The 144,179-nt window shown below is 37.1% G+C and overlaps 2 protein-coding genes and 1 pseudogene across 22 annotated transcripts; 2 read left to right on the top strand and 1 right to left on the bottom strand.

The window, feature by feature from the left end:
• Nucleotides 1–50,516: 50,516 nt before the first annotated feature.
• On the top strand, nt 50,517–51,282 carry LOC123000298 (beta-1,3-galactosyltransferase 6-like; annotated as a pseudogene).
• Nucleotides 51,283–83,821: 32,539 nt separating this feature from the next.
• On the bottom strand, nt 83,822–106,015 carry DRAM2 (DNA damage regulated autophagy modulator 2). 5 transcript variants are annotated; one of them, XM_026484572.4, is made up of 11 exons: nt 105,848–106,015; nt 104,661–104,785; nt 103,507–103,576; nt 100,983–101,077; nt 99,803–99,947; nt 96,018–96,085; nt 94,591–94,730; nt 88,239–88,416; nt 87,647–87,729; nt 86,333–86,425; nt 83,822–85,796 (listed from the first exon to the last, which is right to left on the bottom strand). In XM_026484572.4, the coding sequence occupies exons 5-11, from the start codon at nt 99,931–99,933 to the stop codon at nt 85,689–85,691; spliced, it is 801 nt and encodes a 266-aa protein (XP_026340357.1). In that variant the 5' UTR covers nt 99,934–99,947; nt 100,983–101,077; nt 103,507–103,576; nt 104,661–104,785; nt 105,848–106,015; the 3' UTR covers nt 83,822–85,688. The 5 variants fall into 5 exon arrangements, with proteins under 5 accessions (XP_026340357.1, XP_026340358.1, XP_044234906.1 ...); XM_026484573.4 differs by having other exon boundaries at nt 104,661–104,782; nt 105,848–106,012; XM_044378971.3 differs by lacking the exon at nt 105,848–106,015 and adding an exon at nt 105,204–105,375.
• Nucleotides 105,440–142,564, top strand: CEPT1 (choline/ethanolamine phosphotransferase 1). Of its 17 annotated transcripts, none has more exons than XM_048220272.2 (10): nt 105,440–105,601; nt 109,442–109,495; nt 112,389–112,798; nt 118,199–118,346; nt 120,111–120,252; nt 132,554–132,638; nt 139,572–139,703; nt 140,400–140,558; nt 141,059–141,184; nt 141,787–142,564. In XM_048220272.2, exons 3-10 carry the CDS (start codon nt 112,460–112,462, stop codon nt 141,907–141,909), a joined length of 1,254 nt encoding a protein of 417 aa, XP_048076229.2. In that variant the 5' UTR covers nt 105,440–105,601; nt 109,442–109,495; nt 112,389–112,459; the 3' UTR covers nt 141,910–142,564. The 17 variants fall into 17 exon arrangements, with proteins under 17 accessions (XP_048076229.2, XP_044234901.3, XP_048076231.2 ...); XM_044378969.3 differs by lacking the exon at nt 132,554–132,638 and adding an exon at nt 125,771–125,855 and having other exon boundaries at nt 105,558–105,601; XM_044378968.3 differs by lacking the exon at nt 132,554–132,638 and adding an exon at nt 125,771–125,855 and having other exon boundaries at nt 105,571–105,712.
• The last annotated feature ends 1,615 nt before the right edge of the window (nt 142,565–144,179 follow it).

Raw genomic sequence — 144,179 nt, 5'->3', positions numbered from 1 at the left:
ACCCCATCCCCCCCTCGCAGGGGACACGGAGACTCTACCCAAACAGGATTGCCTGAGTATCGGCGTGGCAGGCCCCTCCCCCAGAAGGCAGGCTGAAAAATCAAGAAGCCCACATCCCGGGGCGCCTGGGTGGTTCAGTCATTAGTCGCCTGTCTTTGGCTCAGGGCGTGATCCCAGCGTTCTGGAAAGGAGTCCCTCATCGGGCTCCTCCGCTGGGAGCCTGCTTCTTCCTCTCCCACTCCCCCTGCTTCTGTTCCCTCTCTCGCTGGCTGTCTCTCTGCCACATAAATAAATAAAATCTTTAAAGAAGAAGCCCACATCCCCAAGATCCCTATAAAACAAGGGGCACGGCCTGGGACCCAGTCAATAATTTGGGCTCTGGACAACCCTGCAACCTCTCCTCATCAGAATGACGAGAAGGAGAAGTCCCCCCCCAGCAAAGAAAAGACAATGAGTCTGTGACTTCTGCCACAGAACTAATAGATATGGATATAACCAAATTATCAGAAATGGAATTCAGAGTAACAATGGTCAAGATGATGTGTAGACTTGAAAAAAGTATTAACGAAAATGTTAATGAGAATATAGAATCTCTAAGGGTGGAAATGAGAGCGAATCTGGCAGAAATTAAAAGTTCTATGAGCCAAATGCAGTCAAAACTAGAGGCTCTGATGGCCAGGGTCACTGAGGCAGAAGAACATATTAGCGAATTGGAGGATGGGTTAGTAGAAGAAAAAGCGAAAATAGAAGCTGGACTTAAAAAAATCCACGGCCACGAATGTAGGTTACGGGAGATCACTGACTCGATGAAACGATCCAATGTCAGAAACATCAGCATCCCCTAGGGGGTGGAGAAAAACAGAGGTCTAGAAGAGATACTTGAACAAATTGTAGCTGAAAACTTCCCTAATCTAGCAAGGGAAACAAGCATTCGTGTCCAAGAGGCAGAGAGGACCCCTCCCAAGCTCAACCATGACAAAACTACACGTCATGTCCTAGTGCAATTCGCAAATATTAGATCCAACGATACAGTATTGAAAGCGGCCAGGGCAAAGAAATTTCTCACGTACCAAGGCAAAGGTATCAGAATTACATCAGACCTGTCTACACAGACCTGGAATAAGAGAAAGGGTTGGGGGGGCATTTTTAAAGCTCTTTCAGAGAAAAACATGAAGCCAAGGATCCTTTATCCAGCAAGGCTGTCATTCAGAATTGATAGAGAAATAAAGACCTTCCAGAATCTCAGTCATTGGCCAATTCGTAACCATGAAACCAGCCCTATAGGAGATATTAAGGGAGTTCTATAAAAGTAAAAAGGCCCCAAGAGTGATACAGAATAGAAAGTCACAATCTATAGAAACAAAGATTTTATTGGCAACATGGCATCATTAAAATCATATCTCTCAATAATCAGTCTCAACGTAAAGGGCCTAAATGCTCCAATAAAACACCACAGGGTTGCAGATTGGATAAAAAGACATGACCCATCCATTTGCTGTCTACAAGAGACTCATTTTGAACCTAAAGATACATTCAGACTGAAAGTAAAGGGATGGAATACCATGGTTCACGCCAATGGACCTCAAAAGAAAGCTGGGGTAGCAATTCTCATCAGACAGATTGGATTTTAAACTAAAGACTATAGTTAGAGAAACAGAAGGGCACTATATTACTCTTAAAGGATGTATCCAACAAGTGGATATGACAATTATAAATATATATGCCCCCACCAGGGGAGCAGCAAGATACACAAGCCAACTCTTAACCAGAATAAAGAGACATATAGATAAAAATACGTTAATAGTAGGGGACCTCAACACTCCACTATCAGAAATAGACAGAGCACTGGAGCAGAAAACCAATATAGAAACAAGAGCTTTGAATGCCATACTCGACGAGTTGGACCTCATAGATATATATAAAACACTACACCCCAGAACCAAAGAATACTCATTCTATTCTAATGCCCATGGAACATTCTCAAGAATAGACCATGTTCTAGGACACAAAACAGGTCTCAACCGATACCAAAAGACTGAAATTATTCCATGCATATTCTCAGACCACAATGCTTTGAAACTGGAACTCAACCACAAGGAAAAATTTGGAAGAAACTCAAACGCTTGGAGACTAAGAACCATCCTGCTCAGGAATGACTCGATAAACCAGGAAATCAAAAATCAATTTAAACAATTTATGGAGACCAACGAGAATGAAAATACAACAGTCCAAAACCTATGGGATACTGCAAAGGCAGTCCTAAGGGGGAAATACATAGCTATCCAAGCCTCACTCAAAAGAATAGAAAAATCTAAAATGCAGTTTTTATATTCTCACCTCAAGAAGCTGGAACAGCAACAGAGGGATAGGCCTAATCCACTCATGAGGAAGCAGCTGACCAAGATTAGAGCAGAAATCAATGAATTAGAATCCAGGAGGACAGTAGAGCAGATCAACAGGACTAGAAGCTGGTTCGTTGAGAGAATCAATAAAATTGACAAACCGGTGGCAAGACTTATCCAAAAGAATAGAGAAAGGACCCAAATTAATAAAATTATGAATGAAAAAGGAGAGGTCACGGCCAACACCAATGAAATTGGAAGGATTATTAGAAACTTTTATCAACAGCTATATGCCAATAAATTAAGCAATCTGGAAGAGATGTAGGCCTTCCTGGAAACCTATAAATTACCAAGACTGAAACAGGAAGAAATTGATTTTTTAAACAGGCCAATTAATTATGAAGAGACTGAGTCAGTGATAAACAATCTTCCATATAACAAAACTCCAGGCCCAGATGGTTTTCCTGGGGTATTCTACCAAACATTCAAAGAAGAAATAATACCTATTCTCCTAAAGCTATTTCAAAAAATAGAAACAGAAGGAAAGCTACCAAACTCATTCTATGAGGCCAATATTACCTTGATCCCCAAACCAGGCAAAGACCCCATCAAACAGGAGAATTACAGATCGATTTCCCTAATGAATATGGATGCCAAAATCCTAAACACGATCCTGGCTAATAGAATCCAACAGTACATTAAAAGGATTATCCATCATGACCAAGTGGAATTCATACCTGGGATGCAAGTGTGGTTCAACATTCGCAAATCCATCAGCATGATACATCATATCAAGAAGAAAAGTCTCAGGAACCATATGACCCTCTCAATTGATGCAGAAAAAGCATTTGACAAAATACATCATCGTTTCCTGATTAAAACACTTCAGAGTGTAGGGATAGAGGGTACATTTCTCAGTCTCATAAAAGCTATCTATGAAAAGCCTACAGCAGATATTATTCTCAATGGGGAAAAGCTGGAAGCCTTTCCCTTAAGATCAGGAATACAAAAAGGATGCCCACTCTCGCCACTATTATTCAGCATAGTACTAGAAGTCCTGGCAACAGCAACCAGACAACAAAAAGGGATCAAAGGTATTCAAATCGGCAAACAAGAAGTCAAACTGTCTCTCTTCGCAGATGACATGATACTCTATATGGAAAACCCAAAAGAAGCCACTCCCAAACTATTAGAAGTTATACAGCAATTCAGTAATGTGGCGGTATACAAAATCAATACTCAGAAATCAGCTGCATTTCTATACACGAATAATGAGACTGAAGAAAGAGAAATTAGGGAATCCATCCCATTTACAATAGCACCAAAAACCATCCGTTACCTTGGAATTTACTTAACCAGAGACGTAAAGGACCTATATTCTAGAAACTATAAATCACTCTTGAAAGACATTGAGGGAGACACAAAAAGATGGAAAAATATTCCATGCTCATGGATCGGAAAAAATAACATAGTTAAAATGTCCATGCTACCCAGAGCAATCTATACTTTCAATGCTATCCCAATCAAAATACCGATGACATTTTTCAAAGAACTGGAACTAATAGTCCTTAAATTTACATGGAGCCACAAAAGGCCCCGAATCTCCAAGGAACTGTTGAAAAGGAAAAACAAAGCTGGGGGCATCACAATGCCAGATTTCGAGCTGTACTACAAAGCTGTGATCACAAAGACAGCATGGTACTGGCACAAAAACAGAAACATAGGCCAATGGAACAGAATAGAGAACCCAGAAATGGACCCTCAGCTCTTTGGGCAACTAATCTTTGATAAAGCAGGAAAAAACATCCGGTGGAAAAAAGACAGTCTCTTCAATGAATGGTGCTGGAAAATTGGACAGCTACATGCAAAAGAATGAAACTTGACCACTCTCTCACACCATACACAAAGATAAACTCCAAATAGATGAAAGACCTTGATGTGAGACAGGAATCCATAAAAATCCTAGAGGAGAACATAGGGAGCAACCTATACAACATCGGCCAAAGTAACCTTTTTCATGACACACCTCCAAAGGCAAGAGAAACAAAAGATAAAATGAACTTGTGGGACTTCATCATGATAAAAAGCTTCTGCACAGCAAAGGGAACAGTCAACAAAACAGAGATGCAACCCACAGAATGGGAGAAGATATTTTGAAATGAAACTACAGACAAAAGGCTGGTATCCAAGATCTATAAAGAACTTCTCAAACTCAATACACGAGAAATAAAGAAACAAATCAAAAAATGGGCAGAAGATATGAACAGACACTTCTCCAATGAAGACATACAAATGGCTTACAGACACATGAAAAAATGTTGAAAATCATTAGCCACAGGAAAATTCAAATCAAAACCACATTGAGATACCACCTTACGCCAGTTAGAATGGCAACAATTCCCTAGGCAAGAAATGACAAATGTTGGGGAGAATGTGGAGAAAGGGGATCCCTCTTACACTGTTGGTGGGAATGCAAGTTGGTACAACCACTTTGGAAAACAGTGTGGAGGTTCTTCAAAAAGTTAAAAATAGAGCTACCCTATGACCCAGCATTTGTACCACTGGGTATTTACCCCAAAGATACAGATGTAGTGAAAAGAAGAGCCATATGCACCCCAATGTTCATAGCAGCATTGTCCACAATAGCTAAACTGTGGAAGGAGCCAAGATGCCCTTCAACAGATGAATGGATAAAGAAGATGTGGTTCATATATACAATGGAATATTACTCACCCATCAGAAAGGATGAATAGCCACCATTTGCATTGACATGGATGGAACTGGAGGGGATTATGCTAAGTGAAATAAGTCAAGCAGAGAAAGACAATTATCATATGGTTTCACTCATATGTGGAATAAGGAATAGCAGAGAGGAACACAGGGTAAGGGAGGGAAAACTGAATGGGAAGAAATCAGAGAGGGAGACAAACTGTGAGAGATTCTGGGCTCTTGGAAACAAACTGAAGGTTACAGAAAGGAGCGGGGTGAGGGGATGGGGTAAACGGTATTAAGGAGGGCATGTATTTTGATGAGCACTGGATGTTATACACAACTAATGAATCATTGAACATTACATCAAACAGTAATGATGTACTTTATTTTGGCTAACTGAACATAATAAAAACATATTTAACATTCAAAAAAATGAGAGAGAAAAAAAGAAACTGTCCAGTCAGAGGAGCAAAAAACTAAAAAAGTTAAAAGTGAAGAAAGTCTATATGACTTATGGACATCTTTAAGGGAAACTGAACATTATTGAATTTCCAGAAGGGGAAAAGAAAAAGAAAGGAACAAAAAGATTAGTTAAAGAAGCAATAGCTGAGAATTCCCCTAAACTGAGGAGAGATTTGGACACCCAATTTCATGAAGCTTATAGGTCCCCAAATTCAATCAGAGAGATCTTCTCCAACACACATTATAATACAACTGCCAAAAACCAAAGACAAAGAGAATTTGAAGGCAGGAAGAGAAAAGAAGGTTGTCACTTACAAGTGAAGTTCCATAAAGCTACTAGTGGAGTACTCAGCACAAACCATGCAGGCCAGAAATGAATGGAGTAATATATTCAAAGTGCAAAACAAACAAACAAACTCTGCCAACCAAGAATATTTTATTGAGCAAAGATGTCATTCAGAAGTAAAGAGAAATAAAGACTACCCAGAAAAACAAAAGTTAAGGGAGTTCATCACCACTACATCTGCAATACCGGAAATGCTGGAAGAAGTTCTTTAAGCTGAAATGAAAGGATGCTACCGGTAACATAAAAACATAAAAATATAAAACACACTGATAAGGGTATGTATATAGTCAAGTTTGGAATACTCCACTGCTATAATATGGTGATACGTTAATCACTTTAGTGTAACGACTAAAGTACAAAAGTATTAAAATAGTTAGAGCTACAATAATTTTTAATGGATACACAATATAAGAAGATGCAAACTGACATCAAAAGCAAAAATATTGTGGAAAGGCGAAAAGGGTAGAGTTTTTTATGTTATTGCAGTTAACTTGTTATCAACTTAATCTGTTATAACCGTAAATGTTTTATGTAAGTCTCAGGGTAACCAGAAAGGAAAAATATATTATAGATACATACAAGATAAAGAGAAGGCAATAAAACAATACCACTATGGAAAATAATCAATTTACATAGAAAGAAAACAGTACAGGTCAAAAGGAATAAAAGAACTGAAAATAGCCAGAAAACAATAAGTTGTCATTAGGAAGATTTTCACTACCAATAATTACTTTAAGTGTAAATGGGTTAAATTCTCCAATCAAAGTCAAAGAGTGGCTCAATGGATTTAAAAAGCAAGACCCAACATTATGCTGAAAAAAAGAGTCATGTCACTTTAAGGACATGATAGGTTCAAAATGAAGGAACGGAAAAAAATATTCCATGCAAATGCAAACCAAAACAGTCAGCAGTTCTACTTTTATCAAACAAAATAGATTTTAAACCATAATTCTTAACAAGAGTCAAGGTAGCTCATTATATAATGATAAAGAAGTCAATTCACCAAGGGAATATATCAATTGTATTATATCAATTGTAAATATATATGGACAAAACATCAGAGAATCTAAATATATTAAATATATAAATCTAAATATATTAAATATATAAATCTACATATATTAAATCTAAACATATTAAGCAACAGCTAATACATCTGAAGATAGAAATAAATAATAAAACAGGAATAGTAGGGGACTTCAATACCCCACTTTCAATAATGGATAGCTCATCCAGACAGAATATCAATAAGGAAATGTTAGATTTGAGCTATATTTTTTTCTTTCAAGATTTTATTTAAATTTAAGTTACTTAACATATAGTGTAATATTAGTTTCAGGGGTAGAATTTAGTGAATTGTCACTAGTATATAACCACTAGTGCTCATTACAACAGTGCAATACTTAATGCCCATCACCCATTTATTCCATTCCCCTCACCCACTTCCCCTCTAGCAACCCTCAGTTTGCTTCCTATAGTTAAGAGTTTCTTATGGTTTGCTTCCCTCTCTGCTTTTATCTTATTTTATTTTTCCTTCCCTTCCCCTATGTACATCAATTATGTTTCTTAAATTCCACATGAGTGAAATCATAATGATATTTGTCTTTCTCCAGCTGACTTATATTGCTTAGCGTAATGCACTGTAGTTCCACCCAAATCATTGCAAATGGCAAGATTTCATTCTTTTTGATGGCTGAGTAATAATCCATTGTATATATGAACTGGATCTAACAGATATAAACAGAGCATCCCATCCAACGGCAGCAGAATACATATTCTTTTAAGTGCACAAAGAATATTCTCAAGAGTAGATCATATGTTAGGTCAAAAAACAAATTTCAGAAAATTTAAAAAGATGATCTTTTCCGACTACAACCTAAAAAATTCACAAATATGTGGAAATTAAACACCACACTTCTAAACAAGAGATCAAAGAAGAAATCAAAAGTGAAACCAAACAATATCTTGAGGCAAAGGAAAAAGAAAACACAACATACCAAAACATAAGGCATGCAGCAAAAGCACTTATAAGGGGAATTTATAATGATAAATGCCTACATTTAAAACCGATCTCAAATAAACAATCTAACTTTATATTGCAAGGAACTAGAAAAAGAACAAACTAAGCCCCAAATTAGAAGAAGGAAGAAAATAACAAAGCTCTGAGCAGAAATAAATGAAATAGGGGCACCTGGGTGGCTCAGTCATTGAGTGTCTGCCTTCAGCTCAGGTCATGATCCCAGCATCCTGGGATCGAGCCCCACATCCTCAGGTCGTGATCCCAGCATCCTGGGATGAGACCTGCATTGGGCTCCCTGTTTGGTGGGGAGCGTGTTTCTCTCTCTCCAGCTCCCCATGCTTGTGTTCCCTCTCTCGTTCTCTCTCTGTCAAATAAATAAATAAAAATAGAATCTTTAAAAACGTTTTTAAAAAAATGAAATAGAGAAAAGAAAATATAAATGATCAATAAAATAAAGGGTTGTTTCTTTCAAAAGATAAACAAAACTAACAAGCCTTTCACTAGACTTAACAAGAAAAAAAAGACAACTCAAATAAACAAAATTACAAATGAAAGAGGAGACGTTATAATAAATACCACAGAAATACAAAGGATAACAACAGACTATTATGAATGAATAAATGTTAAGAAATTGGACAACCTAGAAGAAATGGATAAATTTCTAGAAACATACAACCTACCAAGACTAAATCATGAGGAAACAGAAAATCTGAACTGACCAATAGGAGTTAGAAGATTGAATCAGTAATCAAAAACATCCCAACAAAGAAAAACCCAAGACCAGATGGTTTCCCTGGTGAAGTCCACCAAATATTCAAAGAATTAACAACAATCCTTCTCAAACTTTCCCGAAACTTGAAAAGGAGAGGGCACTCCTAAACTTACTTTACAAGGCCAGTATTACTCTGATACGAAAGGAGATAAGGACACTACAATACATACATACACACATACATAAATACATCTCAGCTCCGATCTTGATCCCATAGTTCAAGCCCCACATTCAGTTCCATGCTGGGTGTGGAGTCTACTTAAAAAAGTTAGCAAGCTGATTTCAACAGCACATCAAAAGGTTTATACACCATGATCAAGTGGGATTAATTCCTGGGATGCAAGCATGGCTCAACATCGGCAAATCAATTAATGTGAGATATGACATAAATAGAAAAAAGATAAAAACCATATGATTACCTCAGTAGATGCAGAAAAAGCATTTGATAAAATGCAACACCAATTCCTTTTTATTATTATGTTATGTTAGTCACCATACAGTACTTCATTAGTTTTTGATGTAATGTTCCATGATTCAATATTTGTGTATAACACCCAGTGCTTCATGCAATACATGCCCTCCTTAATACCCATCACTGGGTTAGCCCATCCCCCCAACCCATCACCTCTAAAACCCTCAGTTTGTTTCCCAGAGTCCGTGGTCTCTCATGGTTTGTCTCCCCTTCTGTTCCCCCACCCCCGCTTCATTTTTCTCTTCCTTCTCCTAATGTCCTCCCTGATATTCCTTATGTTCCACAAATAAGTGAAGCCATATGATAATTGTCTTTCTCTGCTTGACTTATTTCACTTAGCATAATCCCCTTCAGTTCCATCCATGTCAATGCAAATGTTGGGTAATCATCATTTCTGATGGCTGAGTAATATTCCATTGTATGTATGGACCACATCTTCTTTATCCAGTCATCTGTTGAAGGGCATCTTGGCTCCTTTCACAATTTGGCTATTGTGGACATTGGTGCTATCAATATTGGGGTGCATATGGCCCTTCTTTTCACTACATCTGTATCTTTGGGGTAAATACCCAGTGGTGTAATTGCTGGATCATAGGGTAGCTCTATTTTTAACTTTTTGAAGAACCTCCACACTGTTTTCCAAAGTGGTTGTACCAACTTGCATTCCCACCAACAGCGTAAGAGGGTTAGCCTTTCTCCACATCCTCCCCAACATTTGTCGTTTCCTGTTTTGTTAATTTTTGCCATTCTAACTGGTATAAGGTGGTAACTCAATGTGGTTTTGATTTGAATTTCCCTGATGGCTAATGATTTTGAACATTTTTTCATGTGTCTGTTAGCCATTTGTATGTCTTCATAGGAAAAGTGTCTGTTCATATCTTCTGCCCATTTTTTTTAATTTGATTTTTTGCCCTTGGGGTGTTGAGTTTGAGCAGTTCTTTATAGATCTTGGATACCAGCCCTTTATCTATAGTGCTACTTGCAAATATCTTCTCCCATTCTATGGGTTGCCTCTTTATTTTGCTGACTGTTTCCTTTGCTGTTTAGAAGCTTTTTATCTTGATGAAATCCCAGAAGTTCACATTTGCTTTTGTTTCCCTTGCCTTTGGAAATGTGTCATGAAAGAAGTTGCTGTGGGCAATGTCGAAGAGGTTACAGCCTCTGTTCTCCTCTATGATTTTGATGGATTCCTGTCTTACATCCCAGCCTCACTCAAAAGAACACAAAAATCTATAATACAGACCCTTTACTCACACCTTAAACAACTGGAGATGGAAAAAAAAGAACAGGCTTAAGACAGGTATGAAAAGAGAACTAATTAAGACTAGAGAAGAGATCAATGAATTAGAAACCAGAAATACAGTAGAGCTGATCAACAAAACTATAAGCTAGTTCTTTGAAAGAATAAATAAGATCAATAAACCACTGGCCAGACTTATCCAAAAGAAAAGAGAAAGGACCCAATTAATAAAATTATGAATGAAAGGGGAGACCTCATGACTAACACCAAAGAAATAGAAACAATCATTAGAAACTGTTATCAACAACTATATGATAATAAATTAAGTAACCTAAAAGAAATGGATGCCTTCCTGGAAACCTATAAACTACCAAGACTGAAACAGGAAGAAATTGTTTATCTAAACAGGATGATTAATCGTGAAGAGATTGAATTAGTGATCAAAAACCTCCCAAAAAACAAGAGTCCAGGGCCTGATGGATTCCCTGGGGGAATTCTACCAAATATTCAAAGAAGAAGTAATACCTATTCTCCTGAATCTGTTTCAAAAAATAGAAACAGAAGGAAAACTACCAAATTCATTCTATGAGGCCAGTATTACCTGGATCCCAAAACAAGGCAAAGACCCCACCAAAAAGGAGAATTACGGACTGATATCCCTGATGAATATGGACACCAAAATTCTCAACAAGATGCTACATTACATTAAAAGGATTATCCATCATGACCAGGTGGGGATCATCCCTGGAATGCAAGGGTGGTCCAACATGCGCAAATCAATCAGTGTGATAAAACACATTAATAAGAGAAGAGACAAGAATCATATGGTCTTCTCAGTTGATGCAGAAAAAGCATCTGAAAAATACAGTATCCTTTCCTGATTAAAACCCTTCAGAGTGTAGGGATAGAGGGTGCATTCCTCAATATCATAAAAACCACTTACGAAAAGCCCACAGAGAATATCATTCTCAATGGGGAAAAGCTAAGAGCCTTTCCCTTAAGATCAGGAACATGACAGGATGCCCACTCTCACCATTATTATTCAACATAGTACTAGAAGACCTAGCAACAGCAAACAGACAACAAAAAAGAATAAAAGGCATTCAAATTGGCAAAGAAGAAGTCAAACTCTCACTCTTCGCAGATGACATGATACGTAATGCGGAAAATCCAAAAGACTCCACTCCCAAATTACTAGAACTCATACAGCAATTCAGTAATGTGGCAGGATACAAAATCAATGCACAGAAATCAGTTGCATTTCTTTTTTTAATAATAATTTTTATTATGTTAGTCTCCATACAGTATATCCTTAGTTTTTTATATAATGTCCCATGATTCATTATTTGCGTATAACACCCAGTGCTCCATGCAATATGTGCCCTCCTTAATATCCATCACTGGCCTATCCCAATCCCCCAACCCCCTCCCCTCTGAAGCCCTCAGTTTGTTTCCCAGAGTCCACAGTCTCTCATGGTTGATTCCCCCTTCTGTTTACCCCCCCTTCATTCTTCCCTTCGTTCTCCTACTGATCTTCCTGCTATTTCTTATATTCCATAAGTGAGTGAAACCATATGATAATTGTAATTCTCTACCCCCCTCATTCTTCCCTTCCTTCTCCTACTAATCTTCCTGCTATTTCTTATATTCCATAAATGAGTGAAACCATATGATAATTCACTTAGCATAATCTCCTCCAGTCCCATCCATATTGCTGCAAATGTTGGGTAATCGTTCTTTCTGATGGCTGAGTAATATTCCATTGTACATATGGACCACATCTTCTTAATCCAGTCATCTGTTGAATCTTGGCTCGTTCCACAATTTAGCTATTGTGCTATCTCAATATGGTTTTGATTTGAATTTCCCTGATGGCTAATGATTTTGAACATTTTTTCATGTGTCTGTTAGCCATTTGTATGTCTTCATTGGAAAAGTGTCTGTTCATATCTTTTTTTTCTTTGAATAGAAAGTATTCTTTGTTTTAATAATAATATTTTATTATGTTATTCACCATACAGTTCATATCTTCTACCCATTTTTTGATTGATTATTTGTTTCCCATGTATTGAGTTTGAGAAGTTCCTTGTAGATCTTGGATAGCAGTCTTTTATCTGTAGTGCCATTTGCAAATATCTTCTCCCATTCCGTGGGCTGCCTCTCAGTTTTTTTGACTGTTTCCTTGGCTGTGCAGAAGCTTTTTATCTTGATGAAGTCCCACAAGTTCATTTTTTCTTTTGTTTCTCTTGCCTTTGGAGATGTGTCATGAAAAAGTTGCTGTGGCCGATGTCAAAGAGGTTGCAGCCTATGTTCTCCTGTAGGATTTTGATGGATTCCTGTCTCACATCGAGGCCTTCCATCTGTTTGGAGTTTATCTTGGTGTATGGTGTGAGAGAGTGGTCAGGTTTCATTCTTTTGCATACAGCTGTCCAATTTTCCAGCACCATTCATTGAAGAGACTGTCCTTTTTCCACTGGATGTTTTTTCCTGCTTTGTCAAAGATTAGTTGCCCAAAGATTAGTTGCCCAATTAGTCTTAAGCAGGATGGTTCATTTCTGGGTTCTCTGTTCTGTCCCATTGGTCTATGTGTCTGTTTTTGAGCGAGTACCATGCTGTCTTTGTGATCACAGCTTCGTAGTATAGCTTGAAATATGGCAACATGATGCCCAGCTTTGTTTTTCCTTTTCAACAATTCCTTGGCGATTCAGGGCCTTTTCTGCTTCCACACAAATTTCAGGGCTGTTTGTTCCAATTCTTTGAAAAATGTCATTGGTATTTTGATCAGTATGGCATTGAAAGTGTAGATTGCTCTGGGTAGCATAGGCATTTTAACTATGTTAATTCTTCTGATCCATGAGCATGGAATATTTTTCCATCTTTTTGTGTCTTCTTCAACGTCTTTCAAGAGTGACTTGTAGTTTCTAGAATATAGATCCTTTACATCTCTGGTTAAGTTTAATCTGAGATTTCATATGATTTTTGGTGCTATTGTAAATGGGATGGATTCCCTAATTTCTCTTTCTTCAGTCTCATTGTTTTTGTATAGAATTGCAACTGATTTCTGAGCTTTGATTTTGTATCCCGCCACATTACTGAATTGCTCTATAACTTCTAGTAGTTTGGGGGTGGATTCTTTTGGGTTTTCCATATAGAGTATCATGTCATCTGCGAAGAGAGACAGTTTGACTTCTTCTTTGCCGATTTGGATACTTTTTATCCCTTTTTGTTGTCTGATTGCTGTTGCAAGGACTTCTAGTACTATGTTGAATAATAGTGCTGAGAGTGGGCATCCTTGTCGTGTTCCTGATCTTAAGAGAAAGGCTTCCAGCTTTTCCCCATTGAGAATGATATTGGCTGTAGGCTTTTCATAGATTGTTTTTATGAAATTGAGGAATGGACCCTCTATCCCTACACTCTGAAGTGTTTTAATCAGGAAAGGATGCTGTATTTTGTCAAATGCTTTTTCTGCATCAGTTGAGAGGATCATATGGTTCTTGACTCTTTTCTTGTTGATATGATCTGTCACACTGATCGATTTGCGAATGTTGAACCACCCGTGCACCCCAGGCGTGAATCCCACTTGGTCTTGATGGATAATCCTTTTATGTACTTCTGGATCCTATTAGCTAGCATCTTGTTGAGAATTTTGGTGTCCATAGTCATCAGGGATATTGGTCTGTAATTCTCCTTTTTGATGGGGTCTTTACCTGGTTTGGGGATCAAGGTAATACTGGCCTCATAGAATGAATTTGGTAGTTTCCCTTCTGTTTCTATTTTTTGAAACAGCTTCAGGAGAATAGGTATTATTTCTTCTTTGAATGTTTGGTAGAAGTCCCCGGGGAATCTGTCAGGCCCTGGACTCTTGTTTTGGGGGAGATTTTTGATCACTGCTTCAATCTCTTCATAATTAATCAGTCTGTTTAGATAATGAATTTCTTCCTGTTTTAGTCTTGGTAGTTTATAGGTTTCCAGGAAGGCATCCATTTCTTCCAGGTTGTTTAATTTATTGGCATGAAGCTGTTATAAAAGTTTCTAATGATCCTTCTTATTTCATTGGTGTTGGTTGTGATCTCTCCCCTTTCATTCATAATTTTATTAATTTGGGTTCTTTCTCTATTCTTTTGGATAAGTATTGCCAGTGGCTTATCTATCTTATTTATTCTTTCAAAGAACGAGCTTCTAGTCCTGTTGACCTGCTCTACTGTGCTCCTCGTTTCTAATTCATTGATCTCTGCTCTAATCTTGATCAACTGCCTTCTTGTGTATGGGTTAGGCCTGTTCTTCTGTTCCAGCTCCAGCTTCTTAAGGTGAGAATATAAAAACTGCATTTTAGATTTTTCTATTCTTTTGAGTGAGGCTTGGATGGCTATGTATTTTCCCCTTAGGACCGCCTTTGCAGTGTCCCATAGGTTTTGGACCAATGTATTTTCTTTCTCATTGTTTTTCATAAATTGCTTAAGTTCTTCTTTAATTTCCTGGTTTACCCAATCATTCTTAAGCAGGATGGTTCTTAGTTTCCAAGTGTTTGAGTTTCTTCCAAATTTTTCCTTGTGATTGAGTTCTAGTTTCAAAGCATTGTGGTCTGAGAATATGGAGGGAATAATCACTCTTTTGGTATAAGTTGAGAATTGTTTTGTGACCCAGTATATGGTCTATTCTGGAGAAAGTTCCATGTGCATTTGAAAAGAATGAGTATTCTGTTATTCTGGGGTGTAGTGTTCTGTATATATCTATGAGGTCCATCTGGTTCAGTATGTCATTCAAAGCTCTTGTTTCTTTGTTGATTTTCTGCTTAGGTGATCTGTTTATTGCTGAGAGTGGAGTGTTGAGGTCTCCTACTATTAACGTATTATCATCTATATGTCTCTTTATTCTGGTTAAGAGTTGGCTTGTGTATCTGGCTGCTCCCCTGTTGGGGCCATAGATATTTATAATTGTCATAGCCACTTGTTGGATATATCCTTTAAGAATAATATAGTGTCCTTCTGTATCTCTAACTACAGTCTTTAGTTTAAATCTAATCTGTCGGATATGAGAATTGCTACCCCAGCTTTCTTTTGAGGTCTACTGGCATGAAAAATGGTTTTCCATCCCTTCACTTTCAGTCTGGATGTATCTTTAGGTTCAAGATGAGTCTCTTGTAGACAGCAAATGGATGGGTCATGTCTTTTTATCCAATCTGCAACCCTGTGGTATTTATGGGAGCATTTAGGCCATTCACATTGAGAGTGATTATTGAGAGATATGATTTTAATGATGTCATGTTGTCTGTGAAGTCTTTGTTTCTATAGATTGTAAATTTCTGTTCTGTATCATTCCTGGGGTATTTTTACTTTTATAGAACCCCCCCTTAATATCTCATGTAGGGCTGTTTTGGTGGTTACGAATTCCTTCAATTTCTGCTGATCCTGGAAGGTCCTTATCTCTCCATCAATTCTGAATGACAGCCTTGCTGGATAAAGGATCCTTGGCTGCATGTTATTCTCAGATAGAGCTTTGAAAATACCCTGCCAACCCTTCCTAGCCTGCCAGGTCTCTGTAGACAGGTCTGACGTTATTCTGATATTTCCCCCCTCTGTATATAAGGATTTTCTTCCCCCTGGCCACTTTCAATACTGTATTCTTGGATCTAATATTTGTGAATTGCTCTATGACGTGACGTGGTGTAGGTCTGTTGTCATTGACCTTGGGAGGGGTCCTCTCTGCCTCTTGGACATGAATGCTTGTTTCCTTTGCTAGATTAGGGAAGTTCTCAGCTACAATTTGTTCAGATATCTCTTCTAGACCTCTTTCTTTCTCCACCCCCTCGGGGATGCTGATGATTCTGACATTGGAATGTTTCATTCAGTCAGTAACCTCCTGTAATCTACATTCTTGAGATTCAATTTTTTTGAGTCAAGTTTCTGTTTTAACTTTTTCTTCTACCATCTCCTCCTCCAATTCACTAATTTGATCTTCTGCCTCATTTACCCTGGCCATCAGAGCGTCTAGTTGCATTTCTATAAACAAACAATGAGACTGAAGAAAGTGAAATTAGAGAATCAATTCCATTTACAATAGCACCAAAACTCATAAGATATCTTGGAATAAACCTAACCAAAGAGGTAAAGGACCTATACTATAGAAACTATGGAACACTGATTAAAGACATTGAAGAAGACACAAAAAGATGGAAAAACATTCCATGCTCATGGATCAGAAGAATAAACATAGTTAAAATGTCTATGGTACCCAGACCAATCTATACTTTCAATGTCATCCCGATCAAAATACCAATGTCATTTTTCAAAGTGCTGGAACAATCTTTAAAAAAAATTTTTTTTTAAGTTTTTAAATTTTATTTCCAGTATAGTTAACATTCAGTCTTATATTAGTTTCAGGTGTACAAAATAGTGATTCAACAATTCTATACATTACCTGGTGCTCATCATGTTAGGGGGACTCTTTAATCCCCTTCACCTATTTCAGCATATGCCCACGTACCTCCCCTCTGGCAACCATCAGTTTGTTCTCAATAGTTAAGAATCTGTTTCTTAGTTTGTCTCTCTCTTGTTCTTTTCATTCTTTGTCCAATGCTTAGGTAGTCATTGTAGTTTTATTACTCTAGAACAGGTCTCTTTTCTTTTTGATATGTCTGGTTAGGGGGTTATCAATTTTATTATTTTTTTCAAAGAACCAGCTCCTGGATTCATTGGTCTGCTCTACTGGTTTTTTCTTCTTTTTTCTTTTTCTTTCTTTCTTTCTTTCTTTCTTTCTTTCTTTCTTTCTTTCTTCTTTCTTTCTTTTTTTTTTTTTAGCTTCTATACCACTTCTTTCTGCTCTAATGTTTATCGTTTTCCTTCTTCTGCTGGCTTTAGGTTTCATTTGTTGTTCTTTTTCCAAGTTTTTAGGTGTAAGGTTAGGTTGCTTATTTGATATTCTTGCTTTTTGAGGTAGGCCTACATTGGTATATACTTCCCTCTTATGACTGCTTATGCTGCATCCCAAAGGTTTTGGACTGTTGTGTTTTCATTTTTATTTCCCTCCATGTATTTTTAAATTTCTTCTTTGATTTCCTGGTTAACCCATTCATTCTTTAGTAGGATGTTCTTTAACCTCTAAGCATTTGTGATCTTTCCAAATTTTTTCCTGTGGTTGACTTCAAATTTCATAGTGTTGTGGTCAGAAAATATGTATGGTATGATTTTTGTATTTATTGAGGCTTGATTTGCAACATAATATCTGATATCTTCTGGAGAATGTTCCATATGTACTTGAAAAGAATGTGTCTTCTGCTGCTTTAGGATGAAATGTTCTGAGTATATTTGTTAAGTCCATCTGGGCCAGTGTGTCTTTCAGACCCATTGTTTCCTTGTTGATTTTCTGCTTAGATGATTTGTACATACTGTAAGTGGGGTGTTAAAGTCCCCTACTATTGTTGTAGTAGGGAATAATAATCATTGAGTTCCTTTATGTTTGTTATTATTGATTTATTTATTTGGGTGCTCCCAATTTGGAGATGTAAATATTTACAATGTTATACCTTCCAGTTCTATAGTCCACTTTATTACGACAGTGTGCCATTCTTCATTTCTTGTTACAGTCTTTGGCTTAAAATCTAGTTGGTCCAACATAAGTATTGCTACTCTGGCTTTTTTCTGATTTCCACTTGCATAACAAATGTTTCTCCACACCTTCACTTTCAATCTGCAGGTTTCTTAAATCTAAACTGAGTCTCTTAGAGGCAGCATATAGAAGGGTCTTGTTTTTATTCATTTTGACACGCTATGTCTTTTTTTTTTTAGTTGCTTTTTTGTTTTTATTTATTTATTTATTTATTTATTTATTTATTTATTTTTAGTTTATTTTTGTCTGTAGTCTTTACATTGCTTAGCAATAAAATCATGAGCGTTTTTGGGAAAAAATTCATGAATTGATCAAAATTCTTTGACTTGAGAATATTGAAATCAAGTTAAAGAAAAAGAGAATATGTGACATGGTTTTCAAGACTGATCTAAAAGAGTGTATGAGGAACTAGGCCAGAAGATTCTTGACTCCGCATTACTCACAGTCAAGAAAACACCAGGAAGACAGCATAGGATGAAAAGGTAATAAAAGAACAGAAAACAAGCTTAATAGATTTTAAAAAAGGAGAAAACTAGAAGTTGGAGATGGTAAAGACATTGCAACAATTACTGTATTTTTTCTTTTAGACGAGGGTGTTGTATCTAGTAGAGTGTCCTAGCCATGTTATTTTCTTATAACCTGAGGTGTAGACAGTACTTTTTAATTTTTTTTCCCTGACTTTTTAAAAATTTAAAAATTTTCTTTATATTATGTTAGTCACCATACAGTACATCCCTAGTTTTTGATGTAAAGTTCCATGATTCATTAGTTGCATATAACACCCAGGGCACCATGCAATATGCCCTCCTTAATACCCATCACCAACCTATCCCATTCCCCACCCCCCCTCCCCTCTGAAGCCCTCAGTTTGTTTCCCAGAGTCCATAGTCTCTCATGGTTCATTCCCCCTTCTGTTTACCCCCCCTTTCTTCTTCACTTTCTTCCCCTACCGATCTTCCTTCTTCTTATGTTCCATAAATGAATGAAACCATATGATAATTGTCTTTCTCTGCTTGACTTATTTTGCTTAGTATAATCCATTTTTATACACTGCTGAACTTGGCTTGCTAGTATTTTATTGAAGATTTGTGCCTTTCTCTCCATAGGGATATTGGTCTTCTTTTTCTTATAATGTCTTTCTCTGGTTTGGTATAGGGATAATATTGGCCTCTTATAATGAATGGGTTGATAGGGGTTTGTGAAGGGTTGGTATTCATTCTTTGAATGTTCGGTAGAATTCAGCAGTTAAGCCATATGAGACCAGACATTTCTTTGTAGGAAGTTTTTAAATTAGTTATTCAATGTCTTTACTTTTTATATATGTATTCATATTTTCCATTTTTTATGAGTTTTGGTAGTTAGTATTTTTCAAGCAATTTGTCAGTTTCCTTTAAGTTATTTAATTTGTTGGTATAGAGTTGTTCCTAGTATTCTGTAATGTAAGAAATAATGTTCCCCTTCCATTCAGATTGTCTATTTCTTCCTGCTTCAGTCTTGGTAGTTTGTAAGTTTCCAGGAAGGCACCCATTTCTTCCAGGTTGCTTAATTTATTGGCATATAGTTGCTGCTAATAATTCCTAATAATTGTTTCTATTTCCTTGGTGTTAGTCATGATCTCTCCCCTTTCATTCATGATTTTATTAATTTGGGTCCTTTCTCTTCTCTTTTGGATAAGTTTGGTCAGTGGTTTATTGATCTTATTAATTCTTTCAAAGAACCAGCACCTAGTTTTGTTGAGCCATTCTACTGTTTTTCTGGTTTCTATTTCATTGATCTCTGCTCTAATCTTTATTATTTCTCTTCTCCTACTTGGTTTAGGTTTTATTTGCTGTTCTTTCTCTAGCTCCTTTGGCTTTAAGGTTAGCATGTTTCACCCATGTGTGGGACATAAGCAATAGCATGAAGGACCACAGGGAAAGGGAGGGAAATCTGAAGGGGAAAAATCAGAGAGGGAGATGAACCATGAAAGACTGTGGACCCTGGGAAACAGACCGGGGGTTTCAGAGGGGAGGTGGATGGAGGAGGGGGGTAACAGGGTGATGGGTATTAAGGAGGGCACGTGTTGTGATGAGCACTGGGTGTTATACGTTAACTAATCAATCATTGAATGCTACATCAAAAACTAAAGATGTAGTATACAGTGGCTAACTGAACATAATAAAAAAAATAAAGGGAAATGGAATGAAAAAAAAAGAATGTTTCCCTTTTCAGTCCTGATTTTAGAAACTTGAAACGTCTTACTTTTTTCCTTGGTTAGTTTAGTTATATTTTCTCTGTTTTGTTAATTGAAGAGTCTAGCTCCAAGCCAAAATCGTACGTGTGATTTTTTAGAAGGAACTATAGGCAACTACAAGGCTTGATATAGCAGAAGTCATGAGAAGAAGCTGCCTTACTCACACCAGATTTGGTACACAGCTAGTGCATTGAAGTTTTCTGCAATGGGAGAGTCCCAGTCAAGGGCTCATCCCCTCAACTCACCTGGGCCATCTAGGTTCATACACATGTCTACATTCCTAGCCCAAGTACTTCCATTCAGCAATTTCCTTATCAGAAGCCTTGGCAGAAGCACTTTTCTTCATTTTGACTCACTACCTTTATACTTCTAACTTTTCTCCTGTCCTACCACCTGGCCAACAGGTTCATAAAGATGCCGGAGAAACCTTTTGTTCCGGACTCCTAGGCAGTGAAACGATTCCCCCAATCTGTGCAGCATGTTATCTAACCTTCATACAGTGCCATTTCATGGGGGGTGGGAGGTGGGTACTGAATGCTGAGAAGCCAGTACATCTCTTTCTTTCTTGTTTCCACTATTGCAGTAAGTCAATGCAAGCATAATTGTTACTTTCATTTTGGCGTTTGTTGTCATTTCCCCAGCTGCCAGTGCTGAGGCTAATTCCTGGGCAAGTTTGATCATGAGGTTGGGTCCCCTATCTTTTGCCCAGCCCCCACTCATTTTAGAGTCTCTATCTCAAGCATAGTATGCTGAAACTACTTGGGCCATGGATCCATATCAGAAGTAGCAAGCCACAGGACTTCAGGCTACTGCATGGGTGTCAATCAGAGAGAAACTTGTTATTGTCTTCACCATCAGATCCAGAGTCTAGGCTCAGAGATTTTGCCTTGGGGGAGAAGTAGGCTATAAAACAAATTGAACCTAATCTCTCCCTGAAGGATCTGTAACAGTGTATGGAGAAGATTATACTTAAGAGCCTTCTCAAAAACAGTTGAGGTTGTGATGAAAGGATTTGGGGGGGAATATTTTATGGATTTAATGAAGATATAGCCTAGCCTATAGGGTAGCTATTTCTCAAGGTACAACTGGAGAATAGTATAGGGGAAGGAGTCCTACTGGGTCTGAATAAATAGTGAACACTAACCTCATAAAGTAGTCCATCAGAGGAAGTATACTTTGATTGTATTAATTTGTACAGAAACTTATGTTCCTGCATTGTTGTAAGTAATGGAACAAATACAGCAATTAGTGGAACTTTAACAGCTGAGTGTGGACAGAAAAAGAGTGGAAAAGCCCTACCCATACCACTGTCATTCCAGGGTGACTGTGGGGAAATCCAAAGATGTGCTGCACTGAGAAGCAAATTCAGAGACGATATTGTGAGGGTAAGTAGAAAGTATGAAAAGTAAACTTCACTAAAATAATCCATCCAACCACTAAACAAATAATCAACAAAATACAATACCAAGCTCCAGAGATGAGGGACCAGTATCCAGAGTTGCTACAATATATTACTTAAAATGCAGAATCCAACAAATTACAAGCTGTGCAAAGAACCAGGAAATGTTGACTCATACATCAGGAAAAATGGAGGGAAAAAGGGAAAGACTTTTGAAAAATAGATATTGAACTTAAAAGTAGAAGATTTCAAAGTAGCTATCATAAATATGTGCAAAAAAACTAAAGGAATTTTGTTTAAAGACAATATAGGAATCAAATGGTAAATGTCAATAAAGTGATACAGATTTTAAAAAGAAGCAATGAAGTTTTTGGAGGTAAGACTTACAGTAAACAAAAACTTAAAAATTTACTAGAGGGTCCAAGAGTAGATTCAAACTGGTGGAAAAGTGAACTTGAAGAAAGATTAATAGAGATTAAGCAAGCTGAAGAATGGAGGTAAGAAGGAACGAATAAAAATGAAGAGTGCATCAAAGAAATGTAGGACACCATTTAATGCACCAACATATGTGCAATGGGAATACCAGCAGAAAAGGAGAGAAAGACAAGAAATTGAAGATACAACTGTAGAATTTTCCCTGAATTTACCAAAAACAATAGCCTACACACCCAGCAAGCAGGACAGTCTCTAGAATAGCTCACATACTAGGTCACAAATCAGGCCTCAACAAGTACAAAAAGACTGAGATCATACCATGCATATTTTCAGACCACAACGCTATGAAACTTGAAGTCAATCACAAGAAAAACTTTGGAAAGACCACAAATACATGGAGGTTAAGCAACATGCCACTAAACAATGAATGGCTCAACCAGGAAATCAAAGAAGAAATTTTTTAAAAGCATGGAAACATGCCATCCCTATTAAAATACAACTGGCATTTTTCAAAGAGCTGGAAAAAAAATCCTAAAATTTGTATGGTACCAGAAAAGACCCCGAATTGCCAGGGGATTGTTGAAAAAGAAAACCAAAGCTTGGGGCATCACAATGCCTGACTTTAAGCTATATTACAAAGCTGTGATCAACAAGACAGAATGGTACTGGCACAAAAACAGACACATAGATCAATGGAACAGAATAGAGAGTCCAGAAATGGACCCTCAATTCTGTAGTCAACTAATCTTTGACAAATCAGGAAAAAATATCCAATGGAAAAAAGTCAGTCTCTTCAATAAGTGGTGCTGAGAAAATTGGACAGCTACATATAGAATAAAGAAACTTGACCATTCCCTTACATCATACACAAAGATAAACTCAAAATGGATGAAAGACCTCAATGTGAGACAGAAATCCATAAAAATCCTAGAGGAAAACATAGGCAGTAACCTCTTCAACACATAGGCAGTAACTTCTTTCAGGACATGTCCCCGGAGGCAAGGGAAACAAAAGCAAAAATGAACTTCTGGGACTTCATCAAAATAAATAAGCTTCTGCACAGCAAAAGAAACAGTCAATAAAACTAAGAGGCAGCCCACGGAATAGGAGAATATATTTGCAAATGACATTACAGATAAAGGGCTGATATCCAAGATCTATAAAGAACTTCTCAAACTCAACACTCAAAAAACAAATAATCCAGTCAAAAAGTGGACAGAAGACATGAATGGACACTTCTCCAAAGAATACATACAAACGGCTAACAGACACATGAAAAAATACTCAACATCACTAGCCATCAGGGAAATACAAATCAAAACCACATTGTGATACCACCTTACACCAATTAGAAAGGCAAAAATTAACAAAATAGGAAACAACAAATGTTGGAGAGGATGTGGAAAAAGGGGAACCCTCTTACACTGTTGGTGGGAATGCAAGCTGGTAAACCACTTTGGAAAACAGTATGGAGGGTCCTCAAGACATTAAAAATTGAGCTACCCTATGACCCAGAAATTACACTACTAGGTATTTACCCCTGAGATATAGATTTGGTGAAAGAAGGGGCACATGCACCCCAATGTTCATAGCAGTAATGTCTACAATAGCCAAACTGTGAAAGGAGCCAAGATGCCCTTCAACAGATGAATGGATAAAGAAGATGTGGTCCATATATACAATGGAATATTACTCAGCCATCAGAAAGGATGATTACCCAACATTTGCATCTACATGGATGGAACTGGAGGAGATTACGCTAAGTGAAATAAGTCAAGGAGAGAAAGACAATTATCATATGCTTTCACTTATTTGTGGAACATAAGAAATAGCAGGAAGGACATTAGGAGAAGGAAGGGGAAAATGAAGGGGGGGAAAACAGAGGAGGAGATGAACCATGAAAGACTATGGACTCCAGGAAAAACCTGAGGGTTTTGGAGTGAAGGAGGGTGGGGGAATGAGCTAGCCCAGTGATGGGTATTAAGGAGGGCACATACTGCATGTAGCACTGGGTATTTAAATGCAAACAATGAACCATAGAACACTACATCAAAAATGATGTACCATATGGTGACTAACATAAAATTAATAATAATAATAATAATAATAATAGAAACTAAAAACAAAAAAATAACAAAAAACCCAGAACAGATCAATGTTCTTTGAAAAAATTAATAAAATTGATAAACCCATAGCCAGACTCAGAAAAAGGACTCAAACAAATAAAATCATAAATGAGAGAGGAGAAATAACAACCAACACCACCGAAATACAAACAATTATAAGAGAATATTATGAAAAATTATATACCAACAAATTGGACAACCTGGAAGAAATTGATGAATTCCTAGAAACATATAAATTGCTAAAACTGAAACAGGAAGAAATAGAAAACTTGAACAGACTGATAACCAGCAAAGAAATTGAACCAGTAATAAAAAATCTTCCAATAAACAAAAGGCAGGGCCAGATGGATTCAAAGGAGAATTCTACCAAACATAAAGGAAGAGTTAATACCTATTTTTCTCAAACTGTTCAAAAAAATAGAAACTGAGGGGAAACTTCCAAATTCATACTATGAGGCCTCTATTACTTTGATCCCAAAACCAGACAATGACTTCAATAAATTCCAAATAAAAACTGCAGAGACCCACAAATAGACACATTATGGTAAAAATGCTGAAAGTGAAAGACAATAAAAAATTTTGGAATCAGCAAGACAAAAACAACTTGTCACTGACAAGGGAAATAATTAGCAGCTGACTTCTCAGCAGATATAATGGAGGCCACAAAGCAGTAGATAACAGGTTCATATTGTTTAAAGAAAAAAAACCTGTTAAGCAAAATCCTATATCTATCAAATCTATTATTCAAAAATGAAGGCAAAATATAGACTTCCCCAGAATAACAAAATCAGTGAATTTGTTCCTACCTGACCCATTGGTAACAAATGATAAAGGAACTTTTGAGGCTAAAAGCAAATGACCCCAGCATGAATTTGAATACAGACACACTCAAAATATCAGCAAAAAATAATTATGTATAACATATAGAAATACCACAAAAACACAAAAGAGTTGAATGAGAGAAAAGCCCTAATGGCTAATAAAATGGTAACAAATGGCAAAGTGATAATAATAATCATACATTGTTGTGTCTGTAACATTAATAGATATAATATAATAATACCACAAAATATGGAAAAGAATAGGGTTATATAGGAATATACATTACTTTGCTAAGGCTACTATAACAAAGTATCAGAGAATGAGTGGCTTAAAGAACAGTTTATTTTCTCACAGTTAGGAAGGCTAGATGTTTGAGATCAAGATATTCATGAAGTTAATTTTTACAAGGCTTCTCTCTTTGGCTTGCTTATGGCTGCCTTCTAGCCATGTCTTCACATGGTCATCACTCTGTGTTGTCTGTGTCCTAATATCCTCTTGTTATAAGAACACCAGTAATATTGGATTAGGGAGTGCCATAGTGGTTCTACTTTAATTACCTCTTGAAAGTCCCTATCTCCAAATACAGTCACTTTCTAAGGTATCAGAACTTCAACATATGAATGGGGGTGGAGGGACATAATTCAACCCCCAATAAGGACTAGTATCTCTATATAGTACTATAATTAAGCCAGAATAAGTCTGAAATTGATTCTATTAAGTTGTTGTGTATATGATAAGGGCTAGAGCAAGAAAGAAAGAAAGAAAATAACTTTAAAAATACAGTGAAAAAATTATTAATGATGTTAAATTGCTATATTAGAAAATATTTACACAATGCAAAAATGTTTAAAAAATGCAAAAAAAAAGAGAGTAACATAAGAAATGAAATGTAGGCAGGAGGAGTTAAGATGACGGAGGAGTAGGGGTCCCCTTTTTCAGCTGGTCCCCTGAGTCAAGCTGGATATGTACCAGACCATCCTGAACACCCACAGAATTAGCCTGAGACGTAGGAAGATACATCTGGATCTCTACAAATGAACATCTCCAGCACTTAGTATTGAGGTACAAAGCGGGGAGCCGTGAATCCGAGCACAGATATCGGATGATAAACAGAAGGGGGAGGGAGCTGCTGCGCTCGGGCGCTGGGAAGCGGTAGCCACCTGCACTGGGGAGTGGGCGGACTCGGACCAACACCCGTGAGAGAGCAGACTGAGACTGTGAGCCTGGGAATGCGCGCGACCAGTCTGAAAACCAGAGCTCCAGAGTGCATGCGAACCACACTGAAATGGAGCTCCAGAGCGCGCAGGGGGGCAGCTGGAGGCTGGTGGCTGGTGGTGTTAGAAACACAAAGGACAGAGACGTGCCGGCCCTGGAAGTGAGGGCTGGGATGCCGGCTGTGGGGTGCACAACCTGGGATGCTGCAGGGGTTTTAGCAGCACCAACAGAAACAGAGTTAAAGAGTGGACTGCGATCTCTCTGTCCTGAGACAGAGGCTGGATTCGGCCACTGCTGCTCTGACTCTCAGAAGAGGCACAGCAAACCGCCAGGGAAAGCTGCCAGAGAACAAAAGCCCAGAAATACCAGCTCACATTGTGCCCATCCCCATCCCCCCTCGCAGGGGACTGGGAGAATCTACCCAAACAGGGTTGAGTGAGTATCAGTGCAGCAGGCCCCTCCCCCAGAAGGCAGGCTGAAAAATCAAGAAGCCCACATCCCTAAGGTCCCTATAAAACAAGAGCACACTTCCTGGATCCTGGTCAATAATTTGGGCTCTGGACAACCCCACACCCCCTCCTCATCAGAATGACGAGAAGGAGAAATCCCCCACAGCAAAGAATAGACAATGAGTCTGTGGCCTCTGCCACACAACTGACGGATATGGATATAACCAAATTATCAGAAATGGAGTTCAGAGTAACAATGGTCAAGATGATGTGTAGACATGAAAAAAATATTAACAAAAATATTAACGAGAATATATAGAATCTCTAAGGGCGGAAACGAGAGCGAATCTGGCAGATTAAAAATGCTATGAATCAAATGCAGCTAAAACTAGATGCTCTGAAAGCCAGGGTAAATGAGGCAGAAGAACGAATCAGGGAATTGGGAGGACGGGATGGTAGAAGAGGAAGGTAAAACAGAAACTTGGCTCAAAAAAATCCAATCTCAAGAATGTAGGTTACGGGAGACTACTGACTCAATGAAACGTTCCAATGTCAGAACCATCGGCATCCCCGAGGGGGTGGAGAAAAACAGAGGTCTAGAAGAGATATTTGAACAAATTGTAGCTGAAAACTTACCTAATCTAGCAAAGGAAACAAGCATTCATGTCCAAGAGGCAGAGAGGGGGCGCCTGGGTGGGTCAGTCGTTAAGCATCTGCCCTCGGCTCAGGGCGGGATCCCAGTGTTCTGGGATCGAGCCCCACATCAGGCTCCCCTGCTGGAAGCCTGCTTCTTCCTCTCCCACTCCCCCTGCTTATGTTCCCTCTTTCGCGGGCTGTCTCTATCTCTGTCAAATAAATAAATAAAATCTTCAAAACAAACAAAAAAAAGAGGCAGAGAGGACCCCTCCCAAACTTAACCATGACAAACCTATGCCAGGACATGTCACGTCATAGTGCAATTTGCAAATATTAGATCCAAGGATACAGTATTAAAAGCGGCCAGGGCAAAGAAATTTCTCACGTACCAAGGCAAAAGTATCGGGATTACGCCAGACCTGTCTACACAGACATGTGTACACTGAGAGAAAGGGTTGGGGGGGGGCATTTTTAAAGCTACTTCAGAGAAAAACATGAAGCCAAGGATCCTTTATCCAGCAAGGCTGTCATTCAGAATTGATGGAGAGATAAGGACCTTCCAGAATAGCCAGTCACTGGCCAATTTCAAAACCATGAAACCAGCCCTACAGGGGATATTAAGGGAGGTTCTATAAAAGTAAAAAGGCCCCAAGAGTGATACAGAACAGAAAGTCACAATCAATAGAAACAAAGTCTTTACTGGCAACATGGCATCATTAAAATCATATCTCTCAATAATTGCTCTCAATGTGAATGGCCTAAATGCTCCCATAAAATGACACAGGGTTGCAGATTGGATAAAAAGACATGACCCATCCATTTGCTGTCTATAGGAGTCTCATTTTGAACCTAAAGATACATCGAGACTGAAAGTAAAGGGATGGAATATCATCTTTCATGCCAATGGACCTCAAAAGAAAGCTGGCGTAGCAATTCTCATATCAGAAAGATTGGATTTTAAACTAAAGACTGTAGTTAGAGATACAGAAGGACACTATATTATTCTTAAAGGATGTATCCAACAAGTGGCTATGACAATTATAAATATCTATGCCCCCAACAGGGCAGCAGCAAGATACACAAGCCAACTATTAACCAGAATAAAGAGACATATAGATAAAAATATATTAATAGTAGGGGACCTCAACACTCCACTATCAGCAATAGATAGATCATCTAAGCAGAAATTCAACAAAGAAACAAGAGCTTTGAATGCCATACTAGACCAGATGGACCTCATAGACACATATAGAACATTACACCTCAGAAAAACAGAATACTCATTCTATTCGAATGTACATGGAATATTCTCCAGAATAGATGATGTGCTGGATCACAAAACAGGTCTTAACTGATACCAAAAGACTGAAATTATTCCCTGTATATTCTCAGACCAGAATGCTTTGAAACTGGAACTCAACCACAAGGAAAAATTTGGAAGAAACTCAAACACTTGGAAACTAAGAACCATCCTGCTCAAGAATGATTCAATAAACCAAGAAATCAAAAATCAATTTAAACAATTTATTAAAATTGTTTTATATTATAATTATATTAAATTAAATATAAAATTATATTATAATTTTATTAAATTATATATAATATATTAATTATATATATAATTATATTAAATTAAATATAAAATTATATTAAACAATGAGAATGAAAACACAACGGTCCAAAACCTATGGGACACTGCAAAGGCAGTCCTAAGGGGAAAATACATAGCCATCCAAGCCTCACTCAAAAGAATAGAAAAATCTAAAATGCAATTTTTATATTCTCACCTTAAGAAGCTGGAGCTGGAACAGAAGAACAGGCCTAACCCATACACAAGAAGGCAGTTGATCAAGATTAGAGCAGAGATCAATGAATTAGAAACCAGGAGCACAGTAGAGCAGATCAAAAGAACTAGAAGCTGGTTCTTTGAAAGAATAAATAAAATCGATAAGCCACTGGCAATACTTATCCAAAAGAATAGAGAAAGGACCCAAATTAATAAAATTATGAATGAAAAGGGAGAGGTCACAACCAACACCAATGAAATAAGAAGGATCATTAGAAACTTTTATCAACAGCTTTATGCCAATAAATTAAACAACCTGGAAAAGAGGGATATCTTCCTGGAAACCTATAAACTACCAAGACAAACAGGAAGAAATTGATTTTTTAAACAGACCAATTAATTATGAAAAGATTGAGGCAGTGATTAAAAGCTTTCTAAAAAACAAAACTCCAGGGCCTGACAGATTCCCCGGGGACTTCTACCAAACATTCAAAGAAGAAATAATACCTATTCTCCTGAAGCTTTTTCAAAAAATAGAAACAGAAGGAAAACTACCAAACTCATTCTATGAGGCCAACATTACCTTGATCCCCAAACCAAGCAAAGACCCCATCAAAAAGGAGAATTACAGACCAATATCCCTGATGAATATGGATGTCAAAATTCTCAACAAGATCCTAGCTAATAGGATCCAACAGTACATTAAAAGGATTATCCATCATGACCAAGTGGGATTCACCCATGGGATGCAAGGGCGGTTCAACATTCACAAATTGATCAATGTGATAGATCATATCAACAAGAAAAGAGTCAAGAACCATATGATCCTCTCAATAGATGCAGAAAAAGCATTTGACAAAATACAGCATCCTTTCCTGATTAAAACTTCTCAATACACGAGAAAAAAATAAACAAATCAAAAAATGGGCAGAAGATATGAACAGACACTTTTCCAATGAAGACATACAAATGGCTAACAGACACATGAAAAAAATGTTCAAAATCATTAGCCATCAGGGAAATTCAAATCAAAACCACACTGAGATACCACTTTATGCCAGTTAGAATGGCAAAAGTAGACAAAGAAAGAACACTTGTTGGAGAGGATGTGGAGAAAGGGGATCCCTCTTCCATTGTTGGTGGGAATGCAAGTTGGTACAGCCACTCTGGACAACAGTGTGGAGGTCCCTTAAAAAGTTAAAAATTGAGCTACCCTATGACCCAGCCATTGCACTACTGGGTGTTTACCCCAAAGATACAGTCGTAGTGAAGAAAGGGCCATATGCACCCCAATGTTCATAGCAGCATTGTCCACAATAGCTAAATAGTGGAAGGAGCCGAGATGCCCTTCAACAGATGACTGGATTAAGAAGTTGTGGTCCATATATACAATGGAATATTACTCAGCTATCAGAAAGAACGAATTCTCAACATTTGCTGCAACATGGACGGGACTGGAGGAGATAATGCTAAGTGAAAGAAGTCAAGCAGAGAAAGACAACTATCATATGATTTCTCTCATCTATGGAACATAAGAACTAGGATGATCGGTAGGGGAAGAAAGGGATAAAGAAAGGGGGGGTAATCAGAAGGGGGAATGAAACATGAGGCACTATGGACTATGAGAAACAAACTGAGGGCCTCAGAGGGAGAGGGGTGGGAAATGGGATAGACCGGTGATGGGTAGTAAGGAGGGCACGTTTTGCATGGTGCACTGGGTGTTTTACGCAACTAATGATTCATCGAACTTTACATTGGAAACCGGGGGCTGTACTGTATGGTGACTAACATAATAAAAAATCATTTAAAAAAACACTTCAGAGTGTAGGGATAGAGGGTACATTCCTCAATTTCATAAAAACAATCTATGAAAAGCCTACAGCCAATATCATTCTCAATGGGGAAAAGCTGGAAACCTTTCCCTTAAGATCAGGAACATGACAAGGATGCCCACTCTCACCACTATTATTCAACATAGTACTAGAAGTCCTTCCAACAGCAATCAGACAACAAAAAGGGATAAAAGGTATCCAAATCGGCAAAGAAGAAGTCAAACTGTCTCTCTTCTCAGATGACATGATATTCTATATGGAAAACCTAAAAGAATCCACCCCCAAACTACTAGAAGTTATAGAGCAATTCAGTAATGTGGCAGGATACAAAATCAATGCTCAGAAATCAGTTGCATTTCTATACACGAACAATGAGACTGAAGAAAGAGAAATTAGGGAATGCATTCCATTTATAATAGCACCAAAAAACATACGTTATCTCGGAATTAACCTGAGACGTAAAGGATCTATATTCAAGAAACTACAAATCACTCTTCAAAGATGTTGAAGAAGACACAAAAAGATGGAAAAATATTCCATGCTCATGGATCAGAAAAATTAACATAGTTAAAATGTCTATGCTACCCAGAGCAATCTACACTTTCAATGCTATCCCGATCAAAATACCAATGACATTTTTCAAAGAACTGAAGCAAACAGCCCTGAAATTTGTGTGGAACCAGAAAAGGCCCCGAATCGCCAAGGAATTGTTGAAAAGGAAAAATAAAGCTGGGGGCATCACGTTGCCGGATTTCAAGCTGTAGTAGAAAGCTGTGATCACAAAGACAGCATGATACTGGCACAAAACAGACACATAGACCAATGGAACAGAACAGAGAACCCAGAAATGGGCCCTCGGCTCTTTGGGCAACTAATCTTTGATAAAGCAGGAAAAAACATCCAGTGGAAAAAAGACAAGTCTCTTCAATAAATGGTGCTGGGAAAATTGGACAGCTACATGCAAAAGAATGAAACCTGACCACTCTCTCACACCATACACCAAGATAAACTCCAAATGGACGAAAGGCCTCGATGTGAGACAGGAATCCATCAAAATCCTAGAGGAGAATATAGGCAGCAACCTCTAAGACATCGGCCACAGCAACTTTTTCATGACACATCTCCAAAGGCAAGAGAAACAAAGAAAAAATGAACTTGTGGGACTTCATCAAAATAAAAAGCTTCTGCACAGCAAAGGAAACAGCCAAAAAAACTATGAGGCAGCATGGAATGGGAGAAGATATCTGCAAATGACACTATAGATAAAAGACTGGTATCCAAGATATACAAAGAACTTCTCAAACTCAATACACAAGAAACAAATAAACAAATCATAAAATGGGCAGAAGATATGAACAGACATTTTTCCAATGAAGACATACAAATGGCTAACAGACACATGAAAAAATGTTCAAAATCATTAGCCATCAGGGAAATTAAAATCAAAACCACACTTGAGATATCACCTTACGCCAGTTAGAATGGCAACAATTGACAAGGCAGGAAACAACAATTGTTGGAGATGATGTGGAGAAAGGGGATCCCTCCTACATTGTTGGTAGGAATGCAAGTTGGTACAGCCACTCTGAAAACAGTGTGGAGGTCCCTTAAAAAGTTAAAACTTGAGCTACCCTATGACCCAGCCATTGCACTACTGGGTATTTACCCCAAAGATACAGACGTAGTGAAGAGAAGGGCCATATGTGCCCCAATGTTCATAGCAGCACTGTCCACAATAGCTAAATCATGGAAGGAGCTGTGAAGCCCTTCAACAGATGACTGGATGAAGAAGATGTGGTTCATATATACAATGGAATATTACTCAGCCATCAAAAAGAATGATTTCTCAACATTTGCTGCAACATGGACGGGACTAGAGGAGATTATGTTAAGTGAAATAAGTCAAGCAGAGAAAGACAATTATCATATGGTTTCACTCATTTATGGAACATAAGAAGTAGGAAGATCGGTAGAGGAAGAAAGGGATAAAGAAAGGGGGGATAAAGAGAGGGGGGAATGAACCATGAGAGACTACGGACTCTGGGAAATAAATTGAGGGCTTCAGAGGGGAGGGAAGTGCAGGAATGGGATAGGCTGATGATGGGTAGTAAGGAGGGCACGTATTGCATGGTGCACTGGGTGTTATACGCAAACGGTGAATCATGGAACTTTACATCAAAAACTAGGGATGTATTGTATGGTGACTAACATAATATAATAAAAAATATTATTATTAAAAAAAAGACATGAGATGTATGGAAACAAAAAGATAGCTGACATAAATCCAACTATATCAATAATGTGAATAAAATAAATAATACAATCAAATGGCAGATTTTCAAAGTGGATGAATAAACACAGTCCAACTCTATGTTGTTTAAGGAGAAAGATTTTAGATACAAAGACACAAATAGAGTGAAAGTAAAAAGGATGGAAAAGATATGCAACCACAGGAAAGCTGGAATGCCTATTTTAAATATAAGATAAAACAGACCTGAAAACAAAGCAAAGTTATCAAAAGGGAAATTTTACAATTATAATGGGGTGAATCCATCAGGAAGATATTTTAAAAATATAAATATAAATATACCCAATTCACAGAACACCAAAATATATGAAGCAAAAAAAGAAAGGGAGAATACACACAAACAGTAATAGCTGGAGACTTGAATGACCCACTTTCAATAATGAACAGGACTAGGATGACAGGAAAGAAGGCAGAGTAGGATGACCCTAAGCTCACTTCATCCCACGGATACAAGTAAATAACACTCACATGAGTATAAATTAGCCAGAAAACCACCTGAATACTGGCAGAACAAGCTCTACAACTAAATGCAGAGATGAGGCAACACTGAAAAAGGTAGGAAAGGCAGAGACCCAGGGACTCTGCAGGAGGGAGGGACCCATGGGTGCAGAGAGGGAAGAGATACAGACTGTCACACTGGGGAACCCACATGGGAAAGATGAATCCCCATAACATTTCTCTCAGAAAACCAGAGGAATGGGAATTTTATGACTTCTTAAACCAGCAGGACTTAAAACTAGAAATTTTAAAAATCAGCAGTCTCAGTTCTGGGAGAGCCGGTAGGGCGAGAGGAAACTGAGTCCCTGCCCCTAAAGAGCACAACAAACAGCCCCCAGAGATACAGCATAGAAGCAGCAGTTTGAAAAATGCCTGTGGCATACAGGAGGGAAAGTACTTTACTAATCTCAGAACATGTCCTAGAGGGACAAAGATCATTGGGAGACTCCTCCAGAACAAAGGAGCTGGCAGTGCCATTTCCTCCTCCCCACCCCTGCCCTCCAATATAAACACACAACGATATAGAGAAACCAGTGTGGTGCTGACATTCGTTACCAAAACTGATAACACCAAGTGTCCTGCCACATACACCACCCATGCTTTGATGAATCTGCCTACTATAGTCACAGTGCTAAGGTCCCCTCTCACAGAAGACTGGCTCACAAACCTTGCTAACACTGCATGCCCAACCACTCTGCATGTTGCAATCCACCCCCTCCAATACACTCTTGGCTGGAGACCATCCAAAGTGGTACCACATCTGGCAGTGTGCAAATAGCCCCAGTAGGGGCCAGCACCACTCCAAACTGGCTCCTGCCCTGGGGAGAAGGAAAGATAACCACACACACCGGTCAAACTGCAGCCATAGCATTGGACAAGGGCCAGAGAGGCGGTCTGACTGCAGGCCATGCCAACCAATGAAAACTTCTCAGGGGACAACATAGAGAAAGCACACTGTAGTCTGGTTCTACTGCATTTTAAAGATTTATTTATTTTAGAGAGAAAGAAAACAAGTAGGGGGGAGCGGCAGAGGGAGAGGAAGAGAATCCAAGGAGATTCCCTGCTGAGCATGGAACCTGATGCAGGGCTTCATCTCACGACCCTGAGACCATGACCTGAGCCAAAATCAAGAGTTCACAGCTTAACTGACTGAGCCACCCAGGCACTCCTGGTGTTACTACATTTCTGACAAATACCTGTTCTGACTCACCTCAAGCCCAACACAGCCCCAGATTGGCTCACTAACACTATAGGAACCAAACATTGCCCAAAACAGGCAAAAAGAACTACTGCAGATGTCTGAACTGAAAGTAAAAGCAGCTAAGCCACACAGTAGTGTTCATAACACACATTGGAGATACCCCTGAAGTGCCAGGTTCCAGTAACAGAAAATGCTACAATGTAGAACACTGGAGGACCTCTTCTTCATAAAGTCACTACTTTGACGACAGTCGTTAAGCGTCTGCCTTTGGCTCAGGGCGTGATCCCGGCCTTCTGGGATCGAGCCCCACGTCAGGCTCCTCCGCTGGGAGCCTGCTTCTTCCTCTCCCACTCCCCCTGCTTGTGTTCCCTCTCTCACTGGCTGTCTCTCTCTCTGTCAAATAAATAAATAAAATCTTTAAAAAAAAAAAAAGAAGGGCCCTTGTGGTGATGAGCACTGGGTGTTACATGTAAAGGATGAATAACTATATTCTATACCTGAAACCAATTTTACCACATATGTTAATTAACTAGAATTTAAAAAAAAAACATGAAAGCAAAAACAACAACAATAACAACAACAACACAAAAACAACACTTGCAGGCCAGAAAAGAGTGAAATGATATATTTAAAGTTTTTTAAAAAGCTGCCCACTGAGAATATCATATCTGGCAAAATTCTCCATCAAAAATGAATAAGACTTAAAGACACACCAGGACAAAGAGAAGTTGAGACAAGAAACACTAAAGGGAGTCCTCAAAGTTGAAATGAAAGGATGCTGATCAGCACCATGATAGCATTATAAAGTATAAAACTCATTAGTTGAAAGTAAGTAGAAAGACAAATAAAGAATACTATTACTTAAAGATGGTGGGGAAATCACTTTAATTCAAGCATATAATTAAAATACAAAAGTATTAAAAATAACTATAATTATATATATGTTTAAAGATCTATAATATTAACATATGTATGACAACAATAACATAAGGGGGGAGAAATTAAAGCACAGAGTTTTTGTATGTAATTGAACTTTGTTAGACTGTTATAACTACATGAAATATTATGTAAGCCAAGTTAGCTGCAAGCAAAACAAAACTATAGAACTTAGATGAAAGAAAAACAGAAAGGAATCAAAGTACATCAATATAAAAATCAACAAAACAAAATGGAAGACAGCAAGAGAAGAAGAGACAAAAGAACTACAAAACTAACATAAAACAATCAACAAAATGGCAATAGTAATTTATTCCCTATCAACACTTTAAATGTAAATGGATTAAAGTCCCTTAATCAAAAGACATCGAGGGGCTGAATGGATTTTTTAATTTACTTTTTAAAAGATTTATTTATTTATTTTAGCGGGGGGTGGGGAGGGACAGAAGGAGAGGGAGAGAGAGTCTAAGGCAGATTCCACACTGAGTGAAAAGCCTGATGTGGAGCTCAATCTAATGACCCTGAGATCACGACCCTGAGTTTACAACCTGAGCCAAAACCAAGAGTTGGATGAGCAACTGTGCCACCCAGGCATTCCTGGATTTTAAAACTGTACCAACTATATGTCAGCTATGAGAAACTCGTTTAATTTTCTTTTCTATAGATTTATTGAGATAAAATTTAGAAATGAAATTGAAAATATTTGAGGTGAATAATGTGAAAATTTCATAAATATATGTAAATTGTGAAATGATTATCACAATCAAGTTAATTAACATGTCCATCACCACACATAGGTACTGTTAATTGCTATTGTGAAGAATACTTAAAATATACTCTCTTAAAAAGTTTTCGAAGATACAATAAAGTATTACAGACAACAGTCTTACTTCACATTACAACCTGAAAACTTACTGATCTTTTTTTTTTTTTCAGGGTCGTGATGTGGACATTGAGGCCTTTTTAGTGTATGATTACTTTATTCAAAAAAAAACTAAGAGGCAACCCACGGAATGGGAGAAGATATTTGCAAATGACACTACAGATAAAAGATTAGTATCCAAGATCTACAAAGAACTCCTTAAACTCAATACACAAGAAACAAATAATCAAATCGAAAAATGGGCAGAAGATATGAACAGACACTTTTCCAATGAAGACATACAAATGGCTAACAGACACATGAAAAAATGTCCAAAATCATTAGCCATCAGGGAATTTCAAATCAAAACCACATTGAGACACCACCTTACACCAGTTAGAATGGCAAAAATTGACAAGGCAGGAAACAACAATTGTTGGAGAGGATGTGGAGAAAGGGGATCCCTCTTCCATTGTTGGTGGGAATGCAAGTTGGTACAGCCACTCTGGAAAACAGTGTGGAGGTCCCTTAAAAAGTTAAAAATTGAGCTACCCTATGATCCAGCCATTGCACTACTGGGTATTTACCCCAAAGATACAGACGTAGTGAAGAGAAGGGCCATATGCACCCCAATGTTCATAGCAGCATTGTCCACAATAGCCAAAGTGTGGAAGGAGCCAAGATGCCCTTCAACATATGACTGGATTAAGAAGATGTGGTCCATATATACAATGGAATATTACTCAGCCATCAAAAAGAACGATTTCACAACATTCACAGCAACATGGACGGGACTGGAGGAGAATGCTAAGTGAAATAAGTCAAGCAGAGAAAGATAATTATCATATGGTTTCACTCATTTATGGAACATAAGAAGTAGGAAGATCGGTAGGAGAAGAAAGGGAAGAAGGAAGGGGGGGTAAACAGAAGGCGGAATGAACCATGAGAGACTATGGACTCTGGGAAACAAACTGAGGGCTTTAGAGGGGAGGGGGTTGGGGGATTGGGATAGACTGGTGATGGGTATTAAGGAGGGCATGTATTGCATGGTGCAGTGGGTGTTATATGCAAGTAATGAATCATAGGACTTCACAACAAAAACTTGGGATGTACTGTATGGTGACCAACAAAATATAATAAAAAATATTATTATAAAAAAATAAATTAAATAAATTAAATAAATAAAAAAATAAAAAATTTTTAATTTAAATTCAATTAACTAACATATGCTATTAGTTTCAGATGTAGAGTCCAGTGACTCATCATTTTTATATAATACTCAGTGTTCATTCCATCATGTGCCCTCCTTAATGTCCATCATCCAGGTACCCCATCTCCCACCCCCCCTCCTTTCCAGCAACTCTCAGTTTATTTCCCATGATTAAGAGTCTCTTATGGTTTGTCTCCCTCTCTGATTTTGTCTCGTTTTATTTTTCCCTCTCTTCCCCTATGATCCTCTGTTTTGTTTCTTAAATTCCACATCTGAGTGAGATCATGTAATTGTCTTTCTCTGATTGACTTATTTCATTTAGCATAATACCCTCTAGTTCCATCCACGTTGTTGCAAATGGAAAACTTATTCATCCTATAATCAAAAGATGATACTCTTTGACCAAAATCTACCCACTTTCTCCATTCCACAGCCCCTGGCAACCATTTTACTCTCTGCATCTATAAGTGTGACTTTTTTTAGGATTCACATATCAATGACAAGATAATACATTCATGTTTCTCTAACTTAATTTATTTAGCATAATGTCTCCCAGGTTTATCATGTTGCAAAACAAAGAAACTCCTTCTTTTTTTGGTTGTATAATATTCCATTGTGTGTATTTGTTAGTGTGCATGCATGTGTGTACATGTATATGCATTCATATATATGTGTGTTTATATCTATATCTATCTCTATCAATCTATCTATCTATCTATCTATCTATCATCTATCTATCATCTATCTATTTATATCTGTGTGTATATATCTTACATTGTTTTATCCATTCATTTGTCAATGGACCTTAAGGTTATTTCCATATTTTGGCTAGTGTGAATGATACAATAAACATGAAAATGCAGACATCTCTTGAGATACTGATTTTTTTCCTTCAGATATATACCCAAAAATGGTTTTGGTGGATCATATGGTAGTTTTACTTTTAATTTTTTGATGAATCTCCATACTGTTCTCAATAATGACTATATTAATTTATATTTCTATCAACAGTGTACAAGGGTTCTCCTTTCTCTGCAACCTATGGACCCTACCTCTTATTATTATTTTGTTGTTGTTGTTAATAACCATTCTAACAGATGTGAGATGTATTTAATTGTGATTTTGACTTTGATTTCCCAGATCATTAATCATGTTGAGTATATTTTTGTGTACTTGTAGCCATCTGTATATCTTCTTTGGAAAAATTTCTATTTAGATCCTTTGCCCAAATTCTAATGAGATTTTTTTCCCTTTGCTATTGAATTGTATGAGTTCTTTACATATTTTGGATATTAACTCCTTACCAGATAGAAGTTCAGTTTCATTCTTTTGCATGTGAATAACCAGTTTTTCTAACACTTTATTGAAGAGACTATCCTTTCCCCATTGTGTGTTCTTGATAATCTTGTCAAAGATTAGTAGACTCTAGGGGCGCCTGGGTGGCTCAGTCATTAAGCATCTGCCTTCGGCTCAGGGCGTGATCCCAGGGTCCTGGGATCGAGCCCCACATCAGGTTCCCTGCTCTGCTGGGAGCCTGCTTCTTCCTCTCCCTCTCCCCCTGCTTGTGTTCCCTCTCTCACAATCGTCTCTCTCTCTCTCAAATGAATAAATAAAATCTTAAAAAAAAAGAGATTAGTAGACTCTATATGTCTAAGTTCATTTCTGTGTGTCTATTTTGTTCTGTTGGTCTATATGTTTTTATGCCAGTACCATACTCTTTTGATCTTGTAACTTTGTGGTATAGGTGGTTTGTTCGTTTGTTTTTAATCACACAAATGCAAAAATATTTAACCAAAAACAAGGCCAAAATCTTAGGAAAAAGAAAATATAGAACACATGGGCCAAATAGAAAATAAACAGAAATGTGGTATATTTAAATGCAAATATATCACTAGTAACATTTTTGTTTGTTTCAAGTTTTTACTTAACTTCTAGTTAGTTAACATATAGGGTAATATTGGTTTTCAGGAGTAGAATTTCATAATTCATCACTTACATATAACACCCAGTGCTCATCACAAGTGCCCTCCTTAATGCCCACCACCCATTTAGCCCATTCCCCGCCCACCTCCCTCCATCAACCCTGTTTTTTCTCTATAGTTAAGAGTCTCTTACAGTTGCCTTCCCCCTTTCCTCCCTTCCCCCCTTCCCCTATGTTCATCAGTTTTGTTTCTTAAATTCTACATTGAGTGAAATCATATGGTATTTGTCTTTTTCTGATTGACTTATTTTGCTGAACATAATATACTGTAGCTCCATCCAAGTTGTTGCATGGAGATTTCATTCTTTTTGATGGCTAATATTTCATATATATATTCCATAATATATGTATGTTATTATATATATGAATATATTTCACATCTTCTTTGAAATCAGGATGTGTGATGACTCTAGCTTTGTTCTTTTTCTCAAGATTGCTTTAGTTATTTGAGATCTTTTGTGGCTCCATGTGTATTTTAGGATTGTTTCTATTTCATTGAAAAATATAATTGGAATTTTTATAGAGATTGCATTGATTCTGTATAGCGGTTTGGATAGAGAGGGTATGTAACATGCATGGGCTATCTTTCCATTTATTTGTGTCTTCAATTTCTTTCATCAATTTCATAGAGTTTTCAATGTTCAGGTCTTTCTCTGTTAGATTTATTCTTAAGCCTTTTATTCTTTTGGATGCTCCTGTAAATGGAATTGCTTTCTTAATTTCTTTTTCAGATAGTTCATTGTTAGTGTATAGCATGACATAATTTTTGCATGTTGATTTATATTCTGTAACATTACTGAATTTGGTTGTAAATTTTTTTTGTGGAGTCTTAAGGGTATTCCATATATAAGATCACATCAGCTGCAAACAGAGGCAATTTTGCTTCTTCCTTTCCAATTTGGATTCCTTTCATTTCTTTTTCTGGCCTAACTGTTCTGGCTAGTACTTCTAATACTGTGTTGAGGAGAAGCAGCAAGATGAGGCATCCTTGTCTTGTTCCTGATCTTGGATGAAAAGTTTTCAGCTTTTCATTGTTGAGTATGATGAACATGAATGATATCAGCCAGACAGAGAATAGGAGATATCAACCTTCATCCCCCCACAAAGCATAACAATTAGACAGTTATTCACAAATGAAAATAGCCTTGAAAGAGCTCAAGAGCATAATTAAGAATCTGTAGCAATCAATATAGCGAAGCAAAAAAATTGAGATCAACCACACAGAAAGGATCACTGGGAAGATCACCTTAGTTAAGATATCTGGAGATGACCAGGACAAAAAAGAAGGGGGGAGGGTTATCAGTATTAGCTATGTGGTGGGTGCCATCACATTTTCCAGTGGCCTGCTTTGCAGAGGACCCTGCCAGCCTTTACTGCTGAGGAACTCAGAGTCTTCAAGACAACTCCAGGCTATGTATTGCTCAAAGTGGAAGACTCTGAAGTGTTCATCGGTGTAGATCCTGACAGTCTGCTCCTCAGAGGACATCAGCAGCTTTTCCATGGAGGAAACCAGCAGCCATAATAGCGGTGGACTCCCCAGAGAGGATGTAGTAGAAGTAGGACCAAGAAGGAAAATCATAGTGATAAATGCATACATTAAAAAAAGAAAAAAAAACCTCAAATTAACAACCTAACTTTACAATTCAAGGAACTAGAAAGATAGTAATAAACCAAATCCGAAGTTAGCAAGAAGGAAGAAAATAACAAAGATTACAGCAAAAATCAAAGAAATGGTAAAATGATTTAAAAAATAACAAAACTAAGAGTTGGTCTTATGAAAAGATAAAATTGACAAGCCCTTAGACTAAGAAAACAGCAGGGAGACTCAAATAAACAAAATTGGAAAGGAGAGAAGGGACATTAGAACTGATGACACAGATAAAAAGATCATAAGAGAATATTATAAGAAATTATGTCAAAGCACTGGATAATCTAAAAGAAATGGATAAATTCCTAGAAACATATAACCTACCACAACTAGATCATAAAGAAATAGAATGCCTAAACAGACCCAAATTGGAACAGCAATTGAATCGTTAGTGAAAAACCTCCCAACAAGGAAAAGCTCAGGGCCAAATGGTTTCACTGGTGAATTCTACCAAATATTTAAGGAAGAATTAATGCCAATCTTTCTCAAATTATTCCAAAAAATTGAAAATGAGGTTATACCTCCAAACTCATTTTACAAGGTTAGCATTACCCTGATGACAATGCCAATAAAAGAAAACTACAATCCCTGATGAACTTAGGTGCAAAAATTATCAACGAAATATTAGGAAACTGAATTTAAAAACACATTAAAAAGGACCATACAACATGACCAAGTGGGATTTATCCCTGAAATGCAACATATACAAACCAATAAATTAGTAATTTGACAAGATATATTAACATTAGTAATAGGTTAATAATCAGTAAATTATAATGTTTTAACATTGGTAATATGTTAATAATTGTAAGTTAACATTAGTAATATGAAAAATAAAATCTTATGATCATCTAGATACAGAAAAAGCATTTGACAAAATACATAATTTCATGATAAAAACCCTCGACCAATCAAGTATAGAAGGAACATACCTCAACAAAATAAAGGACATATATGACAATCTCAGAGCTAACATCAAACTCAATGGTGAAAGAATGAGAGCTATTCCTCTAACATCAGGAACTAGGGTGCCCACTCTCGCCACTCTTATCCAACATACTACTGGAAGCCATAGGTAGAGAAATTTAAAAAGACAAAGAAATAAAAAGCATCTAAATTGGAAAACAAGTAAAATTTTTATTTGTATGTGATATGGTCTTATATATAGAAAATACAAAAGACTCACCCCAAAACCTGTTGGAACAAATCAATGAGTTCAGGAAAGTCATAGTTATAAAATCAACATACAGAAATCTGTTGTGTTTGTATACTCTAGCAATGAAATATCTGAAAAAAGAAATAAAGCTATCCTATTCACAATAGCATGAAAAATAGTAAAATACTTAGGAATAATTTAACCAAGGAAATGAACATTCAGTACAATGAAAACTATAAGACTTTGATGAAATAAACTGAAGAAGACACAATAAATGGAAAAATATCTTATGTTAATGGATCAGAATAATTAATAGTATTAAAAATCCATACCACCAAAACTATAAGTTCAGTGCAATCCCTATCAAAATCCTAATGGCAATTTTCACAGAAACAGAAAAAATAATTCTAAAATTTGTTTGAAACCACAGAAGACCCCAAACATTCAAAGCAATTCTGAGGGAAAAGAATGAAGATGGAGACATTAAACTTCATGATTTCAAACTATACCACAAAGTTACAGTAATTAAAATAGTATGGTACTGGCATAAGAACAGACACATAGACGAATGGGAGAGAGCCCCGAAATAAACCCCTGCATATATGGCCAAGCAATATTTGACAATGGCTCCAAGAACACTCAATGGGGAAAGGATAGTCTCTTCAACAAATGGTGATGGGAAAACTGGATAATCACATGCAAAAAAATGAAATCAGAACCTGATCTTACAGCATTCATTAAAAATCACTCAAAATAGATTAAGATATAAATATAAAACCTGACACTGTAAAACTCCTTCAAAAAAAAATAAGGAAGAACTTCCCTGGCATTGGTCTTGGAAATAAGTTTTTGTATATGACACCAAAAACAGAGTCAAGAAAAGCAAAAATAAACAAATTGAGGCTACATGAAACAAAAAAGCTTCTGCACAGTAAAAGAAACAATCAACAAAATGAAAAGCCAACCTACAGAATACAAGAAAATATTTTCAAACCATATGTTGGATAAGGGTTAATATAATTGAATAACAACAAAAAAATCAAATTAACAATGGGCAAAGTAACTCAATAGTTTCTCAAGGAAGACATACAAATAGACAACAGAAACATGAAAAGATGTTTAACATGATTAATCATCAGGGAAATCTAAGTCAAAATCACAGTAAAATATTACCTCACACCTGTTAGAATTTCTTTTTTTAATGTTTTTTTTATTATATTATGTTAGTCACCATACAGTACATCCCTGGTTTCTGATGTAAAGTTCGATGATTCATTAGTTGTGTATAACACCCAGTGCACCATCATGTAAAAGACAGGAAATACCAAGTGTTGGTGAAAATATGTGGGAAAAGGGGCCCCTGGGTGGCTCAGTTGGTTAAACGTCTGCTTTCAGCTCAGGTCATAATCTCAGGGTCCCAGGATGGAGTCGAAGATGGGGCTCCCTGCTCAGCAGGGAGTCTGCTTCCCCCTCTCCCTCTACTCCTCACCCCTACTCATGCTCTCTCTCTCCCGCTCTTTCTCTCAAATAAATAAATAAAATCTTAAAAAGAAAATATGTGGGAAAGGGAACCCCACCCAGTGCACTATTTATTGGTGGGAATGTAAATTTGTACAGGTACTATGGAAACCAGTATGGAGGTTCCTCAAGAAATAAAGAAGAGTGATCATATGATCTACCAATCCCACTTCTGGGTATATATCCAAAGGAAATGAAATCAGGATTTCAAAAAAGGTATCTGCAATTCCATATCACTGCAGCATTATTTACTACAGCCAAGATATGGAAACAACCTAAGTGTCCATCAATGGAAAAACGGATGAAGAAGATGTGGATGTGTGTGAATGCACAGACACACACACACACCCATACAATGGAATATTATTCAGTAGGGACAAAGAAGGAAATCCTGTCATTTGAAACAACATGAGGGACCCTGAAGGCATGATGCTAAGTGAGGTAAGTCAGAGAGAGAAAGAGAAATACTGCATGGTATCACTTATATGTGTAATCTTAAAAAGCTGAATTTGTAAAAACAGAGATAGAATAGTGGTTACCAGGGACTAAGAAGTAGGAGAATTGGGAAGATATTTAAGGGTACAAACTTGAAACTAGTAGATAAACACATTCTGGAGATACAATGTACAGCATAGTGATTATAGTTAACAATACTGTATTATAAACTTCAAAGTTGCTAAGAGATTAGACTTTAATTGTTTTTACAATAAAGAAATTATAATTATGTGATGTGACAGAAGTATTAGCTAGTGCTAATATAGAAATGTATCTAATCAATACACCATAGACTTTAAACTGGCACCATGTTATATTGAATTATATTTCAATAAATAAAAAAATAAATAAGTTCTCTGCCCATTTTCATCACACTGTCATTCTGTTATCGAGTTGTAGCAGTGTTTGCCTTTTAAACAATTTATAGTTAATATTTATAATTATTAATACATCAGATTTAAATCTATGAAATATAGATATATTCACATTTATCTCACTTGCACTATTACCTTCCAATTGTCCATTTTTCTTTTTATTATCTCTTAATTACACATTTGCATACTAATGTCTTAGGGGTTATACAGACATTCCAGCACGCACCCCTTATTAAAATAAAAATCTGTGCATTTCCTGGACAATTAAAGGAAATTAAAACATTTCTATTCCATTTATCTTTCTTCGGATTCATGTGTATTTTTTCATATATTTTACTTCTGCATATATTTAGGCCTAGGCAGATGATGATATGATAATGATGATAATGATTTTATACAATCAACAGTAATTTAGAATTACCCATTTACATATCCATTCTGTTTCTGTTTATTCTTTAATTTCTAATACTGCCTCTGGAATCTTAAATTTACACAAAGAACCTCCTTTAATATTTTCTTTACTGAAGGCCTAATGGTGAAATGTCTTGGCTTTACAGGTCCAAAAATGTCATCGTTTTTTGTTTGTCTAAAAAATTTATTTTTTCACTTAGAATATTTATTTATTTTACTTTTTAAAATTTAAACTTTGTTAGTGAACATACAGAGCAATATTAGTTTCTGGAGTAGAATTCAGTGATTCACAATATCCTTTAATACACATCACTGATCTAGCCCATCCCTGACCCACCTCCCTCCATCCACCGGCAGTTTGTTCTCCATCATTAAGAGCACTCAGCAATCAAAAAGAATGAAATCTTGCCATTTGCAATGACATGGACGGAGCTAGAGTGTATTATGCTAAGTGAAATAAGTCAGTCAGAGAAAGACAAATACCATAGGATCTCACTCGTGGAATTAAAGAAAAGAAACAGATGAACATATGGGAAGGGGGAAAAGAAAAAAAGGAGAGAATGTCATCATTTTTACTTAATTTTGATAGTTTCACTTGATACACAGGTTTATGTTGGCAATTATATGCTTTCAGTTCTTTAAATACGTCATTCCACTGCATTCTGATTTCCATCATTTCTGTTAGCAAGTCACTTGTAAATGTTTTGTTCCCCCTTTCAACACAATTTTTCTTTTCTTTGGGTCCTTTGAAGACATTCTCCTTGTCATTAATTTTTATTAGTTTTGCTATAATGTACCTATGTATTTTTGCTTTTTACCTTTGTAAATTTATATACTTTTTTAATTTGCAGATTGATCTTTTTTCAATCTTCTAACATTCTTTAGCCAGCAGCTCTTCAAGTACTGTTCAGCCCCATTCTCTCTCCACCATCTTCTTCACTCCAATTAGTCTTTTTTCACTATAACCAACAAATCTCTAATGGTCCTTCTTCTAATATTCACATTTTTGCTTCTCTGTGACATCACTGCAATATTTTCTTCTGACCAATCTTCCGGTTTGCTTATTCTCTTTTCCTCTACATTTTATTAAGTGATTATTATTTTCAGTTATTACATGTTTTTATCTAACACATCCATTTGTCCTTTTGTACGGTTTAAAGTCCATGTCTGTTAACTCCATTATTTGGATTTCTTGGTTGTCTAAAATATTTTCTTGGTATTTGGTCTTCCCCTCCACCACCCATATACTCATTTGGTTGTCAGATATATTAATGTGAGATTTAATGTGAAAAATTGCAGATATAATTTGAGACTGGCTGATGTGACCTTTCTCTAGACAGGATTTGCTCATGCTTCTGTTAGGAAGATAGACTAAAGGAACTAGAAATCTTACAGCAGGATGACTTATTTAAGGAATAACATGATCTGAAGCTTGGCTTCAAACTATTCAAGAGAAATTCTATATATACCTAAGCCTCACTCCTTTCAGAGTCCCAGCTGAATGTGTGGGCTTATTTCCCAAGGTCTCACCTCTTTCCTAGGTCCAATTACTGTAATATTTGTCAGTATACTACTATTGACTCCCCAGAAAGTGATGCTTGGTTTTGTACCCTCTCAGTATCTCCTTTCAGAATTGGCAATTGCTATAATTTGAGGGAAAAGCATCACCAATGACAGGATTGCTTCTTTGAGTATTACTTCTTTTTAAAGTTTGGCTCCCAAATTTGCCAATACATATATAAATTGTGATGCCTTTTAACATATTTATGTTTTTAGTATAAATCTTATTGAAGTATAACTCACATAAAATAAATGAGTTCATTGCAAGTACAGAGTTAGATGACTTTTGAAAACTATATACAGTAGTGTAAACACTACTTGAATTAGGAAGTAAAAGTATTCCATCATTTCCCCCAAATTCTCTTTGTAGTCAATCTCCTAACACCCAAATCCAGGCAAAGATGGATTTGTCTTATATAATTACAAATTACAATTTGTTTTTTGCCTTTTCTAAAATTTCATATTAGTGGAATTATATTAACATACTCTTTTGTGTCTAGCCAAATACTGTTTTAAAATTTCATCTATATCTTTGCATATATCAGCAATTTGTTTCTTTTTATTAGCATTCCATTGTGCAGATACACCACAATGTGTTCATCCATTTACCTGTTGACAGATATTTGTATTATTACCAGTTTATAGTCATTATTAATACAGCTGCTATGAAATTCCAATACAAGTGTTTTTGTGGACATAGTTTTCATTTACTTTGGGTAAATATCCAGCTGACTTGTATGGTAATTGTAAATTTGAATTTATAAAAAACTGCCAAACAATATTTGACAGTGGAGATAAATTTTACACTAACCAGAAACATATGAAAATTTCAAGTACGCCATATTTGGCAATATTTGTATCAGTTATATCAATTTTAGTAATTCTAGTTGGTGTGTAGTACAATTATATTGACATTTCAATATGCACTCCCCTAATGACAAACAACGCTGAGTATAATTTGATTCTGCCATTGACATTTGTTTATCTCACATTACAAAGTGTTTAATTTTGCTCCCCTTCTTTATGAATCTTTATAGTGCTGGATTAAAAAAGTCCTTTGTAGGGGCGCCTGGGTGGCTCAGTGGTTAAGCGTCTGCCTTCAGCTCAGGGCGTGATCTCGGCATTCTGGGATCGAGCCCCACATCGGGCTCCTCCGCTGGAAGCCTGCTTCTTCCTCTCCCACTCCCCCTGCTTGTGTTCCCTCTCTCGCTGGCTGTCTCTATCTTTGTCAAATGAATAAATAAAATCTTTAAAAAAAATAAATAAAAAAGTCCTTTGTATAATATGTTTAAAACGTTTTGTTCTACTCTCCAGTTTTCCTTTTCATTTTCTTAAGGGTGTATATAGGGTTCCCCAAAGAAACCTGTATGTGTGTGCATGTATATGTGGTGGGGGTAGAGAGTTTTAAAAATTGTCTCACATAATTGTGTGGGCTGGCAAGTCTGAAATATATATGGGAGGTCAGCAGGCAGGAAATTCAGGTAGAATTTGACACTGCAGTATTGAGTACAAAATCTCCACTGGAGGTCAAAAGACCGGAAATTCAGACTTTTTATGTTCCAGTCTGAAAGTGGAATTCATTCTTGAGAAACCTGATTTTGTTCATAAGGCCTTCAATTGATTGGATGTGGCTAACCCACATTATGGAAGATGATCTGCTTTACTGAGAGCCAACTGATTATAAAAGTTAATCATATCTAAAACAGTATCTTCACAGCAACATCTGGATTAGTGTTTGGCCAAACAACTGGGCACCATAGCTTAGCCAAACTGGACACATGAAATTTAATCATCACAGAGTGTCTGAAGCAGAAAATTTTAATTATGATGATTCTAATTTATCAATTTTAATGACTCGAGCCTTTTACATTTTATAAAAAAACCTTTGCCTATCCCAAGACTGCTAAAATTACTCATAAGTAAACTTTTATCAATTTTATAGTTTTAGAATTCTTAAATAGATGTCTATGTAAAATAAGCATTTTGTGTAAGGTATTAGGTAAGTGCCAGTTTTGTTTCTATTTGTCTATTCAGTGTTCCAGCCCTATTTGATGAAAAACTATGGCTTTTTCACTAAATTTCTTTGGAACCCATGTTAAAAATATGTAGACAGATATATATGATGTATTATTTTCATAGGTTTATTGTAAACAAGACTCATTTCCTCACCTCCTGCTTCCAAAACTAAATTCCTGAGAAAGAGATTTATTTGAAATAATTGGTTCACCTGATTGTGGAGCTGGCAAGAATCTTGTTTTGACAGAGTATTTTCACCTCACTTTTTCAAACTCTAAACATGTTACTAAAAAGTGTCATAGAGAACATTTCTGGAATGGTCAAGTAAGGACTTCTTATATTCACTCCTCTATGAGAGAGACAGAGAGAGAGACAGACAGACACAGAGAGAACACTGGCAAAGTGGTCAACATCAACTTCTTCAAAACTTTGGAAATTACCCAAAGGTGCAACGAGCTGGAGAGCATTTCTTCAAGAACAACAATTAAATCTCAGTGAGAACTGTGAGCTCTGAGGATGCTCTATTCCTATTCACCTCCACAGGTCAGTGGTAGTCTTGAAAATGAGAGGCCTAAGAGCAAGAGTAACAAAAACAAAACAAAACAAAACCCCAGCAGTGTAGTAGCTACGGAAGGGACAATTGTTTGGGAAGTTTCCAAAAAAGCCCACTGCCACAGAACTGCCACAGTTTGACCTGACTGGAAGCTTCCTGGAAATGCCCATTCACAGGACTTTGAGCTGACTCAGAGTTCACACAGTGAGGAAACATCTGGTTGTTAGTCAAAAACAAATAATAGCAATTGTATAAAATTGCAGCTGTCTCTGGCAGAAAAACTAGTTAGGGCAAAAAAGATGGCCAAGAAAATTACATAGGAAAATCAAGGGAATAAAAGTTCACAAATAGCTCTGAAAGGCTACACCCTATGCCTAGAGATCTAGAGGGCAAGGATAGATGGATGCTCAGGAAGATAATTTAAAAGACCCTAATTTTCCCCTATGGAAACTGAATTCTTGCACCAGCAGAAAATGAAAGCTAAGGAAGAACTGTAAACTATTAGAGCACTGAAGGCATACTGCAACATATATACACAGAGCCTCTTTGCAAATGGTGGAAGATTTATTGCTTTATCGCATTTAAGAAAGTTTCTACCAATCGCTAGCTGACTATGAAGCTTACCAAAGATTTTGTTGGCTCCACACAACAAAGAATATGGAATGTACAGAACTGATCAAAATAAGTAATCAAACAGCAAAATAACAAGCTTTTGGAAATGGGGGTGAAGGGTGAGTAGGGCTGATTTCTAGAGTTCCTAAATACTAGATTTTCCCTGGCCCTCTGCCTCCACCACCAGTGGTCACGGCCTGCCCGCTGGCTTCAGGAACTTAGGTGCTTCCCACATGTGTATCATGAAGCTGCTGTCCTGTGTGGTGGCACCAGATGGCACTAGGCCTGGGTGGCCTGGCACATGGCACGCGGCTGGTGGCGGCGTGGCAAGGCAGCCCAGATGATGTGTAGGCATGATTCATGGTGGGCACAGGCAGCTGGGTGCCAGGGAGGGGTGTGCCCTGGGGCATGAGCAGGCACAGCATGGTGACCTGCTGCTGCTGCCCACAATGCACAACGTGTAGGAGAACCTCACAGCCAAAGTGCTGGCCATGATGGCCGAGCACACAGCCTTCAAGTTGTGCTCAATGCAGACTTGTTTGTGCAGTTGGACAGCTGCTGGCCAAGGTGCACAATGTGTGACCCTGTGCATTGCAGCCACTGAGGCTTCTTTTCAGGCCAAGTCCATGTCAAGCCCAGTGGTGCTAGTGCGAGGCCACCTGGCTGCTCTGCGACTACTAGCTACCCTACACGCTGAGGGATGGCTATGTGCCCTCGGCCAACCTGATGCACTACTGCACGTCAGCCACACTTGTGCACATGACACAGTGACGAGGTGTTCCTGGGTGCCTGGCTGGTGTCTGTGGACATACAGCATGAGCACAACCCAGGCTTCAACACCAAGTACAATTACTGTGGCTGCAACAACCAGTACCTGGTGACACACAAGCACAGCCTAGAGGACATGCTGGAGAAGCACCACTCACTGATGCAAGAAGGCTACTTGTACAAGGAGGAGGTGCAGCTGTGGCTCTCCAACATCTATGACTGGTCCCCACCTCCCTCACAATGCTGTCAGAGGAAAGAGAGCACCCCTTGAGCTGCAGCCACTGACCTGCCATATGTCACAATGGTGCTGGAAGGAGACCAGGACGGATGCCTTGGGAGGTGGCCACCATAGCCAGAGTCATTTGTGGGCCTGTGGAGCAGCCGCTAAGGCGGCCTCCCACTGACCTTGTACGAGCAATGTGATAGGTTCTGGCTAGTTGTCCAGAATTAGTCCAGTCCTTAAGAGGACCTTGTTTATTCAGTGACCAGTGAGATTTTCAGGCAGATGCCAAGTAGTAGTGGATAGTGCCTAGGTCCCAGCTCCAGTGGGCACCAAGGGCTGTGCACCCCAGTGGCCAAAAAAGCATCTTGTTCTGGGTCTAGGAGACCCAGGGTGTTTGCCAGAGCAACACATTATGTCCAGGCAGAAATGTCCTGTCCCTGGATTTCAGCCAGCAATGGCCTAGATGGGAAGATGCCCAGCTTTGGGTGTGACAGCAGACAGCAGTGGGCTTACTGCCCCAACCCAGCCTATCCACTTGCTGTCTTCTCCCAAGTTAGGGGCAAGCACCCAGAGGCTGGAGCTGAAAGGCACTTGTAGGCACTTGCCCCAAAGAAAGAAGTTGGACTGGTTCAGGGGTGATGACTACATCATGTCCTGCATCCTGTGTAGACCATCCACCTAGGGAATCATTGCACCAAGAGCTGTGGGGGCAGGGAACTGACCCTTGCATGTTGCGACTTAGCTGTGTGTTGTACTCCAGTGGCTTTTATCAAAAGTGCTGTAGATTTATTGGGTTGGGTTACCTTCTTTAACGTCTCATGTTGGTCTGTGTTGCTCTAGAGTGAATTTATGTTAAAAGCAATTCAGCACTAGCCTGTGACTTATTTATGAATATAGTAAATTTATGTAGGTAAGAGTTTAAGTTAGGATTGTGTAGGTCTCAGTATTTTAAAAATTATTTAAGGGAAGACTTTTCTATCAAAACTTGGAATTTGTGGATTAACCTGCTTTTACGGCTTGAGTTGCAGACCCACTGCTGCATGTGTGTTTACATGTCAAGGAATTCTAAAACTAACAAAAAAAAAAAAAAGAAAAAGAAAATAACTAGTTTTTAACAAAAATTATGAATCATGCAAAGAAACTGGAAAGTATGGCCCATACAAAACAAATAGTCAATAGATACTGTCCCCAAGGAGCTCAAATGTTGGAATTACAAGATAAAAACTTTATTTTTTAATTTTTAAATTTTTAAAAAAGACTTTATTTGTCAGAGAGAGAGAGAGAACAAGCAGGGGGAGCCGCAGGCAGAGGGAGAAGCAGGCTCCCGCTGAGCAAGGAGCCTGATGTGGGACTTGACCCCAGGACCCTGGGATCATGACCTGAGCCAAAGGCAGATGCTTAACTGACTGAGCCACCCAGGCATCCCCAAGATAAAAACTTTAATACATCCATTACAAATATGCTTAACAAATAAAAGTAAACTGTATTTAAAGGATTAAAGAAAAACATGAGAATAACATCTCATCATATAAAAAATTTCAATAAAGTGAAATCATGGAGAAAAAAGACCAAATAAAAGTTCTGGAGAGAAACATTCAATAACTGAAATTAAATAGCCACTAAAAAAGGTCAACAACTAATTTGAACTGGCAGGGAAGAAAATCAGTGAACTTGAAGATAGGTCAATTGAGACAATCTAATCTGAGGGACTAAAAAAAAAATGGATAAAAATAAACAAAATGTAAGTGTCCACTGAAACAACAAGTGCACCAGCATGTACATGAAAGAAGTTCCAGAAGAAAAGGAGAAAGGAGCAGAAAGAACATGTTTTTAAAAAGTTCCCAAATTTAAAGAAAAACAGTAATATACTTATTCAAGAAGCAATGAATTTCAAGTATAATAAACTAAAAGAGATTCACACAGTGACATTAAAGTGAAAGTGTCAAATGCTGGATGTTTTCAAAAGAATATTGAAAGCAGGAGAACCCCCTCCCAAAACCCAAATAATTCAATTTTTAAAAATGGGTAGAAGAAATGAACAGATATTTCTCCAAAAAAGACATCCAGATAGCCAACAGACACATGAAAACATCTCTTATCATCAAGGAAATGCAAGTCAAAACTACAATGATACATCACCTCACACCTGTCATAATGGCTAAAATCAACAATGCAAGAAACAACAAGTGTTGGTGAGGATGTGTAGAATAAGAACCCTCTTGCACTGCTGGTGGGAATGCAAACTGGTATAGCCACTGTGGAAAACTGAATTTACTGTCATCAAAAAGTTAAGAATAACTATCTTATGATCCAGTAATCTCACTACTGGGTATTTACCCCTAAAATACAAAAACTTGAATTCAAAGGGATACATGCCTCCCTATGTTTATAGCAGCATTATTTACAATAGCCAAATTATGGAAGCAGCTCGTGTCCATTGACTGATGAATAAAGAAGATGTGGTATATATACACAATGGAATACTATTCAACCATAAAAAAAGAACGAAACCTTGCCATTTGCAATGGAATGGATGGACCTAGAGGTATAATGCTAAGTGAAATAATTCAGTCAGAGAAAGACAAATACCATATGATTTCACTCATATGTGGAATTTAAGAAACAAGCACTCAAAAAGGAGCAAAAGAAAAAAGAGAGAGACAAACTAAGAAACAGACTCTTAGCTATAGAGAACAAGTTGATAGTTACCAGAAGGATGGATAAAATAGGCGATGGGGAGTAAGGAGTGCACTTATCATCATGAAGAACACAGGGTGACATATGGATTGTTTAATCACTATACACCTGAAACTAATATAACACTGTATGTTAACTATACTGGAATTAAAATAAAATAAAATAAAATAAAATAAAATAAAATAAAAGCAGTAGAAAAAAATTACTCATGAGGGAATCCCCATTTAGATTAACTGCGGACTTCTCAAACACCATGAAGTCCAGCCAGCAATGGAATGACATATTTAAAGTTGAAAGGAAAACAGTCAACCAATAATTCTAAGCCCATAAAAACTATCTTTCAAAAATGAAGGTGAAATTAAGATCATCCCAAACAAAAACATAATCTGTCACTAGCAGGCAAGACATACAATAAACACTAAGAGGAAACCATGAAGCCAAAATGAAAGGAAACTAGACAGTATGTCAAATCCACACAAGGAAATAAAAAGCACTGCTAAAGGTGACTACATAAATAAACATAAAATACAGTATAAATATATTTTGGCTTATAAATATTTTCTTCTCCAATTTGATTCAAAATATAACTATATAGAGCAATAATTATAAAACTGTTTTGAAGGGCTTAAAATTGATGACCTTATAAAGATGTAATATATATGAAAATCTCAGCACAAAGGCATGGAGAGATAATATAGCCATACTAGGGCAATATGTTTGTATACAATTGAAATTAAGTTGGTACTAATGTAAAATAAATGATTTGAGTTAAAATATAATTATAATCCAAGGTGATCACTAAGGAAATACAAGTGACACAAAAATATATAGGAGCTAAGCTGGTAGAGTAGACAATACCTATTTAATACAAAAGAAGCCAGTAATATAGAAACAGAGAAAAAATAAAGATACAGAAATATAGAAAACAAAGAGTCATAGAATGGTAAATGGTGCAGTAAGAAGCTCTAGGAACCCATCCCTCCAGCAAAACAACTACTGAAATGATAAAAACTGTCAAAATCAAGAATTTTAGAAATCTGCTCTAGTTGAAAACTTGATCAGTGGAATCCCTGATGAAAAAAGAAACTGAGGGCTTCAGAGGGGAGGAGGGGGAATGGGATAGGCTGGTGATGGGTATTAAGGAGGGCACATATTGCATGGTGCACTGGGTGTTACAGGCAAGTAATGAATCATGGAACTTTACATCAAAAACTAGGGATGTACTGTATGGTGACTAACATAATATAATAAAAAAATATTATTATTAAAAAAAAAGAAGCTGGCAAATACTGGTAAATTTTTATGCTTAGCATAGTAATTATCATCCCCCAGTCCCAGCCCTGCAGCAGCCAACCATCAAGATAGTGGTCCACATCCTGCTGTGGCTTGTTAGCTCCAGAGAAGCTTTGTCCTCCAAAATTCTAGGTTTATATTTTGATATGACTGGCTGTTCACATAAATGGCACAGTAGGTGATCATTTCAAACACAGACAGAAGTGATTTCCACTGTCTAAAGAACTTAAAGGGAGAGAATACTTGTATTTTCCTTTTGGGTACAAGGGAAACCTCTGTGCGGTCACTGGCTAAACATGTAGCTAACAGAGCAGAGACATCATGATCATACATGACAAAGAATACAACATTTGCAAATAGTTTGGAAAAGTCACCTTTTAAAGAAACAATAATTTTGCTTATCATCAACCAACAACTGAACTCCCTGGACAAGGGGGGATCTGATTTCCAGAGTCAGCACATTATGATAGTCAATATGTCCAGCTAACAAGAACAACAAATTACAAAGCATTCAAAGAAACAGAAAAGCACGGTTTATTCAAAGGAAAAAGAAAAACTGATAGAAACCACCCCAGAGGAAGGTTGGACATTGAACTTGATGACACAAAGACTCTAACTGTCTTAAATATCTTCAAAGACCTGAAGGAAATAATGAACAAACAAATAAAGGACATCAGAGAACAATGTACGGGTAAGTAGTGAATATCAATGAAGAGAAAAAAATTATAAAAAGGAACCAAATAGAAATCCTGCATCTGAAAAATACAATAGTTAAAATAAAAAATTCTCTAGACAGTGCAATACCAGATCCAGATAGGAAGAAAGAATCTGAGAACTTGGAGCTGGAGTTAAGATGGCGGAGGAGTAGGAGACACCGTTTTCAGCCGGTCCTCCGAGTCGAGCTGGAGAGGTACCAGACCAGCCTAAACAACCACGGAACCAGCCTGAGACGCAGGAAGACGCATCTGGATCTCTACAAATGAACATCTCCAGTGCTGAGTATTGAGGTACGAAGCGGGGAGCCATGAAACTGTGCACAGATATCGGAAGATAAACGGAAGGGGGAGGGAGCCGCCGCGTTCGGGCGCCAGGAAGCGGTAGCCACTTGCACGGGAGAGCGGGAGGGGCTCGCGGACGGCACCCGCAAAACAGCAGACTGAGACCCTGAACCGGGTGCGCGCGCCACCAGGCATCTCGCGGAACACCGGAATCCCGGTGCGCTCACTGGATCCAGACTGAGACCGGGAGATCCGGGAGCGCGCGCGGGGCGGCTGGCGGCTGGCGGCATTAGAAACACAAAGGACAGAGACGCGCCGGCCCTGGAAGTGAGGGCTGGGACGTCGGGTGTGGGGCGCACATCCCGGGACGCTGCAGGGTTGAGCAGCACCAACAGTAACAGAGTTAAAGTGGCCAGAACATTAGTAGAGAACAGGCCGCAATCCCTCTGTTCTGTGACAGAGGCTGAAATTTGGCCGCTGCTGCTCTGACTCTCAGAAGAGGCACAGCAAACCGCCAGGGAAAGCCGCCAGAGAACAAAAGCCTGGAAATACCGGCTCAGAGAGTGCCCATCCCCATCCCCCCTCGCAGGGGACGCCGAGACTCTACCCAAACATGGCTGCCTGAGTATCGGCGCGGCAGGCCCCTCCCCCAGAAGGCAGGCTGAAAAATCAAGAAGCCCACAACCCGGGCGCCTGGGTGGCGCAGTCATTGAGCGCCTGCCTTCGGCTCAGGGCGTGATCCCGGCGTTCCGGAAAGGAGTCCCTCATCGGGCTCCTCCGCTGGGAGCCTGCTTCTTCCTCTCCCACTCCCCTGCTTCTGTTCCCTCTCTCGCTGGTTGGCTGCCACATAAATAAATAAATAAATAAAATCTTTAAAGAAGAAGCCCACATCCCTAAGATCCCTATAAAACAAGGGGCACGGCCTGGGACCCAGTCAATAATTTGGGCTCTGGAAACCCCGCAACCTCTCTTCATCAGAATGACAAGAAGGAGAAGCCCCCCCCAGCAAAGAAAAGACAGTGATTCTGTGGCCTCTGCCACAGAAATAATGGATATGGATGTAACCAAATTATCAGAAATGGAATTCAGAGTAACGATGGTCAAAATGATGAGTAGAATTGAAAAAACTATTAACGAAAAGGTTACTGAGAATATAGAATCCCTAAGGACAGAAATGAGAGCGAATCTGACAGAAATTAAAAATTCTATGAGCCAAATGCAGGCAAAACTAGAGGCTCTGACGGCCAGGGTCGCAGAAGCAGAGGAACGGGTTAGTGAATTGGAGGATGGGTTAATAGAGGAAAAAATGAAAATAGAAGATGGTCTTAAAAAAATCCACGCCCACGAATGTAGGTTACGGGAGATTACTGACTCAATGAAACGATCCAATGTTAGAATCATCGGCATCCCCGAGGGGGTGGAGAAAAACAGAGGTCTAGAAGAGATATTTGAACAAATTGTGGCTGAAAACTTCCCTAATCTAGCAAGGGAAACAAACATTCGTGTCCAAGAGGCAGAGAGGACCCCTCCCAAGCTCAACCATGACAAACCTACACCACGTCACGTCATAGTGCAATTCGAAAATATTAGATGCAAGGATACAGTATTGAAAGCGGCCAGGGCAAAGAAATTTCTCACGTACCAAGGCAAAAGCATCAGAATTACATCAGACCTGTCTACACAGACCTGGAATGAGAGAAAGGGTTGGGGGAGCATATTTAAAGCTCTTTCAGAGAAAAACATGCAGCCAAGGATCCTTTATCCAGCAAGGCTCTCATTCAGAATTGATGGAGAAATAAAGATATTTCAGAATCGCCAGTCACTAACCAATTTCGTAACCACGAAACCAGCCCTACAGGAGATATTACGGGGGGTTCTATAAAAGTAAAAAGGCCCCAAGAGTGATACAGAACAGAAAGACACAGCCAATACAAACAAAGACTTTACTGGCAACATGGCAACATTAAAATCATATCTCTCAGTAATCAGTCTTAATGTAAATGGTTTGAACCATCCCATAAAGCGCCACAGGGTTGCAGATTGGATAAAAAGAAATGACCCATCCATTTGCTGTCTACAAGAGACTCATTTCAAACCCAAAGATGCATTCAGACTGAGAGTAAGGGGATGGAGTACCATCTTTCACGCAAATGGACCTCAAAAGAAAGCTGGGGTAGCAATTCTCATATCAGATAAATTGGATTTTAAACTACAGACTATAGTTAGAGATGCAGAAGGGCACTATATTATTCTTAAGGGAAGTATTCAACAAGTGGATATGACAATTATAAATATATATGCCCCCAACAGGGGAGCAGCAAGATACACAAGCCAACTCTTAACCAGAATAAAGAGACATATAAATAAAAATACATTAATAGTAGGGGACCTCAACACTCCACTATCAGAAATAGACAGAACACCCTGGCAAAAACTAAGCAAAGAATCAAAGGCTTTGAATGCCATACTAGACGAGTTGGACCTCATAGATATATATAGAACACTACACCCCAGAACCAAAGAATACTCATTCTATTCTAATGCCCATGGAACATTCTCAAGAATAGACCATGTTCTGGGACACAAAACAGGTCTCAACCGATACCAAAAGATTGAAATTATCCCCTGCATATTCTCAGACCACAACGCTCTGAAATTGGAACTCAACCACAAGGAAAAATTTGGAAGAAACTCAAACACTTGGAGACTAAGAACCATCCTGCTCAGGAATGACTCGATAAACCAGGAAATCAAAAATCAAATAAAACAATTTATGGAGACCAATGAGAATGAAAATACAACAGTCCAAAACCTATGGGATACTGCAAAGGCAGTCCTAAGGGGGAAATACATAGCCATCCAAGCCTCACTCAAAAGAATAGAAAAATCTAAAATGCAGTTTTTATATTCTCACCTCAAGAAGCTGGAACAGCAACAGAGGGACAGGCCTAATCCATGCACGAGGAAGCAGTTGACCAAAATTAGAGCTGAAATCAATCAAGCAGAAACCAGAAGTACAGTAGAGCAGATCAACAGGACTAGAAGCTGGTTCTTTGAGAGAATCAATAAAATTGACAGACCACTGGCAAGACTTATCCAAAAGAAAAGAGAAAGGACCCAGATTATTAAAATTATGAATGAAAAAGGAGAGGTCACGACGAGCACCATTGAAATTGGAAGGATTATTAGAAATTTTTATCAACAGCTATATGCCAATAAACTAAGCAATCTGGAAGAGATGGAATCCTTCCTGGAAACCTATAAACTACCAAGATTGAAACCGGAAGAAACTGATTCCTTAAACAGGCCAATTAATTATGAAGAAATTGAGTCAGTGATAAACAACCTTCCAAATAACAAAACTCCAGGCCCGGACGGTTTTCCTGGGGAATTCTACCAAACATTCAAAGAAGAAATAATACCTATTCTCCTAAAGCTATTTCAAAAAATAGAAACAGAAGGAAAGCTACCAAACTCATTCTATGAGGCCAATATTACCTTGATCCCCAAACCAGGCAAAGACCCCATCAAAAAGGAGAATTACAGACCGATTTCCCTAATGAATATGGATGCCAAAATCCTCAACAAGATACTTGCTAATAGAATCCAACAGTACATTAAAAGGATTATCCATCACGATCAAGTGGGATTCATACCTGGGATGCAAGCGTGGTTCAATATTCGCAAATCAATCAGCGTGATACATCATATCAACAAGAAAAGACTCAGGAACCATATGATCCTCTCAATCGATGCCGAAAAAGCATTTGACAAAATACAGCATCCTTTCCTGATTAAAACCCTTCAGAGTGTAGGAATAGAAGGTACATTTCTCAATCTCATAAAAGCCATCTATGAAAAGCCTACTGCAAATATTATTCTCAATGGGGAAAAGCTGGAAGCCTTTCCCTTAAGATCAGGAACTCGACAAGGATGCCCACTCTCGCCACTATTATTCAACATAGTACTAGAAGTCCTTGCAACAGCAATCAGACGACAAAAAGGGATCAAAGGTATTCAAATTGGCAAAGAAGAAGTCAAAATGTCTCTCTTTGCAGATGACATGATACTCTATATGGAAAACCCAAAAGAAGCCACTCCCAAACTATTAGAAGTTATAGAGCAATTCAGTAACGTGGCGGGATACAAAATAAATGCTCAGAAATCAGTTGCATTTCTATACACGAATAACGAGACCGAAGAAAGAGAAATTAGGGAATCCATCCCATTTACAATAGCACCAAAAACCATACGTTACCTTGGAATTAACTTAACCAGAGACGTAAAGGACCTATATTCTAGAAACTATAAATCACTCTTAAAAGACATTGAGGAAGACATAAAAAGATGGAAAGATATTCCATGCTCATGGATCGGAAGAATTAACATAGTTAAAATGTCCATGCTACCCAGAGCAATCTACACTTTCAATGCTATCCCGATCAAAATACCAAGGACATTTTTCAAAGAACTGGAACAAACAGTCCTTAAATTTGTATGGAAACAGAAAAGGCCCCGAATCTCCAAGGAACTATTGAAAAGGAAAAACAAAGCTGGGGGCATCACAATGCCGGATTTCGAGCTGTACTACAAAGCTGTGATCACAAAGTCAGCATGGTACTGGCACAAAAACAGACACATAGACCAATGGAACAGAATAGAGAGCCCAGAAATGGACCCTCGGCTCTTTGGGCAACTAATCTTTGATAAAGCAGGAAAAAACATCCGGTGGGAAAAAGACAGTCTCTTCAATAAATGGTGCTGGGAAAATTGGACAGCTACATGCAAGAGAATGAAACTTGACCACTATCTCACACCATACACAAAAATAAACTCCAAATGGATGAAAGACCTCGATGTGAGACAGGAATCCATCAAAATTCTAGAGGAGAACATAGGCAACAACCTCTACGACATCGGCCAAAGCAACCTTTTTCATGACACATCCCCAAAGGCAAGAGAAACAAAAGATAAAATGAATTTATGGGACTTCATCAAGATTAAAAGTTTCTGCACAGCCAAGGAAACAGTCAGAAAAACTAAGAGGCAGCCCACGGAATGGGAGAATATATTTGCAAATGACACTACAGATAAAGGACTGGTATCCAAGATCTACAAAGAACTTCTCAAACTCAATACACGAGAAACAAATAAACAAATCAAAAAATGGGCAGAAGATATGAACAGACACTTTTCCAATGAAGACATACAAATGGCTAACAGACACATGAAAAAATGTTCAAAATCATTAGCCATCAAGGAAATTCAAATCAAAACCACACTGAGATACCACCTTACGCCAGTTAGAATGGCAAAAATAGACAAGGCAAGAAACAACAATTGTTGGCGAGGATGTGGAGAAAGGGGATCCCTCCTACATTGTTGGTGGGAATGCAAGTTGGTACAGCCACTCTGGAAAACAGTGTGGAGGTCCCTTAAAAAGTTAAAAATTGAGCTACCCTATGATCCAGCCATTGCACTACTGGGTATTTACCCCAAAGATACAGACGTAGTGAAGAGAAGGGCCATATGCACCCCAATGTTCATAGCAGCAATGTCCACAATAGCTAAATCGTGGAAGGAGCCGAGATGCCCTTCAACAGATGACTGGATTAAGAAGTTGTGGTCCATATATACAATGGAATATTACTCAGCTATCAGAAAGAACGAGTTCTCAACATTTGCTACAACATGGACAGCACTGGAGGAGATAATGCTAAGTGAAATAAGTCAAGCAGAGAAAGACAACTATCATATGATTTCTCTCATCTATGGAACATAAGAACTAGGATGATCGGTAGGGGAAGAAAGGGATAAAGAAAGGGGGGGTAATCAGAAGGGGGAATGAAACATGAGAGACTATGGACTATGAGAAACAAACTGAGGACTTCAGAGGGGAGGAGGGTGGGGGAATGGGATAGACCGGTGATGGGTAGTAAGGAGGGCACGTATTGCATGGTGCACTGGGTGTTATACACAACTAATGAATCATCGAGCCTTACATCGGAAACCGGGGATGTACTGTATGGTGACTAACATAATATAATAAAAAATCATTAAAAAAAAAAAAAAAAAAGAATCTGAGAACTTGAAGAGAGAATAACTGAAATTAGTCATTCAGAGGAGAAATAAAAGAGATTAGGAGGAGTGTACAGAGACCAAGGGGTGTGTAGGACACCAGTAAGCTTAACAATATACATATTATGGTAGTCTGAGAAGAGAGAAGAAAAGGAGAAGACAAAAAAATTTGAAGACCCAAATTCCCAATTATGAAGGACATAAGTCTACACATCCAAGAAGCTCAATGAATTACAAACAGGATAAATAGATTCATATTAAGACACATTATTTCATACTACTGAAAGACAAAACCAAAGACAGAATCTTAAAAGCAGAAAGGGAAAAGCAACTAATTGGGGCACCTGGGTGGCTCAGTCAATTAAGCATCCAATTCTTGGTTTTTGCTCAGGTCATGATCTCAGGGTCATGAGACTGAGTCCCATGCTGGGTTCAGCGCTCAGCACAGAGTGTGCTTGAGATTATCTCTCTTCCTTTGCCTCTTCCCCCCCATCTCTCTCTCCAAATAAGAAATAAATCTTAAAAAAAAAAGAAGAAGCAACTCATCATGGTACAAAGGATTCTCAAAAAGATGAACAGCCAATTTCTCACCAAAGACTATGGAGGCAAGAAAGTAGTAGAATGAGGGCGCCTAGGTGGCTCAGTTGGTTAAGTGTCTGCCTTCAGTTCAGGTCCTGATGCCGGGGTCTTGGGATTGAGCCCTACATTGCACTCCCTGCATAGTGGGGAGCCTGCTTCTCCCTCTCCTCAGCACACACAACTTGTGTGCTCTCCATCTTTCTCAAATGAATAAATAAAATCTTTAAAAAAAGAGAGAGAGAGAAAGTAGTAGAATGATGTATTTAAAACAAGCTAAAAATAAAAATCTGTCAACCAAGAAATCTCTATCTGGTAAAAATACTCTTCAAAGATAAAGGAAAAAATAAGACAGTCTCACAAAAACAAAAGCTAAGAGGGACTGTCAATATCAGAGTCGCCCTACCCCCCCCCAAATGCTAACGGTAGTTCTTTATTTTTTAATTTAAAAAAAAAATTTTTTTAAAGATTTTATTTATTTATTTGACAGAGATAGAGATAGCCAGCGAGAGAGGGAACACAAGCAGGGGGAGTGGGAGAGGAAAAAGCAGGCTCATAGTGGAGGAGCCTGATGTGGGGCTCGATCCCATAATGCCGGGATCACGCCCTGAGCCGAAGGCAGGAGCCCAACCACTGTGCCACCCAGGCGCCCCCTAATGGTAGTTCTTTGGGCTGAGATAAAAGGACACTAGATGGTAACTCCAAGCCATTCAAATAAATAATGATCACTGGTCAAGGTAATTACACTGGTAAACATAAAAGCAAGTATTATTGTTTCCTAGTTTATAAGTCCTCTTTTTATACCCTATAAGATTTAAAAGAGAAACACATAAAAGATTAATTACAAATCTATGTAAAAAGATGTAATTTGTGACAATAACAACATAAAAGAGGGATCAGAGCTGAATAGAAGGATTCATGTATATTTTGAACCTAAGTTGGTATCATTTCAAACTAGATTATTATAAACCTAGCATTTTATCTTTAATGCCCATAGTAACCACTAGGAAAATAACCAAGAAATATGTATATACACTGAAAAGGAAATAATGAGAGAATCAAAATTCTACACCACACACACACACACACACACACACACACACACACACAAATCAAACACAAAGGAGGCATTATTAGAAAGAACTAAAGAAAAGGTATAAAGCATACAGAAATAAATAGTAAAATCACAGAAATCCTTCATTGTCAATAATCACTTTACATTTAAATATATTAAAGTCATAATTAAAAGATATATTTGCCATAGTATACCAATAAAAAAACGATCCAAGTATATGCTTCATGGACCAGACTCATTTTAAATACATAGACAGAAATATGTTGAAAGTATAAAGATGGAAAAAAGATAACCCATGCAAATAACAGCCAAGAGATCTGGGTGTTTATCAGATAAAATGGACTTTAAATCAAAAACTGTTACAAGAGACTGAGGGACATTATATATTAATAAAGAGATAATTCATCAAGAAAAAATATAAACATACATGGACCACACAACAGAGCTCCAAAACATATGAAACAAATATTGACAGAATTGAAGGGAGAAATAGTTCTATATTTCAATACATAACTTCCAATAATGGATTGAACATCTAGACAGAAGATCAGTGGGGAAATTGAGGACTCAAAGAACACTGTAATAAACTAGACTTAACAGATATACACAGTAGCCTCCATCCAACTTTAGCATACATATTCTTCTCAAGTACACATAGAACCTTCTTCAGGTTAGACCACTCGAGTATATAAAACAATTCTCGATAAAATTCTAAAAATTAAAATCATACAAAATATCTTCTTCTAACACAATGGAAAAGCTAGACATCAATAACAGAAGGAAAACTGTAGAATTCAGAACTGTGTGGAAATTAAATACACTCTTAAACAACAAATAAGTCAAAGAAAAAATTACTATGGAGATTAGAAAATAGTTTGAGATGAATAAAAATGAATAAAAATTCCAAAACTTACAGAATGAAGCCAAAGTGGGGCTAAGAGGGAAATTTATGTCTACAAATGCTTATATTAAAAATAAATAAAAATCTCAAATCAACAACTTAACTCAACAGCTCAAGTGATCAGAAAAGAGAGAACAAACTAAACCCAAAGCCAGCAGAAAGAAGGAAATAATAAAAAATCAGAACAGAGATAAATGAAATAGGCAATCGAAAAAAGAGAAAATAAATTAAACCAAAAGTTGGTTCTTTGAAAATAATAACAAAATCAACAATCCTTTACCTATGCTAAGAAAAATGAAGAAAGATGCAAATAACTAAAGTTAGAAATGAAAGTGGAGACATTACAACTTAAAAGAAATTAAGAAGATTTTGAAAGAATATTATAATAATACACCAACAATTAGATAATCTAGATAAAATGGACAAATTCCTAGAATACAAAAATTACCAAAATTGACTCAAGAAGAAATAGAAAATACCAAAAGACTTATTATAAGAGATCGAATCAGTAATCAAAACCTTCCAGGGGCACCTGGGTGGCACAGTTGTTAAGCGTCTGCCTTCAGCTCAGGGCGTGATCCCGGCGTTATGGGATCGAGCCCCACATCAGGCTCCTCCGCTACGAGCCTGCTTCTTCCTCTCCCACTCCCTGTGCTTGTGTTCCCTCTCTCGCTGGCTGTCTCTATCTCTGTCAAATAAATAAATAAAATCTTTAAAAAAAAAAAAACCTTCCAAAAAAGAAAAGTCCAGGAGTAGATAGCTTCACTATTGAATTATACCAATCATTTAAAGGAGAAAAAAACAAAACAGAAAATTAGCACCAATCCTATTCAAACTCCTACCAAAACTTAATGAGAAAAACAGAGAGAAGATTAAAATTACTAAAATAAGGAATAATTAAAGGGATTTCTCTACTGACCAAACAGAAATAAGAGAATATTAAAGGGAAATACAAAACTATGATGAGATATCACCTCACCTGTCAGAATGGATAAAATTAACAACATAAGAAACAACTGCATTGGCAAGGATGTGGAGAAAGGGGAACCCTCTTACAATGTTAATGGGAATGCAAACTGATACAGCCACTCTGGAAAACAATATGGAATTTCCTCAGAAAATTAAAAATAGAATTACCCTATGACTCACTAACTGCACTAATAGGCATTTACCTAAAGAATACAAAAATATTGATTTGAAGGGGCACATGCACCCTGATGTTTATAGCAGCACTATCAACTATAGCCAAATTATTGGAAGAGCCCAAAGGCCCATCGACTAGTGAATGGATAAAGAAGGTGTGGTGTGTGTGTGTGTGTGTGTGTGTGTGTGTATGTGTGTGTTCCATTATACATATATATGGATATAGATATAGATATATAGATATAGATATATATATAATGGAATACTATTTGGCCATCAAAAAGAATGAAATCTTGCCATTTGCAACAACATGGGTGGAGCCAGAGTGCATTATGTTAAGCGAAATAAGTCAGAGAAAGACAAATACCATGTGATTTCACTCATATGTGGAATTTAGAAACAAAACAGATGAACATAGGGGACGGAAGAAAAAAAAGAGATTGGAGGTCAAAACATAAGAGACTATTAACTATAGTCTGAGGATTGCTGGAGGGGAGTGCGCAGGGAATGGGCTAAATGGGTCATGGGTGTTAATGAGGGCAGTTGTGATAAGCACTGGGTGTTATATTATAAGTTATATGAATCACTATATTCTACACCTGAAACCAATATTACATTATATGTTATGCCATATATATATATATATGTTATATACATATAACATTATCTGTTAAATATGTTATATGTTAAACAACTATAATTTAAATAAAAACTTGAAACACACACACAAAAAAAAAAGGAAAAAGGGAAATACTATGAACTACATGCCAATATGTTCCTAGAAAGACACAAAATATCAAAACTGACTAAAAAAGAAATGGAAAATATGAATAGACCGATTACAAGTAGAGATGGAATTAGTGGTTTAAAAAACTTACAAAGAAAACCCCAGGTCCAACTAGCTTAAGTACTAAAAAGAAGTATTTACGAACTATAATCAGTCCTCCACAGTCTGACCCTGGTACCAAAAAAATAAAAACAAAAAACAGTATCTCTTATGAATATAAATGAAAAATCCACAGCAAAATACTAGGAAACTAAATCCAGGAACACATAGTGAAGTTTCATACAACATTACAAAGCAGGAGTTATCCAAGAAATGCAAGGCTATCTAATACCAAAAAATCAATGCTATATATCAGGTTGATATAATTAAAAATAAAAATCACAAGATTATCTCAGTAGACACAGAGAAAGCATTTGACAAAATTCAATGCCCATTCATAAAATGCTCATAAAAATGTTCAACAAACTAGGAATAGAAGGGAACTTTTTTAACCTGATGAAGGGCATTACTTAAAACTCTATAGCTAATATCATACTTAATGTGAAAGAGTGAATTATTTCCCCCTAAGATCAGAAGCAAGAAATGTCCTTTATCAGGGAAGTACATTCTTGTCATTTCTACTGTACATTATAACAAAGGTTCTAGTTTGGAAACAACAACAGAAACGAAAGGCATCTATATTGGAAAGGAAGAAACAAAGTCATCTTGGCTCACAGATGACATGATTTTGTATATAAATAATATACACACAAACTATCAGAAGTAATAAATTCAGCAAGATCGTAAGATCAATATACAAAAAATCTGTCTTTTTGTGCACTAACAATAAACAAAATAACATGAAATTGGAAAATCAATTCCATTTACAATAGTATCAGAAACAATAAGAAGAGGAAATTTAACAAACAAGTGTAAGACTTGTACACAGAAAACTACAAAACATTGTTGAAAGAAACTAAACAAATAAATGGAAAGACGTCTTATGCTCATGGGTTGTTAAGGTGATAGCACTCTTGAAATTGATATACAGATTCAACAAAGTCCTTATCAAAATCCTAGCTAGCTTGTTTGCAGAAATTCACAATCTGGTTCTAAAATTCATAAGGAAATGCAAGAGACCCAGAATAGTCAAAACAATCTTTAAAATGAAGAATAAATTTGGAAGACTCACACCTCTTAATTTAAAACTTTCTATAAAGTTACAGAATTCAAGAAAGCATGGTACTGATGTGAAACACACACACACATACACATATATACGTATATACAATATACGTATATGTATATACATATATATATATATATAATATATATATATAAACAGCCCATTATATATATATATAAACAGAATTGAGAGGACAGTAATAAACCCAGATATCTATGGTAAACTTATTTCAACAGGAAAGCCACAACAACCAACAGGAGAAAAAGTAATCTTTTCAACAAGTGGTGTTTGAACAACTAGATATTCACATACAAAGAAATAAATTGGGAACCCTACCTTGCACCATAAAAAAAAAAAACTCAAATGCATAATACACTAAAAAAGAAGTAGCTAAAATTATAAAATTCTTAGAAGAAAGGTTACAAATAAATCCCCATAAACCTGGGTTATGCAAAGATTCTTCAGAAATAACACCAAAGTAAAAGTGACAAAAGAAAAATAGATAATACAGACCTCATAAAAATTAAGGACCTTCATGCATTGAAAGACAGCATTAAGAAAATGAAAATAATCCACTGAATGGTAAAAAATGAATGTAAAACACATATTTGATAAACTACTTGTACCTAGAACATAGAAAGGACTCTTACTACTCAATAACAAAAAGGATAACCCAATTAATAAGCATGCAAAGAATTTAGATAGATATTTCTCTAAAAAACATACACAAATGGCCAAAGAGCTAATGACAAGATGGGTATATCATTACTCATTAGGGAAATGCATTTGCATTTGCAAAACCACAATAAAATACACTTCAAATCCACGGGATGACTTGAAAAAACAGAAAATTCAGATAAGCAAGTGTTGGGTAGCATGTGGAAAAATTAGAAGCTTTATACATTGCTGGTGGGATTATAAAATGCTACAGCTACTTTGAAAAAGAGTTTGGAAATCCTTAAATTTATTAATGATGATTACCATATGACCCAACTCATCTTAAGTATATACCTAATTAATAAAAACACATCCACAAAAAAAGTTGTACTCAAATGTTCATAATCACAATATTCATAATAGCCCCAAAGTAGAAACACAGATTTTCACCAACTGATAAACGGATAAGTAAAATGTGGTATATTTATACTATGCAATGTTTTTTGGTAAAGAAATAAAAGCAATAATGAGTCTTGTTGTTTTGGGGGATTTTTGTGTTTTTTTTAAATAGTAGCCATCCTGATGCATGTGAGGTAGTATCTCATTTTGCTTTTGATTTGCATTTCTTTAATGATGTGATATTGAGCATTTTTTCATGTGTTTATTGCCTATCCACATATCTTCTTTGGAGAAATATCTATTTAAGTTCTTCACTCAAGTCTGAATTGATTTCTTTGGCTTTATGCTGTAGAGTTTTAGGAGTTCTATATATTCTGGATATTAAGCCCTCATTAGATAGATGACTTGCAAATATCTTTATAACTTTAAGTGTGTTGCCTTTTTACTCTGTTGATAGTATCTTTTGACATATCAATTTTTTTAATTTTCAAAAAGTCTAACGTCTATTTCTTCTTTTGATATCCATGCCTTTAGTGTGTCAGATCCCAGGAATCCCTGCCAAATCAAATGCTGCGAAGCTTTTTATATATGTTTTTAGGTGTTATATTTAGATTCCTTACCCATTTCAAATTTATAAGTGGTGTTAATTAGGGTCCAATATTTTCTTTTGTATGTAGATATCCAGTTTTCCTGGCATCATTTGTTGAAAAGACTGGGTTTTCCTCATTGAATGGTCTTGACACCCTTTCCAAAAATCACTTGGCCATACAACACCGAGACATATTGTAACTGAATTTGCAAAATATAGTGATAAAGAAAAAAATCCTAAGAGCAGAAGGCAAAAGAAGTCCCTAACTTACAAGGGAAGCACCATAAGGCTAGCTGCAGATCTCTCAAGAGAAACTTGGCAAGCCAGAAGTGAGTGGCATGATATATTCAATGTGCTGAATGGGAAAAATCTGCAGCCAAGAATACTCTATCCAGCAAAACTACCATTCAGAATAGAAGGAGAGATAGAGTTTCACAGACAAGCAAAAACTAAAGGAGTTCATGACCACTAAACCAGCCCTCCAAGAAATATTAAAGGAGACCTGTCATCACGCAATGAAATAGTTTCCAGACACCAATCTGAGCTGCCATGCAGGGCTGCCTCTGCAAGGGAGGGCAGCAGCAGCTGAATACTGCACATAGATTTTATTTTGTTTTTTATCAGAAAAGCTATCCCAAGCATGGGAAAGCAGTAAAAAGGGATGGCAAATATCTTGAAGCAGGCTTGCATTTTCTCCTACACATAGGCACACAGTCATGGGATAAGGGAAGAGCGGGATGTTTGGCCTAGCAATCACCAGGTGCAGAAAGGGGGGAACTAAGGGTCACATTCTTTCATAACTTATGCCCTGCCCCTGGGGATTGTGGGATCCTGTTCCTACTTGGCCATTGCGTTCCACAGCCCAAGAACAGGAATGCTGCTGATGTTTCAGCTGCTTCCACGGTCACTCCTTAGGATATACAATATATTTTCTAAGAATAACTCCACAGGAGAATCTTTGAGTGGAAAGGAAAAACCAAAAGTGACAAAGACTAGAAAAGAACAGAGAAAATCTCCAGAAATAATGACAAAACAAGAATAAAATGGCACTAAATACATATCTATCAATAATTACTCTAAAGTAAATGGACTAAATGCTCCAATCAAAAGACACAGGGTCTCAGAATAGATAAAAAAACAAAACCCATCTATATGTTGCCTCTAAGAGATTCATTTTAGACCTAAAGACACTTGTAGATTGAAAATGAGGGAATTTGAGAACTATGTATCATGCAAATGGACATCCACCTGGAGTAGTAATACTTATATCAGACAAACTAGTTTTTTAAAGCAGAGACTAACAAGAGATGAAGAAGGGCACTACATCATAATAAAGGGGACTATCCAACAAGAAGATCTAACAATTAAATATTTATGCCCTAACTTGGGAGCACCTGAATACATAAATCAATTAATAACAAACTTAAAGAAACTCATTAATAATAACACAATAATGGTGGGGGACTTTAATACCCCAATAACAGCAACAGACAGATCATCTAAGCAGAAAATCAACAAGAAACAATGGCTTTGAACGACACACTGGACTAGAGGAACTTAATAGGTATATTCAGAACATTTCATCCTAAAGCAGCAAAGTATACATTATTTTCAAGTGCACATGGGAGAGTCTCCAGAATAGATTGCATACTAGTTCACAAATGAGGCCTCAACAAGTACAAAAAGACTGAGATCATACCATGAATATTTCTGAAAACCAGAATGCTATGAAACTTGAAGTCAACCACAAGAAAACATTTGGGAAGACCACAAATACATGGAGGTTAAATAACATGCTACTAAACAATGAATGGGTCATCCAGGAAGTCAAAGAAGAAATAAAAAATTACATGGAAACAAATGAAAATGAAACTACAACAGTCCAAAACCTTTAGGATAAGCAAAAGCAGTCCTAAGAGAGAAGTAAATAGCAATACAAGCCTACCTCAAAATGCATGAAAAATCTCAAATAAACAAACTGACTCTACACCTAAAGGAGACAGAAAAAGAACAAATGAAGCCTAAAGCCAGTAGAAGGGAAATAATAAAGATTAGAACAGAAACAAATGATACAGAAACAAAACACCAGTAGAAAAGATCAATGAAATTAGGAGCTAGTTCTTTGAAAGAATTAATAAAATTAATAAACCTCTAGCCAAATTTATCAAAAAGAAAAGAGAAAGGACCCAGATAAATAAAATCACAAATGAGAGAGGAGAAACGACAACCATGAACACTACATCAAAAACTAATGATGTACTATACGTTGGCTAATAGAATTTAAATACAAAACGAAACAACCAACTACACAGAAATATAAATAATTATAAGATAATTTTATGAGAAAACATATGCCAACAAATTGGACAAACTGGAAGAAGTGGATAAATTCCTAGAAACATATAAATTACCAAAAGGGACACAGGAAGAAACAGAAACTTGAACAGACTGATAACCAGCAAAAAAGATTAAATCAGTAATCAAAAATCTCCAGACAAAAGCCCAGGGCCAGATGGCTTCAAAAGAGATTTCTACCAAACATTCATAGAAAAGTTAATACCTGTTCTTCTCAAACTATTTCAAAAAATAGAAATGGAAGGAAAACCCAAATTCATTCTATGAGGACAGCATTACCCTGATACGAAAACCAAAGACTCCACTAAAAGAGAGAACTACAGGCCAATATCCCTGATGAATATGGATGCAAAATTTCCCAATAAAATGCTAGCAAATCTAATCCAACAGTAAATTAAAAGAGTCACTCACCACAGTGAAGTGGGATTTATTTCTGGGCTGCAAGGGTGGTTCATTATTCATAAAGCAATCAACATGATATGCCATATTAATACATGAAAGGATAAAAACCATATGATCCTTTCAATAGATGCAGAAAAAGCATTTGACAAAGTACAACATCCATTCATGATAAAAACCCTAAACAAAGCAGGGTTAGCGGGAACATACCACAACATAATAAAGGCTATATATAACCCCCCCCCAAGTTAATATCATCCCCAATGGGGAAAAACTGAGAGCTTTTCCCCTAAGGTAAGGAGCACAACAGGGATGTCCACTCTCACCACTATTATTTAACATAGTACTGGAAGTCCTAGCCTCAGCAATCACACAACAAGAAGAAATAAAAGGCATCCAAATTGGCAAGGAAGAACTCAAACTTTGGTATTTACAAATGACATGATACTCTATATAGAAAACCCAAAAGACTCTACCAAAAAAAAGCTAGAAGTGATACAGGAATTCAGCAAAGTTGTAGGATATAAAATCAATATACAGAAATCTGTTGCTTTTCTATACACTAATAATGAAGCAGCAGAAAAAGAAATCAAGGAATTGATTCCATTTACAATTGCACAAAAACCATAAGATACCTAGGAATAAATCTAACCAAAGAGGTAAAGGATCTATACTCTGAAAACTATAGAACACTTAGGAAAGAAACTGAGGAAGAAACAAAGAAATGGAAAAATGTTTCATGCTCATGGATTGAAAGAATAAACATTGTTAAAATGTCTATAGTACCCAAAGCAATCTACCCATTCAATGCAATCGCTAACAAAATAACACCAGTATTTTGTACAAAGCTGGAACAAATGATTCCAAAATTTGAATGGAACCAGAAAAGAACCCCAAATAGCCAAAGTAACGTTATAAAAGAAAAGAAAAGCTGGAGGGATCACAATTCTGGACTTTAAGCTATATTACAAAGCTGTAGTCAAAAAGACAGTATAGTACTGGCAAAAAACAGACACATAGGTCAATGGAACAGAATAGAGAACCCAGAAAGGGACCCTCGACTCTATGGTCAATTAAACTTCAACAAAGCAGGCAAGAATATACAATGGAAGAAAGTCTCTTCAACAAATGGTGTTGGGACATTTGGACAGCCACATGCAGAAGAATGAAACTGGACCACTTTCTTACACCACACACAAAAGTAAATTCAAAATGGATGAAAGACCTAAATGTGAGAGAGGAATCCATCAAAATCCGAGAGAACACAAGCAGCAACCTCTTTGACCTAGACCACAGCAACTTCTTACTAGACATGCCTTCAGAAGCCAGGGAAATGAAAGCAAAAATAAACTACTGGGACTTCATCAAGATAAAAAAGCTTCTACATAGCAAAAGAAACAATCAACAAAGCTAAAAGGCGACCTACAAAATGGGAGAAGATATTTGTAAATGACATATCGGATAAAGAACTAGTATCCAAAATCTATAAAGAACTTATCAAATTCAACACCCCAAAAAACAAAAAATCCAGTCAAAAAACAGGTGGAAGACATGAACAGACATTTCTCCAAAGACATAAAAATAGCTAACAGACACATGAAAAAATGCTCACCACCCACCATCAGGGAACTACAGATGAAAACCACAATGAGATACCACCTCACACTGGTGGGAATGGCTAAAATTAACAACTCAGGAAACAACAGATGTTGGCAAGGATGCAGAGAAAGGGGAACCCTCTCACCCTGTTGGTGGGAATGCAAACTGGTGCAACCACTCCAGAAAACAGTATGGAGGTTCCTCAAAAACTTAAAAATAGAACTACCCAATGACTCAGCAATTGCAGTAGTAGGTATTTATCCAAAGCAAACAAAAATAGTGATTCAAAGGGGCACATGCACCCTGATATTTATAGCAGCATTATCAACAATAGCGAAATTATGGAAAGAGGCCAGATGTCCATTGATGGATGGATAAAGAAGATGTGGCATACACACACACACACACACACACACACACACACACACAATGGAACATTATTCAGCCATAAAAAGAATGAAATCTTGCTATTTGCAACAACATGGATGGAGCAGGAGAATATTATGTCAAGCAAAATAAGTCAGTCAGAGAAAGACAAATACCATATGATTTCACTCGTATGTATAATTTAAGAAACAAAACAGATGAACATTAGTGGGGTGTGGGGGAAGAGAGACAGAGGCATACCAGGAAACAGACTCTTGACTACAGGGTTACTGGAGGGGAGGTTGGTGGGGAGATGGGTAAGTAGGTGATGTGACTGGGGCGGGCACTTGTCATGATGAGCACCAGCTATTGTACGTGAGTGATGAATCACTAAATTATACACCTGAAATTAATAATTGCACTGTATGTAAACTAGCTGGAATTTAAATAAAACCTTGGAGGAAAAAAATCACTTGGCCATATGTATCTTTATATAATATTTATTTCTGGGCTCTCTATTCTATTCTACAGGTCTATAAGTCTGTATTTATGCCAATACCACACAGTTTTGGTTCCTGTAGCTTTGTAGTAAGTTTTATAATCAGGAAGTGTGAGTCCTCCAGCTTTTTTATTTTTCAGGATTCTTTTGATTATGCAGGGTCAAGAGATTCCACGTGAATTGCAAGATACATTTTTCTATTTCTGAAAAAAATCTCATTGGAGTTTTGATAAGAATTACACTGAATCTGTAGATAACTTTGTGTGGTACTGGCATTTTAACAATATTAAGTCTTCCAATCCAGGAACATAGCATGTATTTCCATTTATTCGTGTTTCCTTTCATCTCTTTCAGCGTGTCTTGTAGTTTTCATCATACAAGTTGTCTACCACCTTGGTTAAATTAATTCCTAAGTGTTTTATTCTTTTTCATGCAATTTTAAATAAAATTGTTGTAATTTCCTTTTCAGATTGTTCAGTTAGCATATTTTTTAGAGGGGTGGGAAAGGTGGAGTGAGGGTGGAGAGAGAATCCCAAGCAGATTCCTGCTGAGCATCAAGCCCGATCCCAGGCTCGATCACAGGACCCTGAGATCATGACCTGAGCTGAAATCAAGAGTCAGACACTTAACCAAGTAAGCCACCCAGGTGCCCCTACATTGATCAATTTTTGTATGTTGAACCATCCTTGCATTCAAGGAATAAATTTTGATGCTCAGGTTGTCTAATCATTCAAATATACTGCCAAATTCTGTTTCCTTGTGTTTTGTTGAGAATTTTTGTTTTGATGTTCATAAGGGATATTCATCAATAATTTTCTTGTAGTTTCTTTGGTTAAAGGGTAATGCTGGCCTTTAGAATAAGTTAGGAAATGTACCCCTCACTTTTTGGAAGTCTGAGAAGGGTTGTATTAGATCTTTAAGTGCTTGGCAGAATTCACCATGAATCCATCAGGTACAGGGGTATTCTTTCTTTGAAGATTTTTTTATTATTGATATACTCTCCTTAGGATTTTTGGTCTATGCATTTTTTCTATCTCTTCATGATTTAGTTTTGGTAGATTTTGAATTTCTAGGAATTTGTTCATTTCATATAGGTTAGTCAAGTTGTTGGCATACAGTTATTCACAGTACTCACAATCCTATTTATTTCTGTAGAATCAATTGGAATGTTCCCACTTTCATTTTTGATTTTAGTAATTTGAATCTTCTCCCCTTTTTCTTAGTCCAGCTAGGTAATGGTTTATCAGTTTTGCAGACTTTTTCAAAACACCAATTTTTTTTCATTGATTTTTCCCTATTAGTTTACATATGCTCTATTTTGCTAATCTCCTGTAAAGTCTCTATTATTTCCTTCTTTTTGCTACTTTTTTGGGTTTAGTTTCTTCTTTAAATTATAAATTAGGTTGTTGAAGTACTTTGTGATAATGTATTTTATTACATTTTCTAATGTAAGCATTTATAGCTATAAATTTCCCCTTTAGCACTTCTTTTCCTGTGTCCCATAAGTTTTGGTGTTTTTTGCCTTTGTTTTCATTCATCCCTACATTTTTCTAAATGTCCTTGTGATTTCTTCTTTGACCCATTTTTAAATATTATGTTGTTAACTTTCCAGGAATTTGTAAATTTTCTGGTTTTCTTCTGTTATTAACCTCTAACGTCATCCCATTGTGGTCAAAGAAGATACTCTGCATGATGTCCATCTGTGGTATTTTGTTATGGGAGCCCTAACAAAATTATACAGATTTTAATCCCAAAAAGTGGGATGTTGCCAAAACAATATCTAAAAAAGTGGCTTTGGAACTAACTAATGACTAGAGGCTGGAAGAACTTTGAGTGCATGTTAGAAAAAGCCTACACTGTTTTGAAGAGATAACTGGCAGTTAATACGGATCTTAAAGGTGCTTCTAAGGAGGCCTCCAGTGGAAATGGGAAATGTGTTGTGCACTGGAGGAAAGGTGATCCTTGTTAAAAAGTGACAAAGAACCTGCCTGGATTGTTTTCTACTGTTCTGTGGGAGGTAGAATTTGTAAGTGATGAAATTGAATACTTAACTGAGATCTCTCTCTCTTTTTTTAAAGTAGGGTCCATGCCCAGGGTGGAGCCCAATGCGGGGCTCAAACTCACAACCCTGAGATCAAGACCTGAGCTGAGATCAAGAGTTGGATGCTTAACTAAGCCACCCAGGTGCCCCTAACCAAGAAGATTCCTAAGCAAAGTGCTGCTAAAGTGGCCCGTTCCTACTTACTACTTATGGTAAAATATCAGAGGAGAGAGATAACAGAAGATGGAGTTGTCATATGTGGAATTTAAAAAACAAAAAGAAAAAACAAAACAGAGGAGCATAGAGGAAGGGAGGGGAAAATAAGACAAAATCAGAGGGAGAAAAACCATAAGAGACTCTTAACCATCGGAAACAAACTGAGGGTTGCTGGAGGGGAGGAAGAAGAGGGATAGGGTAACTGGGTGACAGGCATTAAGGAAGGCACATGATGTAATGAGCACAATATGTTATATACAATTGATGAATCACTGAACTCTGCCTCTGAAACTAATAATACACTATATGCTAATTGAATTTAAATAACAAAAGAAAAAAGAAAAAAGAAAAGAAAGGAAAGGAAAAGAAAAGAAAAGAAAAGAAGAAAGAAGATGGAGTTGTGGAGCACCTGGGTGGCTCAGTTGGTGAAGTTTCTGACTAGATTTCAGCTCAGGTCATGATCTCAGTGTTTGTGACATCAACCCCCACGTTGGGCTGTTCACTGAGCATGGAGCCAGCTTAAGATTCTCTCTCTCCATCTCCCTCTGCCCCTCCCCTAAATTTGATGATTTGGAATATTCCCAGCCCCTCCATATTACAAAAATCAAGAAATCATGTTTTGAGATAACACTAAGGGTATAGCTAAACACTCATTTGATAAAGAGAGTACAAGTGTTTGTATCCCTCAAAATTCAAATGTTGAAACCTATTCCCCAATATGATGGTATTTAGAGGTAGGGCCTTTGAAAAGTGATTAGGTCATGAGGATGGAGGCCTCATAATGGGATTAGTGCCCTTCTAAAAATGAGACCCAAAAGAGCTCCCTTTCTCCTTCCTCCGTGTAAGGATACAGGGGGAAAAAAAATCCATTAACCAGGAAGAGGGCCCTCACCAGACACCAAAACTGCTGGCACTTTGATTTGGGCTTAGTCTCTAGAACTGTGAGAAATAATGTTTTATTTATAAACCACCATATTTATAGTATTGTTACAGCAGCCTGAATGGACTAAGACAGGATGTTACTCATAGATCCAATCAGCTGTCTCAGCAGTAGCTAGGAATAGAGAGATGGGGTTATACCAGCAGAACATCACTAGCTTGGACTGAAAGGCACAGAGATGGGAAAATATAAAGGCAGGCTATCAGACTTCTGGGATACTACAGAATTGGATCTCAGAACTATCCACCTGTGAACATGTTTTATACTTCAAGAAAAGGGACGAATGACCCTGAAGGTATTCAGAGATCAGTAAGATTGCCACTGCTACTATGGGATAAGGCACAGGTCCACGGGTCAAGGCTTTGTTTCCTCTTGAAGTCTTTGTTTCCTTTGATTCTAGAGGCAGCACCACCTCCTGGTTTTCAGTAGGCGAGATTGCTGCCCAGGGCTGTAAAGGAAAGACTGCCGTCCAGGGCCTCAGGGGCAACACACTACCACCCTAGCAGGCTAAGAAGGTGGGATTATTCCCCAAGGGGCCTGGAAGACACAGCACTGAGCTAAAGAGGATTATTCTCCAGTCTTAAAATCTAGTGAAATGTTCCCTCCTAGATTTTGAACTCACATGAGACCATGACTCCTCTCTTCATTCTGATTTCTCCCTTTTGAAATGGAAATGTCTAACCAATGTCTCTTCTTCCATCATTGTATTTTGGAAGCAGATAACTTATATGGCTTTCATAGTTTCACAACTGGAGAATTTTGCCTCAGGATGAATCATACTTCAAGTCTTGCTCACATTTGATTTAGATGATACTTAGATGAGATTTGGGATTTAGAGTTGATGATGAAATTGGCCAAGACTTCTGAGGTGTTTTGATGAGGATGAATGTATTTTGCATATAAGTACATGAATTTTGGTGGCCCAGAGGGTGGACTGCTAGGGACTGGATTGTGTATTCATTCCCAATATTCATATGATGAAGTCTTAATCCTTGGTTGCTCAGAATAAAACTGTTTTGGGAGACAGGGCTTTAAAGAGGTAATTGAGTTACAAAGAAGCCATTAGGGTGGCCCCTAATCTAATCTGATTGGTGTCCTTATAAGGAAATTTGGACACATTAAGAGACACATGTGCATACACACGAGGACATGTGTGAAGACACAGCAAGAAGGCAATTATCTGGAAGCCAAGCAGGTGCCTCAGAGGAAACAAAACCTGCTGACATTTTGATCATGGACTTCTAGCCTCCAGAACTGTAAAACAAACAAACAAAACAAAACACACACACACAACAACTGTTGTTTAAGCCACTAGTGGGTATGACATCTGATTCTGGCACTTATTTCCATTACTCCATGTTGTGCTTCTTTTCATGTGCAGTTTGTCCATTCATGTTTCTTCTTTTGTGAAGTATCTGTTCAGATCCTTTGCATATCTGAAAATATCTGGATGGTTCATTTTATTTTGTATTTGTTCATGTTCTTTATATATTCTGCAAACAAGTTTTTTATAAAATGTACGTACTGTGAATATGTTCACCCAGTCTGTGTTTGCCTATTTAGATTCTTAGGTATCTTTTGATGAACAGAAATCTTAAATTTTGAAAAAGTCCTCTGTATCATTTTATGTTTCTAAGAAAATTTTGCATTCCCCAATGTCACAAATATATCCTTATAAGGTTTTCATGTAGAAGCTTTATGATTTGGGCTCTTTCCTCTAAGTCCATGAAACACCTCAAAATGTCTATTTAGGACTAGGTAAAGGTTGAGTCATTGTTTTCCATTTGGATGGTCTAATTTGTAAAATCATCAGTTGTTGAAGACTTTCCTTTTCTCGTTGAATTTTCTTGACTCTGGTTGAAAATCAATTGACTGTGTAATGTGTGGTCCGTATTAGGACTGTATTATGTTCCAAGGTGTATTTGTCTATCCATATGTCAACACTACATTGCCCTGTTTATTTTAATTAGAATACATCTTGAAGTTGGATAGTGTAATGTTAAGTCCTCCAATTTTTTCAAGATTGTTTTTGCTATTCTAGATGCTGTAAATTTCCAAATTGTACAATGAGCTTGTCAATTTCCTCAAAATATCCTGCTGGGGTTTTGTTAGGGGTTACATTGAGTCCACAGATCAAGTAGAGATTGGCATCTTAATATTGAGTCTTCCAACATAGGGATGTGACATACCTTTCCATTTATTTAGGCATTTTTACATTATTCACAGCAACTTTTGTACCTTTCAGTATAAAGCTCTCATACGTATGTAATTAGATTTGTTCCTAGGTATATGACTATTTTATACTATAGATCATATTCAGTTTTCAAGTGTTCATTGTTAATCTAGAATTGTCATCATTTATCAGTTTATCATCATTCTATAACTTTTCTAAATTCACTTATTCATCCAAAACTAGTTTTGAAAATTTCATATAATTTTTATAAATACACAATTCCTTTCCCTTTTTTTCTTAATCTTTGTTTTTTATTTCTTTTTCTTGCCTATTGTACCAACAAGGGCTTCTATTGCAATGTTGAATAGAAGGATAACAATGGCCTTATACGAATGAGTTGCTTGTCATTTTTCTGTTGGTTTTCTGTAGGCAATATATTTTTTGTTTCTCAAATCCTCCATTACTCTTTTCTTTTTCTATAGAAGGGGCAAGGACAGATATCTTTGCGTCCTTTCCAATTCTGGGGAAAAGGATTTAATATTAAACCATTAAACAAGATATTAGCTGTTAGATTTTCATTGATGTCCTTATGGAACGGTAAAAATTCTCTTCTATTTTTGGTTTGCTGGGAGTTTTTCATCTTGAGTGTTTAATTTTGTCCAATTATTTTCATTACTGTCATTTCCCCTTTGTGTTAATTTGGTGATTTATATTGCTGGGATAAACCCAACTTGGTCATGCTATATCATTTTTTTCATTGTTAAGTTCTGTTTCCTACTATTTAAAGTATTTTTGCATCTGTATTCATGAGGGATATTAATCTTTTTCTTTTCTCGTATTTGTCAAGTTTTGTTACTAGAGTCATGCCAGCCTCATAAAACAACTTGAAAAGTCCTCTTTATTTCTCAAAAGAGTTTATGTAGAATTCAGTGTTATTTTTATTTAAATATAATTTAATTTTTAACTAAATACATTTTTAACTGATTTAGCAAAATTCACCAGTGAATTAATCAGGGCTTGGAATTCCTACTGTAAAGATATGTAATGACAAATTCAATACTTTAATAAGTATGGAAATGTTTTCAGACTTTTTCTTCTTGTATCATTTTTTTTTTTTAAGATTTTATTTATTTATTCGACAGAGAGAGACAGCCAGCGAGAGAGGGAACACAAGCAGGGGGAGTGGGAGAGGAAGAAGCAGGCTCATAGCGGAAGAGCCTGATGTGGGACTCGATCCGGTAACACCGGGATCACGCCCTGAGCCGAAGGCAGACGATTAACCGCTGTGCCACCCAGGCGCCCCTTCTTGTATCATTTTTGACAAGCTATGGGTTAAACGGCAATTTGTCCATTTCATCTGAGTAGTTGAATTTATTGGTATAAAGTTATCCATAACTGCTCTTATTACCTTTAATGTCCAACAAACTATGTAGTGATATCTTCCTTTTCATTCTTGATATTAGTAATTTGTGTTTTCTCTTTCTCACTTGATCAGGTTTTTGTTTCCTAGGCTGCCATAACAAATTACCATAAACTGAGTGGATTGAAACCACAGAGATGTATTCTCTCACATTTCTGGAAGACAGAAATAAAAAATCAAGGCTCCTTTTAAAGGCTGTAGGAGAGGATTATTCCTCCCCCTTAACAATTTCTGGTTGCTGGCCATCTTTGGCTTGAGGATGCATTACTCCAATCTCTGCCTTTGTTCTCTATGGTCTTCTTTTAAGGACACCAAGTCATTGGATTTATTATGATCTCATATCTAATTATATCTGCAAATACCCTATTTCCAAATAAGGTCACATTCTAAAGTTCAAGATGGACATGACTTTTTGGGAAATATTATTCAAGGCAGTATATTATCTTGCTAGGTATTTTTCAATTTTTACCATTTTCGAAATCTCACTTCGGATTTTGGTTTTCTGTGTTAATTTCCAACAATTGTGGATATGTTCTCAGTCAATATCACCTCTTCAAACATTTCTTCTGTACCATTCTCTTTATCTTCACCTTCAGAAACCCAATTACAAGATGCAAAGCCATTTGATTTTGCCTACAAAACTCAAATACTCTATACTTTTTATTTTCACTTTTTCTTTTTTACTTTCAATTGTCCTGTCTTCCAAGTTTATTAAACCATTTACTCTATGTGTAATCCTATCATATTCAATTCTAGAATTTTTTTTATTTCCCATAATTTACATGTCTCTGCTGAAATTCCCCATCTCTTCATGCACGTTTTCCATTCTTTTTACTACTTCCTTCAGCATTTTTATCAGAGTTAATCTACCTCTGATAACTGCAACATCTGAGCAATCTCCGAGTTTGCTTCTATTGACTGTTTGCTCTCTGGATCAAATTTTTTGCTCATTTGCAGGTCTTATAATTTCTTGCTATATGCTGGATATTTTCCATAAAAGAACAGTAGGTATGAAAATACCTTTGCTCTTTTGTCAGGCTCATAGAGTGGGAAGCTGAGTTAATCTAATCTGTAGTTGAAGTGGAGATGAGTTTTGCTGCTGATTTAGTTTAACTTTACCACTTGCTTCAAATATTTTAAATGAAAAGGGTTTCCTTTCAGCAGGGATTGGGATCTGAGCATTAGTGAGATCCTAGTGGAATCTTTGCGCTTTTCAGCTAAACTGCCAGGCTTCCAAACGTGGGGGGTTTCTCTCTGCACTACATTCCAACACCATATTTTAGAATTCCTGAAGTATTCTCTTTGTAGTCTACTCAGGCTTCCTGAGTAGGTGAACTCTCTCTCAAATTACCATGCCTTTTGGAGGATATAGTTGCTTATACTCACAATACCTCAGGAAGACTTTTTCTTTGTTTTAGTTCTGTTCTACGTTCTTCTTATCTTCCTAGTAAATGAGTGGTTTACTAAAATTAACAATCTGGCTGGTTGAAAAGAAGCAAGACATACATCATGGATTTATAAAGATGCTAATAAGCCAATGTTGACGGAACTTCATTTCACAGTAAGTCTATACAGGACACTGAAGAGATAAGAAAAGTTCTCTTTCTCTTTCACAAATCCACTGAACACTTATGATACATGGTACTATGCTGGCAACATACAATATAATCTAAGTAACTGGGATGGATAAAAATGGAGTTCCTAAATTATAAAAGATCTCGTTTGATTTTCTAAAATCTAAAATTAGAAGCGGATTAGTTCAGGTTCATTTCATGATGTGATTCTGTCATCTCCTAAAATCTTGTCATCAATATCCATTTAGTATAAGGAGAAAAAACTGAGTAAGAGCATTGCCATTTTTCAGAATCTTAATAAGAAAATAATGGACATCCATATCATTTACATTTCACTGGCTAAAATTCAAGTCTCATGCTCATACTTAATTGAAAGGGAAGCTGGGAAATATAGTCTTGCTGTGTATCCAGGACAAAAAAGAAATAGATACACTCAGTTTATAGAACCTGCTAATCTTGTCAGCTTCTATTTTCTATTGTCACCTTCTATTTTTAAAGATAAATGTTCAATACAAAATGTTGATTGAATTGAAAAGGAATGCCTTATCTGTTTATCCAAGCTATTGTACTGACAGTGGAGGCAAGGCATATTTTGAGGGAGGGGGTGGTTACCATCCATTACTTCAGCCACAAGTGAAAGATAAACATACATTCAAAAATCTCTTTATTTATAATCCCCTTTTGAACTTAGTATTTTCAGCCTCTGTTATGCCTAAGGGTAAAGGTTAAATGATGGGATTAAAATACAATCAAAGTAACATTTTATTTTAAAATAATTTCTTTAACGTGTTAGTATTTCTAAGCCTAATATTCTAGTACGGACCTGTAAATCTAAGTGCTTCCCTATGCCATCCTCCCCACATATAATTTATAAACTTTGATTCTATCAATTCCTCTCTCACCACACTGTGGTCCTTCACAACTTGAATTTCAACTTCCCTGATGTACAGAAGTCAGGACTGAATGCTGTTTCTCAGGTGTGGCTGCACCATAATTTTCAGAGGCATAACAGAAATTTTTCATGGGTTGTATCCAAATTTTTTTCTAGTGATGCCAGATTTCAATGAATCAGTGTTTACTGAAATAGCTCCCATGTTCACTGCTGCATGATATACGTAAACAGTATTTTATTCCATTTTGTCTTATTAGCCCCGAAGTCTTCAGAAATATTATTTACACAGTCCTGTATCTAGCAACTTATTCCTAATTAAGCTCTGGTTCCACCATATATCCATTTTCCTTTAAAAGTGCTCCTCCTTTGTACTTTAAACTTGTTCTCACCATTTTTTATTTTGGCTACAGAACCATTTCTTCTAAAATGATAAACCTTGTTAATCTTCTTCAAAGATTCTTTTGAGAACCAGGCATTGAGCACCTTCTGGATGAGTAATTTCAATTTGAATTTTATCTGGGATCTGTAAACCATCCTTTATCTGCATAGATAGGGATCCAAGTAGAAGCTATCCCATCATTTGCATGACAGAGACAGAAAACTGCTTTGAAGGATACAAGTATCACAATTATTTTGTACCTGGTTTTTTGGGGATTGATCTTGTCCTTTAGAATTTGGGTTCTACAAAGATCACACCCTGTTTAAAAGGCTTAATATCTGCCCATTTAAGACCACTTTTAGAAATAATTGCAATTTTCTACAAATAAAAATCTAAGAAGCTCTTGATTGCAGTTTGCATTACTTATATTAATCATATCTGCTGTTATGCACAAACTTCTCAGCCTTATGTATGAACACTAACCCTTGTTTTAGGTAAAACACAACTGAAGTAAATCTGCCTATAGCTACTTCTCTCATGCATTAGTGATTAAAATCTCATTTCAGAGACTAAGCTTCATGAAACTACTGCAAGCATGTGTGACAGGCCACTTGGCATAATATTTGGCCTTGTGGCAGGAATCAAGTACATACCTACAGAATCACTTGAGCAAAGCTTAAGCAATCAAAGCACTTACACGAATCCAGGTATGCTCCCCTTAATAAGTGGATTCCTGAAGAAAAAAATTTTATAAAGACTGTAAGAAATGTTTGATATGGTGAACCTATTACTTCAAAATCCAATTCTAAAGGAGATGCTGAGCAATGCTGAGTATCTGGGGTCCTGGAAAATGTTTCTTATAAAAGTGCTCCAAACAAAACATGGCTTACAATGATTTAGAAAATATGAAAGGCTGGATTTTGAGGACTGCTTGGTGCACTTCTTGTTGTTTCTCTTAAACAAAGCAGAAAAAAATCTACAGTGTTGTAGTCCTTTGGTTTTATTTTCTGGGATTAAAAAAAAGTATAGGCATAAATGTTTTTACATGGTCTTCTTGAAGATAACCTTTAAAATAACTTATCAAATGGCTTTATTCATGTCTCTTGATTATCCGTATTCATCAATATCACTGTCAGCCTTGATTAACTGGTTAAAAATTTCAGAGCAGAATAAGGAACTTTCATGAACATTTCCCCCAATCCCTGAGAATCATAATCATCACAGATACATTTTTATCCCTTCATCATAAATCTCTGGAAAGTAGCCGTGTTCGTTCATTGTTAACAGGGCAAGGAGCAGTGTCATAGAGGGTTAATCCATGTAAATTGGCTTCCACTCGTAAAGAAATTTTCTGTAACAGAAAAGAAAATTATATATAGATGTTTGTTCCTTAAAGACATCTTCAATGTCTTCCATGTCACATCTTCAATACGTTCTGGAGAATATTTCTGGGATTGGAGACGTAAATCAATTCTAATGAGTAACAAGATTGAGACAGATGTTGTACTGCCAAAGGTATCATCTGTAGTACCAACAGAGTTAGGAAAACCAAGCTTTTCTACTCAGAAGTTCTTCATTTTTCTTTAGTTTCTAAAAGGAATCGTGAAAATGTTGAGGATGGCCTATGTAAACATAGGCAGAGTTGATGAAAATTCTGTGAAAAGTTTTCTGCAAATTTACTTGCTTTACAATCCTATTTTCAAGGCTGAACCCCTTACTAACAACACACTACTTTCCCGAACACAGAAATGGTTTACCTGAGAAGCTCCTCTTCTGGCATCGCTGCTTCTGAAGTTAATTTCCAAAAAGGTTGGAGACTTGACTATAGCAACTTCTTTTATTCCACCTGAGGGAAGTTTGCATGAATCTAATGTTGTGTTTTCTTACCTGAAAATCACGGATGTAAGTCAGGAAAAAACCAAAGAAGGAGAAAGACATAGACCATTCTGCTGCAGTGGTGATCATGTGAAGCACGTAACCCTTGAGTGACAACGGAAAAAAAGAATAATTCTGTGACATTTCATCTGAATGATCCAGAATTTCTCTCAAACAGAAGACCCATAAAACCTGCAAACCAATCTGCCTTCTGAAATTCAAAGGACATCAGGTAAACACTAAAGACATATTAATACACTACGGCCTTTTGTTAAAAATGTATCCATATGAGTTTATTAATTGTAACAAACATGCGATACTAATTAAAGATGCTAATAAAAGGGGTAGGTACAGAATATATTGATAATATAGAACCCTCTGCACTATTTTCACAATTTTTCCGTAAATATAAAACTGTCTAAAATAAGGCTTGTTTAAAAACTTAATTCTATATAAATAATTCCATATATGAACTTTCTAGAAAAAAACAAAACAATCCTTAATTTATTGAAATCTGTAGAATTAAAGAAAAACATTAGGAAAGTCCTCTTAAATGATCTACCTATTGTAACTTCATGAAGAGCAAATAAAACTTCTATTTGAAGAACTAAGAACAGGAGAACCTCTACTCTGTAACTGGGAAGTTAATGCCTTTCCCACAGCCATGATTCCTTAAATGCCACTAACAATGTTCAGTAAAAAATGCTCATGATAAACTTAGTGTTATTTTTACAGCATTAAATTATATATGGATTACAATTGAGGGAAACTAGTAAATCATTTCATTCTTTCATTCTGACAAACATGACCTATCCAGGGCTAATTCTTTAAAAATAATTCAAAATGAAATGCCACTGAGAGGTTTGTGAAAACAGATGAACTTATTTTATCATCTAGTTAGTGTATGTTCCTCCTCTTTTTTTCCTCAGGATCAAAGACGTTATCTCCACTCAGATATCCACTATATTGGAACCCAGATGCAGAGTCCGTAATAATAAACTTGTAGATGGTAATTCAGAAAAAAAGTACTCCAATAATAAAAGATCTCAGTTGGGTTTGTTGTACATTATATCCATATTCAGTGGAGTCAATCTCTGAGAAAACTCTTTGCCATCACAATTGTCCTTGTGTCTTGAAAATGTTCACTGCTGAAATGTGACAGAAGAATACAGGTGGTGCTACATAAACTTGATCGTAAGTAGAAAATAATCCTAATGATTATTCTACTGAAAAAGTATCATTTTCAGTGATGAAATTAAAAATACATCAAAATCAACCAAAGTAGTCATCTTTAATATAAAAGTTTTATAGATTCCAAGTTCTTACTCTGTCCTCAGGGTTCCAATGGAGTTTCTGTACGATATCTGTGCCAAAATTCCCACTGTACAAAAGTGATGAGCAAGTCAGCACTATAAAAAAAGTCAAGGAGAATCTGAGAGAAAACCTCTAAGTTTAAATTAGATTCAAAATAAAAATCACTTTAAAGGTCCACAAGGATTACTCATACATTTGTTTCCAAGGTCCAAACCCATTTTCTTAAAGAGTAGATATTATACAGCAGTAGTGAAAATTAAAATGTACCCAGAGGATTACTATGAAATGGTTTGCATTCCCTCTTTGCTCAGTAAATCAGCAGTACTAGCCTAAGATTCTGCTACGTAACTGTTCTCGGGAGGGCATTAACTCATCCTTCATATCTCTGAGGTGAGTATGATCAGGCTGAATCTTACCTTTGCTCCCAGCTCAATTACTGAGGTTCCATGTAAAATTTGAATTTCATGTTTCAAGTCCTTTCATTTAGGGTTATTAACCCAAGAATCTCACCCACAGAATGCCTGCTCACAAGAAGCCAACAGCGTTCACTAAATTGTTACTCCATTCCCTTCCAAGTATAGTTACATTTTACAGCAAAGGATACTGCTGAGTGCACTTACTCCACACCAGATAACTACCAGTAGTCTGATCCAGAAGACTTGTTTGCCGTGAATTTTGGGCTGCATTTGGTAGGAGAGGATGGTCTGAACGAACATGTATAATGAGCCCACACCAAAGGTGAGCACAGCTCCACATACGTGCACAACAAAAAAGGCTGTTTTCTGAGAGGTAGAAAGAAGAAGTAAGTAAATAAGAGAAACTCAAAACATGTTGCCAACACAGTATTTAAAAGCACAAGCTAGTGATCTCAAAAGAACAGTCACTGAATGGAAAAGCACTGAGTTCTAGAGATTACTTCCTGAAGCAATTCCCTCTGAGTACTCCACAAAAGCCAGGAGATTACAATAAAGCAAACTGTTCCTACATCGCTACTAAAAATACGAGCGTTACTATTCATTTACTCATTGAATAATATGTTTGTTTATCTGGGTACCTTTTCGGTGTCAAGCAGTGTTCTAAGTACTCAGATATACTAGTGAACAAAACAGACAAAAATCTGGCCCTCAGGGGCGCCTGGGTGGCACAGCGGTTAAGCGTCTGCCTTCGGCTCAGGGCGTGATCCCGGCGTTCCGGGATCGAGCCCCACATGAGGCTCCTCCGCTATGAGCCTGCTTCTTCCTCTCCCACTCCCCCTGCTTGTGTTCCCTCTCTCGCTGGCTGTCTCTATCTCTGTCAAATAAATAAAATCTCAAAAAAAAAAAAAAATCTGGCCCTCAGAGTTGACATTCAAGTGAAGCAGCACAAACAATAAGTAATGAACTTTAGATATAAGTGAAGTCCATCATATGTCAGACGGTAATAAGGGTTACAGAAAAGAGTAGTGCCCGGCAAAGGAGGATCAGGATGGTAGGGAAGCTGGAGGGAGGGAATTTCAACTTAAATCTAATTTAAATCTAAGTGCAATTTAAAGGCTCAAAAACTTAAAGCATTCCTTCTTGGCTCTCATTGATTGTTTTTTTTTTTTTTTTTAAGATTTTATTTATTTATTTGACAGAGAGAGAGAAACGGCCAGTGAGAGAGGGAACACAAGCAGGGGGTGTGGGAGAGGAAGAAGCAGGCTCCCAGCGGAGGAGCCCGATGCGGGGCTCGATCCCAGGACCCTGGGATCACGCCCTGAGCCGAAGGCAGATGCTCAACAACTGAGCCACCCAGGCGCCCCTCATTGATTGGTTTTGAAAATTATACAAGAGATTACCATACATTCCTATTTTTTTCTCCTTTACCTCACTCTTACAGGTATTCATTTACATTTTACTTCTGACTACATGTACCCTCTGCTTAAAAGTGACAACAGCTCTCCAAAAATTCTACAAACGTTTTCGGTTGAACCACTCTAGTTTTCGAAGCTGATGCAGTCTGCATTTCACTTGGTTGAGAAGGCACCGTATAGCACCTGGCAGAGGGTGTACGACGAGGTAACAAGAGGGGAGAAGTTAGGGTCTGGGTCCCTTCTTTCACAATCGACTGTGCTAACTCACAAACACAGAGCCCAATTTTTTAGCTGAAGCTATAAGAAGTAAAAGATAACAATGTTTTTGCCAAAGCCATTGGTTTTCTTTTGGAGAGGAAGGGCTATTTTGATTCGGTTTGTGGTATTATAACTGGCAATAAGTGATGAGCACTGGGAAGAGAAAAAAAAATGCATTGCTATTACCACTTTGGGTAACAAAGAAAAAAAACTTCAGCACCCGTAAAACAATACAAAGTGGTATCATCTTCTTATGGGAATTTATCTATACATATGAATAAAGGCTAGAAAAATAGAGGCAAAAACGAAATTAACTATTTTAGGGCTACGAGCAGGAATATGAGTGAATTTTTCCCCTTAAAAATATTCTCATATATATTGATGAAGCTAAATATAGATATAGCTTGATCGATGCCCACCTGTGATCAGTACACAGTCCCAACAACAAAATCCTATGAATTAGAAAGTAAAAATAAAGAATGAAGAGCGATTACTATATTTTTATAATTAAAAATAAAGGCATTTAAAACTGGTTTTAACTGGCAGTACTTCTGCTTGTACATTCAATTTTGTCATTTTAGAGACCAGGAAAACAGCAAAAGATCTTAAAAATAGGCCAGAGAGTATCTTCCAGTGGAATGTTAGAGCCTCTGGGGCTGGTTCTACATGAATGTGAGTTTTACTTGGCTCTGATCAGGCTATTTTTCACAGAAAACTTCTGTAATGATAGAAGTTATGTGCAGAGACAGAAGTTAACTTATAGAAAACTGATATAATGCAAATAATCCATATCTATATAAATGCAAATTGTCTTTTTGAATATTATCACTTTGTGCATAATGATGAGTTTTACCTCATAAATTTATTTTAGCTTCCTTATCGGACCACAAACATGTGGTACCTTAACTTCTCTTTTGAGCTTATGTGTAATACCTACTATTTCCCTCATTAATTAATAAGTTAAAATCTTTGACACACCTGCAAAAGTTATTTTGTCCTCTTTAAAAATATAACTTTTCAGAAAACAAAGACAAAAACTTATCCTTGGACAAAGACGAGAAAAATTACAGAGATATGTGGGTCAGTAGCAAAAGAACGAGTTCTCAACATTTGCTGCAACACGGACGGGACTGGAGGAGATTATGCTAAGTGAAATAAGTCAAACAGAGAAAGACGATTATCATATGGTTTCTCTCATTTATGGAACATAAGAACTGGGAAGATCGGTAGGAGAAGAAAGGGATAAAGAAAGGGGGGTAATCAGAAGGGGGAATGAAGCATGAGAGACTATGGACTCTGGGAAACAAACTGAGGTCTTCAGAGGGGAGGGGGGTGGGGGAATGGGATAGGCTGGTGATAGGTATTAAGGAGGGCACGTATTGCATGGTGCACTGGGTGTTATACGCAACTAATGAATCATCAAATTTTATATCAAAAACCAGGGATGTACTGTATGGTGACTAACATAATAAAAAAAATATGATTATAAAAATAAATAAATAAATAAAATAAAATATATTTAAAAAACTGTTCCAACAGCTTCTAAATAATTGTCACTGCAAAAAAAAAAAACTTATAAATTATATATTGAATAGTCTGTAATCTTTACCTAAAAGCAATTAATGAAACTTAGGAACTCATCTCCTTACTTATCCTTATCCTCTCTCCAAAGTTTCCTTGAGGATAAATTTCATAGGAAGAAAGAATGGCATGTGACAACAGAGGCATAATTACAGAGTTATGTTGCCACGAGCCATGCAATACCAAGGATTACTGGTAACCATCGGAAACCAGAAAAGAGGCATGTGTCCCCAAAAGGGAACTATCCCTATTAACATCTTAGTTTCAGACTTCTGGCCTCCTGAACTTTGAGAGAATAAATTTCCGTTATTATAAGCCACTCAATTTATGGTATTTTATTATGGCAGGCCTACGAAATTAATATAGATTTCTGCTTACTTATCCCATCCAAGTTTCTGAAAGATAAATGTCCTAAGAAGGGAAAAATTCCTCTACGTAGCCACTAAGGACGCTTAGCATGTGTTTGTTTTGCTGAATATTATTATACACAGTTGTTTTCAAAGACATAAATTTGTATTTTTTAAGTCAGAGTTTTTCAAATCCCATTAGGTCTTTTTAAGCATAGACAACCACAGTAATAGCAAGAGAATTTTTATCCATCCTGCTTAGTCCCTTTGGCCTATTTAGTAAGTCACTAAACGGTGAGAACATCTTCGTTTGAAGTACTATCTTAGGTGCTGAATAGACAATGGTGAACAAAACCATTGTGCTTATCATTAATGGAGAAATAGATCAGCTAAAAAAATTTAAAAACCATAGATATAAAATTAGACCATAGTAAGTGCTGTGAAGAATTTGTTTCCAGAGGCTTAGAGAACACAAAAACACAAAGAAAACTCAAACTATATAGGCTCAAGTCTATTCACAGAGGAGACCTCCCTGAGGAAGTAGTTTGCATGGAGATCTTGAGGACACCTAGATCTATTTAGGTTTGGGGTTGTGAAATGTCCAACAAAAGAAACATGTGAAAAGGAATAAAATAAAATTGTCTTATTTAAGAAGCAAAGTGCGTGCAGTGTTATGTATAACAGAGGATATTAAGAAGGGGAATGATGTAGAACGAGGCTGAAGAAGTAGATCATGCAGCCAGATCATGTAAGACCTTTGAATTAATTAAGCAGCTTGGCAGCGCATCAAATTCCTTTTTCTCTCGATTACATCTCTTTTCATGGAACTTTGGAGCCGTACAGCTTTAAGCAGGGGTACAGGAAAACAGAGCGAGATGTATATATAATTCCAAAAGATTACACTGGCTGCATATTAAATGAAAGGGATGTAAGAGTGAAGGCAGAGGAAGTATTTAGGAGGCTATGGTAGTAGGCCAGGCTATGAGAGATCATGAAATCTGAACTGGTTGAGGAGATGGTAGGAAGCGCAAGCTGAGATGGAAATGGAGAGAAGCAGGTGTTTTCAAGAAATGTTTAAGGGGTAAAACCAACAAGCCCCTACTTTAAAACAGTGCTGGAGTCTCTTCCAAGTCACACTCTATAACTTGAGTTTGTTTCTGCAAGACAGAAGTGGGAAGAGGTGGGGGCAATGCACTCACCACTTAAAATAAGCAGTAAAAGTTTATATGAGAAAGGAAGGAAGGATGTCAGGGTACTGTTACAGAGTCTGCTTATAAATAGGCTCAGCAATGAAGCCATCAGCGAAGGACGTATAGGAAATTCAACAGGTCCAAAGTTGCAGAAAAAAGATGTGATCAAGAGAGAAAAAAGGAATTTGATTCAAAATCAAAAGGTCTAAGGACCCCTGTGGTGAAGGTTAATTAGAATGAAAGCTAAAAGGAACACAGTAAAAAAGTATATAATCCGTTTTTGTAGGTAAATGAGAAAAAGGTAGAAAGGCAGCGTGCACAGGTGCGATTAGGAACTGCCAGTGGAATTTACTGCATTGTGTAAACAACAATCAGTTACTAACAGAGGCAGCATCTTAAGTGTGGAGGTCACTTTGGGATTCACTTTTACCATACAGGGATGAGAGATACTGTTAAATTGATAAAGGGACAACTGGAACAAAGAATCACTATCCATATACTAAAAATTCCTCAAAACATATTTTTAACACTGAGCTTTAGAAACTGATTCGTGAAGGCAGGATCCTATTTGTGGCAAAGGCAGCTAGGTATCCACCAAAAATTCTCTGTCCCTTCCATAGTATGGAGTTGCCCCAGGTACTGACGCTTAGCAAGACTTCATTTCCCAGCCCCTCTGTGTCTAGCAAATAAATGTTAGTGGAATGATGTGAGTCACTGCCAGGTCAAGGTTGTTAAGAAGCAGGTGTGATTCCTGCATGTTCTCTTTGACTGTTTCAGCAGGCTGATGCAGAAGACAAGAAGGACTTAGGAAATGGGAGAGCTCAAAGATGGATAGTGTCTGCACCTTATATCATCGTGGGAGGAAAGCCATCTACCAGCCCAAAATACCTGCAGTGGATGTATGAATATGCCTCTATATGTGTATCTGTAGGAGTGTGTATACATAGTTACTAGATGTCTAAATATGTTATCAGATGTCTAAACCGAAACTCTGAAGACTGCAGAGAGATTAATCAAAAAACACCCATACGCCTAGGATACAGCTGGTATCACCAAAGACTCATCTGACAGAATGTCAATAGAAAGGAATGTGCAGAGTTTGAAAATATTTGTGAAGTTTAATTTGCTACTTTAAGAATTCCCTGAGAAAAAGCTGGAAAAGCCCCATACCTTCCCTTTACTTCCTCATATGAGGGGCTGAGCACCTAGAAATAGAGATGATCAATGGGAACATCTAAACAAGAATATAAAATAGGTAAATGAGTATAACTTGTTCAGCATATTTTTTTTCAAAGATCTTTAAGTCATCTCTACACCCAACATGGGGCTCGAACTCACAACCCCAAGATCAAGAGTCACATGCTCTACCAAATGAGCCAGCCAGGTGCCCCTAGCCATATATTTTTTTTTAAGTTTAAATCTATAATTGTGTCACTTATAATTTATATCAATTCTCTCCGGTCTTGGAGTAATCTCCAACTAAGTAGTAATAAAGAGTCTAATAGAGTCTTGTGAATCCTTAAAAGGTCAGAATAATTTATAGGTGCTCAGTAGCTTAATAAGAATGAATTTTTCTAATTGTGTATGTAGTGATCCCTAAGAAGGTCAAATAATTTAAAGGCAGGGGATTCTACTTTGTTAAGGCAAAGAAACAATAACAGTGTGTAACTGAACGTTTCACATTTCCTTTTTAACATGTATTAATTTATGTACCTCGGGAAAATACCTATGCTGGGCTGAAACACAAACCTGAAAGTTTGCCACAAGAGAAAGTCCAAAACAACTCAGTAATCCAAGTACAAGGCCAGCCTTGTTTAATCTGATGATACGACTCTCTTCGGGATTCAGGGCATGAACCTGCTTGTAACGAACATAAATGGTAGCGATGCCTGGGAAGAGATAACCCGAAAGACAACAAAGTAATAAGTAACCAGGGAATAGAGTTGCCAACAAAGAGTTAACAAAGGTCACCTAACATAAATCTTCCTTTCAAAGTTAATTTGAGAGAAGAGGAAAAAAAAAAAAAAAAAACAGAAACAGCTGTTGATTTTAAAGAACCTTTAAGGTTGCATTATGGAACCAGTAATATCTCTGTGTGACTGAAATGCACTGGCCTCCCGTGGGCCTCACATTCACAAATATTTTGGAAAAAATTTAAGAGATAAGTTTAGCGTTTTCTGAAAATCTCTAATGCTAAGTGTTATTAAAACAAAATATTCTATATGATTAGCATTAATTATTGCTAAAATATGGATAAAATGGGTATTGGCAAAAAAAAAAAAACCCAAAAACAAATAAAACAAAAAAAAAAACACCAAAGGGTGATTTGCCTCACTCCCATTTCATTTTATTTCAAATTATTATAACTTGGTTCAATCAGATATAGCAATCGATTACACAGAAAACAAATAAAAACACCCACTTTACCATCTTTGTTAGTCAAGAAAGGGTCAAATCAAATCAAGTTTTCCATTGCAAAAATATTGCCAAAGAAATGAAGAAATGAAACAGAGATATGCTTCTGTAGACACGTTTTTAAAACCCCAGTCATAAGATGAACTTTTACACACTGAATCATTCATTTCCTTGACTTCCATTTTTGATCCAAGCAGGTAATAAATATCATATGGAAGACTGCAAATATTTAAAACAATCCCAACTGATGGAAAAATATTTTAGTTAACCATTAATAAAAGTTTGATTCAAAAAATAAATAATGAACAGGAATGTAAAATACAGAATTCCATTCCTTTGGCGTTAGAACGTCATTCAAAAATTAAAACATGGTTCCACTGCTACTCTTAAACTTCTAAATTATTTATCCTAAATGAATTTAGTTGGTGTTAGTTGTGGTCAGTGTGTTTACAGTTTTTTGTCCTCTACTGGTCACTTAAGAAATCCACTTAAGGTCTCAAGAAATATTTGGTCATACTTTACAACTTCTATTTGGATGAGTAGTCAAATAGGCTCACAGATAGTTTTTAAGGATTTATTTCTATAATTTAGCATTTTCAGAAACTGCTTTTCTTTTAAAAGGAACATATCTGGGATCAATAATTTAGTGATAACATTCCCTCAGGTATAACCAGAAACTAAAACAAGTAAACAAGTGTTTAAAGAAGGAAAGGGCAATTTCACTATTAATTTTGATTTTTAAAACAATTCCCATTACTTACACAAAACTGCGGCAATATTTAACATTGCCCCAAACAAGCATTTTTCTGGAGCTACTGTACCAGTGTCACTGAAAGAAAAAAAAAGAAGGTATGTGGATTTCTCACACTAAATATACATGTGTATTTTTTTCTAAGGAATAAGAAATAACGGGTTACTTCAAATCCTGTATCTTTTTATACATTCGTAAGTTCAAACTCATATAATTTTATGAGAACACGACTGTTCGAGCTCACAGCATTTATCTAGCTCACTTTTTTTTTTTTTTAAGATTTTATTTGAGAGAGAAAGGGAGAACACAGAGTAAGAGGGAGAAGCTGACTCCCCGCTGAGCAAAGAGCCTGATGTGGGGCACCATCCCAGGACCCTGGGATTATGACCTGAGCCGAAGGCAGTTCACTTTTTTCTGATATCACTTGAGATTATTTCTCTTTCAGATAACAGAAATCAACAGAAATTGATTAAAAAAAAAACAAAAACCTGGGTGCCTGGTGGCTCAGTCAGTTAAGTGGCTGTCTTCGGCTCAGGTCATGATCCCAAAGTCCTGGGATCGAGTCCTGCATAGGGCTCCTTGCTCAGTGGGGAGTCTGCTTCTCCTTCTCCCTCTGCCCCTCCTCCCCGCTTGTTCGCTTTCTCTCTCTCAAATAAATAAATAAAAATCTTACCAAACCCCCCCCCCCAAAAAACCCAAAAAAAAGCCCCAACAAATCTATCCTGGGTTATGTTAGGGCCGTGTTACTGACTTCCATCAACTGGGAAGGTGTGTTCCTCTGTTCCACCTGAATGTTCCCTAAACACTACAGATCCTTTCACAACTCTGCTTTCGTCATCTGTTATTGACCCTGTCTACAATTCAGTTAATACCTAATCATCTCCTGTTAATTTAAAAAACATTTATCAAGCACCTACTATGTGCCCAACAGTATTTTAGGGACAGGAGTAGAGTGGTTAGTAAAAGAGACAAAGCTCCCCTCTTGGAGCTTGCACGTGAGACCAGTTTTTCCCTGCCCTCCAAAGCCTTGGCCAACTCCTCTAGCAGAATGAGGACTCGCAGAGCATTCTGTCCAGACCTGTGTTAAAATCACTGATCACAATGTATTGCAATGCACTGGCTTACATGCTTGTGTTTCAGGACAGCAGGGAAAACATAAACCCAGATCAACAGCATGCCTTCCATTTACTGTGGAACCTTGGGTATGCTCTTTTATCTAGGACTGTTCCTCATCTGCAAAATGGTGCTAATAATTCCCTCCCAGCCTCATCAGCTCAACATGAGGAAATGAAACTGACAATACATGTGAAGATCTAGCACAGCAGCAGGCACAGGGGAGACACCCATTAAATGTTAGTTCCTTTCCCTCCCCTCAAACTACAGTAAAAATGAAAAAGACAGTCTTCGGCCACGAATTGAAGTACTAGAGGAAAGAGATAAGAAGGATCTCAGCTAACACAATGTAACAGGAATAAAAAAGAGATGGGAAGTCACGTCTGGTAAGGAATCAATTAGGTTTGCTGAACATTTGGGTTAGGTTTACAAAAAGTAAAGTAACACATATAAATTCTAAGGACTGCTCCTTCCACCTGTAAGATGCATCTTTAGAAACAAAAGATTTTGTTACTCTGATCATCTTCAGGGAATGGAGATTATGGTTTTGTTATGTTTCTTCTACCTTTCAAATTTTCTAGTATATATATATATTCTTGTAAAATTCTTGTAAAATTTTAATATTGTATTTCAAGAGATGCTACAGTTTCGAAATACCCTATAAGGAAACAAAAGCATGCATTTCCAAGATGGCCAGCTAAGTGTGCTCCTGCCTTGGCTCTGGAATAGACCACTACAAACTGGCGTACAAATGAAAACAGCCAAGTCCATCACCTCATCAGCACAGCCCTCCAACCCAGTGGTCGTCAAACTATTTTGATCACATGCCATCAAAAAAAAAAAAAAAAAAAAGTCTGATCATGTAACTTCAAAATATATGTATTTATCATATAAGTTCAAATATCGAGATTAAAAAATATACATAGAAATTCTAAAGTTTGTTCTCGTGCCCCAGTACTCATCTTGTGCAATCTACCTGGGCATCCACTACTTGAACCAACTAAGAAAACACCTGAAACATACCTGCAGTGGAACTATCTTTGGAATGAAATTTACATTTGGTTATGTCTTTGGGACTATTAATAATTAAAACGTTTTAGATGGGGTCTATGAACTGAAAGGAACTTTGCAGAGCATCTAGTCTAATTTAATCATTCTTCAGATGAAGAAAATGAGCCTGAGAAGTAAAATTAAGTAGTACTGAGTTTAAAAGTATTAGAATGTTGGAGAAAGATCCCAGGGTAATAATAGTAAGGTCAGTAGCAGAAAAATAAAAGGGCAGAACAGGGACGGAAAAGGAAGTGTCTAGGGTACTATCAGAAAATCACATGCAGCACCGTCAGAGAACTGAAACTCTGAAAAAGAACCCAAAGGCCTCTTAAATGATTAAAAGCTCTTTAAAATGAAAGCAGACAAGTTCTCAAAGGGGAAATAAAAATGCTGAAAGGCACTTAGGAATTACAGATGTACGTTCTCTAAAAAGTTACTAAAGAATGACCTGGCTCTTTAAGCTACATTTCCCCTAGCAGCGTGGTGATCAGTGGTGATTATTCATCAAATTATTCCTAGAATTGGAACCTTAAATTCTAAAATATCTTTGGTTTTTGCACATCTTCCCAAAGTGTGCCCAATTTGTTGCTATCCTTTGCTTCACACCATAGCATTCTGGGAACAAATGTAGATAGTAACCTTCTGATTTCTTCTTGATACTTTAAAAAGATAAATTTAGCCTTCTGGTTTGTCATCCTTTAAAAATTCACTATTTTCTATGTTGGAGAGGTTATTTTTCAGGATGTAAACAAATAAATAAATGAAACAACTATAACGACAAAACAAACTATGGAAGGAAATCAACCAAACTATTAATTACCTCTGGACGGGCAGGAGCTGGAGAGGGGTTGAAACGGACTTTCATTTTTTACTTTTATAATCAGTCTAGTATCATTTAAAATTTGTTAGGCTAAGTATATACTGCCTTTATAACTGGAAAAAGACTTACGAACATAGCACAAGCAACTGAGTACCCATACTTATATCATTATCAGTTTTGAAATTTCAAAAATATTACGATAAATTTTGATACTTAATGTGTCAGAGAGATCTAGACGGTATGTCATAAAGACTAAAAGCAGGGTCTCTAGAGTCAAACTGCCCAAACTGCATTTTTGGTTCCATCCCTTACTGAGTTATGTGGCCTTGAACAAATAACTTATTTCCTTCTCTCTTAAATGGCGGTAATAATTCTTACTTCAAAGAGTAGTTGTAAAGATCCAGTGATTTATCATCTGAAGAATGCTTAGACCATGACCTTGTACACAGCATGCAGATTGATAAATAGTTGTCATTACTGTTATCTTTTAATACTATTACTGTTGTTTGCAGTATTTTTTAATTTTAAGGGGAGAATAATTCCACTTCCATCTTCTGAGACAACCTCAAATATTTATTTGGAAGACAAGGCACTTAAAGTGTCCTAATTCACTAAGTGAATCATACCCCTCTGTCTCCACCTTTCTCTATCACATAGAACCAATACAACTTCCTTTTTAATGTTCCTTTTGTTGTTGTAATGTCAAACATAAAATCTGTATTTTAAAATGTTAACATGGAATGTTGGCTTCATTGTTAAAATGTGAATGACACATACATAGTCTCTTATAAAACAAAATACATTGCACTGACCTGATATAAGGCAGAGCAGGGTCAACATGGTGAAGTGTTATGGCCGTAATGTATGAAAATATGAAAGCAGCAGCTGTCCAAATTACTAGGGCAGAAGGGAGGAAGCTGAGACCTTGCTGAAACCACCACATCTCAAACAGATTTTCTGAGGTAGAAAAAATAAATTAGAGAAGATTATTCACAAGTATTTCATCTCTTCTACTTTAGCCATCCACTCCTACTATCTTGTACTTATTACCATGAGCTGTTCCACTTCTGAAATCATCCCCCACACCATCTACTAACACCTGCTTGCTTTCAATTTCTCTGTAAATGGAACCAAGCTTCACCCACTTGCCATATCCAGAAACGTTCTTTCTCCCTCAGCTTTCTACACATAATCAAGTAGTAAGCACTGTTTATTCAGACTCCTGAATTTCCTTCAAATCTACCCTTTCTCTCCATCTTCACTGCCACTACTCTATTATTATAATCTCCCAAATGGTCCTTCTGTAGTGTGGACCATGACCAATTTAGGCTCCACCCTAAAACCAGAGTAATCCTTCTAATTCTGAAATACCAATCTGACCACCTATTCTCCTACAAAGAATCTTTCAGGGCCTCCCTGTGCCCTTGTAAATTGTCTTTCCTCCCTAACTCGGTCTATAGGGTCTTTGCATTGTCTGATCTCTACTTACCTTTTGGTAATTCATGTCTGGCTACTTCTTTGTTCCCAATTCCTTGCTCTAGCTCTCATCATTTTCATCATCGTTACAAAAGCAAACAGTGTCTACTCTGTGTCAGCACATTACTAATCACCTTAAATACATGATCTCATTTACTTCTCACAACACAATTACAGAGGTTAAGAGCACTGTCCAAGGTCACAGGCTGGGACTCAGTAGAGACAGAATTCAAATTCAGGCAGTTCTGTTCTAACACCAATCACTATGCTATACGGCTACAACAAACTTCTTTCAGATGTTCAAATGTGTCATGCTCTCTCGTACACTCGCAGACCTTCATGTACACTGTTCTGTCTGGGTAACGGACTACCATGCTATCACCCTCCAGCCTCACTACCACCTGTTAACTCCTATATATTTTCAAGTACCAACTCTTCCAGCTTCAGCTGAGTGTCCCTACTTTGTTTCCGAGAGCACCCTTTACTTCCCCGACCAGGGCATTCATCTCACTTAACTGTTGCTTGTTTGCTTGGTTTTATCTTCGTCACTAAACCTTAGGTTCTGACAGAGCGGGAACCAACTGTTTCGTTCACCATTATATTTCCAGCTCCTACGTGAGGGGGAAAAGAAAAAGAGCACCTAAATACACACATATCACACATCACCACTTTCCCTCTTAAATTCCAGACTGAGGATATCGTTTCCGAATTCACTTATGATTACTTGACATTAATGTATCTGAATGCATTTAATTTTTAAAAATAAATACAGAAATACTTTCAAATTCTAAGAAATTACTCCTATGCATGTGAAAATAATGTCATGTTTGGAGGAGTATCTTCTCATAGTTTGATGGACAGAAATTGAGTATTTCCCATGAACTCTGTAAGAACTCTTAACTGCATAACCCTCTGCTGTGCTCAGTTTCTTCCTAATAATGAAATCTCAGCCATTTTTGACTTGTACTTGTCACTTACTCTGATCATCTGACTCGATGCTAAATATGTACATTTAAATCTTGCTAGATAAGTTTCTTTTCCCTTATCCCTAAAGTCACCATTATAGACTTGATTTGAATAATTTCCTGCTTCAATTATCATAATCTCCTCCCTTCCGTTTTTTTTTTTTCCCTTTTTAGTCTTTAACATTCTATCAATTTTCTTCATCAATTTAGTTAAACATGACAATTCCTTGCCACATTTCTATAGTGCTTTCCCCTGCATAAGTTTCTGGGACAATGATTCTCAAGTTCTATAAATTTTGAATTACTTCTAAAATCTTTAATTCTTCTTTCTTCTCTCTGAAAATAATTTTATTTCAGATAATTCTAACATAACATCCTTAGAGGAGTCTAGTTTCACATTTGTTGGTTCCACCAACCCTTGCACCTGTTTTATAGTTTTTCACCATGAACTTGTATTTGGACGATTTTAATTGGGAGTATTCTAAAAGGCTTAAGTTAAGGGTGACTCATTCCAGGGAGAGTCTATATCTACTTTTTGCCAGGCAGTCTGGCACATTACCAACCTGGGCCAACTTTAATTTCCTGACTTCCAGGTTTTTTAGACCACGTAGACATGTAAATTTGAACCTTGAATCTGAGTGATGGCAGACCCTATAGTTTCAAGTTCTCAAGAGGTAGTTTTACTCACCCACCTGGACCTGGGTGAAAATGAACGAGTTTCTTTGTGATCCCCCTTTGCCAGGAAGGAGATATTTTTCCTAGCCCCCCTTTCACTGAGTAAATTTTTTTTTGAGGATTCTGGCTGAATTTGGGGGAAGGTGGTTCCCCAAGGCCAGGGGTTGTACAGTTTCAAGTAGAAATATTTACATTTTAACTTTTATGAACAAAGTCATCCCCTGAAACACATTTACACAAATTACCATGTGAATGATGCCTCTTGGAGTTGTATACCTGAGAGGTCAAAGGGCTATGAATTCTCTCTCTCTACCTTGGGTGGGGAGCAAGAGGAGCCTATCACCTATCCCTAATTGTGCTTTATTTCTGCTATCAGCCAAGCCAAAAGACACACTGCTAGTTTACTACTCTGGTTTCTGTTCTCTCTTAGACCTTTTAGCCCTGGGGATTTCCCTTTCTGTTCTACAGGCGAGCAATGCATTTAAAAGGCTAATATAATTTATCCAGCATTTAGGTTCTTTGGCAAAAGGAATTTCCAAAACACTGTGTCCACCTTATTGCTAGAAGTATAACCTCCTCTTCCTTTAATCATTTTTTATGCCCACATCCTTCCTACTCTTCAAAATCGAGCTCAAATACAATCTTCCACACACAACCTTCCCTAATCTCTTTGCGTCCGGAAATAAGTACTCCTTCTTCTGAGAACACTCGAGTTGCACATCTCTTACAGCTATTGTCTTCTACTGTATGACAAATAAGAAAAGGGTCTTAAGTGGATAAAATCCTTGATGAGAGACTCCACTGTGCATAGCAGAGGGCCTTGCCCATAGTAATCACTAAATATGTTCTGAACGAACAAACAGCCAAAACCAAATCCTCTTAAACCCCAAAAAGATTCATGATTTTTCTATTTCAGTAACAGTATTGCCATTTTTCCAGGTTATCCAGATTCTAAGACCTCAGAGTAACCCTAGGTTCCAAAACAGTATTCTCTAGCCACATGCGGCTATTTAAATTAAAATTTCAATTGACTAAAATAAAACTTAAAAATTCAGTCTTCCAGTCATTCTAGCCACATGTCAAGTGCTCAAAAGCCCTATGTGTCTAGTGGCTACCATAAAGGATGGTGAACATCGAGAACATTTCCACTATCATGGGAAAGTTCTATTGGACGATGCTGAGTAGCTATTACAGGGATTGCACTGACATAGCACAAGTAAAGAAACACATTACTGATACATAATAAGTGGTAGCTTTTAGTACTAACTGTTAAATGGTCTAAATTAATACCTACTTCACAGAGGTTTACGCAAGAACTAAATGAGTTAACAGATGTAAAATACTGTCATTTATGATCAATAAATGGCTGTTCCTTTTACACTGTTATAAGATGAAATTACCTGTTTTACAAGCTCATAAGATTTTGGTCTTCAAATCTGCACAAACCTGCACCTTTGTAAATCCTGAAATCTACACACAAAGAAAATAAGAAAATGTTTCAAACCACATTCTTTTAAACATGTACAATTTCAAGTCAATGCACCAATATTTGTTCATGGGTAGGACACTATGTTATAGAATTATTAATAAGTTATTTTTCTTTAAAGAGTCAATACTTGAGTTTAGTTTTTTATTTTAAATTTAGTTTGGTGAACGTACAGCGTTATATTAGTTTCAGGTGTATAATACAGTGATTCAACACTTCTATACCATACCTGGTGCGCATCGGGTTAAGTGTACTAGCCTGTTTTATAATGATGTTGTACCATCTGAAATTAAATAATATTTTAGATCTAGGATATCAGTCTTCCTATCCTTTCTCACATTAGACACCTTTTGCTGGCGTCAAAAAAAGACAGAAGAAAAAGAAAAACACTGAATTTCCTCCTATGGAAGGAAAGACAAAAATGAGGAAAGAAGGATAGCTTATTATTAAGCAAAATAAAACATTAACTAGTCCATGTGATGCAATGGGAAGAACACAGTTGTGAGATCAGCTTTACCCAAATGCAAATCCTAGCTTTATCAAGTCCCAGCTGAATGATTTTAGTAAAGTTACTAAGCTTCTCTTAGTTACAGTATTCTGATTTGTAAAGTAGCTATCTCAAAGGGTTGTTCTTTAGATGTAGAACAGAGAAAGCATACAATTTAACAACGACAGCTGATTTATCAATTCTGTACAACTGTAACTAGCCACAAGGATGGGGAACAACACTTAATTCTTTGCATGTGTGAATCATTTTGCATGCGTATCTCCTCAGGCTTTGAGGGTTCTCGTTGTTTAAACTGACAGTTTAGAAGACAAGCAGGGCTTGAAATGATTTAACAGTCTAACGACAACGGAAAAATTTAAATGCCCTGACTTGGTGAGGAAGACTACTTTTGCCCATGTATTTTCACAGTGGAAAGCTAGAAGTGTGGCTGGCTAATTGCCAAGCAAACAAAGTTAAAATTTTAATGGTTAATAATTTCAGAAACCTTTGAAAATATGCAAGAATCCCCTCCATCTAGTAGTAAGAATGCTTAAGGAAATAGTCTTGCATCTCCCACCTACCTTCTCTGCTTTCTTTGAAGATCCATGAATCAAAACTGCAGTTACAATTCTTAAATTTCACAAATATTTGAATGCCACCGGTAATAAGATTAATTCCTTATACTGTCTCCTCTAAGTGGTGCCTGCTAAAAAAACAATAAGAAAGTAAATTCTGGATATTCCAAGTGAAGAGAGAAAGCCTTAATTAAGCCCTTTTTTTAAAAGTCCACAGAACCACCAGGCCCAAAGCAAAGCATAACAGAAAACGGTTATTTTTCTAAACTCTAATCTGGCCTTCTGACAAATGTGATATTCTTGTAATTGTTAAATCCTAGAGTCTAGAAGATTAGGTAACTTTTTTTTTTATAAGTTGAATCAACTGTCACAAGTGGAGAAATGGGGGGAAAATCTGATAATGCCACAAGAATTACAGACATGCATTTGGGTGTAAATTTAAATTTGGGAGAATTTAAAATTATTTCCCGGGTGTGTTTACCGGCTTTCAAATGTATCCTAATGTAAAGCACGAACAGTATGAGGATACAAAGGACCACAGCCATTTACCTTTCTGTATTGGGCCCACACCCCCCTCAGGTCCGCTCCGCGACAGAACTGCGCGTGGTAGACAAGCTTCAGGTAAACACAAGGTCACCACAGATCTCAACTTCAAACCTGCCCCCAACTCCCCTACCAGGGAATCTGAGTCCAGGAGTGAAAATTGGAATGGTACCCAACCGCAGTTTTTGTGGGACTAGGGCGAAGGTTCTCCATAGCCGCTTAAAACGAAACCATGGCATTGTTTACAGGGCTGCCTTCCTCCAGAGGCGCAAAGCCCTGGGACGCCGATCTCTGCGGGGCTTTGCCTGCGGCCAGGAGAAGATGCGGGAGGCGGAGCCTGACTCGGCCCCCGCGGGGGTAGGAGGGGAGAAGAACCGCGAGAGACCAAGGATGAGGAGGCAAAGGTGAAAGCGCGGAGACCTGAGCCCAGCCCGCCCCCGCCCCCGTCCCCCAGGTCCGCAGGAGCCCGCCTCCGCTCCGGCGACCAGCGGTCCCTCTCCGGCGCTCCACACAGGGTAGTCCCGGGAGGCGCGAGCCACGGGGTGGGGGTGCTCCGGGAGGCTTCCACTTCCCAGACCCGCCCGAACCCATTCTCCAACCCACACCCCTACAGGGGGCTGGGGCTCGCCTTCTTGCCCTTTTCGGCCTACCTTGCTCGGCTGACCCCGCCTGGGCTGCCCACCGCGTCCGAAGCCGGCCGGCGGGATCGGGACAGGGCGGGACCCTAGGGCGCGCTCCCGAGCAGCCAGGCCAGGCCTGGGGCGCGCTTACCGCCCCGCGGAGCGCGCCCGCGCCGCCGCTCGTTCCGACCCTGTATCCCTTTACGGCAACGCGAAAGTGTCGCGAACGGGCTGCCGCGGATCAGAGTCACTCAGTCGTCTGGAGGCGGAGGTCTTATTTCTAGCGGTGTGCTTTCGGGGGTCGGGGTAAGGCTGCGGGGCTCGGCCTTGGGAAGATGGCCGGGTGTGACGGACGTGTTGGGGGGCACGACTCTCGAGAGGCGTGGAGAGAGAGCTGCATGCTCTGGGGTGGGGCACTGGAATATAGGTGTGTATGGACTCGGAGAGGCGAACGCGGTGCTTCCTCGCGCTGGCTGGCCTCGCGCGTGGGGTTGTGGGGAGGGCGAGGGGCGCCTGACCCCCTGGCCCTGGGTGGAGAGCTTGAGGTGGCGAAGTGCTAGCGCGGGAGCTCGGGGGGTGCTTAGTGGAGGAGCCGGGAGTCGTGGTGCGGAGAACCTCGGCCGGCCGGGGCTGGGTGGGTTGAGGGCTGGGGGCGCTGCCCGCGTGGAACCGACCTTGCCATGTCAGGTCCACACCCTCCTACTCAGGTGCTGCCAGGTCCCCAAACCGTGTTGCATCCGGTGCTGGGGCGGCCTGCCTTTTGGAATGCGGGGCTGGTGTTTCGTGGCTGGGCCACGATTCTTGGTCAGCAACTTTTCTAGAAATTTCAGCGTATATTTATAAATAGCTAGGGTTTATTTCAGCAGTATTCTTGGAAGGAGAAAGGACAGGAGGGTTGCTAGTGTTTGCAGGTGTCCCCAGGAACATTGGGTGAATGGGATCTTTACAATTAGCTGTGTTTAACTTGTTTTCTCCAGTTTGGCGCTTGGCGTTGTGTCATTTTGCTGTTTTGCATCGTTGGTATCGAATATATAATTTTGATTGAGGTCTCTTAGTTCATTAATGAATCCATATTATGATAGGCAAATTCATAGCTATCTTTCAGCAAATGTTAGTGTCGTTGTATGTGGTCAGAAAATATTCAGTTTCTACACTCGAAGTACTAGGATAGGAATGTGTTCAATGTGTGTATTTAATTCACTAGTAACACAAGTTAGACTGTCCTAAGGATACTTAGCATTACTATAGAACATTGGCGTTCACATAAAGTTCCAGTGATTGAAGTTCTAAAAGCATTTATTTTGCTGCATATCTGTTCTGTGCTGAGAAAAACTAGTCAGAGCCCCTTGTACAACTTGTCTGTACAATGCTTCCATTTGAGAAATAAGTTCGATAAATCTGCCTCTGTATTTACCTGTTCCACCAGAGGCATCTTTATTTCTTGTCCAGTTAATAGATTGTTCTCAATATTTACAACTATGGTTTCATAAATTTATTCTCCCTCCTTTCCCACACCCAATCTCTCTTCAAATTTACATTATAAACACTTAAGTGTTTGATATCTATAACTCTAAACTTTGCTATAAGCCGAATTACATTTTATTGCATTGTCTGTTTTCTCCGCAGCAGTAGAGTTGTTCTTTAAAGCTGGCTAAAAGTGCTGGTGATGTTCTTTTGAGGGTCACGCTGTGCTTTTTTAAGGGAATACGAAAATAATCTATAAAATGCCAGGCTTTTGCTTTTTTTCTTCTTTTTTCTGGAGGAAGTTGTTTCCTTTTTTTAAAAGGAGTGCAAGATTTCACTTCAGCAAAACAGTAGATCTAAATTGTATTACACAGTACTGTTTTTGCTTCCAAGTCTGCTGAAAAGGCTTTTGTTTTTGCTAACTTGTTCTATGTATCACTTGTTAAATAATGCCAAATGTAATCCTGTGATCCTATTAGTTTTCCTTTTTTTTTTTTTTTTTTTTTACTTTTTATAATTTGCTCTGCCTTCCAGTGTTGGCCATTAGTATTTTTCTTTAGCCGTGCCATAAAGGTTGGAAAGAGCTGTGTAGTCACTAATTCCTCTGAAAGGACTGTAAACATATTGCTGAATCAGTGCAACTCAAAACTTGGCACCCTTAGACGTGGGGGATGGGAATTCTGGAATTTCACACTACAGGTTGGATACTGTGTAAGTTTACCTTATGCTCTGCTGAGCAGTTGGAGATGCCTTTTTTAGTGGGATACTTGTCAGATGTTCCCCAAAGCTGAACACAGGAATAACGTAGGCAGCATGCCATTTTACTCAGCTGCTATAAGCACAGATGTTCTATGTTATAGATATAGCTTCACAATTTGTGTGTAATTTTAGTAAAGGTATTCATTAAATATCTCTGATTATATTTTTGTACCTTTGTTGGGCTTTTCACATAAATATTCATGCCTGCATGAAGAAAATTTTTTGTTAGACCATATGTGCCCCCCTCCTCTGGACTCCCACAACAGTTTGTTCACAGCACATTATAACTTAGCTGTTCATAAGACTCTCCTCCCCACCCCCCTTGAGTTTCTTGGGATCATGGATGGCATACTTCAGTCTGTCTGTTTCTTCAGGGTCTAGAACAACTAGGGGCTCATTAAATACTAGATGAACGATTTTTGTTCCTTGCTTCACAAATCAGTCCTGATTACCTACTTAATGTTAGGTATGGTATGAGAGTCTGGGAAAAGAATGTTAAGACAGGCATGGTCTCTGCATTCATGGAGCTTGTAGGCCAGTGTGGGGAAAAGACTAAAAACAATACAACAAACAGAAAAGTTCAAAATGTGATTAAGTGCTATGAAATGAGTATTGCACTAGAGCCAGGTTATAACTGAGAAGGGGAATTTGCTGATTACAGGTGGAAAGTTTACAATAGCTGTAGGCCTGTGATCAGTATTATACCAAAATGAATTCCAGGTGATGGGGAGTTTTTCAGCTTAAAACACTCACTTTTATCTATGATTTATGGAAACATATCCTCAGTTAATAAATAGGTTGTGCTACAAATTATGAAATTTTTTATAAGCTCATTGATGACTTTTCAAAACATCAGAATAGAATCTCAATTTTTTACCATGGTCTATAAACCTCTGCATTGTCTGGCTTTTCAAACTTTATTCTATGTCCCTCTTCCATCTGATTTATTGCTGTCCAGCCATAGTGATCTCAAAGTGATCTCAAGACAAGCTCTTTCTTTCCTCAGGGCCTATTGCCTTTACTTGGACTGTTGTTTCTTCTGCTTTTGGAATGGCTAGCTCCTTTTCTTCCTCTGAATTTGATATAAATGCGACGTCTTCATAGATTTCAACCACCTTATCTAAAACGTGCACCGCTGACTATTTTTTGGCTCCACACTTTGTTTTCCTCAGAGCACCCATCACAACGTGTAATGCTGCTTGCTTGTTTACCTGTTTTTAGTTAGTTTCCATTTGGACATGGGAACCAGGACAATGTCTATTTTGCTTACTGCGCTTGATATTGGCTGAATGCATTTGGAACTTGGAATTCATTTTCTCATAAAAACTTATGACTGGTGGTTTCTAGGCTAGCCAGCAATAAATTTTAACTCCTTACGTTAATTTTTTTAATTCCTTGCAGTGTGGCAAGAAAAGGACATTTTCTCTTCACCCTTTTGGTCACAGGCCTGACTAGGTAAAAAATCTAATAGTTTTTGTACTATTTGCTTCTCCATTCCATATTCCCATCCCACATCCTATTTCCCTTTTTCTCCATAAAGTTCGATCTTCCTATAATAGTCACCTACCCTGTTGCTCTCCCTTGAGATATGCTTGCTTTTCATTTGCTGAAGTTCAAAAGCTCCTGTTTTTTTCCTGAGATGGTTTGAATTGCAATAGTCTCTGGGTCTCACATGTGATCAGATGAAGGAAGAGTGGAGATGGACCTGTGGCAGTGACAACAACCTCTGTGTCTATGTCTATAGGCACGTATTGAAAGCATAGTAGATAATCTGTATATTGGGCTACATATATCTGAATTTATATTTGCAATCTTGTTGCTAATAGCTTCACAGAGACAATGTTGCCAAACTGAAATATTTAAAAACTCATTGGCTTTTTTTCATGTATGAATTATGTAATGGCTAAATCTAGAAAGGCTTGTCAAAATATAGACTTTTCTAAAAGAGACACATAAGGTAAAAAAAAAAATCTAGGTCAGAGGGGGAAAACACTCAGAAGGAAGGTATCAGTTTATCGTATAATCCTGCCAAATGCTCAAACTTAAAACCATTAGGATCAGTTGCTTGTAGTTGTTTAGTGCCAAAAGCAGGCCAGCACCCTCAATATGTCACTTTTTTTTTTACAGTAGGAAAATGGAATACTACAATAATAAAATATAAATTGAGATGAATAAACTTTTTATTCCCATTTTAAGCTGAATTCTGTAAAAGCTGATTTATTATAGCTCATGAATTGTGAGGACCTTCATTTAATTTAACTATAGAAAATTTGACTACTATAAAATTAAGTTTTTGGTGGTTATCAGTTTGTCACTTCCTCTAAAATGATCTTACAACCAGTTGACATGAATTGTTTTGTGATACAGTTGGGTGTGTGGAAGAATTCTTTGAAATAAAAAGATACTAGCTTTGATTTGCCTTGGTTTGAAAATTATTTCAGTATTTTTATCTCAGAGCACTTTAGGTAAATTGTGGCGCTGATGATTCTTTTAAGATTTTTGAAAATTTATTTAAGGCAGTTGATAATTACAAAACTATTTTCTGAACCAACTATTGAGACACATGATTGAGATTTTGGTTGTCACTCTAGATCCTTTGAGACATTGAAACTTTGGAACTTGATATGTATGGGAATAGAGAGAAGTAGTCTTGGACATGTTTGATATGGGGTCCATTGTTGAAATGTCCTATTTCCTGGATCACATTCTGTATTCTCCTAGTGAAACATTCCTGGGAATCATATGCATTCTGGATAACTTTCTACCAGAAGATAGAAGTACGCCTCTCTTGGTTTGATGCCACTACCCTTTTAGTTTTATTGAGATTATTCCTCCCCCTGCTTAATCCTTTTATGGCTTCCCTTTCTTCTGCTCTGTAACCCTGAGTTTCCTTCAAGTTCTTTATTATTCTCCTTTTTTCTTCATACTTAATCTCTTTGAGAACTTTTCTACTTAAAAAAACAAACAAAAAATTAGACTTTATCATCCAGAGTTGATAACTTGAAATTTTCATCTCTTGCTTATCTCCAGGTATTTGATTTGTCTAAAACATATCTGCTTTAAAGTTACTTTTATGACTTTCTAACCTCTATCCCCAGATCCCCTTCCATTACCCTCCAAGCCAAAATAACTGGTTTTCTTTCCTAACTTCCCTTTTTTAGTCTCTTTTGATTTGTGTTTTCTTCTGCTCCTTCACCTTTTATATCTAATTCCTAAGTGCTTTCCCTTGATTCTTCCTTCTAAACAGAAATTACTTACAGATTTGTCTTTCACATTTCCATTTTTACCACTCTCCTCTAGGCGCTCACTACTTCAAACGTTTGAAGTCACCATACTAATTTTTGAGTGTTTTCACTACTTTCTGCAGTCTGATGAATATATATAACTACCCTTTAATCTTGAAAATATTCTTGTCATTATTTTCTTATGTTGCTTAGTAATTTATAATGATTATGTTATCTTTAATCTTTTCTAAGTCAAGTGCAAGTACTTCAGGGATTAAACTCAAGGTCCTTTATGAATATTCATCACTTAATATACTTACAGTTTTTTCTTACTACTTCAGTTCATCAGGTCACTCAGCTAATACGTATATTCTGTCTTCTTATGGTTACGTGTTTTTTTTTCTCTTCACCCCTGCCTGAAATGTCATCAGTATCCCTTTCCACTAATAAGTTTTATCTTTCAATTTAGCTTAGGCAGAAACCCTATGTTTGTGTGAACCTCACTTACCAGCTGTATGAGCTTGGACAAGTTAGCCCCGTGCCTTAGTTTCATTTTCTGTAAAAAATGGAGATAATTAATAATCCTTGCCTTCTAGAGTTGTTGTGAGGATTAAATGAGTTAAAATGTGAAACATGCTTGAAGTGTTAGTGTGTAGTAAGTGCCCAATGTTGGCTATTAACATTAAATTAAAATCTGATTTAGGACCCACTTTATTCAAGTCATTCCTCTGATATTAATTAATATTAATTTGCTAGCTATCTTTGGGTATGCCTTTGGACCTCAGTGTCCATGTATGTGAAATGATTAGGTTATTTCTAAGATTTGTTCCATTGTATTACTGAAATCAGTGTGAGATGGGGGAAAAAAGGCAAGAGCTTTGAAATCAGGCAAGCTATAAGGTATCAAGAAGCATATTACTATTAAAATCCCTTAATATTTTTCACCTGAGGGTGAAGTTATATGACTTCTTTTGGCTCATGCCATCAATAAGAAGAAGAACTAAAAACAGATCCCTGGTGTTCTGATCTGTTTGGTATGCATTACTGTTACCAGTTTGTTTTTAAAATTTACTGACATCGATAAAAATAGTGGCTGATGGATGTGTCTTTTTCTCTTTTTTCAGGTAAAGACCAGACACAAAAAGCCGTGAAACAAGATAAATTATTATCTTGAAATAAAAGACAGCCAAGATCCATGAGTGGGCATCGGTCAACAAGGAAACGATGTGGAGATTCTCACCCGGAGTCCCCTGTGGGCTTCGGGCATATGAGTACTCCAGGGTGTGTATTAAATAAATTGTTTCAGTTACCTACACCACCATTGTCAAGGCACCAACTAAAGCGACTAGAAGAACACAGATATCAGAGTGCCGGACGGTCCCTGCTTGAGCCCTTAATGCAGGGGTATTGGGAATGGCTAGTTGGAAGAGTTCCCTCCTGGATTGCCCCAAATCTCATCACCATCATTGGATTGTCAATAAACATCTGTACAACTGTTTTATTAGTCTTCTATTGTCCCACAGCTACAGAGCAGGTAAGATGAATTTCTTATGAGATTTGAGCATTTGTTATATACCCAAAACTCTAATTGGGATTTTTAGGTCATCTTAGCTAAAGATAAGGTGATTTGACAGCAGTTTATCAACAGTTTTAAAATATCTTATCACACATACCATTAATAAAGCTTATAACTACCATCTACTTTATACCCTCTGTTTATGAAAACCAGAAGCAAAAGGTAGAGTCTGATTCTAGTAGGTAAATTAATGCTATCAGGGATTAACATGTAAGATATTCCTTTTAAAATCAGTAAATCTCAATATAAAAAAAGTTTTTAAAAATGACTGAATTTTTAATAGCTGAATGAAATCTTAGCAAAGTTTAAAATGATCAGAGAGAAAAAGTCTTTGGTAGTCAGATGGCACAACTGTAAATCAGTTTTATCAAAAGTGGTTTCCTCTCCATTCCTGTGGGAATTGTTTGAATATCCCTTTTCTCTTCCTGTAAATATATGTGACTGATAGACCTCAGGTATATCTCTCTTATACTAACAAAGCAAAAGACATGTAAGAAAAAGTCAATACAATGCATTTCCTGTTCTGTATTCTGCAGTGGCTGCTGTTAAGAAGGGGAGCAGTTACTGCTGACAAAGACTTTCTTCCCGGGCCGCCTTAAGTACAAGTCTCTACTGCTGCTCTTTTACCCTCTGTACCCATTACTTAAAACCAAAACTGAAACTAGAGCTCGTCATCAAAATAAGTAAATTGAAGTTTATCTCTTTGGTCATAAAATTTCCATGATAAAAAGGGAACTAAAGTAGTGAGATAAATGGAAGAGAATCAGAAACACTTATTGTGCCTATATTAATCCAAGCAATCGGTCCCAGGTCACCCAGCAGATAGAAGGTGATCCTCAACTAAAGGTGTCAGACCGGACCCTGAACCATATGAAACCATCATGGTCACAATACTCCTTATCTTGTTATAAGCTTGAGGTAATCATTTAAGTAGTGTTTTCAGAGGATTTGTTCTTTGTGATAAAGTTATCACCATCCAAGCTTCTATCCCTCCCTTTTGGTTATCATTAATTCATTTGTTTCCACATATACACTTAAAGTAAATGGCTGTTGAACATCACAGTTACCTATAAAATACATTTGCTTGTTTTTTTTTTTTTTGTCTCCTTCCAGATGTTTATTTCTTCCTCACCCTTGAATAATTTAATTTTAATTCCTCTTTTACTATACAAATCCAGTCCATACAGATTATATGAGTATCTTTCTGATTTTTATCATTTTCTTTACTGTCTTCCTTTATATCAATCAGGAAACTTAAAAAACAAAAACCAGTATGATTGTTGAAAAGTGTCCTAGGATTCTTTATCGCATGTCCTTTGAATTATTTTACCTGTGGCTTATTTGAGGACCTGATAGCCACTTGCAGAGGAACTTGGTTTAGGTCTCACATATCCTTAGAGATACAGCAAAACAAGGGAGGTGTGTTGATTGCAAAGGAAGCCCTCCAACAATCCTAACCTGGTTCCATGATGGGGATCAGGGGCTGAGGGCAAGTTCAAAGGTAGCTCAACCACTAACAGTCATTTATTGAATACCCTGGCGTGTACCAGGTACCATGTTCCCTATAATACTTTTCTTTAGCCTCTGTGCTTAAGTGATTTGGAATTATTGGAGTAATCCTCGAATTAGTTTAAATCTTTGAGGAAGCTTCCAGAATGGGAACTATTTAATCACAGAGAACTTTTCAGAATTGCTGCTTCAGAATTGCTGCTAGAAGGAATCAAGGTAGAACATGACTGAGCCACTGTTTGGTGTTCTGCTAGGGAAGGTAGTGTCCCACAAAGGCTATGCCTGGATGCGTTTACAGCTGCACAGTAGAAATCCTTGTTAGGCTTTAGATCACAGTGCATTAAAATAGGTCATGGCTGTCTTGCATGGTATGTTCTTGTTATCTCTGTGATCTTCAGTAAGTATGTAAATTCTCTAAGTCACAGTTTATCCTTTGAAATTTTATTTTGTAGTATTAAGAGAAATAAAATTATACATTTAGAGTGCCTAACATATAATGCTCAATAAGTGGTTATTATTTCATTGGTCAAAAACATTAAGTATGTAACATGTTCTTCCCCACAACCTTCCTATTATTCCTGATTTCCTCTAACACATTTATATGGAATCACAAATTATGTAAGTTCTTACTGAATTTATTTTTTTTAATCACTGTTTTGGAGTCAGAGAGTTCCATAAATTTCTTACTCAGGGACATTCTCATTCATTTTAGCTCTAATTCCTTTGGGCCTTGTCCTGGTGGGTGAACATTAAATTTCATGTCTCTAGGTATTGTGAGCTTTCCATGTATTTTTTATGTTACTGATTTTTTTTTTAATACATTAGAGTTTCAGATACTAATCTTTCTAGTAGAAAAGAATGTCACTATTGTCATGGTTTCAGTGGAGTTTGCCATTTTTGTTAGGAAATAACTTCCCAGTAGGTAAGAAAGGAAAATCAACCCTTATTTTTCACATTTCTAAGGTAGAAATGAAGAGTTAGCCCTTTTTATATGGGTACCAAAATATCCTCATCATCTCTTTCTGAGACTAAGTATTTAAATCTCATCAGCTAGTAGCTTTGGTTTTAGTTTCAAAAAAGTTAATTTGGAATTTATCTTGCAGCTTGATATATGTTACATATGCTTGAGTTACCTTTGCTGCACAAAATAGATTTAAAAAATTGGTGTTAGCTATTTTATACACAGGAAAGCCAGAATTGAGCTATGTGCTGTTACCAATAAGAGCTCCCATCAGGTTTAAATACAACTTTTTGGAATATGACCGTAAGAGTTATTTGTTTCAACGTTCATTTGTTTTTGTTTTATATTGCTAAATTTAATGTTTTTGATCCAACTTGCTAAAAAATTTCTTAGATTTTGTTTTAATATAGAAAATTGGAAAGAAAGTTGAAGTGGCACGTTGCCCATAATCTTATTGCCCAGTTAACTCCTACTGACATTGAAAAAGAAAGGGGAAACATTACATAGTTGGAAAAATTCAGACAGAAAGGTATAAAACAAAAGTAAAATCTTTTTTACCTGACTTTCCTTCCCACTCTTACCTCTAATTCCTGTTATCGTCAACAAGTTTTTGATATATCCTCCCAGAAAAAGAAAAAAATAAACACTATTGCATCAGCATATGTACACATTTGTATGTATGTAAACCCCACAGTTCTGTTTCAAAAGCTCCGTAAAACCAAGTTTCTTAGAATTTTTTCACCAGAGTTGACTCATATAAGAACATCTCTGCAAGATTTTGCAAGTCAGTTCATTGTCTGATTGTGATAAGATTATTTTCCTATGCTGATTCTTCTCCACCCACCTATCACGGTGTGATGGTTTCCTGAGTGATAAATGTGTTCCTTTATTGATTCAGTGTATCTTAACCCAGCTGAGACCGGGCTTATTCCTGAATGAGAAAGTTTTCTCCACCCCCCCTTTTTTTTAAGATTTTACTTATTTGATAGTACAAGTAGGCAGAGCAGTAGGCAGAGGGAGAGGGAGAAGCAGGCTCCCTGCTAAGCAGAGAGCCCAATGCAGGGCTCCATCCCAGAACCCTGGGATCATGACCTGAGCCGAAGGCAGACCCAGGCACCCCAAGAAAGCTTCTTCCTAAAACACTTCCAAGTTGTGAAAAAATGGGAACAAGGAAGAAATATATAAATATTAGTTTAGTATTCTACAGATTCATAGGAAGAAAGAACGATCCGAAGACCACAAGACTTTGCTTTCTCTTATGTATATATGTAATTAGTATTTTGCCATTTTCTAAGATGGTGTGTATACTAATAGTTGAAGTTGTCTCTGTTTCGGGCTAACACTTTGCCCCCATTAAAATCCTCCGTTTAGACCCCAAGAAGTCCCTAGCTTTCTAGTCCTTTAAAGCAGTACTCTCCAGTAGGAATTAATGCGACAATGGTTATGTTCTCTGTCTGTGTGGTCCAGTATGGTAGCCATAGCCACAGCTGGCTGAGCGCCTGAAATGTGCCTAGTTTAGCTGAGGAACTGAGTTTTTAGTTTTACATAATTTTAATGAATCTACACTAACATAGCTCATCTAAATACATCTAATAATCTAAACTGAAACTAAAATCTACACTAAAATAAATCTAATAATCTAAACTAAAATGGGTACTGGCTACTGTGTAGGACAGGGCAGCTCTAGAGAGTTACTAGATGCCTTTAGGAGCAAGAGCAGTAGACTCAAAGTCTGGAAGGTGGGGTTCTTAGTCACTCAAGATTAATCAGTCCAGTGAGCTTGCATATAAATTATGATTACACAATCACAGTGATTGCTTTCAGGGTTTGTAACTCTGGTTTATGCTATGGTCCTTTTGACAGCTTCAGTGTTCTAAAATACGAGCCTCTGAGGAAATTCTTACCTTTAATACTGGGAACTAAATAGAATTTTGAGAGGAACCTCTTTGCAGTGCAGCATATAAATATTATTTGCAGCTCTGAGTAGTTTTAATTTACTGCTGTGAGCATTTAACATTCAGCTTAACTTGATAACCAGTATCCGAGAAAATACCTCGTGATTATAGAAATTTTTTCATGGCTTGGGCATGGGAAAATAGAAGTGATACAAAACACTCTTCTGCATTCTTAAAGAGAACACGTCAAATAGAAGCTCTCCTTTTGTAACACAACATTTAAATCCAGTATTAGTTGTTCAATTTCTGTCTGGGAAAAGAGAAATTATTCTTTGAAAATGTGCCCACAAATATTTGAAAAATAATGTTCTAAGCACCCCGTGTACTAGATCATTTCCCTACTGTCAGTCCATGGAACTTTGAAGAGGTGTGTTGAAAGATAGGTTACGTGCTCAAATAAATTTGGAAAATAGCAGGATATTGTGTCCTCCGTCTTGAACATTCACAGTGTGCATTAGCAACATTAAGAGCTGGAAGAAGTCCTGCAGTAGAGAAGTTTGTTTAACATTGTTTACTCCAGTGTTTCCCACGTGAGTTTAGCATGGAATTCATTTTCTTCACGGAAGACCTGTAAACATCTTGAAAGATACAATTTGGGAAGAACGATACTAGGTTATTATTTAATTATCTCTTAGAGTCTAAACGTTAGGAGGAATGTTATGGAAGTTACCTAGTCTGATCTCTTGCATAACTTTAGGAAGTAGTTATCCAGCATCTGCTTGAGCACCCCTACAAAGCAAAGAATTTGATTCTTTTACAGTTTCGGTTGTCTCGAAAAGTTTTTCATTACATAGCCTTTGGATTCTCTCCCATAGCTTCCAACCAATAGTACTTCTCTGGAGAATAAAGATAAAAATCGGCAAGTAAAAATCTATCAGTGAAACATAGTGATGAATGTCTTTATAACTCTTGTGTTTCTTATTTGTTTCACAGGCTCCTCTGTGGGCATACATTGCTTGTGCATGTGGCCTTTTCATTTACCAGTCTTTGGACGCCATAGATGGGAAACAGGCAAGAAGAACTAACAGCAGTTCTCCTTTGGGAGAACTTTTTGATCATGGTTGTGATTCATTATCAACAGGTATTGTTGATTTTTTAATGTTGATAGTTAGTAGTGATAAAATTAATGTGAAAAAAATGTTGGAATAAATAAGAGGTTTATGGTGTTATGATAGTTATCAGAATAAGTGATTGATATCAAGTTTTAATGTTTTCAAAAGACTATATTGGCTGTGTGGGGAAATTTAGAAATTGAGTTAATTTCTAAAGTTTTTAAACCTAAATATTATTCTTTTGCCACCTGTTGTTTTTAAAATCTTTGGGCATAATTGTCATCATAAAAATCTCATAAATTATAGACAAGTACAATAGTGGGAGGCTAGGAAATTCATGGTCTTTATATTTAAATGGATATTCTGTAGACATTTAAAATTATGTTGTAGACTTGGAGTATAACTGGTAATGGGCTTGGATAAAAAGACTAGAAAAGGGGCATCTGGGTGGCTTAGTCGCTTAAGCGTCTGTCTTCAGCTCAGGTCATGATCCCAGGGTCCTGGGATCCAGCCCCACCTCGGGCTCCCTGCTCGGTGGGGTGCCTGCTTCTCCCTCTCCTTTCTGTTTATTTGTGCTCTCTCTCACTGTCTCTGTCACTATCTCTCTCTCATTCTCAAATAAATAAATAAAACCTTTAGGAAAAAAAACCTAGAAATATACTAATGTGCTAGCAGTAGATGAGTTACTATATATTAGATTATAGGTGATATATCTTTATTTGTTCTGTTTTAAAAAGAATAGTACATTTTTAAAGGAAAAAAGATTTAGAAACTAAATGACGGTTTCTGTCTAGCCTTCCTGATAGGAATATGCCCACCCCCTTGCACACACACAGATTTTTAATTAGTTTTTCTGTTGGTTTCTTGTCATTTGGTATAGCATGGTAAATATTTTTAAAAGAAACAAAAACCCATGATAATTTTACCTCCTGAACTCAGATTTGCAGATGTAGGTTCATGTGAAAATCATTGTTTCAGTGTGTCCTAACAATAGCCAACTTAATAGAGGAGAGTAAAGAGCTAAGCACTTATAACTCATAGGACTCAAGAAACACTCAAGACTTCCACCAAGTATAAAGGCTTGTTGGGTGTCTTGAAAGGATTTTATAATTAGGTGACTATGGAATGATAGGTATCCTGTTTTTTATTTTAAGTGATAATCATTTTTGTGCTGTAGTTTGAGTTCCAAACTTTTATAGGAAGTATTTTTCTATATAAGTCACCTGTAATTATATCTGCTACCTAAAAAAAAAGCTATGAATCTAAAAAAAAGTCAGTCCTTTTGTGAATTATGTACGCCTTTAGTTTTTCTTTCTTTTTTTTTTTTTTCCCAACAATCCCATAGTGTTTAATATGTTTCAGGCACTGTTTGAAATTCTTTACAATACTGATACATTTTATCTGTTTTTTATCGTCATGTTACAAATGAGGAAACTGAGGCACAGGGGGTGGTTTTTTTGGGGTTTTTTTTTCCTTAACTCTGGTCTGTAATTTTTAACTGTTCATTAGTATCGCTATCACTGAGTTGGGAGAATACCCCAAAAAATGCTCAAGTATTTTAGTTGCTTTTGAGACCTTTGGTTCCACGATGTGGTACAGTGAAAGAAGGAATTGAAATTATGGGGTAAAAGGTAATGTAAAAGGTTGTATCTTAGTGTTTTGGTACCCTGGATAACAGAGAAGATTGTATGTTCATAGCATGTCTTCTTTTTACTTCATCTAAAATCATTCCCTGCTCAGTTAATGTTGATTTTTCAGATTATTCAGTTTTTATTGTGATCTTTCTCTTGCAGTTTTCGTGGTTCTTGGAACTTGTATCGCAGTGCAGCTGGGGACAAACCCTGACTGGATGTTTTTTTGTTGTTTTGCTGGGACATTCATGTTCTATTGTGCACACTGGCAGACATATGTTTCTGGAACATTGCGATTTGGAATGTAAGTAACACTTAATGGTGATTTTTTTGTTTGTTTCCTCTTTCAGATATGGAGAATGTTACTTTTAGGTATTTCAATATTAGGAATTGATCAAAGCACTAAATTAGTTTAACAAATAAAAGAAATTTAAAACTCATTATTATAGCTCCCTAATGATCTCTGTCATTCTATCATACTGCTTAAAAGGAACTCTTAGAACCTCCCAACCACTGTTTTTCAAATAATACAAAAAGCAGTATCCCTCCTTACTCATACCCACTTGTTTTTCCCTCAGGTAAATTCACTGTTTTTTTCCTATTGTTATTCATCTTCACTCCATGTTTTATTTTGACACATGAAAATGCGTTTTCAGGAAAAATACGATAGTTTATGAGAGCAAACTTTCATCTCTAAATATCATAGTTTAATTAGATTTTATGCTTTTGATATTGTTTATGAATCTATAAAAATCTAAGCTCTTAATTATTCAGGTGACATGCCATACCATGTAGATTACGACCACCAACAAAATGCCCAAGAATTTAAAAAATGAAATACAGACTCCTTTCAGACTCCAAAATGAATGGTTCCTACCTGGTGATCAGTACTTTTCTGTAAATATTAATGAGTAAACTAGTCTTGGAATGAGGTAAAGGATGGAATTCATCAACTGGTGTCTAATTAAGTATCACAGATCCTGTTTACACTGCTCAAGTTACTCTTATTTTTTTCATGGTGTAGGATTAAAAGACAAAGAACTTGAGAAAAGACGGAATACTTCATGAAATATCCAAATAAAAATCTCTGATTGCAAATGATAGAACATCTTAACCTAGTCTCTTTAAGATGAATCATTAATGGATACTTAAATTTTAGATCCCTCATAAACTTAGTTTTCTGGGTCTTGTAAGACCTAGGATGCACAGAAATTCAGCCATTCCTTACAGGTTTAGTTCAAATGATTTTTGTTAAACTTATTTAAATAGAACTTAAGATGTTCTTAACTTACGACAGTAACAGTAATTATTAATATTTTGGATGTTAACTAAAAGACATGTCCTGGACGTTTAGAAAACATATTTAAGGCCCGTCTTAAAGTAATACACAATAGTGGACATGTATGTCCAATTGAAAGTTGTTTGCCTCTGCGTTCGTCAGCAGTTTATAAAATGATCAGTGCTCATAAAATATTTGGATTTCTGAGAAAAAAGCAGTAATTGATAATATGTGCAGATGTTTTTTCTCAGTGTTGTTTTTATAGCCTTTATCTCAATAATATTTTCATAGTATTTCTCTGCGTTGATAAAACCACAAAATATATTAGACTTCTAAGATCACTTGGTTTGCCCTAATTCAATTGTAGTTTTTAGTGATGTTACTGTTTTCAAAAATAGCAGAATTTATAATGTCTGGATTTGACATAATTTGTTGCAGTGGTTATTATCTCATAGTTAATTTTCAAGCCCTTATTTTGAAATCTTATTTATTATCAACCCTAATTAATCATCTTTCCCTTTCAAGTAAAGCAGCACCAACCATGTGGTATGGGAACTGAAGGAAGGAGAGCGAAGGAACCATGGACATAGGGGAAGAGTAAATAGTGTTTTTAGGAGCGATTTGATAGCACCGCTTTCTATTTGCCAGTCTTGGAGTGTCCCTTGTGGTGTATTCCTTTGATGAAAAATGTACTTGGAGAACTATGACCAGCTCTATACTGTTAAATCATAAGGTGCTTGTAGGGGAATGGCAGGAGATAAGGTTGGAGAAGATCCAGAGAATCAGGGACTTCTGTGTCCTGCCAAGGTTCAGGCCTTTGTCCTGAACCTGTGGGGAGCCTCTGTAGGACCTAAGCCAGGACATAACAAAAGGACAGTTTGGAAAGAGCAGGCTGGCAATATTTGGAGGGTGAATTAGAGTGGGCTGTGACAGAGGTAAAGAGACCCTTAGGAGTCATCAGCATCATTAATGTGAGGAATGCTGATGCCTGAGCTAGTGCAATGACAGCGCAATCAGAGAGAAAGTCATAGGTCGGAGAGAGGTTTAAGAGGTAGAAACTGTAGGACCTCGACTCTATCTGCATATGGGGAACAAATGAGCGAGCAGGGACTGAAGTAACTCCCAGTTCCCCTCCATGGGTGATTGGATGGAAGGTGGAGAAAGGCACTAGAGTAGAGGAACCTATTTGAAAGGGCGAGTTCTACCTAGAACGTGTACGTGAGGGATTTTAGACATCCAAATAGAATGAAAATAGCTTAGAAAACTTAGAAAGCAAGCCTAGAAAGAAGCCTATGAAAATTATTGAACAGCCAGAGAAGGAGGCATACCAGAATGAAAAGCCAGAGATTTCAAAAGAGAACAACGCTAAACGCTGCCAAGACTCGAAATGAGGACAGAAAATTGTACACTGAATTTGGCAGTGTGGAGGCCATCCAGAGTCGTTTCTCTGTGGCAGTAGGGTAGAAGCCAGATTATAGGGAGAAGTGAAGGGAATAAATGAGCACACGTTTAGTACAGGTGACTTACGAAATGTGTGGCTGTGATGATGAGAAGGAGCAAAGCATTTGTTAGAAGAAAGAACATAGGTTCAAAGGAAGGAGGGTTTTGTATTTATACAGAAGAAATTGACAAGAGAAGAGATTGAAGATATTAGGGGGAAAAAGAGAGAGATGGATATATGGAGCTAGATCGTTGAAAATGCAGGACCAGAGTGTAGGGTAACAGGCAGAGGGGCTGATGGGAGGACACTCTCCCCCTGAGACTCTAGTGCTTCCTTGTATTTAAGAGCAGAGAGAATAGGCAGGTGTATAATAGGCTAAATATTAAAATTTGTATGGAGGAGAAAGTCCAAATTTTATTTTGTTTAATTAGAAAATAAGAAGATAAACTCTGAAATGGAATTTGACTAAAGAAAGTTTTTTAAATCCCTTGCTTTTTCTTACTCCTTTTTTGAAGAAGTGTGAAAACAACTTTAGGTACCTTAGGAATTTTATTTTAAAATATTTTTATTTTAATTGTTTAATTTTGATGTTTACACTCAAGTGAAAAAAATCACAAGGATTTCTTTTTTATATATAACCAATTTAGGTTGTTGTGTGTTTAATAACCACATAACATATTTACCAAATAAGAGATGTGTTTGTTTTCCTTAGTCTCCTAATATCACTGTTTTTAGTTGCTCTTAAGTTTGTTCATAGTATCTTGACCAAAAATAGTCTCCATAATTTAATTCATCTATAACTAAGTAATTTCCTTTCAAAGGCAGGTATGATGAGAAAGCCAGTGTGATTTAGATATATCATCCCTGAAATTATGAGCTAAATCTTTCAGCACTTTGCTCTGATCACAGCTGAAAGCTGCCTTATACAGAGAATATTAGTACCTTTCACATCTGGACAGACCCCTGTCGTGACGGTCCTTCTAGACTGAGCTAGTGGAGGTCTGACAGAGATGAGTACTGCTCATTGGGACCCTTCTGGATCCAGCCTAGCCCGTTAGGATTTTTACTAGCCTGGATTTGAAAGACTGGGGAGGGACATGGGCTCAGAGGCTAGAACTTCACAGAAGGAACAGGTCAGTGGAAAAAGATAATAATTATGAGTTGAAGCTCATTTATAAACATTTGTAAAATACTCTTTAAAATGTTTATGGATTATATTAAATGGAAGAGATCACGTTTCCCTCTCTTAAGGCTTAAACCCTATATATCTAGATATTTTAAAATCAATTTCTACATGTATATATGGAATCATTTTTTTAAATTAAATGCTTAGAAACTCTAATCTCTAATAAAACTGTTTATGCAAAATACTGGCCTTAAAAAAATCTTCCACACTGTGAAAGGTAGAATTCATACTTAAATTATCATGGAGGGCGGGGGGACACACTCTTTTCACAAGACAAAAAAAATTATAATGAATTGAACTGGATGAGTATATCTTGCCTCAAGTGTTATCTCCAAATTATTGTCTGTATATTAACTTGGGCAAGGCCTGTAACTTTCATGTCCTAATTCGTAAATCAAAGTTTTGGATTTGATGGTGTCTGACGTTCCTTCTGTGAGTCTATTAATTTCACAGACGTTATTTCCAATGTACTTATTTATAATTACAGCAGGCAGAGTATTTATCTTTACTACATTTTTCAGTTCATGCTTCTAACGTTTCCATTTACGTTAGCTAATAACTCTGCTACCACATTTATTTCTATGTAAGTAGATAACTTCTGACTTTTTCTTTTCTAGTTAAATGAGAAAAGTCAATAGGCTATGTGTTCTACTGGTAGTCTGACAGATCCAGTTCAGTTCTTACCCAAGAAATCTCTAAAGAATAAATATTTGAAGATATCCTAGTAATTAAAAACCGTTAATGTTATAATCCAAACTGTCTGTTAATGTGTAATCTACTTTTTGTGGATTAAGAGTTAGGAAACTTCCTACTGAATGCCTATATAGGATATTTGTATCTTTAAAAGTTTAGGTTTATCACATAAACTAATAAATAATCAGAGATTTTCCTTTCAGTTTCTAGTTTCCCTATGTATTTTTTGTTGTTGGTAATGATTCAGTCATTAGGACTGTGCTCATTTTAATTTTATTAAATTGTTATAGAACATATCTTAAAACAGCTATTTATATTAATGTAAAGCCTAGATTGCAGTTTGGATTCTTGGATCATCAGGTAAAGTCGTAGACCTGTTTCTATCTCTAGTATTCCTCCGCTCAATTTTGATTACATGGTTTTGATTTAAAGCCTGTTCTATACCACTGGTCTTTTTCTGTCACCATCTGTGTTCCACAAATTCATTAGTGATTGAATTGGACATTTCACTTATTTTTACCACTAATAAACTAATCCGATATAGTAGAGAGTTACAATGCTGGTATGGAATTACGGGAAGAGAAAGAAGAAAAAGGATAAGATTCTGGACTAGAGATTATTAGGAAACAGGACAAGGAATTGACCAGTTTGATTTGTTTCTAACCTTATCCAAAGGAGTCACAGTCTCCCCTTGCCCTTTCCTCATACATGTCCTAATTCTACTGAGATAGCAGAGGTAGGAGTATGATGAGATGTGGGGCAGTGAAGGGGTGGGGGATAGATTAGTGGTTCCTCAAACACATAGATGACTGGGCACTGGGGCTCCTGAAAACATTGCCTCTCCAGAGAAGTCTGGGTAGGTTTTGGCACTGATGGGACCTCTGTTAAAGATAATGTGATTATTCGATAAGTAGTATTCACTACTTAGGTAACTAAGAGTTGACTGTGTTTTTAGTTCTTGTGTTTCCAGCTCCCTATTTACAAGTCATTTATTCAGTGTGTTACAGTTTAAATTTTTAAACTTTTCTACTATTTTGGTTTGGGTAAAAAATATACATGTTTGCATAAGGATAGTAATAGTACTGTATAAATCGTATTATTGAATCTTTAGATGTCATTTTAAGGGGAATGCTACCTTCTAAATCTGTTTTTGCTACCTGTAAGGCTCTTTGGCAAAAGCTCTGAGTAAAGTTATTTTGAAATGTTTGTTTCCTTATGCATAGATTCGATGTTACAGAGTCCCAGATCATAATTATAATATGCCAGCTTCTCACAGGAACCCTGGGACCTTGGTTCTGGAACTTCACGGTAACTGCTAGAATATTCATGCTGTCCAATGAACAGTGGCGTGAACTCAATAAAGTCAGCACCTTTGTCATGCACAGAGTAATTAAAATATAAAAAATAAAAAGTCTTGTGGTATTTCACAGACAAACAGGTTAATAGAAAATTATTTTAATATATATAGGGCAATAAAAATCCACCCTATTAAAATTTTTAAAAAATATTTCTGGTGATTTGATGCTAGAAAAAATGATATCTCTCACTTACCTACTATACCTAATACGATTTTTGCTGTATGTAATATTTTTAAAACAAATACCTTTCCACCATTAACTAGATTTTTTTTTTGATATTTATATTTTGAAAACAGAATAAAGCAAGCAGAGTTTCCTTTAGATAAGTTAGTTGAGAGGACGTAATAGTAATAGGAAAGATTTTGTGTATTCTCTTAACTCCTTTACAATATATTCTTTAACCTATGTAGTAGCACTTCTGCTTCTGTTTTCAGTGATCTTGGTTTTTTAAAGAATTAATGCTTGAAGCTATTCTCATTCCTATTTGTATTGTTTACTGTTTTCTCTAGTTGTGCTTTTAAAACTAAGTATCCTTTGCTTTTCATGTTACTATAGCCAGCCATCTTTTGAATACCCTCCTTTTTCAGGTTTGGTTTGTTTTCAGTAAATACATATTTCCTTAATTAGTGCTGAGTGAATAATATCTCCCTTTCCTCTCATGTTAGAATCATAATTTTGACCTTACAACTTTTAGAAGTTCAAAAAGATTTGTTAGAAAATGGTTTCCCAGTAAAATAGCCAAGAATCCTTCACACTTTAGTATGAAAGCTTTATTCACAAGAAAAATAGAGCTTAAATTCCATTTATTTTGCATTCAGGGAGTATTGGGGAACTGTTCATATGGACACCTAACAGATGATTCTAGCAATACAAGGCTGCATTAGGCTTCCTATCCTGAATCGCCATGCCCAAAAATGTTTCAATACTGTGATAGAAATAGTAAGTCTGGTAGCAGAGTTCTTTCTGAAAGGTATCTTGCAGCATTGTAAATCCATTTATTCAGTGGCAGTAGTGACGTCTTTGGGGACAGATTAATAGGGATAGTCTACATCTTTTTTTCAAAATAAGCTTAGAATTTGGAAAATACTGAGAAGTACTATAGGCATGATTTAAAAGTAAAACCAAAGCCATTTTCATTTGAATTTGCAGTGTATTTGCACAATTACTTGTGGGAGTCCTTCCTAGGGTAGAATAATGTGCATTAGTTCAGAATGTGTCATTGTTTAGCACCCCTCTACCCATAACCTGTCTTCTGGTACTTTCTTCAAGACCTGGAACTTTCTGCTCACAGCAGTTGTTTTGATTTATAGTTTTTGATGGCTTACTTATGATTATTATTAGTTACACTCACTGAAGTTCTTTTTTCCCAGTGTTCGTAGTGAAAATAGAATATTAACTGTATTACTTATGATGACAGAGTATCTGTATTTATAGAGCCTTTCCTATTAAAATGTTTCTAGAAACTAATGCATTTTAATTTTAATATCCTGAAAAATCTTTTGGAAATACATTATTTTACCAGTTGCTAACTTGCAGAGATTTTCTTTTGTTCTCAATATTTGTTGCTTTAACTGATTTGATCATTGAAATGAGACTGTCATATGTTTCTTTGTGGGTTTTTCTTTTCTTTTCTTTCTTTTTTCTTTTTTTTTTTTTTTTTAACAAAGTTCAGGGAGAAAATAAGCTTAAGAAATAGTTGTTCACTATATTTTGTTTCCAGTTAATTTATTAGCGTCTAAACTTCCTATTCTATTGCCTGTTGTTTTCTACCATTTTAAGGAAAGTTGTTTTAGAATACAAGAAGCATCATCCTGTGTGGGCTCCTTAGTGATAAAAAGTTAAAAACTTAGGACAGATTTTACCCCTGTTGATCAGTAAACTAAAGAGTTTTAGCACTGTGTAGGTACAACACTTCCAGTTTCTTTCAAGGCTCTGCCATGTATTATCTCTGTAACCTTAGAAAAGTCAATTAACCTCTCTGACTGAATTTCCTCATCTATAAAATGGTGGCAATAGTTCCTACCTCCTAGGATAGTTGTGAAGATTAAAAGACTCAAAATGTAATGTGCTAACTATAGCACCTGGTGTATGATGTTTGTTACCACTATTATTGTATTAATTTTAAGACCTGTGTTAGTAGTTCCCAACAGTTTCCAGATTTCCTCCAGAATTGATTGTGCCAGTTTGAGAGGAAGCATAGGTCCATGATCCCTTCATTTAACTCCATCAACGTTATTACTAAATGAGGTGAGAGGACTCTCCTAATGCTTCTGTTTCCAAGGGTGTAAGTGTTTGCTTTCCCCTTAAATGTGAGACCTGAACTTTAGTTCCTCTCAGAGGACTTATTATGTTTTAGCCTTTGGCTGTTTTTGTCTTCCTACTCAAAAGTCACTGGATGGGTTGCTGTCGTTTGTATTTTTTAGTCTTCTCAGATAATCAGAAGATCCCTGTAGTCATTCATGTGGTAGACAATATGGTTTAAAATAATTCAGCTTATCTAAAAAATAGGTGCTTAGGCTTTCTCTATATGTACCACTTGATTTTAAAATATAGTTATCATTCACCTGTCTGGCTAATGTTACTTAACATTGACCTTGCCATGCCCAGTTTGTCCCTTACCAAGGGTAGAAAGTAAAATATTGGAAGGCAGTATGATCAATTTCTAGACCAATCTTCATTGCAGTCTACCAAGATTTCACCCCAGCCATGGTATTTCTGGTTTAATAAGTGTTCTCGTTATGTATAAGTTCCCTAGAACTTTAGATCCATTTATAGATAATTGTGAATCTGTAGTTAATGGCAATCTAATTCTTGAATAGGATTCCAGACACCCTCAGTTGATATCTTTTCAAACAAAATTCTTTTTAAATAATAAATAGCTCACAAGTCAAGTTGTATAAATCTGGGGTTTTTTGACATTGTGAATTTAGCCCTAGTGCATATTCTGTGTTAACCAAGCTAATAGCCAACCCACATTATAACACAATTACATTTACTATGCGTGGTCTAACAAATTATGTTTACAAATTAGCTGCAAATATATCTTTGCGTATGTTACATGTACAGGAAAAATGGATTAACTTGTCTTATTTCTGATATTAGAGTGGAAAGACATAAAACATTCTGGGAAGAGATGATTAACATGTTTACCAACTTCCACAGAATGTCAGTTAAATCCCTTCACATCCTTCAGTTATTCCTGAGTCTTGGAATTCAAACCAAATGCATTTGATAGGTATTTCGCTGAATGTTGAAAAATAAAAATGAAACTCAAAATAGAAATTTTCTTCATAATTAGTTAACTTAGGTACTTTGGGGTTGTTACACTCCTGAGTCACATTTTAAGCCTGTAATTCTGATATAATAACTGACCTAGGCTGCCTTTCTGTTGTGATGAAGGCCCCGTGAGTTCTTCACTCCAACTAGAGAGAGTTTCTGTTCCCTGTTTGGAAGTTAAAATTACTCATACTCGTTTAAGATACCTTGATCTCTTTACCTCTTACTCACTAGACCGTTGAGATGTTGTTAGGAGTGATGGACCCAGGAGATTTATTATGAATATTCAAAGTTATTTTGAGTGCCACGTTAGAGCCTCCCCATCAGAAGAATGAGGGAGCTTAGTCTCCACAACTGGTTTGCTTCTTTCCATTTGTCTTCTGTGGCAGCCATCAGAATATTGTTTATTGCTGGCTTGTTGTAGTAGTTTAAGTGGATTTTACATAGCAATTGGGGAAGTTCCTTTTGTACTTTGACAACCTATACTAAAATAAAGTAGAAATGGGAAATTATTTAAAGCAATACTTATTATTCAGGATATTCAGATACCTTCATGGTTACAGAAAATTAAGTGTATTATCATCGAATTTCCCCCCTCTGAAACTTTTAGGCTGTGGAAATCTAATGCTGTAGAGAAGAGATTTGTTTTCCCATATGTCTTTAAGAAAGAATGAGTCTGGTGTTTGGATGCTCTTTCACCATACGTTCTTTGTATCTTGGAGGGCTTATTTTTGGTGTAGTTATGAAGGATGATTTTGTGTTTTGTTTTTTTGAGAAGTCCCAACATTTGGGAATTTTAGCACCCATGTTATTATTTTGAAAATAATAATAAGGAAATGACTACAGAAATGCCAGATTCCTGCCTTTATGTAACATTCTTCCTTCTGGATAACTCTTTCCTCCCCAGCCGAAGGGAGTGAAATGAGCCCTGTCCTAATACATGTTACAATAAATTCAGCCCATACTAAGAGACTTCTTAGTGGAAAGGTGGGAAGATGAATGCCACATAACGAGCTCTTTCCTAAATAGAATCGTTGACTCTTTTGTTCATTGTTAATAGCTTCTGCCACCTGTCCTCTTAGCTTGCTTAGTTCCTGTCTCTGGGGATTGCCTCTTACTGCACCCTTTTTCATTGACAGTCAAGATTAGAGCCACACCTCCAGGAGTGGTGATAGGCAGTTCTCATGATTCAGAGCAGTAGGGGCTCATCCAGGAGTACTGAGTATTCCTCTAAATCAGATGAGCAAACAGGAAAAAATATTCTTAACTACCTACAACTGGTAAGTAAGTTTTCCCGGGCTCTCCCTCCTAACATTAAGGCATTGTTGATCTAAGTACAATGACAGTATCTGAATGGTTTAGAAAATTCTGTCTTCCAAAATTTCCAAACAAGTTAATCCATAAAACTTTACCTAGAAGTCCCATTTTGGGGCTTTATAAAGATCTTTCATGTTTCCTATTCTCTTTTACATTCATCTGAGGTACAAAGATTAATTGCATGAGGTTCCCTCCATTTTTATTTTGTAATTCTATACTTCTGGCCCTTCCCCTCCCAAAAGGCTACTTCCATATATCCAGCACAATGTTGTAAGATGTCTGCCCTCCTCCACCCAAGACAGAGTCGATCATCTTTGACACCTGCTTAGTCTCCTGAATCTGCTACTGAGTGTAATACCCTTTATTGGCAGCACCACTCATCAGGTCAGCGCTACGGATTCTTTTTAGCCTAATTCAGTCCATTTTTTTACCCAATAAATGTGTATTTAAAGATAACTACATCACTATATGTTTGCAACTTAATAAGCTTCTGTTCAAAAAACATTCTTGAGCAAACAAAGCTCAGTTTTTTTAGTTGTGAGAGACTGGTTTCAACTTAGTTATTTATTATGGGAATGAAAGCTTACATATCTAGCTCACATTATATGTTTTAAGTGTCAATTTTAGAAATGGGGGCTCCATCCTACTCTGAGAATTGAATCCCCTTACTGTTGGTATCTATTTTTCTTAGACTAATTTTTTAAAAAAATTTACCTTCTTAATAGATAAATTATTCACTTTGTTTAAAACTAACATTATAAAAAAAGGTATGCAGTGTATGGTCTCCTTCCCATCCTCATCTCCCAGCTGTCCATTCCCACACTGTCCTCTCCAATAGGTAACCACTGTTCTTAATTTGTAATGTATCCTTCCAGAAATTTGTTATGTAATTACCGGCAAAAATAAAGACAGAATATTATTTTTCTTCTTTTTTACGCAAAAAAATAGCATTTATACACTCTGCAACATTCCTTTTCACCTAATATATCTTTGATATTTTTCAATATCACTATGTAGGGAGCTGCCCACTCCTTTTTTTAAAAATTACCAAATATTCCATTGTATAGAAGTGCCAGAATTTCTGTAACTACTCCCTCACTGAGGGCTGTTTTAAAATTTTTTTCTGTTATAAATAATGCTGTAATAACCTTCGGCAAACATTTTGTGAACCATATCGCTGGGATAAATTCTGAGAATTTTAATTTTGGATCCAATAATCTGATCTCAAGATTATACAAAGTGCTAGTCTATAGAAGGAAAGGAATACCAGTTTGTGCTTTGCTCCTCAGTCTTTTTGTCCATATTCTTTTTTTTCAGACTTTCAGACTTCTAATTTCTGCTGCCCTTTTTGTGTACCAGGTTTGTCTTTTCTTGACTATAAGATCATTTTCAGCAACCTCAAAACTAATTCTTGGCTGCTTTCAGTTCTTCTTTCCAGAAATTTAGCATAGTTGACCTAATAAGCATAAGAATTTGATTGACAATTGAGTGAATTTTTTTTTCAAACCCCCTACCATGGAAGGCATTAAATGAATATAACTAAAGGGCAGTAAGTTTTGTAAGATCTCAGTGATTTATATTACTTTAGTAAAAACTCACCATTTCCTCCACATGATATTACAAAGCACTATAAATTTCAAGATTTCATATTATATAGCCGTACAACGCAGTCCGCTCTGCTTGACAGTCAAAATTTTAATACACAGATACCCTGCCCCATCTCCTTTTTTCTTTTTCTTGTTTTTTGTTTTTGTTTTTATTTTTTGGTGGGAAAGGTTAAGCTATAGTTTCAGTCCAACTTCAATGAGTCACAAATTTCCTATGGAAAGGAGGGGTTTTTATTGCTCTGTGAAATTCATCAAATTCAATTAAAAGCCTCTGGATTTTATTTGATTTTGCTCATAACAAATTTTTGACACCTCCTTTTCCCCTCTCCTCAATATTTGAGATTTTTTTCTATTGTGCATGATAGAGGAATGCTGCTAAGCTTGCAAAGTAATTAACTTGAAATTGTTTTGAGTAATTCTGCTTTTTTGGCTTTTTGTACCTAATCAGAATTGATGTGACTGAAGTGCAAATCTTCATAATAATCATGCATTTGCTGGCAGTGATTGGAGGACCACCTTTTTGGCAATCTATGGTAACTTTGTTCACATTGTGTATCCCATGTAATGCATGTTGTCTTTTGCTTGTGTTTTCTAATATAGGATAATCCAGTTAAAGGGTGATATGTAAAATTATTTTATTCTTCATGAAAATGAAAAACCACAGCAATGGTAGTCCACAAACTTCTCTTTAGGGCCTGGTGAATTTTACTACTTGGCATTAGGTCCATTCCAGGGCGATTGTTTTTGAAGGCTACTTGAATTATTATTTGTCGTCCCATTTTACATCTGAGGAAACAGCAGGTAGTATATAGCAAGTTAGCCAATGACAAGATGAGACTTTTTTTCTCTTTCTACTAGTTTTTCTATCATGTGCTTAAAGCTGAATCACAGTTTGAGGTAGTCAGTGAACTAGCCCCCAAACAGAGCAAATGTTTATTGAAATCGGTGTTATGGAATTGTTTTAACAAGCCAGGACCATGATTTTCAACCTAACCTATAAACACGAATTTTTTTTTCCACAAATTTTTAAAAGAGGGGACATAATTTTTATAATATGTGGGCCAAGACTTAGGAACCAGACTGCGTGAGTTCGATCCAGGCTCCGCTGCCTATTACGTGTACACCATCTGTTATTCCGCACTCTCTGTGGCTGAGTTTCCTCCTCTGTAAAATGAGGACAATCCCAGTACTTATTTCACAGGGCTGTTCTTTTTTGTTAAATGAGTAATACATGTAAAGCATCTAGAACAGTGTGTATCAAGTACAGTATCAGTGCAAGCTGCTCTTACAGTTCTGATTTCTCCTTCCAGATTTGAGTCACGGTAGTTTGTAATCCCCGGTCCCATTAACTGCTGACCACTACCACCACTGCTTCAGAATTTACAGTTCATTTGGTGTGATCTCACCAAATACGTACTACTCCTGAACAAATGATTCTTAAAAAATCAGGTGGATTTTAAGGTATAAGGGAAATTGACTGAACGAGATCTTTCCCATACTTAATTCACTTGATGATGGTAAATTAGCTACTTGAGGAGGTGTAATTGACATACTTCCCTGAGTATTCATCACCAGAAATTGTTTAATGCCTTTTGTTGAGAGGGGTAGGGTTGTGAGGAAGGAGGAGTTAGAGGAATAAAAATGATCCATAGTCAACCAGGAAAATTCTGAAACTATCCAGTTATGTTCAAATTCACATCTTTCCTACACATAGCCTCAAAAGCCAGTAGGGTCTTTAGTGAAACCTGAGATACATTCTAGTGAAATCTGAGCTCTATGGATAGATATATGGACATAGATGCATAGAGAAATACATAGATATAGAGAGAATTTTATTACTTTTACTTTCCAGTAGGTTAAATATAGTTATTTTTATATATACAGTTGACCCCTGAACAACACAGGTTTGAACTGTGAGGGCCCACTTATATGCAAAAAAATTTTTTATGCAGTTCAATAAATGTGTTTTCCTTACGATTTTCTTAATATCATTTTCTTTAACATCCTTTACTGTAAGAATACAGTATATAATCCATATACAAAATATGTGTTAATTGTTATCAGTAAGGCTTCTGGTCAGTAGTATGCTATTAGTAGTTCAGTTTTGCAGGGAGTCAAAACTTATGTGCAGATTTTCAACTGCATGGAGCTGGGGGGTGGGGTGGGCACTCCTAATCCTTGTGTTGTTCTAAGGTAAATTGTATGTTGACTTAAATTTTTTGTATCTCTCAACTATGTTGATTATTATGTTCATAGCTTTGTGTTTTATACCAAAATCTCCCCTCTTCCAAACTTTTTTTAAGTATCTTATCTTAAACATATATAAATTACCTATAAAGTTTTGTCATACCAGTAACCAAAAAACTGATTTCTGGCTCGATCATTGGAAAACAAGTCAGCATTGGGTATATATACCTGATCATCCTTATCCATATGGAAATACATAAAGCATTATTGCAAATGAAGTTATAGGCTATACATACATCCTTTTTTAAGAGAGAGAGAGTGCAAGAGCGAGGGGGAAGGGGCAGAGGGAGAGGGAGGATCTTTATTTTATTTTATTTTTTTTTTTTTTAGAGTAGAGTGGGCAGAGAGCACTCATGCAAATGCACTAAGTGGGGTGGGGGGGTGATGGGGGGATACAGATGGAGAGAGAGTCCCAAGCAGGCTGTACACCCAGCACAGAACTCAGCTCAGGGTTCGATCTCACGACCCTGGGATCATGACCTGAGCCAAAATCAAGGATTGGGCACTTAACTGACTGAGCCCCTATATATCCTTATTTTTTTAGGTGGTGCCTGGCAGTGAATTTGCTTCAGGTACTCTTGTTACTGTTTTTACTAGGATTTATATACATATACTTAATGAAGTGATTTTTTTTTCTTTTAAAACGATCAAATATTTTGTCCTTTATTGATAATTAAGATAATATAATCATCCTTTTTTATTACATATTTTAAAAAGTTACCTTAGGAACTCTCAGATCCAAGACTGAAAATCCCCAGGCCCAGCAATCCAGGTCCAGTAGCAGTGAGGCTAGGTTACAATAGGGAAACGGATTCCCAGGCCTTTGTCTTAGTGTTACGGGCCCTACTGTTACCATCATTAAACTGAAAGGGAAGGGTCTGACTTCTCTGGTGATATTTGGAGGCTCAAAGAAATATTGTGTATTCTTTGAGTAATTCCCAGTACAGATTCCCACAATTGACCTCAGACCACTATATTTTTTTCTTTTTACTTGGCCCATATTCATCACTGAACATGGTGTTCCAAATTGCATTATGTTTGTTTAGGAAAGATTACATGTAATACTCTTCCTTTGTGTGCCAAAATGGAGAAAAGATACCTGTTTAGGGCCCAGATATGAAATTTTCATCTCTTTTGAAGTTGACGGCATAAAATGGAAATTGCTTTCCAAATCGTCATTAAAAGGCTTTTATTGATAGATAGGAAGCAAATTTATGGTAACAAACAAAAACAGTACAAATGTCTTCATAAAGCTGATTCCAGAAGATCAGGTGTTTTGCAAAGATAAGTGATTTATTTATTTTTTTGTGGATAGTGTAAGTAATGTTTGTTTTTTTAATTTTTTTTATTTTAATGTTTTTTTTATTATATGTTAGTCACCATACAGTACATCCCTGGTTTCTGATGTAAAGTTCGATGATTCATTAGTTGTGTATAACACCCAGTGCACCATGCAATACGTGCCCTCCTTACTACCCATCACCAGCCTATCCCATTCCCCCACCCCCTCCCCTCTGAAGCCCTCAGTGAAGCATGAGAGACTATGGACTCTGAGAAAGATAAGTGATTTATATCTGCTGCTTATGGATTACCCATTTCTTGCTGCTGCTTTTTTTTTCTTCAGAGAGGGTGGGTTTTTACCAAAGTCTGTAATGAGTTGTGTTGGTTTGTTTGTTTTTTTTTTTTTTTAAGATTTTATTTATTTATTCGACAGAGATAGAGACAGCCAGCGAGAGAGGGAACACAAGCAGGGGGAGTGGGAGAGGAAGAAGCAGGCTCATAGCGGAGGAGCCTGATGTGGGGCTCGATCCCATAACGCCGGGATCACGCCCTGAGCCGAAGGCAGACGCTTAACCGCTGTGCCACCCAGGCGCCCCGAGTTGTGTTGGTTTTGCTTGTTTTTTTTTTTTTTTTTGTGGAGTTTTTTTGTTTTTTGTTTTGTTTTTTAAGGAAAGAAATTATTTTCATGCACAAAAGTCCATGCACAAGTTTACACATTTTAGGACACAAAACACAATCCATATTGTTGATTTTCTGTATTGCTTCCCCCAAAGAGTATATTCTTTTGGAATGTCTTGACACTGTCTTTTGTCATATCACTCTCTTTTTTTTTTTTTTTTTTTTTTTTTAAGGAGAATATCATCACTTTGAAAGTGACCCACGTGTAATCCTCTCATGGTTACTTTCACTGATGTTTGATTCTTTTAAATATAGTAGTTGATTAAGTGGGTACTAAACCATGAGGCACCTTCTGGAATCCAGTTAAGGCAAGTCGTGAGAGACTTCAGGTGAAGTTTCAGAATTCCTTAGGTAGAACTAAAGATGTACTATGTAGTGTAATTTATTTGTGTCTCATTCTTAAACTAAAAGACTGAAGAAGTATGCTTACACTTAATTCAGATATGGTGATTTTCTTTAAATGCTTCATAGACACTGTAGTCATGGTTATAGTAAATATTGATGGAAATCACTTATATTGAAAGTATTTATAAACAGTCATTGCCACATTGTTTGGAAGACAGTTAATAGTATCTGATCTCAAGTGATATATTTCTGCTGAAATTTGCAAAGCCTGTAAGAATATTTTATTATGTCCCTAAGAAAACTTGTCTTAACAAATTCATAATTGATATTCTATATTAATTCAAACTATTGAACCAAAACATGAACATTGTAAACTGGTAAATCTGAGAATTTAATATTGCTTTTCTATCTCTAACCTTATTTAAAATGAATTACATTGGATTGAAACTATTTAAATGCATAATGTGGTAGCATGAATCCGGAGGGTTTTCCCCTGGCTGTAGAGCAGACACCATGACCCATGGGAGTTCTTATTCTCCCTAGTCTAAAAGACCCGGAGCTCTGATGAAGGTGTTTTTAATATAGCTTTCTTACTATTTCCGTAGAGTGGATACACATTGGTTGCTTTAGACGAGTTCCAAGAGGAGGAGGGAAAGGGAAAGATTGAGAAAGATAGAATGTGCCCACCCTCCTTGATCTTGGGTGGGAGGTGAAAATGGCAACAACTTTAGTGCTTTTTATAAGTGGTTCAGTTGGTGCTGAGTTTTAAGGGATTGCCTGGTGAGCCTTGGGATTCCTCTCATTCTAGTTTTCCCTTCACTTTGCCTCAGGTTTTTTTGTAGCTAACATCCTTTTTCCTTCTTTATACGGGGGCAAGATGTGTCCTCATATTCTCTCATAACAGTAATTCTGCATAGAGAGTAAGAGAAAGGGAGATCTTAATCTTCATTTGGCAAGGGTATATTGAGCACTTAGAATACGCACGGCTCTAGAGAGAATATAAAAACCAGTGCAAACAAAATGCTACCCTCAGGAGTTTATGGTTTAGTGTATATAGCTGTCCTATATGATGGAAGTGGAGAGGGTCCTAAGAATGTTTATGATACCTTCCTCCTAAGTCTATAGCTTGCTTGCTTACTTTGTGGTCCAAGCCATTTACTAATTTTGCCTGGCTTCTTTAATATTTCTGTTTATTCTTTCTTCTTTCAACAGGCAACAGTTTCCATTTACCTAAAAGCATTTTCACCAAATTTTAATTAACAGTTGTAGTAGCATTGTGGCACAGATTACGCTAGGGTTGGCACTCATTTGATACCCTGGCCCTAATATAGGCATGGCCCTGTAATGGATTAATGCTTTGCTTCTTTTGAAATCTGAGGGAGTATAGTATTTCCCCTTTGCCGTACAAGTCCTTTGTCTCTTGAGGGAAAAGGAAACTAGCCAGGGTATTAAATTTCAGCCAGGTGCATCAGATTAAGATTGCAGTATCCCTGGTTTTCTGAACTCGAACAGAAAAATCTCTTGGAGCTCAAAGCATCTGTGCTGTTGATTCTCTCCTTTTGTGGAGAACTTGGTAAACAAGTTTTGATTTGGGCTGTAGGGTTTAGAAATGAATTAGGGAAGGAAGAAGACCATTTAGGATGCTCCGTAAAGTTCTCGGCTTAATTTTTAAGTTGACCTACTTCATTTTGGAAAACTAAACACTGCCGTAGTACAACTTGAAATTTGAACAGTTGATTACAATTTTTTTTTTTAGAGCTACAGTTTTGCAAGAGGTCATAGAGTTGTGTAAACAAACTGAGTTCTTCAGAGTTTTGAAGAAATAGAGTATTTAAACATTAAGATTTACGTCTGTACCAATTTTATTTGGGTTTTATATGTACAAAAAAAGTAGGAAATGTGACATTTTCTATTTGGTTTTGAAATTGTATCCCTAAAAAGTATAAACGGCCCTAATTAAATCTTTTCATTGTAAGAATTCATTGCCTATTAAACCCTGTGGGCTTCTGGAATTTCGAACCTATACTCATTTTGTTTCTATTAATAGAATATATCATTTTATGTTGCTTTATCTTCAACCCATATTGGACAAAATGTGAGCCTTCTTAAAAACTGAATGAGAGGTGCAAAAAGGAAGAAAAATCTTAAATGATTTTAAAAAGTTAGTACATGTGTATTTCATTTGAAATGATGGATATTGTGCTTGCAAGATTGAATACATGATCCCAGTGCCCTCAGCCCCCTTTACTTTAGGTAAATCAATCCATATTTTCAGTACACTATAAAAATACATTATTTGCTTATTCTGAAAAGGAAATTTAACATGTTAAAATTTTGGATGCACAATTGTACCTGCTTTGATGTGCTTGACGTCTTTTTTGCCCTGTATATGATTGTCTTCTTAGCTACCCTCTGCTTTTTCAAGCTGTTTGTATCCTAACAGTTGGGAGTTGGGAACTCTTCTGAGTACAACCTTCGTCTTCCATTCCCTAGTTTGCAGATTTTTAAAATCTAGTTGCAGATATTTCTAGTCTTTTATGCTCCACACTTTCTCTCCCATAACAATTAGTAGCAAACTACAGATTTAAAGGCAGAGTTCCAAAAATGTACAAAGGAAAAGGCAAAGTACACTTCATTTATACAAAGTCCAGAAGACAGCCTGTTCCACTGTCGCCAGACATCTGGGTAAACTCTCCTTAGCTTGTCGCACAAATTAATAAAGTTGGATCAGTGACTTTTTTAAAGGTTGGTGTCAGAAGTGAGATTAATTTCTGTATAGCCTCTTCTCTTGGTTATATTGTTCGTAATGGAAAGAGGGAATGGAGGGTATATGGCAGTATGAATCAAACGTTTGTTGTATTTTCTTATTTTAATGTGTATATATTTTAATTGTTCTCTCTCTCTACCCATTAAAGATTCCAGTGCTGAATATTCAAATGAAAATTTTTCCTGCACTTTGTACTGTAGCAGGGACCATATTTTCCTGTACAAATTACTTCCGTGTAATCTTCACAGGTGGTGTTGGAAAAAATGGATCAACGATAGCAGTGAGTACATCTTAAGATTTCCAGCAATTGTTTATACCAGGACTCGGTTTCATAGTTGCTTTTTCATTTGAATTGTATAAAATACCTGGTAATTTAGAGTTTCTGCTTAGTCTTCAACAAAAGTGATATCCAGAACTTCTCAGTTGTATCTATACATGTATATGTTTATATGCTTACATGCATTTTTTTGTGTGCATGCACACAGACACATCCACATTTAAACACGTAATATATTTTTTAAAGTATGATCGGGGCACCTGGGTGGCTCATTCAGTCAAGCCCCTGACTCTTAGTTTCAGCTCAGGTCGTGATCTGGAGGTGCTGGGGTCGAGCCCCGCTTCCGGCTCCACACTTGGCATGGAGTCTGCTTGGGATTCTTTCCCTCCCTCTCCCTCTGTCCCTTCCCCACTCGTGCTCTCTCAAATACATAAATAAAAATAAATTTAAAAGTAAATAGAAGTATGATCTGCTTTGTAAAATAAACCTGGCCACGTAAGTAAAATCCTCAGTTTGTGCCTAACCAGCCCGTGCTGCTCTTTCTTCATTAGCTGTTCTGCTGTTCAGTTACGGAAACTGCTGCCTGGCAGGCACCATGAGGTTCTTAAAAGTTTGAGCTGATCTGCCTTACAGCAGATCCATGTAGTGTCTGACAGCATTGAGTGCCGTTAATCCCTCCCCTCTCTTTACTCTGCACAGGGAACAAGTGTCCTCTCTCCTTTTCTCCATATTGGATCGGTGATTACTCTAGCTGCAATGATCTATAAGAAATCGGCAGTTCAGCTTTTTGAAAAGCATCCCTGTCTCTATATACTGACATTCGGTTTCGTCTCTGCTAAAATCACTAATAAGCTTGTGGTAAGTAGCAGAGTTTTTATTTGTTTTGTTTTTAACATTCATCTTATTTTGGTTTTATGGCCCTAGTTTTCATTCCACAGCTTCCCGAACAGTGCTAGAGTTTGCTGTTCTCCATAAACACGGGAGCTGTTTTTCTCCTCTGTGAAGCTACAGCTTGACGTTACCAGAAGCTCCGTGGACCTCTGCAACGCTTCTTTCTACTGCAGCTTAATTTAGTGCTTTAGTTTATCTGCCTTCTCCAGTCTCAGTCTGTACACTCAACTTAAGGCTCTTTATGAAAAGCGTCTTTTGGGAGGCTTTGCTACATGGGCTCTCCCTTTGGTGTGTAGCTCTCACGCATACTTCTTGTCAGTTTTTTAGTTTTGGAAACTCAGCTTTTTATTCAGTATTGCTAAATGATTCTTAAAACTTGTGATTTGAGCACAAAACTGATTTGCTGTGTAGCTCACAGTTGCTCTATTATGAAATTGCCTTCATCACACTTTCTCTTTTATTTGCAGGTGGCGCACATGACAAAAAGTGAAATGCATTTGCTTGACACAGCATTCATAGGCCCAGCACTTTTGTTTCTGGACCAGTATTTTAACAGCTTTATTGATGAATATATTGTACTTTGGATTGCCCTGGTAAGTACTGTACTGTGTCCCATTTCATGATTTGGAAGCCACTTGGTTTCTTGTTTCTGTGGGCCAGTCCTGAAAGATAGATCATGTAATTGTAATGATTTAGCATGCCAAAAAACCACAATTATGGGACTTGGCAAGAGTTCCTTGTGGCTTCATCTTTGAGCCATTTTTTGCATTATTCTTATTAGTCCTGCCTTTGTTAGGGCTCAAAAATTCCAGATTTCTGACCATAAAGCAGGAGCTGATAAACTACATCCTGTGGGCCAGTGGCCTGTTTTTGTAAATAAAGTTTTATTGGAACACGGCCGTGGCCCTTCATTTCTGTATTGTCTGTGGCTGCTTTTACGCTACAGTGGCAAAGCTGAGCAGTTGACATGAAGACAAAGCCTAAAATACTTACTGTCTCTCCGAGAAAGAGTTTGTTGATCCTTAGTGTAAAGGAAAAAATCCGTGAGGAAATTAAGTTACTAAATCGTATGAAATTGAAGACAAACCTGAAAAGAAGGGAAGAAAGTCAGAGAAGCCCCTCCTCTTTACGTTCAGGAAGCTGAGGGATGGCCTAAGCAGGTCCCGAGAATCTCACAGTCTCTCTCTCCCTCCAGGTCTTCTCTTTCTTTGATCTGATCCGCTACTGTGTCAGTGTTTGCAATCAGATTGCGTCTCACCTGCACATACATGTCTTCAGAATCAAGGTCTCTACAGCTCATTCTAATCATCATTCATGATGTTAACTCGGTGTTATAGAGGAAACTCATGTTTTCTGCAGGAAAGAATCCGAACATATTAAGGAAAATGGGGTGGATAAGAACAAATATAATTTATAATAATCAATGTCGTATAACTTTTCTTTGTTATTGGTAACACTCCTTAACTATCCTGTATGAGAATGGGAATTTCAAGTCCCATCCTGTAATTGTACATGTTGTCATACAGGGTTTGGCCCCAGGAAGCATGCAGGAAAAATTGCCATGTGTTTGTAATTATCCTGGATTCAGAATAAAACTGTCCTGGGGAGCAGACCCCCAGTGGTGGAGATTTCTGATGTAGAATATTTGCAGGCCAAAAGATGGTTGCTTTATAATTTTAACAAATCATCATCTTTTAGTGACATCTTTGTTTAGTGTCTTCTCAGGCTTTCTTTAAGGAGCTCAGCTTGTGGCACAGACATATCCCACTAGCTTGTGAGATGGACTTAGTGATAAAGACCTTGAATTTGGATTGAAAGGTTTCCTATCTTTACATTGTTGAGGAAGTCATTTTTTTATTGCTCAAGAAATGGTATCTCTCATGGGCTTGGGAAATCCTGTTAGCATGCAGAATAATGTGGTAACTTTGTTGATCCATTTTATTTTTTTAAATAAATATATGACCTGAAAGCCAGCCTTTTTCTCAGTTTTATTCAGTAGAAAGATAACTAAGTTTTAATGTCATTTTTTAAAAAATTCAAGCAAAATTTATATCTCTTCTTTAATAAATAAGGAAATTCGGTCAGCTACTTTGTCATTATGTGTCCTACGGTCTATTTTGTATAAGCCGTTTAATTTAAAACCTAGGAGAACTAAAAACAAAAACAAAAAAATGAAACATAGGAGAACTGTGTTCATTTTCCCTCTCAATGGGTTTTTTTTGTTGTTGCACTTGTCACCCTAGAGATTATATCTTTTTTTAAAGGGAGCATCATTTATTTATTTTTACTTATTTTGAAAGATTTATTTATTTGTTAGAGAGCATGAGCAGGGGGGAGGGGCAGAGGGAGAGGGAGAAGCAGATTCCCCCGTGAGCAGGGAGCCCGGATGCAGAGCTCGATCCCAGGACCCTGGGATCCTGACCTGAGCTGAAGACAGAGGCTTACCTGACTGAGCCACCCAGGCACCCCAAGATTATGTCTTTTAGGAATCTCAAACCTTTCCCCGAAATTTTCAAGGAGAGAGGCTTAGGCCTCTCTGGACGGTTACCGAAAAGTCGTACTCCTATTCTGGCTCATCAGTATACTGCAGTTTGAAATGAGAACCAGATAGCTTCATTAGCTCTCATCCAGATCTGTTTCCGTTTTATGTGGATAGTACGCTTGCTTGAATGGAGGGGGACAGCAGAAAAGAAACTTGACTAAAACAAAGTGTCTTCTTATTTTTATTTCTACCCTGTTTCCGTAATCCTGGCTCAACAGTCGCAGCACTGCCTCAGCTGGCAGTCGGAACTCTGCTTTCTTGCACTTTTAATGCTTCCGTTAGTCCCGTGTAATCTTGAGTAGCAGTGACAGCGAAACGTTCAATTTCTTTGCTAGACTCTAGCAGTAGAGAGAAGTCTCCCTTTATTTTTGTTTGCTAGCAACTTCTCCAGCATCTGGGGTAGAGAAGTGCATGCAGGAGAATGCGAGGGCACATACACACATTAAAAAGATGAAAGTTTTGAAAGACAAGAGGCTTCTAAATGTTTCCCATCCCTTAGAGTGTTGAAACGGAAGCTGTCACTAGAAGTAGAGAGGGAGAGGGTGCCTGGGTGGCTCAGTCAGTGAAGCCATCGACTTTTGATTTCAGCTCAGGTCGTGATCTTCAGAGTCGTGGGATCAAGCCCCCTGTTAGGCTGTGTGCTCAGCGCTGAGTCTGCTTGTCCTCACTCCCTGCCACGTGCGCCCTCTCTCTCAAATAAGTAAAAATATTTTTTAAAAAAGTATAGAGGGAAAATGGACAAGGTGGACCACTAAACTCCTTCGGACTCTTAAGATTATGATACTTTTTTCTAAAAGGGGAAAAATGGCAGTGAAGCAGTCCCTCTATCTTTAGCTAAAGAGTTGAACTGGGCTTCTCAAAATAACCAAGTGGAAGCTGGATGTCTACAACTGAAGGCTCCAAACCGGAAGTGATGGGCAGACAGACCTGTCTATGGAGGCAGTGTAGAGCTCTTCATCGGCTTCTAGAAACTGAAATTTCTTACCCTCAAGTGGCCCTAGACCGCAGATGCTTCCCTGGCCAGCAGCCTTTCCTCCCAGGTTCTG

This window comes from Ursus arctos, unplaced genomic scaffold, assembly GCF_023065955.2.
Source record: "Ursus arctos isolate Adak ecotype North America unplaced genomic scaffold, UrsArc2.0 scaffold_12, whole genome shotgun sequence".
Lineage (NCBI taxonomy): Eukaryota > Metazoa > Chordata > Mammalia > Carnivora > Ursidae > Ursus > Ursus arctos.
Note: the sequence above shows the minus strand (reverse complement) of the source record. Positions and strands in the feature narration are given on the sequence as shown.

Coding starts and splice junctions, on each gene's coding strand:
- DRAM2 (XM_026484572.4), bottom strand. CDS start 99,933: ATGTGGTGGTTTCAGCAAGGTCTCAGCTTCCTCCCTTCTGCCCTAGTA. Junction 94,731..96,017: donor AAATATTGCCGCAGTTTTGT/GTAAGTAATGGG, acceptor ATCTCTTCCCAG/GCATCGCTACCATTTATGTT. Junction 86,426..87,646: donor ATTGGAACCCTGAGGACAGA/GTAAGAACTTGG, acceptor TTGTCACTCAAG/GGTTACGTGCTTCACATGAT.
- CEPT1 (XM_044378966.3), top strand. CDS start 112,460: ATGAGTGGGCATCGGTCAACAAGGAAACGATGTGGAGATTCTCACCCG. Junction 139,704..140,399: donor AAAATGGATCAACGATAGCA/GTGAGTACATCT, acceptor TACTCTGCACAG/GGAACAAGTGTCCTCTCTCC. Junction 141,185..141,786: donor TTGTACTTTGGATTGCCCTG/GTAAGTACTGTA, acceptor CTCTCCCTCCAG/GTCTTCTCTTTCTTTGATCT.